General features: G+C 39.6%; 6 protein-coding genes and 2 pseudogenes across 12 annotated transcripts in view; 3 read left to right on the top strand and 5 right to left on the bottom strand.

Annotated features, from left to right (window-relative positions):
• Positions 1–19,996: 19,996 nt before the first annotated feature.
• On the top strand, positions 19,997–34,376 carry LOC102785197 (NLR family CARD domain-containing protein 3-like). Its single transcript, XM_087833927.1, has 12 exons — positions 19,997–20,199; positions 21,425–21,454; positions 22,222–22,350; positions 22,466–22,588; positions 23,105–23,233; positions 23,892–23,970; positions 24,140–24,359; positions 25,447–27,241; positions 27,330–27,503; positions 28,343–28,516; positions 31,455–31,501; positions 32,615–34,376. The coding sequence occupies exons 2-12, from the start codon at positions 21,447–21,449 to the stop codon at positions 33,154–33,156; spliced, it is 3,420 nt and encodes a 1,139-aa protein (XP_087690053.1). The 5' UTR covers positions 19,997–20,199; positions 21,425–21,446; the 3' UTR covers positions 33,157–34,376.
• Positions 34,377–42,186: 7,810 nt separating this feature from the next.
• LOC148103847 (tripartite motif-containing protein 16-like) lies at positions 42,187–43,869 on the bottom strand. 6 transcript variants are annotated; one of them, XM_087834253.1, is made up of 3 exons: positions 43,820–43,854; positions 43,378–43,684; positions 42,187–43,314 (listed from the first exon to the last, which is right to left on the bottom strand). In XM_087834253.1, exons 1-3 carry the CDS (start codon positions 43,852–43,854, stop codon positions 42,187–42,189), a joined length of 1,470 nt encoding a protein of 489 aa, XP_087690379.1. The 6 variants fall into 6 exon arrangements, with proteins under 6 accessions (XP_087690379.1, XP_087690372.1, XP_087690370.1 ...); XM_087834246.1 differs by having other exon boundaries at positions 42,187–43,684; XM_087834244.1 differs by having other exon boundaries at positions 42,187–43,269; positions 43,378–43,854.
• A 25,237-nt stretch (positions 43,870–69,106) lies between these two features.
• On the bottom strand, positions 69,107–82,148 carry LOC148103848 (programmed cell death 1 ligand 1-like). 2 transcript variants are annotated; one of them, XM_087834599.1, is made up of 6 exons: positions 81,982–82,148; positions 80,643–80,803; positions 80,427–80,541; positions 78,458–78,534; positions 77,314–77,670; positions 69,107–76,715 (listed from the first exon to the last, which is right to left on the bottom strand). In XM_087834599.1, the coding sequence occupies exons 4-6, from the start codon at positions 78,519–78,521 to the stop codon at positions 76,573–76,575; spliced, it is 564 nt and encodes a 187-aa protein (XP_087690725.1). In that variant the 5' UTR covers positions 78,522–78,534; positions 80,427–80,541; positions 80,643–80,803; positions 81,982–82,148; the 3' UTR covers positions 69,107–76,572. The 2 variants fall into 2 exon arrangements, with proteins under 2 accessions (XP_087690725.1, XP_087690734.1); XM_087834608.1 differs by lacking the exon at positions 69,107–76,715 and adding an exon at positions 77,139–77,194.
• A 6,319-nt stretch (positions 82,149–88,467) lies between these two features.
• On the bottom strand, positions 88,468–90,168 carry LOC148103849 (tripartite motif-containing protein 16-like). The gene has a single exon (XM_087834147.1). The coding sequence runs from the start codon at positions 90,166–90,168 to the stop codon at positions 88,468–88,470; it is 1,701 nt and encodes a 566-aa protein (XP_087690273.1).
• Positions 90,169–102,674: 12,506 nt separating this feature from the next.
• Positions 102,675–107,756, top strand: LOC148103850 (protein NLRC3-like; annotated as a pseudogene).
• A 181-nt stretch (positions 107,757–107,937) lies between these two features.
• Positions 107,938–110,948, top strand: LOC148103851 (neoverrucotoxin subunit beta-like). The gene is made up of 4 exons (XM_087838224.1): positions 107,938–108,038; positions 108,172–108,345; positions 108,590–108,642; positions 110,419–110,948. Exons 1-4 carry the CDS (start codon positions 107,953–107,955, stop codon positions 110,946–110,948), a joined length of 843 nt encoding a protein of 280 aa, XP_087694350.1. The 5' UTR covers positions 107,938–107,952.
• A 12,288-nt stretch (positions 110,949–123,236) lies between these two features.
• LOC148103852 (tripartite motif-containing protein 16-like) lies at positions 123,237–125,039 on the bottom strand (annotated as a pseudogene).
• An 8,736-nt stretch (positions 125,040–133,775) lies between these two features.
• LOC102791782 (protein NLRC3-like) overlaps positions 133,776–144,179 on the bottom strand; it is a 15,362-nt gene continuing 4,958 nt past the window's right edge. Inside the window, exons 7-12 of the mRNA XM_087833963.1 lie at positions 143,940–144,179; positions 143,127–143,891; positions 142,696–142,866; positions 142,162–142,335; positions 135,159–135,205; positions 133,776–135,082 (exon numbers count right to left, since the gene is read on the bottom strand). The exon at positions 143,940–144,179 is cut by the window's right edge and continues 742 nt beyond it. Of these exons, the coding sequence (XP_087690089.1) occupies positions 134,541–135,082; positions 135,159–135,205; positions 142,162–142,335; positions 142,696–142,866; positions 143,127–143,891; positions 143,940–144,179 (1,939 nt within the window). The 3' untranslated portion in view covers positions 133,776–134,540. The remainder of the gene's footprint in view (positions 135,083–135,158; positions 135,206–142,161; positions 142,336–142,695; positions 142,867–143,126; positions 143,892–143,939) is intronic.

Raw genomic sequence — 144,179 nt, forward strand, 5'->3', positions numbered from 1 at the left:
GATTGCTTAAGCACATTTTTTGTGACTATTGGCTATTTTTGCAAAACTCTACACACAAATAAGAAAACCTGTCACCCAATTATCAAAACATTGTAGTTCTCTTGCAAAAGCGAACACAGCTAGATTAACTCTTCACACCTTCGTAAAAATGGTGTTTTCGTATCAAACAGTACACACAAGCCATCATCTACTAAGCACACAATGCGCTAACTGCACACTGATGGTATGAATAAAAAACACATCTGGCTTTTGCTTTCTCTGTGCACAAGGTAGGCTATGTCAGTTAACTTCAAGTACTATTATTCACACACATCAAAACAAACATAAGTGTTTATTTCCAAGTATAGGATTATTTGCAATCGCCATATTGACTATATGGGTTTCTTGTTCTGCAGTGAACATGCTTCCTCTGCCCCCAGCATCTGGTCATCTAGCAATTCTGTAAAGTAACAATTTCAGTATTTTTACATCTATGGTATTGTTGTGCTACAAATCTTAGTGCAAAGTGACTGTACTAACTGATTCTCATTTCAAAATGTCCTTATGATGCTTGCTACAGAGTAGTGGCTCGAGTTAGGCTGAACCCGTTGGCCAGCTTCCCTCAGGGTCATTCCACGGTTGATTACATGGTCCACTATTGTAGCTCTGATGTCATCAGCAATTCTATTTCTTACTCTTCTTACCCTTCCTCTCCCCCCTCCTCGTCCTCCTCTCCCCCCTTCTCATCCTCCTCTTGCTCCTCCTTGTCCTTGTCGTCCTCTTCATCCTACTTCTTCACCTCCACGTCCTCTTCCTCGGCCTCCTCTACTTCTCACTCTTCCTGCTCCCTCCATTGTACTCCACACACAGAGCTTACCTGTATTATAGTGCTTAGGCTGATTGCAAAGTGAACTAATTATCTAAAAAAGTTTTCACAAGTGAAAGTGTGCCAGACAGTTGGCAAAATAGTGTTAATGATAGCCATACATGTGTATAATTTTGCTAGGAGTGTGTTGGAAATTTGGTAATTGAGTGTAAGCAGTGAGTTGTGCCTACAGTTTTGCAAAGTGTGTGTTACAAAATTGCAAACTGAGTGCAAAGCAGTGTTTGTGCTTTTAGATTTGCAAACTCAGTGAGTGGTTTTGCTATAAGTATTAATAGTTTTAGGAATTGTGCTATAAGAATCACAGTTAGGGTTTAAGCATTCAGAAAAAACTGTAAAAAGCATAAAGACTCATTTCATTTTTATGCGGATGACTGTCAAATTTATCTACCCCTGAAACACAATGACCCTAACCCCCCCTCAGGCCTATTTTAGATTGTCTCAGGGATATCAGAGCATGGCTGGATCTGAACTTTTTAAATTTTAATGAAAAGAAGACTGAGGTCATTATATTTGGGCCGAGTGGACCTGATGTCCCACCATCTGACTTGGGTCCTCTTACATCCTGTGTCAAACTAATTGTCACCAATCTTGGAGTAAAAATTGACACAGCTCTTAAAATGGACAAACAGGTAAATACAGTGGTGAGAAAAAGCTTTTTTTCAGTTGAGGCAGCTCTCTAAAGTAAAACCTTTCATTTCTTTTTGTGACTTGGAGAGAGTTTTACATGCGTTTGTGACCACTCGACTTGATTCTTGTAATGGACTTTATATTGGTATTGATTAGGCTTCACTATCAGGCTTGCAAATAGTCCAGAATGCTGCTGCTCGCCTGTCGACAGGGACACACAAACGTGAGCACATTACCCCTGTTCTTGCCTCTTTACACTGGTTGCCTGTCCAGTAGAATTCATTTTAAAATGTTATTGTTTGCTTTTAAAGTTTTAAATGGCCTGGCTCCTTCTCACCTGTCAGACCTTCTACACCGATACTCTCCACAAAGGTCTCTCAGATCAACTGACCAGTCACTCCTTGCTGTCCCCATGTTGAGACTGAAACACCGGGGGGACCGAGCTTTCGCTGTAGTGACCCCCAAATTATGAACTATCCCTCCATATTAGGCTGGCCCCAACACTTGAAATGTTTAAATCACTTTTAAAAACACACTTTTGTTCAAAGGCTTTTTAGGCTTTTAGGAGTAGTACCAGAGTCAGCTTGTAGTCAGTTTTAGTCAGATGTTGGTCACTCTTAATCCTTTTATTTTGTTAATCGTATTAATTGTATATCTTATTGTCTATTTCACTCATGTTTTAATATATTTATTATATATACTGATTTATTTTTATCTTTCTTTTTATTTATGTATTTATTTTATTGTTATTTATATTTATTTATTTGTCTGCTTAATGTATGGTTTTAACTGCTATTTCTGTTTTGTTATTGGAAAGCACTTTGGTCAACTTTGTTGTTTTTAAAGTGCTATGAAGCGCCTTGAGGTGACTTTTGTTTTGATTTGGCGCTATATAAATAAAATTGAATTGAATTGAAGTATATAAATAAAGTTGGATTGGATTGGATGAGCAGCAGGATCCTGCAGATCATCTTCTGCCTGTGAGAGGAGACAGAGGTGCAGAGTCATCAACACACGAGGTCAAAGGTCAGTCAGCACAGCTAGAAGAAGGAAAATCTACAGTCTGACTTCATTCACTCATTACAGCATCGGATCCTCTTTATCATATTGAGTGACCAAAGTACATCAATATCTGTTACCTTCAATGTATCTAAAAGTGTCACAGTACTCGGTCTATGACCCAGTGTTTCTGTTTCTCATGTTCTCATTTGATATTGTTTAGTTTCCTTGTTCTGCCTAGTTTAATTATTTGTGTTTCTTGTTTACTTTGCTCCCTCTTGTTGCTTCATTTTAGTCCCACATTCAGTCAGTCTGTCTTAGTGACTGTCTCATGTGATTTTTACTTGTCTCTTGTTCAGTTTCGAGACAGTATGCAACACTAGCCTTCATGGTCCCTGACAAATAAAGTGGAAATGAAATAAAGGTTCAGCAAAAAGTTCTTTTTAGTGATCTCTAGTAACAACTCAGAATATTTTCTGCTAATGACCACTGTGTTTTTGTTATTCAACTCAGGTTATAATAAGACAATGAATAGATGATATTAATAAGGGAGATTGCAGCTGATAAGGACATTTAATGGACAGTTAGCGACTGGATATCAAATAAGATTTTATCTTCTTCCGTAAGTTAAAAGGCAAAATATAAAAATAAAACATTACTATCTTTGTAAAAATTACAACAAAAGGAAACAAAAATACTCAGTTCTCAGGCGGGAAAGAAACTCATTATAAGACAAGATCAATTCAAACGTATTGTTCTGAAGATGTAGACATCTCATTTAACAGCCTGCTTACAAGGGAGAAGTCACGGGCTGTACCAGCGCTGTTGGATCATTTACAACCAGTTCTGCCGTGCTGCTGGTCTCTCGGTTCGAGTCTTGACCTGACTCACAGTTTATTGCTGCTTGTGTCCCTACATTGGCAAACTTTGGCTCTCGGAGGAGGCGGACGCACTTTTTCTCCTCTCCCTTATCTTCCCTGCTTATGTCCTTGTCTAGTCTCGTGGGGTTTTTTTGTATTTTCCCTGGAACATTCTCTCACAGTCTGTTCTCTAAAACCTAAAAGAGGAATTATGGATTGGATCAACTTGTCCCTAAATGCAATTGACACCCCTTTCTCAACGAGAAGTTTGGGCTTGGGTGAGCCTGAGTGCTGAAGATATCTACCTATTCGGAACCATGGTAACAGGGTTCTGGCGGATCGGAGCTGGCTTGGCCCTGACTTATCGAAGAATTAAGAAAGCGGAACCGGCTGTTCAAACCCCCACAAGGCTGCCCGCTGGGATTGGAACGATGGGAGAGGCGTGAGTTTCTCAAAATGGGCTCATTGAGTCACCACGGATAAGATCTTGGAGAGGCTACGGCTACTGTGAATACTCAGAATAAGATCTCTGACTGCAGACTGGATACATCTCGGAAGGGCTAGCCTGGAATAACATCTCTGGGCGCAAAATTGGATGACATCTTGGGGAGGCACACTGCCGTGAGTTCTCAGAAATCGGCTCCTTGAGCACAAGAAATGACAACATCACAGAAAGCAAGTATGGCGAAGCTCGCGGCTCTCCAATGGGACCAGTGTTGGACTGTAGAACTGCTTTGAAATTTATATGAGCTGTTTGCACTAAAGTAGAAAATTAACATCACTTCATCCGGATACCCTCTCGGCGCCAGCTACAAGGCCGGAGCTGAACAAAACACCCTGATAACGACTTTGTTTAGTCTGTTCCTTCCCATTCCATGCAAGGCCACCAGGGTTGGCTGGAAGACTGTTTACTTAGCCTGGCAGGGCGAAGGACACTGTCTCAGCTGAACTATCGACACGCACACACATACATATACTGATACTGATAAGCACTCACTGACGCATCACCCTCCCTACCCAGGATCCAACGCCACCTCCAACGCTTACCTCCCCTCTGATGTGGACATCGGGTCAGTTGGAGGCGCAGTCGAAAGATTGCAGCGGTCCCAGATCAGATGTACACACTGGAACACTTTCCCATGTTGCTTGTCTGTGTTTATTGTGCTATGGTGTGTTGATACCTGTGCATTCCTGTATTATCCTTTTGTGTTACACATTTCAATGTTTTTTTTCCTCGCTACCTAGCCTGACCTGTCTCCCCAATGTGATGTTTGTGTATTGTATGTACGGTCGGCAAGGTCTGTCATCTCGGTTGTGGGCAAAAGACCTGCAACTGACAAATAAAGGCTATCTCATCTCACATGATTTTGTACGAGCCAGTGTTAGAACAGGAACAGAATCTGCAGTTTAATCCAAAAATCAAAGCTTTTAAAATGATTTAAAAATACAAACTGGGAATCTTGTTTAATATGAAAGGTTTTGAGCTAAGGTAAGAAGAATAAAAAAGTCCAAAGTAGTTCTGGAGAGGCTTTTTTAATTCAGTGGGATGGATGATTGAAGAAGGTCAATGTGGATGTCCAGTCCTAAATTACAGGGAAGTAGCACAAGTCATAGATTCGTGATGGGATTAGTGTGTGATGTGAAGTTTTTTAACAGCCACAGTCTCTTTTTAGCACATCTCACATGTCAGAAAAGCGTTGTACTGCATCTCTAGTTTTTGCGTCCGAAAAGAAAACGGCATCACGGAATATTTTAACATCGATACTGGTACGCGACAAGGCTGCGTTCAATCGCCATTCCTCTTTAACATTGCCATTGACCATGTCATGCGGCGAGCAATTGGACCGAACACGACAGGCGTCGCCGGACGTGATCCCCTGCAGCAGTTCACGGATTTGGACTTTGCAGACGATATAGCCTTACTCGCATCAACGCTCCGGGCTCTTCAGAAAACAACCTCATCTTTGGAAAGCGAAGCAGCACTGATAGGACTCAGGATCAGCGGTGAGAAGTCGAAGATTATGCGAGTTGGTTACGCTACACCATCAAACAAAGCAGTTACTGCGAATCAGCAGCAGCAGCTAGAAGAGGTGGACAGGTTCATGTACCTGGGTTGCACTTTTAGCAGTGATGGGGACGTAGAGCATGATGTCAAGTGCAGAATTGGGAAAGCATGGGCAGCCTTTCAACGACTACGACCTATATGGATGACCACCACACTCCCTTTACCAACCAAGTTGCGGCTCCTGAAGACCATCATTATACTGACGGCACTGTACGCAGCAGAGACTTGGAAATTGACTGCAAAAATCAACCGCCAACTCGACGTCTTCCAACAACGCTGCCTTCGACGGCGGCTCAAGATCGCATATCGGGATCGCGTTACCAATAAGCAGAGATGGTAACGAGTAAAGTAAGAGATTACTATTGCAAAAAAGGTAATTAGATTACTGTTACTTTCTCATAAGTTTGCTGCGTTACTGCGTTACTAAAACCATGCTTTATTTGCGAGAGTGTCTCATGACAATGACCTTCCCCTACATAGAAGGTCCTAGGAGGTTAATGGACCTTCTATGTGTATGGACGTGTGCAGGTATAATTGTATGTATATGTATACATATGTATACATATGTATATTTAGTGTGTACAGGTGTGTGTGTACATGCCTATACATAGGAATAGTAGTGGTACAATAGTTATTTTAAGCTATATAGTTTATGTCTTGCATATTTCCACAACCATATCCATAATCACATGCTGTGTATGCTACCGTTGTATATAGTGTATTATCTTACTTATTTTCATTGTTTGTACTTATTTGTATTTTTTGTGTTTTCCTTCTGATATCTGTACCTGAGCTGAGGTAACGCAAAAATTTCCCCATCGTGGGATCAATAAAGTCTTATCTTATCTTATCTTAGAAGCAAGAACCTGACTGATTTTAGAATGTAGTTAAAGAGGTGCTATGATCACGGCCTCAGTCGTGTTCATGTTTAAAACAAGGTCATTGCTAGAGAGCCAATCAGAAACCTGAGTTGAGCACTGGATTAGGGTGGACAACCTATCCAGCTGATGGGGCCTAAAGGAAGAAAGGTCACTAAAACACTGAATAATGCCAGCTAAAGGAAAATTTTAGTGGACCCAAAACTGAACCTTGCGTCAGTTTAGGGGGGCAATGTCAGAGGCGAGCCTGTCTGTCCTAACAGAGAAGGTCCTATCTGAAAAGTAGGAAGAATACCCGTCTAAAGCAGAGCCAGATGTACCAGCCAAATAGCACATTACATAGGATTTTGTGGTCAATGGTATCGAAACCTGTGCTGAGATCAAGCAAAAAGCTTTTAGAAAAATTCTCTGTGTCAGAAGCCATTAAAAGATCATTATAGACCCTTAAGAGAGCGGTCTCAGTGGAGTGCTGCTTTGAATGCCAGACTGAAAAGGGTCAAAATCTCCATAGTATCCAATCAATGTGGGACCAATGCTGTGAGAGTCCCAGACGGGAAAGAGGGAGGTAATATATCGAAGGAGGATGACAAGGATTTCATTTTAACTGTTACTGTAATTAAGTCTTTTGGCGTGACTGAAAAAGAAGTAAGTGACCCAGGGCACTGAGGACCATCTTCATAAGGGGATCCACTTGAGGAGATTTTGGATCTCAAGTCCATCACCTCAGTTACAAAGTGACTGAGAAAAGTATTACAGTCTTCATCAGAAAGCAAAACAGCATTCTGAGTTGGAGGAAAAACAATACTGTTGATATTTATATAGATTATTGAAATAAGAGGATCTAACCTCTTTCACTGACTTATTATATAAGTGAACAAGCTCTTTGATGTGTTCACAATGGACAATCAGACCGGTGGACTTCCACAGATGATCTTCTTTTCGACAGGAACATCGAAGACCACCAGTTTGAATCCTTAACCAGGGTGTGCGGTAACTGACAGAGCAATGCCCAGTTTTAAAAGGAGCAACCTGGTTGAGAACAGCAAGGCAGTGTTAATTTAAAGAGTTAATAAGGAGCTCAACATCGTCAGAAGAAGTAGGTGGCAGTGTGAGACTATGGCTGACTCTCTTTGCACCTTATCACTCAGAGAGTCAGCAGGGTCTGTTGGTGCTGCGTCACTGGCTCTCCTGAGGTGGAGGTGACTCGATGAGGTGGAGGAGTGCTCGAGGCTGAAGTCATATTTGTAGAAGGCCCAGGAATTGGACTTAAATGTCTAAAGTGAGGAGGATGACTCCCAGAATATAAATGTAAAACCTAAGAGATGCACAATGTCCGTTATATTGCACTGAACATGTATAATGTGCATGCAATTTTTCTGATGTTCAGATTAGATTAGATTTATTTTATTGTTATTCCAGTAAAATGCGGATGCAAAGAATCAGTAAACTACAGTATAATACAGCATGTGATGCATCTGATTTAATGTTAGAAAAACACTTTAGACTATTTAACTGTAGCAACAAACAACAACTAGTCTCACTACTATGACATGCATTCAGTTATAATTACAGGAAGTGATGCTTTGCTTTCACTTGACATGAACTTTGAGTGTGAAGGACACAAAGATGAGCTGCTGTCTGGTTACCTGCTGGACTTTATTCTGCTTCCAGAACAGGATCATCACAGGAACCTCAGCTCTTCTACATGGAGACCAAACAAGGTCCCAGTGGACTGAAAACATTCACTGAGTGACTGATTCCCTCATTCAAACATTCACACGTTGTATTCATGGAAGGAAAGAACTATATGAACCAAACAGCAGCATCTGGAACACATCTGGAAAACACAATCCCTCCATGCTCCAACAGTCAGGACAAACTCTGATTTTCTGCATATGAATAAAGATTTATTCAACTTTAACACTGTAGGAAATAATAGAGTCACATTTGCGTTTACAGAGTTACAAAGTGTTTTATTGAGTTTAGTTTGAATCATTTTCTATCACAGAAAAGTTCATAGAGAATATAAATCATTTGATAACAGCTTCTCATCACAGGAATCATCTGTGTGAACAGATTCAGAGTTAGGAAATAAATAGAACAGGTACAAACAGTGTATAAATCACAGTAATATACTGACTTATGAGTGTTATAGAGGAGGAGCATCACAGCAGCAACAGCTTCACCAAATGTACAAAGTAACATTCAAAGAATCTCACAGAAATGCTGCAGTTTGAACATCAACACTCAGCTACAGTTAGAGCTGAAATGAGTCTGTCTGTCCAGATGGTGGCGCTGTAAGCTCACTGTTTCCTGCTCTGTTACAGACACCATCTTATTTTCAGTTTCTTGCAAACATCACCACAGTTTACAGACGATCCTGCTGCTTTACTTTGACCTGCTGCACTTTCAGGGATTATCACCAACATTTCACTCCTGGCTTATTATTATTGATTATTGATCAGTCGGACTTCTTTTAAACAAATTAAAATTAATAAACAAAATTTTCTTTTTTTTTCTTTTTTTTCTTGTAGGGGAGTAGTGTTTGTGTTTCTCAGAATCAGCTGAAAATCATTCACTGAACAAACATTTTTCCATCCACGAAGTAAGAGCGTATAACATGATGTGTTTCAATACTGCATCAGAACTCGTGACAAAAACAAAGAAGGATGCTTAAATGTTGAGATAAAAACACATTTCAGGACTGTGAGTTGGGACAGATTTACCTCTAAGACCTAAATAAATATCCACAGGAAGCAGCAACACTGAGTTTAAACTCTGAATAAAGTTTTTATTTATTTGAAAGGTTCGAGGACTGAACTGCTCTTCTGTTTTCTCAATGCGCACTTTAAATTTTCAAAACTTCACAGCTGTGATTGATCCAAACAAAACCTGACGAAGGACCAGAGTCAAAATATAAAAGCTGGTTTAATAATAGTTTAATTAATGGGCTTCCTCTGGATCACTAAGAAGTCCCGACCAGCTCAGGATGTATCCTGCCTTTCGCCCAAAGACAGCTGGGGCAGGCTCCAGACCCGGAATAAAGTGATAAGCGGAAGTAGATGGGTTGAAAAAAATTCTAACATGAAATCCTGCTGAGTTTTATATTTTAACATTAAAGATGTTTTAAAGGACTGAACATGAAAAATAGAAACAGTCAAATCTCCCGCAGTTTTTACTCACCAGTTTAAAAGAGAGCGAGCAGCGAGCTGTCTCCTTTGTTCACATTAATAATTTAATGATCAGCTGAAGAACGAAGTGACTGTCAGCAACAGTGAGAAAGACTCAGAGGAGGAAGAAGCTGCTGGCTAGAAATTAAAGACTGATCAGAAACACAAGAAAAACAAGTTAATGTAAAACATGAACGGCTTTGATTCACACCGAGTAAAAAGGAGGAAACACGAGAGTCGATTCATCTGGAATCAAACATTTTCTTTAAGTCCGGAAAAATAAAAAAATGTTAATACATGAAACGAGTTTGAAGCGAAAACTAAGCTGAAGCAAAAATATGAAAATGGTTGTTAGGTAAACACTTCCTGCTGTAAGACACGAACACATCAAATACTGCTGCTGTCTGTTCTTCTTTCCACACAAATACTGTACACGACAGTATCCACGGACAGATTTCACAGACTGTGCTGGAGGGAACAGACCACTCCCGCCTCTTCCAATGGGCGTGGTTGTACTTGTAAATTCTCTGTACATGGGCGGTGTTTTGTTTTGGGCCCGAAGGGGCGTTGTAGAGGCGAGCTATATAAGTAACTCTGTTCCTTTCAGCTCAGTCAGTGAAATCTGTCCGTGTTTGTTGGTTTGTGCAGAATGTGGGTATAAAGAAGAGCAGACAGCAGCAGTGTGTATGTATTTGTATCTGTAACTCTGTTTTTTCATGTCAAACGTCTCTGAGAGTGTTTAAAGAGAAATCTCTGCTCTCATTATCATTAGATATAATGTTATTATTTTACCAGCTGATGTTACAGTCTAATACAGACTGTTTGCATCGTTTACTTTCAGACAGTTTGTCTTCCTTCTTTTCTCTTCTCTCTCTCTCTTTAATCCATCATCATCATTTTTATGAAGCTGAACAAGTGATGATGTCATTTCTGATTTCACTGTAATGTGAGAACTCACAGAGGCACATTTTATGAGTTACGCTTTATATTTTACTGTCAGCTTGGAGAAACAGTTTCTTTATATTGTGATCCTTCCTATAAAAGTAATGAGGTTTATATAACACTGTGTTATATTTGCATGAGGCATCAGTTTGAGGTTACATTTTTTATAAGAAGAACACAAAAATAGTTTTTTTTCTCCTGGTGGACAAACTCTGTAACTACAAAACTGTTTCTAAATGATTTTAAGCCTGCTTTGATATTTCTGCAGTTTCTCCTTGTGTCTGTTTGCAGATCTTGAAATGAGTGAATAAAGTCAGACTGTAGATTTTCCTCATTCTAGCTGCACTGCCTGACCTTTGACCTCATGTGTTGATGACTCTTCACCTCTGTCTCCTCTCACAGGGAGAAGCTGATCTGCAGGATCCTGCTGCTCATCATCCTCACCTCATGTGTCTCTGGTTAGTTTACAGCTTCACTTTATGAACTCCAAATAAAGCTCAACAACAGATTTGTTCCAGTTCTCAGTGTGTCTGCTCCTCTCTTTCCCTCTCTGTCTCCTCAACAGGATCATTTGTAGTCAATGTGACACAGACCTGCTATCAGGCAGAGGAGAACCACAACATCACACTGGAGTGGACGTTCACCACCAAACCTGACAGATCCACCAAAACTCTCAACATCCTCTGTGAACTCTTCATCAATGATAAACTCTCAATCCTGTATCATGTTCATGAAGGTGTTGAGGTGTCAGAGTCTCAGCATGAAAAGTTTTCAGGACGAGTCCAGAGTGACAAAGACGCCCTTAGAGAAGGACGAATCAGACTTCAACTGTCCAGACTCAGGACTGATGACTCGGGTCTGTACCTGTGTGAGGTCAACACTGATTATGGCTTCAGTGTTGGAAGATGTCGACTCAACGTCACTGGTAAGATTAAGTCTAAATTTGTGGTGCTTTATAACTTTATTGATACAAAACTGGATGCTTCTCGTGACATTGAGGTAACTTTCAGCATTTTTTTTCTCTTTAAAATGTTTTTTTTATTTTATTTTTTTGTTCATATTGAATATTTTAAAATTTCAGTGTGCACTGTGGGGGAACGCACACAACCCTAAAACTCACTGGCCTCTGGTGTTATAGAGGAGGAGCATCACAGCACCAACAGTTTCACCAAATGTACAAAGTAACATTCAAAGAATCTCACAGAAATGCTGCAGTTTGAACATCAACACTCAGCTACAGTTAGAGCTGAAATGAGCCTGTCTGTCCAGAAGGTGGCGCTGTAAGCTCATTGTTTCCTGCTGTGTTACAGAGAGGATCTTATTTTCATTCCCATGGAAACATTATAACATTATTATTCACAGTGAGTTGTTTCTATAAGTCTATGCTAGCTGTTCCCTGTGGATCCCGTTTCTTGCACATTTAGGTGGGATTGGCTCCAGCCCTCCTGTGACCCTGAACTAAAAAAGCAGGGATGAATGGATGGATCTTCATTTATTTTATTTAAGAAGCTAAATGTCCTGTGTCCACCTCACTCAAGTACCGACCTGAGTCATCAGTCCTGAGTCTGGACAGTTGAAGTCTGATTCGTCCTTCTCTGAGAGCGTCTTTGTCACTCTGGACTCGTCCTGAAAACTTTTTATGCTGAGACTCTGACACCTCAACACCTTCATGAACCTGATACAGGACTGAGAGTTTATCATTGATGAAGAGTTCACAGAGGATGTTTAGAGTTTTGGTGGATCTGTCAGGTTTGGTGGTGAACGTCCACTCCAGTGTGATGTTGTGGTTCTCCTCTGCCTGATAGCAGGTCTGTGTCACATTGACTACAAATGATCCTGTTGAGGAGACAGAGAGGGAAAGAGAGGAGCAGACACACTGAGAACTGGAACAAATCTGTTGTTGAGCTTTATTTGGAGTTCATAAAGTGAAGCTGTAAACTAACCAGAGACACATGAGGTGAGCATCATTCAGGACGATGGCGCCAGTGTGCATTGCTCGCGGTCCACGTCTGTCGGATGCACTTTTGCTCTGCGTGTTTTTATTGTTTTTGTCACTTTCATTGAACCACACTGACTCTCTACTGACCTACGATCATGAAACTCTCTTAAATATTCGACTTGCCACAGAGAATCTGGTAGGGACTAGCGTTGATAGTCAGGACTTTTTTCCACCTCCGCTACTATCTGGAGTACCGGATCACCTGGATTACACCCCTACCCCATCTCATAAGAAAAAGCGCTTAAAGGTCAGGGAAAATGCAGTGGGCTGCTTGTGAAACTGAAATCATATTTGGCTCTTTCATCTGGCAGTAACAGAACAGTTTCCCAATGCACTCTGGCTGAATTCAGACCTTTGCACTGGTGTTTTGTCTCCTGTCTCTTCCTGGAACCTATTGGCACCTGGCTGGTACCTGTTGTCAGCTCGGCTGAGGAGATCCACCATCCCCGCCTTCTCTTACCTCGTCTTTGCAGTGGTGGAGTGAATCCGCGGAATCTCCGGCCATTGAAACAGGTTCCTTGGATGGCTGTCACCGGTCCGATGGACCCTACCACCCTATCATCTGGGAATTAGAGGCACTGCCTTGGAGTGGTTCAAGTCATACCTGTCTGACAGATGTTTCTCTGTCTCACTTGGTAAATTTTATTTATCCTCTGCCCCCCTCCCATGTGGTGTACCTCAAGGATCCATCCTTGGGCCCCTTTTTTCTTTTTAGCATTTATTTACTTCCCCTTGGCCATATTATTACAGTTTTTTCTGATTGCTTAAGCACATTTTTTGTGACTATTGGCTATTTTTGCAAAACTCTACACACAAATAAGAAAACCTGTCACCCAATTATCAAAACATTGTAGTTCTCTTGCAAAAGCGAACACAGCTAGATTAACTCTTCACACCTTCGTAAAAATGGTGTTTTCGTATCAAACAGTACACACAAGCCATCATCTACTAAGCACACAATGCGCTAACTGCACACTGATGGTATGAATAAAAAACACATCTGGCTTTTGCTTTCTCTGTGCACAAGGTAGGCTATGTCAGTTAACTTCAAGTACTATTATTCACACACATCAAAACAAACATAAGTGTTTATTTCCAAGTATAGGATTATTTGCAATCGCCATATTGACTATATGGGTTTCTTGTTCTGCAGTGAACATGCTTCCTCTGCCCCCAGCATCTGGTCATCTAGCAATTCTGTAAAGTAACAATTTCAGTATTTTTACATCTATGGTATTGTTGTGCTACAAATCTTAGTGCAAAGTGACTGTACTAACTGATTCTCATTTCAAAATGTCCTTATGATGCTTGCTACAGAGTAGTGGCTCGAGTTAGGCTGAACCCGTTGGCCAGCTTCCCTCAGGGTCATTCCACGGTTGATTACATGGTCCACTATTGTAGCTCTGATGTCATCAGCAATTCTATTTCTTACTCTTCTTACCCTTCCTCTCCCCCCTCCTCGTCCTCCTCTCCCCCCTTCCCATCCTCCTCTTGCTCCTCCTTGTCCTTGTCGTCCTCTTCATCCTACTTCTTCACCTCCACGTCCTCTTCCTCGGCCTCCTCTACTTCTCACTCTTCCTGCTCCCTCCATTGTACTCCACACACAGAGCTTACCTTATAGTGCTTAGGCTGATTGCAAAGTGAACTAATTATCTAAAAAAGTTTTCACAAGTGAAAGTGTGCCAGACAGTTGGCAAAATAGTGTTAATGATAGCCATACATGTGTATAATTTTGCTAGGAGTGTGTTGGAAATTTGGTAATTGAGTGTAAGCAGTGAGTTGTGCCTACAGTTTTGCAAAGTGTGTGTTACAAAATTGCAAACTGAGTGCAAAGCAGTGTTTGTGCTTTTAGATTTGCAAACTCAGTGAGTGGTTTTGCTATAAGTATTAATAGTTTTAGGAATTGTGCTATAAGAATCACAGTTAGGGTTTAAGCATTCAGAAAAAACTGTAAAAAGCATAAAGACTCATTTCATTTTTATGCGGATGACTGTCAAATTTATCTACCCCTGAAACACAATGACCCTAACCCCCCCTCAGGCCTATTTTAGATTGTCTCAGGGATATCAGAGCATGGCTGGATCTGAACTTTTTAAATTTTAATGAAAAGAAGACTGAGGTCATTATATTTGGGCCGAGTGGACCTGATGTCCCACCATCTGACTTGGGTCCTCTTACATCCTGTGTCAAACTAATTGTCACCAATCTTGGAGTAAAAATTGACACAGCTCTTAAAATGGACAAACAGGTAAATACAGTGGTGAGAAAAAGCTTTTTTTCAGTTGAGGCAGCTCTCTAAAGTAAAACCTTTCATTTCTTTTTGTGACTTGGAGAGAGTTTTACATGCGTTTGTGACCACTCGACTTGATTCTTGTAATGGACTTTATATTGGTATTGATTAGGCTTCACTATCAGGCTTGCAAATAGTCCAGAATGCTGCTGCTCGCCTGTCGACAGGGACACACAAACGTGAGCACATTACCCCTGTTCTTGCCTCTTTACACTGGTTGCCTGTCCAGTAGAATTCATTTTAAAATGTTATTGTTTGCTTTTAAAGTTTTAAATGGCCTGGCTCCTTCTCACCTGTCAGACCTTCTACACCGATACTCTCCACAAAGGTCTCTCAGATCAACTGACCAGTCACTCCTTGCTGTCCCCATGTTGAGACTGAAACACCGGGGGGACCGAGCTTTCGCTGTAGTGACCCCCAAATTATGAACTATCCCTCCATATTAGGCTGGCCCCAACACTTGAAATGTTTAAATCACTTTTAAAAACACACTTTTGTTCAAAGGCTTTTTAGGCTTTTAGGAGTAGTACCAGAGTCAGCTTGTAGTCAGTTTTAGTCAGATGTTGGTCACTCTTAATCCTTTTATTTTGTTAATCGTATTAATTGTATATCTTATTGTCTATTTCACTCATGTTTTAATATATTTATTATATATACTGATTTATTTTTATCTTTCTTTTTATTTATGTATTTATTTTATTGTTATTTATATTTATTTATTTGTCTGCTTAATGTATGGTTTTAACTGCTATTTCTGTTTTGTTATTGGAAAGCACTTTGGTCAACTTTGTTGTTTTTAAAGTGCTATGAAGCGCCTTGAGGTGACTTTTGTTTTGATTTGGCGCTATATAAATAAAATTGAATTGAATTGAAGTATATAAATAAAGTTGGATTGGATTGGATGAGCAGCAGGATCCTGCAGATCATCTTCTGCCTGTGAGAGGAGACAGAGGTGCAGAGTCATCAACACACGAGGTCAAAGGTCAGTCAGCACAGCTAGAAGAAGGAAAATCTACAGTCTGACTTCATTCACTCATTACAGCATCGGATCCTCTTTATCATATTGAGTGACCAAAGTACATCAATATCTGTTACCTTCAATGTATCTAAAAGTGTCACAGTACTCGGTCTATGACCCAGTGTTTCTGTTTCTCATGTTCTCATTTGATATTGTTTAGTTTCCTTGTTCTGCCTAGTTTAATTATTTGTGTTTCTTGTTTACTTTGCTCCCTCTTGTTGCTTCATTTTAGTCCCACATTCAGTCAGTCTGTCTTAGTGACTGTCTCATGTGATTTTTACTTGTCTCTTGTTCAGTTTCGAGACAGTATGCAACACTAGCCTTCATGGTCCCTGACAAATAAAGTGGAAATGAAATAAAGGTTCAGCAAAAAGTTCTTTTTAGTGATCTCTAGTAACAACTCAGAATATTTTCTGCTAATGACCACTGTGTTTTTGTTATTCAACTCAGGTTATAATAAGACAATGAATATATGATATTAATAAGGGAGATTGCAGCTGATAAGGACATTTAATGGACAGTTAGCGACTGGATATCAAATAAGATTTTATCTTCTTCCGTAAGTTAAAAGGCAAAATATAAAAATAAAACATTACTATCTTTGTAAAAATTACAATAAAAGGAAACAAAAATACTCAGTTCTCAGGTGGGAAAGAAACTCATTATAAGACAAGATCAATTCAAACGTATTGTTCTGAAGATGTAGACATCTCATTTAACAGCCTGCCTACAAGGGAGAAGTCACGGGCTGTACCAGCGCTGTTGGATCAGTTACAACCAGTTCTGCCGTGCTGCTGGTCTCTCGGTTCGAGTCTTGACCTGACTCACAGTTTATTGCTGCTTGTGTCCCTACATGATTTTGTACGAGCCAGTGTTAGAACAGGAACAGAATCTGCAGTTTAATCCAAAAATCAAAGCTTTTAAAATGATTTAAAAATACAAACTGGGAATCTTGTTTAATATGAAAGGTTTTGAGCTAAGGTAAGAAGAATAAAAAAGTCCAAAGTAGTTCTGGAGAGGCTTTTTAATTCAGTGGGATGGATGATTGAAGAAGGTCAATGTGGATGTCCAGTCCTAAATTACAGGGAAGTAGCACAAGTCATAGATTCGTGATGGGATTAGTGTGTGATGTGAAGTTTTTTAACAGCCACAGTCTCTTTTTAACACATCTCACATGTCAGTGCAACAGGGACAAATATCAGGTTCAAACGTCAACATACTACACTCAGCTTAATCTGTCTCTACTCACATAAAAGTAATGAGAACAACAAGTTATTTGAGCAAGTAAGTGTAGCAGTGAAAGATGAAGAGAAGGCAAATGTGCAAAAACTTTAAAAATTACAGAGGAGAAAACGTTAGTCAAGAAGAGGAAAGGGAAGGAAAATGTCAATAACAACAAATGTTCCATTTTTCTCTTGTTTTGATGTAGAAACAACACAATGTTAGAGAAGGTTTACTAACCAATGTTGGGAAAATGGGGATTAAATGTGTGTGTGTGTGTGTGTGTGTGTGTGTGTGTGTGTGTGTGTCTTTAACCCTTAAGAGCCCAGACCTATTTCTACTTTCATGAAAATTACGGGGGTCTTATATCAAATGAATCATATATAACCAAGTCTCTAAGTGTAAAGAGGCAGTGACACCAGTGTCACTGTGGGTCCTTAAGGGTTAAAAATGTGTTAAAGCACCAATTTCATTACCAGTGTTGGGACTAACGCGTTATTAAGTAACGCGTTACAGTAACTACGTTATTATTGTGGTAACGAGCACGGTAACTAGTTATTATGCCAAAATCAGGAACGCGTTAGTCGTTACTGGGATTTAGATAGGGTCGTTACTCGTTACTTCGTGTGGTGGCTATCGCGGAGCTTCCACAGATTCAATAACATTAGCAAGTGGTGGAGGCCAGCAGGTGGATGAGGGAAAGGGGACGCAGAAGGAAAAGAGACCCGAGGCGGCCGCCGGTCCAAGTGTGAACTGAACTTCAGGTAAGAAGTTATGACCTGCAGTCTATCTGGGTCAGATATAAACCAAGTTTAGGTGGAGTTTATTTTCATTATTCTGACTTTTTCCCGTACTGCGTGCTAGCTAGCATGACGGAGTTTCTATACAGGGTGGGTGCTATGAAGTTAATGTTGAACTTTATTTTGTTCATAAGTTATTAGAGTTGCCAACCGTCCCGTCTGGTATTCAGAGAAAATATTACGCGTTTCTTATTGAGGTGAAAAGGAACAGTTTGTCCCATAATTCAGCTACAATGAAAAAGGCACAAAGCTGGATTTATTCTGTGTATTTGCTCACAGCTGCCTCTTCTTCTCTCATTCTCCCCCCTCCCTCTCCCGTTTCTACTTCAATCATGAAAACTGATCAATGATCAGCTGATCGGCTTTTTTCTCTTGTTTGTTTATCGCCCACTTTGCGCCAGAAACAGGAAACCAGCCAATGTCGCGTTAAACAACAGCAGCACGTTTAAGCTTGATCAGCTGTTATAATTTATTTAATATTAATTTCTAGTATCAGCTGATGTTTGCTGGAGCCACAGCTGCAAAAAAGCTGCTGGTCATGATATCGGTTTGGTTATCTGGTGAGAGGGAAACATGAAGATGAAACCAGGAGACGTCCTTACTGAATCATCAGAGCTGTGATGGAGAAACAGGTTTACCTTTTAGGTGACATGAATGAGTTGAAGGGAAGTTATGATCTGTTTCTGAGAGACAAATAACACCAGGATCCTTTTTTAGGTAGCTGACAGCTGGTAACTGTGCAGGTGCGGATCTAGCAAAGTTTTGCCAGGGGGGCCAGGTAGAGCATTAAAAGGGAGAGGGGGGCACCAAGAAATACTTTTCTTTTTTATTCTCATTTAAAATGTCTCGCTTTTAAAAAAATAATTATCTGAATCTTACAACAAAGGATTGATAGATCGATGCATATATACCATCAAAACAGTGTACATCACTGTCACAACAGCGTTTGTTTTCATTCAAAGGCTTTATGATTTTTCCTATAATGGCGGCCGGTCTCTAGTCAAAATGCCCGGGCCGATTTTTTGTCCCCGTCCAGCCCTGTATGCAGCTCATCTGCAGTCTGGTGTTACCTACATCTTCCTATTCAGAAGGCAGAATTTCTGAGTTCTGAGTACAATCAAAGCACCACGACTGCAGTTTTTGTGTTGAATGTAAAAGGCGCACATGACGCTGTGACATAGGCTAAAATCATGGCAGCAGTCAATGATGGTCCAGGCGTGAGATTTCTCTCGTGGAAATATGCACATTATCTTTTCCTTTCTATTGGTAGGTGGCACAGTGCACTTGTGGCAAGTAAGCAAGCTAGAAGACTGGCAAAGTTGTGGAAGCAACACATTAACAAGAGAATTCTGAGTAAAACCAAAGTTACTTTCCCTAGTAACTAGTTACTTTGAAAGTAACGAGTAACTTGGAGTAACTGAGTTACTTTTGATAGAAGTAACTAGTAATGTAACTAAGTTACTATTTTAAAGTAACTTACCCAACACTGTTCATTACACCAGTGCAATATTCAAACATGTCAGTAGATGGCACAAGGTGCTCAAAAGGAACTTACAAACTGTCAGAGAGAAGTCCTGCAGGATAAATCGTGATGTTGAGCTGAGCACAAGCTTCAGTTTTCTGCCTCTCTGATTGGACGGTTGGAGGAACCTCATGTTTGTTCCTGTTGCTTCACTTTTGTTCTTGTTTTAAATCCGGTCTTAACTTTGAACTACATGACACAACTCTGAGACCTGGAACATATGGTGAGACATGATGGTCCAAGTCAAGTATCAAGATGCTGCCTGCAGGACACATCTGTGGAGACAGATTCAAAGTTCAATAAAAGAACTAAATGATGGTCCTTACTTAAAGATACAACATCCACAGTGTTATTTATTTTATAAAGGAGGATCAGCACAATGACAACAGCACCACTACATAAACAAAATTTAAAGTATTTAAGGGAAGTTAACTGGACATGAATTAAGTTTTTCCTTAAAGAAAAACAAATCTAAGTAAATGTTCCAGTCTTTTTGGTCAGATGTTGGTGCAAAATTACTGACCTTAGCAGACATATCAGGTTAGCATGCTACAAACACTGACGCTAGATAAAATCTAACTGAGGACTTTCAGTTCAGTTCTGAAGAAATGTGTCATTCTTCTATAAAAGTCATAACCTCGTAAGTGCTTACAGGTCACACTTAAATTAAGCTACCAGAATTTTTTTCTGGTTAAGCTGGAGGGCGTGACATAGAGCTGACCGCGGCTTAGTGCTTCTGCGTCTTTATAACGACCATAAAAAGCTGGCTGAAACTGATATGAATTTACGTTCAGAGCGAGCTGCCATGTTGGGTCACACTGCTTCCTGAAAAGGAGGTGTATTCCTGTGTTTTCTCAGGGCGGTCCGTTAACGTTTCTGTTCAGCTGGACCGTTTCTGCATTATCGGTGGTTTCTGGATTAAATTCTGCACCGTTAATTGGAGGTAAAGTTGTACACCGTAAACCTTCATGCTAATCGGCTGCACTCGTGTCGTTTTACGGTGTCCTAGGTTTTTCTCTCTTCTTCTTCAGAGTTTGTTTTCCTTTCTTCAAGCTATACAATTAACTTTATTAACGCACAGATTACATTTATGCGGTTTTATATTATTTATATTATTGTTCTCAGTCATCCGGGTCATGTTACCGTAAAGAGCTTGGGGAAAAAAGGCGACTGGACTGTTATTGTAACCAAATAAACTGCTGATGCGTCTTTGTTGCGAATTTATCGAAATAAACTCGATTTCCAGTTTATGTCGCACATTTTCACTCGTCTTTGAAGGCTTAGTCTTCTTTGTTTCCTATTATTATTTGGATTCACTGGGTTACGAACATCCTGATTATATCTGCGTAGTTTGATAAATAACGAAAGTGAAACTAAAAGGACGCCGCCATCTCCCCAGGGACAAAAACAAGCAGTAGACAGCAGTAAAAATGCACTACATGAAACATGGAAGTAAGTTAAGGTAGTAAAAAATAAGAAGTCAATTAGGGCTCTCTGTGTTTAAATGCAGTAATTAGCATTTAAGGAACATTTTAAATCTAATTAAATTATGTTATTGATCGGAGTCTCCTTTGTTCCATATTTCATATGTGCCAAGATCTTTTCAGTGGGTCTGGAACACAGCTGTGACTCTGAGCCATGCTGCTGTAACTGCTTAATGCATTTTGTTGAATTAAGCAAAAAAGGACGTGAAAGTTACACATAACATTATCACAGATGCTCAGGGTGATGAGTTTCTTTTTACTGTTTTTCACCGTCCACTTTTCCCTAAAATAATTTCACGTGTTGAGATTCAGACCAAAGTCTTCTGCTTTGCCTCAGCCCGGAGTTTGTGGAGTGTGTGATCCAGCCGCTCTGGATCATTTTCTTTTATTTAATAATACAGTACAATGTACTATTTTAAATTAAATTAATTTTATGTAGGCCTATTACTTTATTTTTCCACAGTATTTTCTTCTGGATTTTTTTTTAACCACTTATGAATTTAATCACTTATGGAATTGCCCATAAACATCTGTAAAAGCTCTTTAAAGCGCTGGCACTTTATATCTATGTATCAGAGTATCCATATTATTGAATACACCACAACCTAATTAGAAACAAACAAATAAACAGAACACATCAACAGAAACAAAACCAGATTAAAACTTGTTTCTCTCTTTGATCAGGTGACTGCAGGATTTGGCCAAAATGGAAAGGTATGACACTCAACACCACACATTACATTTGTCTGTATTAATTCTTTCCTTTTTAGTATAAGTGTTATTTATTCATACAGTCTCACAGAAAGCTTTACTGTATGATGGTTTGAAACTAAAGCTTATTTTTTCTTACAGATTAAGATGCCTTTATTATATATATATATATATTTTATTTTTTTATTTATTTATTTTTTTACTAGATTAATATTTACAATGTACAACATTTCCCCTGATCTGCCTCATTATGAAATTTTATTTAAAGAGAAAAGAAAGTGTTTTTTACGTCCTTATCAAAACGCTTCACTATAAAAGCAGCATCAATGTGAAATCATTTCAAAAGACTGCAGTAAATATTGGACTGATGTGTTTATGATACACAAGTGCCATATAACCTATATTATAAATCTAGAGGTGCTGATTATTTTAATAGTCTTGTTTTTAGATCCAAAGAACACCTGCCTGCCTTTAGTCTTCACGGCCATTATAAGCTGTCCTCTAACATCCATAGATTTATGTGATCTGTTTCAGATCATAGATTTCATCCAGTTAAGCACCAACAAAAACAGATGAAAACAGATGTCTGAAGTCTTCCTGGAAACCAGAAAAGACTGAAGTGAACCAAAATAATTTAGTGTGAAGAGCTGTAAACTATATAGACCCAGTGTTTTTTTCTTCTTGTTGTAAATAGTTTGTGCAGCATATCCTGCAGCTGAAGACTGTAAAGGTAATTTCCATCCCTGATGGTCTCCTTTTCTGCCTGCCAGGATCCATCAAAGACCAGAAACCCTGGAGACTGAACAGGAACCTGAACTCAGCTGTGTGTCTGTGAAGAGTGATCGGTCAAAGGAAGCCATCGTTGTTTTCCAAGGAAGTGGACCTCCTTCAGATGATGAGTAAGATATAACCATTTGTCTAGCAGCTGTTGTAGCTGAAGAGTAAAGAAAAAGCAAAAATCAACAACAACAACAACAAAAACATAAATTAAAACTGATTGTCCACATTCCTCAGATCAGATTCCTCTGGTCCTAAACCTGGACACAGCACGAGGAAGACGAAGGGTAGAATGAAGAGGAAGAGTTCAAAATTATATCCCACTGAAGTTAAAAGAAGAAAATCCTCCGCTGCACATAAGTAAGATATGATTATTTCCATACATTACATATCTGCAGTAAGGAAAACCTAAAAACTGCTTTTGTTTCAATTACACCTTAAATTAAAGCTAAAAAATAGATGAAAACCATTTTTGTCTAAAATGTGAGGTCAGTGTAAATAAAAAAAAATCACATGTAGCTTCTCTAAAGGAAACACAGTTTACACACTACCACAGCAAACATTAAAGACGATGACAGAATTACTACTCATAGTTTTTAAATTTGGTCTTCAAGATCATCTCAGAGCTTCTACTTGACTTCATTAAACTGTGTCTGAAAAAGAGATCCAGAAGCCCAACAGGCTAAAGAGAAGAACAATCATTCCCTGTTATGAGCTTGAAACTATAGGCCTGCTGACTTCTTTTAGTTATTTCCACATTGGATTGGAAAGACTACAAGATATTTATAAATGCCTCATATCTTGCCCAGTAGTTAATAAAACTGAAGATTGAAAAGTGTATTTTTCTCCTTGATGGTCATTGTTTCTGTTTACCAGGACACATCATAAACCAGATGTCCCTGAACCTGAACTTGAAACTGAACCCAGATGTGTGTCTGTAAAGAGTGATCGATCAAAGGAAGCCATCGTTGTCTTCAAAGGAAGTGGATCCCCTGCTGTTGAGAAGTAAGATTAAATGATGCCTAATAGGAGTTAAAGCTGACGTGTTTCCTTACTCCAGTCTGTTGAACTGGTGATAAAATGGTAACTTAAAGTAAGACTTGGAATAGAAGGAAATCATTTTCTGTCTGAAAGATGAATTCAGTGTATCACTGTAATCTATACATGATATCAACATGACCTTGATCTTTCTCTTTGTAGGAACACTACTGATAAAAAATTAGTATGTGATTATTATTCTTGAGTATCAAAGAAAAGTCTTATTTTAATACTAAAATTATTCAATAGTCAGCTTTTGTTTATAGTCATGTTTTATAGTACTTTTCAAAATCAGGTCTACAAAGTTTTTTACAATGAAAAATTAAGAAACAACTATGTCAAACAAAACAAATTAGACATTTTTCCCTTTGATATTTATGGTGGTATGAAAGATGAAGAGAGAATGGCCTTTATATTGTTATTTCAAGCACTGTGAGTGAAGAATCCACCTGCTGGTCAGACAGAGGATGAATTGAAGGCCTGCACTGTTACTCATGCAATGGTACTCTAGTAGAGTCCAAATTTTAAAAAGAGAGCTCGAGATGAACATAAATAGGTTAATTTAAGACCTTTATAAGACAGACACACAAAGTCTAAGCTTTGATTCTTCACGTTGTCTCCACAGAGTTGTTCAGTCTGGCTCAGATGTCTCCTGCCCCCATCATGCCCCGCAACATAAAACTGACCTGGGACAAATATTTATGGTCTGTATATGTGAAACATTTATTTATTTATTTTTGTACTACACAGCTTAAATCAAAAAGTAGATAAAAGTAAGCTGCTTTCACTAGAACTACAGTTTAAATAGAAATAAAGCCAAAGCATTACCTTCACTTGAGGAAATTTGTTCATTTGTCATTCATTCTGTTTCAGGGGTTGGAGGACAACATTGTCACTTTTGTGAAGAATGAGCTAAAGAAAATGCAAAATTATCTAAATGCAGAATCCTCTGAAAGTCAGAGAGAAGATGAGAAAATATTGGACAGTGAAGACGAGGAGCAGAGGAGGATCATTGGAGAGGCACTTCTGCAGATCACAGTTTATTTCCTGAGGACGATGAAACTGGAAGATCTGGCTGCCTGTCTGGAGAGCAGTAAGAGGATTTCTTTTCATAAATGCACCATTTAGGAGGACAGAACTGTTGTGTGTCCTGTATATTCAGTACTTTAACCCTTTAAGACCTACCATAGAACCAAGCCCGCCAGAGCTTATATTATATTTTTACATGTTGTAGTGCCATTTGTGGGAGCATTTCAAGTTGCTAGACATCAATACAACCATTATAGCCCAAATTTTAATAATATGTCTGCATTAAGTGCATAGTAATTACATACATAGCAAAAAAAGTGCAATAAACTACAAAAAAATTTTAAAATCGTTTTTGTTTTGTTTTAACATATATTTCTAGTTAGAGAAATGTAAGAGGCTTATCCCTCAAAACTGTAAATACAAAAAAGTTGCACAAAATAGTTTCCCACCACAGGAAATTTATTTTGAGTGTCTTCATAGTTTTATTTTTGAAATACACCAATTTTTATATACTGCAAAAAAATGAAAATAAATATTATAATGCAAATTTGCAAAAAAAAAACAGCATATGCATCAAAATAAATAAAATCTATTTCCAGCAGTGCAATATGAGTTCTAAGCATCCCAGAAACGACACAGAAAGTCATAAAGTCAAACATAACTTTTAAAAACACCAGTATAGGCTTATGAGGCCCTGTTGGTAAAAAACTACATTTCTGCAAAATGACGTCACTTCCGGTTTCAGGCAGGACATTGAGGACATGTGATAGTTCATGCTGATGGATGTAGGAAGTGTTACAAACAGCTGATCGGATCGGTAAAGCGTGTTTCTGGAATATTATGTTTTTTGTTGCTGCAAGCGCTTTTTATGCTGTTTTTGCAAAGCTATATGTGGAAGGAAACCATGACTTAGGACAAGCTGATGGCATAAGATGTAAGTAAAACTCCTCCGGTTTCATATGCAAGAAAAATTATTGCGCTAGTTTATGTGGTTGCAGAGCTCGGGGATTTTAAAATAGTTATGCAAAACAGAGTGTGCCCGCTCTGACCGGCTTTAAAGGGTTAATAAAAATATATAACACTCTTACGATACTTTTATAAAAGAAATTATACACTAACATTTATACTTGAATTTCTCTTTTTTTGCTTAGAAAACCCTTATTCAGGTTGTAGGTGTGAGCTTAAGTCTAACCTAAAGAAGAAGTTTGAGTGTGTGTTTGAGGGGATTGCTAAACCAGGAAACGCAACCAATCTGAATGAGATCTACACAGACCTCTACATCACAGAGGGAGAGACCAGAGAGGTCAACACTGAACATGAGGTCAGACAGATTGAAATGTTCTCCTGGAAACGAAACAGACCAGAAACAACAATCAGGTGTGAAGACATCTTTAAAGCTTCGACTGAAAGAGATAAACCAATCAGAACAGTTCTGACCAAAGGAGTGGCTGGCATCGGGAAAACATTCCTGACACAAAAGTTCACTTTGGACTGGGCTGAAGACAAGACCAACCAGGACATCCAGTTCATTTTTCCATTCCCATTCAAAGAGCTGAATTTACTGAAGGATAAAAAGTTCAGCTTAGTGGGACTTATTCATCACTTCTTCACTGAAACCAAGGAAACAGGAATCTGTAACTTTAAAAAGTTCAAAGTTGTCTTCATCTTTGATGGTCTGGATGAGTGTCGACTTCCTCTGAACTTCCACATCACTGAGATCCTCACTGATGTTACAGAGTCCACATCAGTGGATGTGCTGCTGACAAACCTCATCATGGGAAAGTTGCTTCCTTCTGCTCACATCTGGATAACCACACGACCTGCAGCAGCCAATCAGATCCCTGCTGACTATATAGACATGGTTACAGAGATCAGAGGGTTCAGTGACCCAAAGAAGGAAGAGTACTTCAGGAAGAGACTCAGAGACAAGGAAGAGGCCAACACCATAATCTCTCACATCAAGACATCACGAAGCCTCCACATCATGTGTCACATCCCAATCTTCTGCTGGATCACTGCTACAGTTCTAGAGAATGTGTTAAAAACCAAACAGGCTGGAGGACAGCTGCCCAAGACACTGACTGAGATGTACATTCACTTCCTGGTGGTTCAGACCAAAGTGAAGAACATCAAGCATGATGGAGGAGCTGAGACAGATACTCTCTGGAGTCCAGAGAACAGGAAGATGATTGAAGCACTGGGGAAACTGGCTTTTGAGCAAATGCATAAAGGAAACCTGATCTTCTATGAATCAGACCTGACAGAGTGTGGCATTAATGTCAGAGAAGCCTCAGTGTACTCAGGAGTGTTTACACAGATCTTTAAAGAGGAGGGAGGACTATACCAAGAGAAGGTGTACTGTTTTGTCCATCTGAGCATTCAGGAGTTTTTATCTGCTCTTCATGTCCATCTGACATTCACCAACTCTGGTATCAACCTGCTGGAAGAGGAACAAATGGCCTCAGTGCAGATTAATGAGTTTTTAGTAAGACAGTTCTACCAGAGTGCTGTGAACAAGGCCTTACAAAGTCCAAATGGACATCTGGACTTGTTTCTTCGCTTCCTCCTTGGTCTTTCACTGCAGACCAATCAGGATCTCCTACAAGGCCTCCACACACAAAAAGGAATCAGCTCACACATAAATCAGGATATGGTCAAGTATGTTAAAGAAAGGATGAATGATACTTTCTCTCCAGAGAAAAGCATCAATCTGCTCCACTGTTTGAATGAACTGAATGATGACTCTATAGTGAAGGAGGTCCAGCATCACCTGAGTTCAGGACATCTGTCTAAAGTTAATCTCTCTCCTGCTCAGTGGTCAGCTCTGATCTTCATCCTACTGTCATCAGAAGCAGATCTGGATGAATTTGATTTGAGGAAATATTCAGCTTCAGAAGACGCTCTTCTGCAGCTGCTGCCAGTGGTCAAAGCCTGCAAGAAAGCCCAGTAAGTATCCAGTTTAAGCCTTTCAAGAGATTACTTTAAAGTGCTTCTTTTAAGAGTCTGGAAAGTTCTCTGATATTCACGTTTCCAGGTTGGGTGGCTGTAACCTCACCGAGAGAAGCTGTGAGGCTCTTTCCTCAATTCTAAGTTCTCAGTCCTCCAGACTGAGAGAGCTGGATATGAGTAACAACAACCTCCAGGACTCAGGAGTCAAGCTGCTTTGTGTTGGACTTGGGAGTCCACAGTGTATGCTGGAAACTCTCAGGTTAGCTGATTCTTTGTTTAAGAAAATGTGGGTATTTCACAACAACTGTCATTATTTTGTACCCCGCCTCTCGCCCTATGACAGCTGGGATAGGCTCCAGCGCCCCCCGCGACCCTGGAAAGGATAAGGGGAAGTGAATGGATGGATGGATGTCATTATTTTATAGATTTTAAGATGTTGTTTCTCTTCTGGTGTAAGCTCTGAAAGAGTACAGTAGAGTAGAAGTTAAACACACACAACTCCAAAAAATATAACTTTATTTATGACTGTCCATCAAGACCGTTCTCACTCTCAATGCGTAATATACCGACCTTTTGTCACATCGAGAGGCATCTCATAGTAACGCGAAAGGTAACCTTCCACGTCCCTATGATACGCTCCAGATTGTGGATGTAATCCAACATAATGACGCTGCCATAGGTAACACACGATCCAGCTGTGTATTCCAGCCCTAACCCTAACCTTACCCCTAATCTTAACCACAACCTCAGTTGTATCAGATAGTGTTTTCCAAATCAATTGATGATGAGAAAGTAAAATAAATGTACATGTGTAGATTTATTCCAAACGGTTCTCATGTTTTCGAATGTGTAACATACAGACGAATTGTCACATAGCATCGGTATGTTACGTTTTTGGATGAGAACGTGTCCATCATAGTAAAAAAGACAGAAAGTAATTATGTTTTTTGTTGTTTTTTAAATTTGAGTACAGAAAAGCCAGTTAGTGTGTTTTTAACAACTTTAACTGGAATCAGAATCTGTTAGTTCGACTGCATGTACATCATCAAATTCAGAGCAGTTCATTACAATGATGTGACATGTTGTATGTGTTTGAAGGCTGTCAGGCTCTCAGATCACAGGAACAGGCTTCACCTCTCTGGACACAGCTGTGCGCTCCAATCCCTCCTATTTGAAAGAGCTGGACTTGAGCTATAATCATCCAGGAGACTCAGGAATGAAGCTTTTGTCTGATCAAAAGAAGGATCCACATGTGAAACTGGAAATACTCTGGTAGGAAAACAGGAAATACAACTGGAAATATATTTTTTCTCCAACATATTGTAAGAAAGAGCAAATATTTTGAGTTTTTGATTTGTTTAACCCCAGTTATGACAGGTGCCTTTGTGATGGTTCTGGGTCTGTGACACAGGGTTTTGGTTTTTTTTTTTTTGCTGCTTCCTGTTGTGTACCCCATGTCCTTTGTGCTCCACACAGTCACAGCCATACCTCCCTGTTTTTAGTCAGGCGAGGCGCCAGGATTTCCATTTTCACAAAGAAGTCATCTGTGGGTGTGGGCACACCCGGGGAACACAGCTAAACAGAAACTAATTGATGAGACAGGAAGCAAACACACATGAGATGAGGAACTGGCAAAATAAAACAGGAATTAAGAGTATACTGACTGTGACAGAGACACATGAACCTGACCGAGACAGAAAGGTAGACAAACATGGAGACAGAAGAATACAAACACAAAGACAGAGACTCAAGGAGTGAAAGGGAAAGCAGGGAACAAACTGAAACTCTAGGAATCAAAATAAACAATTACTATAACCAGGAATATGAAAGAGCAGAAATAAAAATAAGCACAACTGCATAATAAATAATGAAGAAACCCAGGAGCACTAAATCAAAGACGCCTACCCTAAAAACTTTCAATTATAAAAGTATGAGAATAATAAAGATCATTCAGAACTTAGAGTCCAAACACAAACACTGGATCGAAGCCCCAGGACTATATGACAGGGTCGGCAGCAGTCCAAATGAACTGGAGGGGCAATTAACTTTGAAAGGTTGACATTTGACTCTTTTTGCCATTTCAAATAAACAAAAAGTCAATTTATATTTGCAATTATACAGTCACAGTACACTCAGAAGGAAATATATCCATGGTTAAAATAAGTACAAAAATATCTGTGTTAGATTGTAGAAGCAAGAGACAAGCTGTACACACATGTTCTCTCAATGAACTCACCACACACAGCTGACTTTGAAGACAATATCTTCAGCATATTCACATGATGATGAATGAAAGACTTTCCATGATGCTCATGCTTCCCTGCCCTGTTGCCTCCTGCTCCATTATTCCCACTGACACTTCTGGTAGAAACATCTCATAAACAACAGGAGAAAGACTCAGAGTGAGTTTAGAGGTTGCACAGGGTGATATGTTTGCTCAGATTTTGAAAGGTATTGGACAATCTCCAAAAGTTGATTCTGTTCATCTGGACGTAGCGTTTTGTGGGAGAAACGTTTCGTCACTCATCCAAGTGACTTCTTCAGTCTCAGCTGACTGCAGGTTTCCCCAAATCTTATAAACAGTACATTTGCATAATGGCTGAAACCAGCCCGCTGAAGGAACAATGGGTTGGGAGGACAATGTGACAGTTATGTTGTGACTGGTCACAATTAGCCAACAAAAGTTAAAAAATGTTTTTATTATTATTATTATTATTATTAATAATAATAATGGATTGCATTTATATAGCGCTTTTCTAGGCACCCAAAGTGCTTTACAATTCCACTATTCATTCACTCACACTCACACACTTTTAACCCTTTCACATATAGTGGTCACAACTGTGGACAGCTATTCAAAGGCTATTTTCTTTTATTTGTGTCAGTGTTGATGGTATACTGGCGCATAAACCACAACACTGGACACATCAGTGTCCAATGTTGTGATTTCTGTGCAAGTATACATATGTTGTCCACCTAAGTAAAAAAAAAAACTACGTTTAATGTACATGTTTAAAAAAAAATTAAGTTCAAATTTTTTTTTCATCCCTAAAGATGAATAAAAAATAGATTGTCATAATTGATGCATGAAAGGTTTTTTTTTTTTTTTTTTAATAAACTGAAAATACCAGCTAATTCTTCACCAGCTTCTAGCTTTGTTTAATGGTGTGGAGGAGAAACTGGATATCACAAACTCCCAGAAACCATGAAAGCCAACCAGACTTTGAGGTTTTCCCCCACCAATACTGGGGCAACAGTGACAAAGACAGAAATAGACTCAGACCCAAATAACTTAAAGCCTGAACACAGCAGTCTTTTCTCAAAATATTTTGTTCTATATATTGATTTGTTTTGTGTTGCACTGAATAACTAAGCAACTGAAACATCTTCACACATGTTAACAGAGACAGACAATAGTATTTGAAGCACATTGTTTATTGTAGTGACAGAAACACAGGGAGGCAGAAAATAAACCAGACTGAAACCAAGAAATGCTGCTACAAGAAAGTATGAAACCAATACAGAATATGGAGAATAATCAAAAATTCAAGACCAGAAAAAACCCAAACTTCCCAAAACTCCAAACTCTGGATGTAAAACCCAGGGATCATGACATTATGTAACCCTGTTTCATTGTCCCCTCCTTACCAGATTTATTTTCCTCCCTTGCCAATGTTTAGGGTTCGATTGTCTTCCCAGATTTATTCTCAGTCTGGAGCTTACTGTGTACCTTTATGCCAATAATTGCAGAACTACTGTAAGCTTTGAAACAGGATTTTGACTTTCCTGGTTTCAAATAAAAGTGAAGTAAGTACTTGCATTTCATGTAGTGCAGATACAGTCATGTGAAAAAGTAAGAATTCTTCTTAAGTTATTCAATTCCTACTCATTGTTGAGGTGATCCTACAGGGGTGCACTGTTTTATACAGTGTTATTTATACAGGATCTTGGCTCTTTTTTTTTTACACGTCTTCAATGTCCTCAGGTTGTATTTAGGTCATTTAAGAACCTAATACAGACCAGATAATCAAAAGAAATGTGCTTACGATACATAAAAACAAAAATCCAACCTTAGAACTAAATGAGAAACTATGATCATTTTCAATTTATTGTGAGATAAAATAAAGTGCAAGCTTATTTCTCTAGAAGAGATGAATCAGAGAATATAAAGACCATGTTTTCACACTAAAAGATGATGTGCTTATTTCAGTGTGGAGCCTCAAGGAGTCCAGTGGATGAGACCAGGTCTAAGAAAATGTAAGTGTGTTTTTGATTTACTAGCTGTATTTACATCATTTTTTCACACGTTATATGTATCTCTGCTAAATATATTTTATCATATATTTTATAAAGAAAATTCAGTTATTTAATTCCACAACTAAAAACCCATTTTTGATACACTCTTAAAACATCACAAAGTTTTGCATACTGTTTTTTCTTCTTCATAAACTAACGTGAAAACCAATTAAACCCTTTCTTCATTATCTGGTGAAGAAATGTGGCCACATAGTCAACTAGAATTTTCTATTCAGATATAATTTTGCTAGTGGTAAGATTGGCATGGCTAGAGGAACAGCTGTAACAGCGCCAACCTCGTGATTAGTTTATAATATTTGGTGCAAAATCAAAGTTACCAGAGGGGGAGGGAGTTTAGATTAATTAAATTATTGATCTACTTTAAACAGAATTTGGCTTCATGAGTCAGGTTGTAATTCATCTGTGTTAACTAGCATTAGATACCGATGATCAGATTTGAGAATGAAAACAGAAAAAATCTTCCCATAAATCAAATACACTGCTGATGCTGACTGATTCTGACGATGACCTGTTTTTTGACTGAAAGGCAAATGTAAAGTTTGGCTCTGTTAACACTAAACTATCAAGGAGAATATTTTTACCCATCAGCATTTTAAAAATCCTGTCACCACAGGAGATATTTTCACTGTGTAGAAATCAGTGTAAAACAACTGTGGCACTCGTAGTTGCCTAGCAACATATTTACGCTCATTTTGATGTGCACATAAAATGAAAATAATCAAATCACATAACATCACTTTGATGTTTGTGTTTTGTGTTGATGGTGCACCTTAGACGTGAATGCATGTGAACTGAATGTGAATGCAAAGCCTCTATAATTATAGTTATATGTTCATATATATTCCAGTCACTTCTCTTTTCAATTAATTATTGTTGATAATTTTGAATTTTAAGATTTTTTTTTTCTATTTCTCATTCACACTCATCATCACACTGCCTGCATCCTTGAATGTTTAAGCAATGGATCACAAAATATGAGGACCACATTTACTGTTACACATTGGCTCTAATTAATTATTTGCTATATGCACTGTGTCTTATTGGCCCTTTTAGATTTCTGTGATCTGACGCTGGATTCAAACACAGCACACAAGAACCTCAAACTGTCTGATGACAACAAGGAGGTGACACATGTGGAAGAAGATCAGCTGTATCCTGATCATGATCTTAGGTTTGATCACTGGCCTCAGCTGCTCTGTACCAACAGTCTGAGTGGTCGCTGTTACTGGGAGGTTGAGTGGAGTGGAGAGGTTCATGTTGCAGTAACTTATGGAGGAATCAGAAGGAAAGGAGAAGAGGATGAAAGCAGGTTTGGAAGGACTTACCAATCCTGGAGCCTCTACTGCAGTGATGACAGGGGTTACTATGTAGGTCACAATTACATAGCAAGAGCCATCCCTCTGCTCTCCTCAGCTCTCTCTCACAAAGTAGCAGTGTATGTGGACTGTTCTGCAGGAACTGTGTCCTTCTACAGTGTCTCCTCTGATAAACTGATCCACCTGCACACCCTCAACACCACCTTCACTGAACCTGTATATGCTGGGTTTAGAGTGAAGTTTAACTCTAATATCCACCTCTGTGCTGACTCAGAATAATGAACTTACTGTGCAGAGAAATATTCTCACATTAGTATTTCACACTTTTTCTCACTTTAATATTATGAACCTTAAATATATCAGGTAAACTGTCTATACGTTGTACATATATTGGCTTGGTTTGTAGCCCCGAGTTGTTGAATGAGACTGATTCTCCTGAAAAAATCATCTTATTGTCTTTGGTGCCTATTTTTTAAGAGCACTTAACAGTTTCTATTATGCGTCACAGTTTAAATAGGAAAGAGGAACTTTACTTTAAAATCTGTTGCATTACTATTATCAACTATTATATTTGTTCCATTATACACATTTTAATAATGTTTAGACTGATGGATGAAATCCTTGGAACAGAAATTTTAGACATTTTAGATGTTGATGAGTTAGGCTTTGTGATGAGGAGAGCTGCAGGCTTTAGATTTTGTGTTTAGGCTTAATTTCTTACATTGCATAACAACACATATGTGTTTCTCTCTCTTGTTATGCAAATTAAGTAACATTTCACTTCAATTAATTCCTGGAAAAAGGCGATATCACCACCATGTGACCAGTTTTCATAACAATTGATCCGAATGGTTCTGGATCCAAAAAAATGTATTAATTTGTGTTGATCTAAATGTAGCTTTAAATACTACTGACACAAGTGCACCTTATGGAGGTTGTAACTGGAGGCCTTGGAGACATCTCTCTTCATTTCATATTCAGTAAAAACAGTCTGACTTATAGATGACCTCCAGTCTGTGTTAGGATGCCTGGGTCGTTGACCCAGGGTTTTGAGTTTATATCTTATCATTTCTATGCTTTGGTTTCTTTGTTAGAGTCATGTCTTATGGTTTGTCTCTGTGTAATCCTTAGTTGCTGTCTCCCCTGTCCGCTATATCCCCGTGTCCAGTCAGTGTCTGTGTCTGCCCTCGTCCCACGTCTCTGTTCCCTCTGTTGTAGTGCCTGCATGTGAGTCTGTGTCTTTTGTTCAGTCTGTGTTATGTGTTTCCTGTTTTACTTTGAAGGTCTCTGTCTTATCTCAGTGTGTTCAGTTTACGCTTCCTTGTCTCGTCAGTTCTGATTTCCCCCAGCTGTGCTCTCCTTCTGTGTCTCATTCCCCTCGTTACTTCCCAGTGTATTTAAACCCTGTGTTTCTCTGAGTCGTGTTGTCCCTCATGCTGTGTGGATCTCCCTGTGTATCACTGTGAGGTTTGTTTATGAGTGTCCAGTTTAGTTTAGTTTTGTTTAGTCTAGTCTAGTCTAGTCTGCTTTTTTAATGACTTTTCCCTGCCAGCAAATAAAGCTGAGTTTTTTGTGTTTAAACCTCATGCCTGAGTGCCTGCATTTTGGGTCCAACTCCTGACTGCCACACAGCGACTCATGACAGTCTGTGTTTCTTGACTGATCTAAGGAGCTTGGAAAGAAAAGCGTCTGGACTTCTTAAAGTTGCTACGATGACCTGGATGACTGAGAACCTTCACAGACATGTTTCTCGACTGATCAGAAACTGTTTTTCAATCTCAGATTTGGTTTTTATTCTGTGTGGAAAAACACAATCCTGAATTGTAACAGAAAAGTGAAGACAAAAGAAATAAGATGTAAAAAGTAGGATTTTTTTTTTCTTGTTGACGAAGGTGTTTTTACTTCTCCAGTGTATAAATGTGTGTAATTAATTTTAAACCTTTGTCAGTTTAAATATTCTCCAACTGAATTTAAAAACAGCTGTTTTTAAATAGATTTTAATAAAGGACTGTTTGTCTGGTACTATGTTGCACTGTTTATATGAAACACTAAAATGAAACTGTTTATATGTGTATAAACTGTACACTGTATCCAGAGAGTCAAAAACAAAAACGGAGGAAAAACAGACAGGAAGATGTTTTTAAAGCATCTTTGTAAACATTTATACAACAAGTGTATATTTTCTGTACAGTATATGAGGGGAAATAAGCGAGAAGCAGAAAGACTCGTTCCAACTGTCATTCTATCAGTTTCTCCTCTCATCACATAAATACCTGAGCAGTGACAGAGACCATGACTGCAGCATTTCTCATCGGAACACAAAATACTGAGAACCATCCACACTGTTGTAGGTCTTCAGATCTCGTCCAGTATAATTCAAAGCCTTGTTGATAACAATAATATAAATTGTGTGGTGTGAAGTTGTGGAGAGTTGCAGGGCTGTAGGTCAAAGAACTAGTAAACACATGGGGGAACACTCCCGCTTTGATCGTTTCTGCTCTTCTTCTCTTTTTTCTAAACTGAGCACCTGATGGTTTTGAACTTTTCTTGTCCATCTTTCATTGGTTTTAATTTTGCACTCCAGTGAACACCCATCCCCCAACCTGAGGATCACCACAACATGACCTAACAGACCTACACCTTAGTTCACAGATTCACTTTGTCTAGGGTTTATTTGTAAGATTTCGCACAACCCAGGATTCAGATCATGAATACATAATGTGCTCTATTTGGAAGCAGCAGGCCCCCCTGCCCTGTCGACAGGTTGTGTGTGAGACCTTAAATCATCAAACTGTAAATTATAAATTTTAAATTGTTATTGATCCCTTTACCCCGAGTCCTAAAGTGTATATTTATTTTCTTACTCTTCTTATATTTATTGTTTGTTTACTTGCACTGCTGTAACTGGAGCCTCGTCGTCTCGTCTCTCTATATCCTGGACTGTATGTAGCGGAGATGACAATAAAGTTTACTTTGACTTCAGCAGCGAGCAGGCGCACCGAGGGCTCTCGCGCTCACTTTATAGAATTTGAAAAAACATCGGTGCAAATTATAAGTCTGTATCATAATGTCTGGTGTTTTCGTGTTTTTTGGTTTTTTTTTTTTATTTTGTTTTATTTTGTGGGTTAGTTATTAGACGCTGCTCCAGCCAGCCAGAGAATCCCCCGCCGCCCCGCCCTTTCCTCCCTGTGCAGGAAGCAGCAGGCGCAACTCGCAAATGGAGGGCGCTCTTACTCCCAGCAAATGGGCGACAGAAAACTGATCGGTGCCTATTCCATCTCCAAAATGTACTAGCATGATGTCGGGGCAGCATGAGTGGTTTTTTTGGTTGTTTTTTGGGGGGGTTTTCTGCCGATGCCTGTGATGCCGCCCCCCACCACGATGCCGCCCCGGGCAACCGCCCGTATCAAAAACCGCTTCTGCTAAGACCTGTTTCATTCACGACCGACACATCATTAGTCACAGGATGGTTTAACTTATTTCATTTCACTGAATATGTGAGACAAGCTAAACTAGCATTATATATTTATGTATAAGACACAGTGATATAATTGGCTATATTTTAATTAGTTCTCATGATGACTACGCTGAGCGATCCTGTTGGTGAACGTGGAATAAATCATCTGTAAACAAAGAACTTGTCCTTATGGTGGCTGACAGGAGTAACAGCGACTCGTGAGATTATTAACAACAAAGAAACACAACTATAATTGTACAGTGGTGGACTATAACTGCACCTGTAATAAAGGCTAATTGGGTGCCAATATGTTTAAACATCTGAATACAATATCAATGCTGTAGATTATGTTATTAATGCAATGGTAATGATGATGACCATGAACAATAGCAGTAAAATATTTTTCTGAACTCCACAGGGACTAGCTCATTGTTCTTCTCACAGTTTCAGGCTATGTCCACACTAATGCGTTTTCAAACGAAAACGCATCTTTTCTCTCGTTTTTGGCGTCCCGTCCACACTGAGACGGCATTTTCGCTCAAGGAAAACGCAGCGTTTTGAAAACGCTCTCGAAAACGATGCTTTTGCGTTGCAGTGTGGACACTGATGACACATGTTAGTCATGTGATGCATTAATGATATATTTATATGTGGCAGCAACAACTCCACCTCATTGTTAGTCCATTTAAAAAACTCTGCGCTTTTCAAAGAGACGTTTCAAAGAGCCGGAAAGTAAATAAGCAGCAGACAGAAATGAGGCAGGTCTCATAGTCTTGCATTCCACGCATGCGCAGTACTGGATCGTAAGCGTTTCAGCCGTTTCAATGTGGACAAACAACTCTGTGAAAATGTCTGAAAACGCCAGTGTGGACGCGGAGCGTTTTCAGACAAAAACGCCGTTTTCTAGTGTGGAGGTAGCCTCAGTCTGGAAAAGAAGTGTTTCTCAGTCCCACAAGCAGCACCGTGAGCCTGTCTGCTGCGAGCAGCCGACTGGGCGACCTGTGTCTGTCAGACGCAACACAAAGCCCCATCACAGCTTTCAACTCTGCACTCAACAGTTTCATCGTTTCATATACTGATGTAATCACAGCAATTTTAGCAAAGATTATTTAGTTTTGGAATTTGGTGACCTTGGTCCATGAGAAGTCCATAACAAATAAGTTGGATATGGATGAATCTGTAAGAGTTTTTTGGAAAGGTAAACAGGAGACTGTTGTTGTAGAGTGGACTGAGGAGACAGGAGAGTGGAGCTGTTTAGTTGCAAACAGACTTCAGTTCCTTGCCAAACAAATGAGCTTAAAGCAAAACCTGAAAGACATGGTGAATTGTTTTTTTTTTTAATTACTATGCCAACCCTTTTTAGTTTTGTAAATATTGACTATATTGAGAAATCTTATTTTATTCTTACTTTATTTTACAAATTTATTTGAGAATTAGGCCATTCAATAAAGATGGATTTTATGTCATTGGTTGTAAAGATCTGGATGGATAGTTTAATTTATTCTTTATTTTATTTTATTTTATTTTATTTTTTAATTCCATTTTAGAGTTTTATGTTTTAAGACTTGGTGAACTGCATTTTTTTAATAACATTGCCTACCCTTTTTAGTTTTGTTAATATTGGCAATAGTAAGAAGTATTATTGTTTGGCTTGGATGTATTTAATATAGGGCATCTAATTATCATCATCATCATCATCATCATCATCATCATCATCGTTTATTTGTATAGCACTTTAAGAACACACCAGGCAGACCAAAGTGCTGAACAACACAGATCAAAAAAACTACCAAATTAAAAATACCATAAAATCATTACATACAATAAAATAAATAAGAAGGTGTCAGTTTCCTACAGAGTTAAAAGCCAGGGAATAAAAATAGGTTTTCAATCTGGACTTAAAGACCTGCACTGATGACGCTTGTCTAATTTGGAGGGGAAGGTTATTTCAGAGCATCGGAGCCGCAATTGAAAATGCTCGGTCTCCTCTGCATTTCAGCCGCGACTTAGGGACCGGCAGCAACCGCTGCTCAGCTGACCGGAGCGAGCGAGGAGGAACATGTGGCTTCCACAAGTCAGATAAGTAGACAGGAGCCAGACCATTTAAAGATTTAAAAACCAATAAAAGGACTTTAAAACGAACCCTAAATTCAATGGGAAGCCAATGCAAGGAAGCGAGAACCGGAGTGATGTGATCAAATTTCCTACTACCGGTTAAAAATCGTGCCGCCGCATTTTGCACTAACTGCAGGCGTGACAAGGTTCTATTAAAAGAGAATTACAATAGTCCAGACGTGAGGTGATAAAAGCATGAATAAGAGTTTGCAAATTTGGTTTGGAAAGGAAAGGCTTAACCTTCGACAGGCGTCTGAGATGATAAAAAGCTGATTTTACCACCCCATTTATATGACCTTCAAAAGTAAGCACGGAATAAGTTTAACACCAAGATTAGTCATTGAACTTTTCAGATGAGAGGTCAAATCACCAAAATCAACATCTGGAGAATCAGTAGAGCCATGTGGGCCATGTAAAATTGCTTCTGTCTTGCGACCATTAAAATTCAAAAAATTATTTGCCATCCATAATTTAATATCGCTGAGACAGTCAAGCAATTAAAAAAAAAGTCAAGTAATTAGTGTTTTTAGTTTAGGAATATTATATTTTATTGTTTGTTGTTTTGTTTTTCTGTTTTCCCCCTGACGGATTACCACCTTAATGTGGTGAAGGGGGTTTGCGTGCCTCAGTGACCCTAAAAGCTAGACCAGCAGAAGTTTAGCCTGCAGGTGCGACACCCAGGTTGGTCTAGTCTTAGAGTAGAGGCCTGACATTATTGATATTGATATTGATGTTATGTAACAACGAGGCGTGTGTCAACAAATCCAGGAAGTCTTTGATGAAGCTCATATTCAGGCTCACTTCTTTAAGGGACGGTGATGTCACCGATGACATCTGAAGTCTCGCTGGTTCAGAAAGTGTTTCGAGTGTTGGTGCGAGTTACGAACAGTTTCAGCTGTGACACAGAGGAGCTTGTTTCCATGGAGCCTGCTAAAAGGAGAAGGGTTTCCTCCTGCGTGGCAACACTTTGAGCTGATCTTTCTCAGTAAAACATTACACATAATGTTCACGTCAATAATGAAATGTGTTACTGCTAAAATACTCACAAGCTGTTGTTTTGTTGAATTCCAAGGTGAAGTGTTTGTTTTGTACCAAGCAACTGGGGTACAACAACAACGACGACGACAACAACAACAACACCTGATCTATGGGTATCATCTAGGCAGAGGTGCATAAATCCAAACCTTTACATGGCTGCTGTGGGATACTCTCCTCAGTACCATGTGAACGGTGTTTTCCAAAGTCGGGGAGATTATTACCAAAAAGAGAAACAAACTCATTCCAAGCACAATGGGAGAAAAACAGAATCAATTTCTTAATAAAAATGAATAATGTCACCATCCCCTCAGTATTCATGAGCACACTCTCTGTCCCATCATTTGAAAACACTGCAACAGTTTTAACATCAACATCTCACGTCCTCTTGGATTTATCTAAACAAACTGTAATCAGACTGATGAGTTTGTTAATATTTGTGCGCTGTTCACAGTGTTGTTAGTTTTGGTCTAAAATATTCTGACTTGAGCTGTTTGCACCGTAGAATTGATTGGCATGTTGCACCTGTTGCTGCTGGTGCTTTGACATTTCAGCAGACATATCAGTGTCACATACATTGTGTTAATTCAGCATGAGTTCAGAAATACATGAAAACAGCTTAAAACAAAAATGCTGGAGTCCAGGAAAGCAGTCCAAAGAAATCAAAGTTCCAGCAGCAGGAGCCCAAAACTCAAACATAGTTTCCACGTGAAGAGTGGCAGCGGCGCAGGCAACTGAGCAGATCTAGACGCCAGACGCATGGAAGACGGCGGCGGCGACTGAGAAAACGAGGGCGTGGCCGACGATTCTCGGGCCCACCCTCAGGCCAACGGCATAACAGTCCATAGTTTCGGGGGGCCGACCACGTGAAGAGTGGCAGCGGCGCAGACAACTGAGTAGTGATGGTAAATTTGATTATTTTTACTGAATCAAGTTTTAATGAGTCACTCACCAAAGGGAATCGGGTTTTTTGAGTCATTTGATTGACTGAGTCAGTTGATCAGAGAAACAAAATGTACATTTTCACTTAATTTGTTTCTCTTTTCATGTAAATCCTACTGCTAAGATGAACGATTCTAAAAAAACCAACATGCCAACCCAGCGTTTTCCTTCATCACCACGAAGGAAAACAGTCTGTGGTCGTCCAAGTTTGGCAGCAGTGTTTTGGAAATGACAGTCTTCATTACAACGCTTTCTTCGTTATGAATTAGCATAGATGTTTTTATTGAACATTTGAAGAACTAGCAAAAAAAACAGAAACTCTTGTAGAGGACATAAAGTCAGAGACAGAAACGACAAGGAGCAGGTGCATCTAGTACAGGTACTAGTACTAGATGTAGCTGTACTAGTACTAGTACAGGTACTAGTACTAGTACAGCTGCTGCGAAAACCCACAGAGCCCAGCAGCCAGCGCAACAAATTCTGGATCCTTTGCTTTTAGTTAGCACTAGCAGCACATCCTGCGTCTGATGTGAAAGGACTCTTATGCTGCGCATTGTGACTCGCAGCAATGGTCCCGGGTCAGCCCTGACTTTGTGTTAAACTAATCCTAAAGTAATAATGGTATTTCTAACCACTGATATACCACAACTTTATCCTTTCAACAGCTGCTGAAAGTTAGGGGACCTAACTGCTATCGGATATTTATATAGAGATCCTCCTATGGGCTCAAAATGTGGTCATAAATATTTTGTACTTGTAAATCAGTTTCTGTGACACAGATGTAAAAATATATAAATGCTCCATAATTTTAATTTCTATCCATCATCTTGAACACTGACTATAAATGTGTTCACGTCATTATTGTGTGATTTGGTTTCTTCACGTGTCTCCTTCAGTGCAAATAAAGGACTGTTAGAGTGTGTGCTGTGTGTTTTTCTGAAGCATGACAATCCTTTCCAACAAGTATTTCCAGCTGTTTGTCTCCACTCTGCACTTTAGTCTTTCTTCCTGTCATGTCTGTGTTTATCCACCTGTCATGTCTGTGTTTATCCACCAGGTGTCTCCCTCAGCTCATTTTCTCCAAATCAGAAGCTTCAGATTTGTGGAGACGCTCTGCCTGCCAGACACAGCTCAGGGCAAAGAAACATGTCTATCCTCCACAATATACAGGCCTGAATCATTTAGTTTTATATTTAAATGTATAAATGATCGAATGTGAAAATACTTTTCATATGAAAAATAATATTAAATGTCAAACATTAAGTATTTAATTTTTGTTACATTTTAAAAGTTCAAACCTCAAACACATTAAGTTTACAGTCATATATGATCAAGAAAATCAACAATCTTCACATTTCAGAAACTGGAACCAGCTTTAAATGTGACTAAATAATGATAAAACAATCAATTCTCTAATCATTGAGTAACTGATGAATCACTGCAGCTCCAATATATTGTTGCATTTGACGACCCACTACAGCAACTACAGAATAAAACCACTAACCAGACTGATGACAGATTTCAAACATGCTGAATATGAAGAGTAGTATCATTTAAACTCACATGATTATCAGCCATAAGAACAAATTCAGATTTATATTGATGTAAGGTATATAAATGTAAGTACAGTTTGAACAAGTGCAATATTATTTTCACACATCAATGGACCACTGAACTTGTCAGCTTCTAAAATGTAAAGCCTCATTTAGAAACTACACAAGTACGTATAATGGTCAGGGATCAACATGAACCTGTCTTCTCTATTTGACTTTAATCAACTCTGCAGTGTCTCCATCTAACCAAACACAAAGTCCAGCATAGAGCGGCTGAGTGAATGTGGTCTGGACTCTGTGGAGGAGAGTCATGGTTTCAGAGACGCTGTAGAAAGACAGAATACCTGCTCTGTGATCCAGGTACACTCCTACTCTGGAGGACCGAGGACCTGAGAGGACAGTTTGGACATCGTTGTGTCGAAATGTATAACTGTTTGTGTTACAATATAATGCCCAAGACTTGTCATTGTTTCCAAATACACATTCATCGCCCAACCCTGCTCTGCTGATATTCTTGTATGCGACTGCTAACCAAACTGCTCCCCCTGTCCACTCCACCTCCCAGTAACAACGTCCAGTCAGACTCTCTCTACTCAGGACCTGATAATATACAGTGAATCTGTCTGGATGATAAGAATAAGACTGTTCTTGATCCATAAATGTTACTTTTCTGTTCCCCTCAGATAATAACAGATGTGTGTTTGCTGTGTTTGGATCCAGTGTGATTTCATGTGAATATTTTAAGAATCCAGCTCTGGTCTTTGGTGGTGACAGTAAAACATCCACTTCAGTGACTGTCAGTGAGATGTTTGTCCATTCCTCTCTCAGAATGTCCTGTAGTTTATCTCTGGTCTCTGACACAGCTGCTGTCACATCCTCAAAGTAGCTCAGAGGACGAATATTGATGCTGGATGAGTGTGTAGACTCACTGAGTGCTGACAGTGAGGGGTAGTTGTGTAGAAACTGGTTGTGATCCTCTGTGTGTGAGAGCTGCTCCAGCTCGCCGTCTTTCCTCTTCAGCTCAGCGATCTCCTGCTCCAGCTTCTCCTGAAGCTCTTTGACTCGACTCACTTCAGTTTCCTGCTGGGATCTGACCTGCTGCTTCACATCAGAGCTTCTTTTCTGGAGGAGACGGATCAGCTCAGTGAACATCTTCTCATTGTCCTCCACTGCTTTATCAGCAGAGCCATTGATGGCCTCCACCTCCTGTTGAAGCAGCTTCACATCTTTCTCTTGCTCCTGGATTCTCTGCTGGATGTTTAGTCGTCTCACCTCGAGCTCCTTCTGCTTCTCAGTCCTTTCTGCTGCAGCTGGGACTGTTTCATGGCCTTTATGCTCATCCATTGTGCAGAGATAACAGATACTCTGCTGATCAGTACGACAGAAAATCTTCATCACCTCATCATGACAAGAGCAGATGTTCTCCTGGAGCTTCTTGGAGGGGGCCACCAGCTTGTGTTTCTTTAATGGAGCTACATCATAGTGAGGTTGGAGGTGTTTCTCACAGTAAGAGGCTGGACAAGATAAACAGGACTTGATAGCTTTCAGCTTCCTCCCAGTGCAGAAATCACAGGCCACATCTTCAGGTCCAGCATAGCAGTGATCAGCTGGAGCAGCTTGGAGTCCAGTCTTCTTCAGCTGCTCCACTAAAGCTGCAAACATGATGTTTTTCTCCAGGACAGGCCTCGGTGTGAAAGTCTTCCTGCACTGAGGGCAGCTGTGGATTCCCTTCCTGTCCTCTTCATCCCAGAAACTTTTAATACAGTTCCTGCAGTAGCTGTGTCCACAGGCTGTAGTCACCGGATCCTTCAGTAGATCCAAACAGATGGAACAAGAGAAGGTTTCTCGGTCCAGCTGAACTCCTTTCTGTGCCATTTCTCCTCTCAGTGTCAGTGACTGTGTGAGTTTCTCTTCCTTATAACTGAAACTAGTCTGAGCTCTGATCTCAACAACATTTTTCTGCAGTGAATGGAGCCTGCCTTGTTTATCAGGCTGTGCTTCACTCCAGGAAGAGGAGCGGTTTGAGTGCGATGTCTGTTTAACCTGTTTTTTTTTCCTGCTCACTGCAACTTAAGCGTATTAAGACTTTCTTGTATATAAATAAACTTCAGTTTAGAAATGTCAGAGTTCTCACTGAAGTTAACAAACAGTCCTTCAGTTTTAGTCAATGCAGGAGGATAATGATCCTAAACATACAGATAAGGCAGCCACTGACATGATGCTTATGTTGCATTTAAGTTTATGTTCATTTCAATTGTTTCTCTCCCTCAAACACCATCAAAGGTGAGAGGGTGCAGCAGGTGTAGTAGTTGGTATATGAGTCAGTAAACAAATTAAAGGTTTTTCAAACACATTCATCTCCACAAAAATGTGATAAATGTTTGACAGGAATAAAAAGAAACTCTGATCCTTCTTTAAAAGTATTTTTCTGTTATTATGGTCGAGTTGATCACAACAATAATCTTGAGCAGGGATGTGGCTAAATACAGGTATGTATTAATATTAACCCTTTATTGATGAATCAATTGTATACTTTATGTATAACACTTTATTTATAAGTATTATACAGGCCGCCCGGACTTATTTGGTAATTTTGGCTGTAAAAGGGCCAGATCATACTATAAGTGAATGCTTTTGACCCTTTTTGCAGAATAACCTTTGCTTCCAATATCTGGCAGTGATTTTACATCATAGTATTGTTAGGACAATGAAAAAACAGTTTAAAGTGGAAAAAATATGGACTTATATTTAAGTGAAAACTAATATTCAACAGGAACAAAATGTAACACAACATCAACATTAAATATGAACTATACTAAATATGTATTGTGGGGATTAGAGAAATATTTTGCTGCTATTGTTAATAATCATCATCATTACCATTGCATTAATAATTAATATTGATATTGCATTCAGATGTTTAAACATATTGGTACCCAATTAGCCTTTATTACAGGTGCAGTTATAACCACTTTAAACTGTTGAGTTAAATCAATAATCTTAAATGCTTTTGAATGCTTGTTATAATCTTAAATGTGCATGTGCTGATTCTGTTGGGTTATAAAAGAAGGGCCTAACTCTGAGTACACTCTGTGCAAAGTAGACAGGAAACTGCAGGATTTGAGCGTGTTTGTGAAAGTGAAACTAAAGAAGAGTCTAAGTGTAAGTTACTTTGAGGAGCTGTGGGATGATGCTATTTGAATAACCAGGTTATTCATTGTTATATTTTATTCATTTATATCCTTTTTATTAAGCTTTGAGTAGTGGCATTCATTTACAGCATCAATATATTGAATAAATAAATGAAAACTATATATAGTTTTAGTAAACAGCTACACATTTGAGAGTGGGCTCTGTCTGACTGTGAGCGTTAGCTGGTGAGGTGAGAGGTGACACAGAGTGCCAATTGAGGTCAGGACACACACACACACACACACACACACACACCTGCATACACTGTAGGTAGGCTACGTTCTAGGTGAGAGTTCAGATATTTGCTTGTAACTGCATTTTTGTGCGTGCAGAATTGTTACGTTTGTTGCAGAGCATGAGAGGTGGTGTACGGGCACAGCAGCCCCCAACACCACCGTGCGCCTTTGGCCCGGCATGCGGATCCGGTACACCACTTCAGATAGCTGTGCCAAGACTTCTGCAGGGCCCTGCTACTGACTGCAAAGCTTGGGGGACACCCAAGTGCAGTGCACCCTGACATTATCTCCAGCCACAAAGGCTCTGCCTCGGTGCCTGGTGTCGTAAGCCCTCTTCTGTCACACTCCCGCGCTGGCCTGGGCCTAGTGGGAGCAGTCATGGACCACCTGTAGCCGCTCCCTCAGCTTCCTGTAATAGTCCATCTCCTGTCCTCCAGCAATCTCTGGCTCAGGAGGAGACCTGAACACCAAGTCCGCTGGTGTCCTGAGCTCACGCCCAAACATCAAGGCAGCAGGCTTGCATTGGCTGGACTCCTGGACTGCAGTCTGACACGACCAGAGGGCCAATGACGCTGGTGTTGGCTGGGGAGGATGGCGAGCTGGGTAACCAGCGTGCTGTTGAATTGCTCGACCGGGCCATCGCTTTTCGGGTGGAGCGGTGTTGTCCTCATTTTCTCCACCCCAACCCACCGGCAGATCTCCCCAAAGACCTTCGATTCAAAATTACACCCCTGGTCATCCAACTGAATTGAGGTTTGCAAATGTGAAAAGGGTTGATCACATTTGCAGACAGCATATTGCATTGATACTAATTCCAAGGCACTGCATGACTGGCAGCTGAGTCCCCCTAAATTATTTAAACCTAAAATCACCCTGCTGTCCATTATTAAACCTGTCATTTATTTGGCATCATTCAGCTTCACCACTTAACTGATTCCCACAAAAGTCCACATGGAGGCAATAAAGTCAAACACAATAAATAAACTGCACAGCAGGCCACTGATATTTACAGTTTTTCTCGATTGCTAAAACACTAAACCCTATTGTCTGAACCAAAGTCTGAGTTGCCTGAACCCACTTATTGAATCAGTCACTCTTTTGACAAAACCATAAGCACTTCTCACCTGTTTAGACACATCTTGTCAACACATTGTCATTGTGATGCACTTGTGTTGCATAATGGTGAGCACAGGTGGCAAAAGTCAAACACAAGTAATGCTCAGTTGTCACCGGTTGAACACGACAACTCAAAATTGATCGCACTTGTGGCTAATAATGTGGGGGTACATATAAGTCAGAGCACTGGTTTGTGAGGCACTACAATGGATAGACATCCAAAAAAAGGAGTTTGTGTGAGAGATGAAATCTTTCACATTTCAGATTAAGTCAGAGCCACTGTGATTGATCACGTCCTTGTCCATGGTATGACAATGAAGGAGGCCGGACTAAGGGTACAACCAAGCATCAGTAGATTCCACCATACTCCCCCTTCCTGAACCCAATTGAAGAATTCTTCTCCTCATGGCGGTGGAACGTTTAGGAACGCCAACGTTACACCAGGGTAAATCTCTTGTAAGCCATGGAACTGGCCTGTGGTGACATGGGTGTGGAGGCATGTCAAGCCTGGATACGGCATGCCAGGGTTTTTTTTTCCCTCGTTGTCTGGCCAGAGAAAATGTGGCCTGTGATGTCGATGAAGTCCTGTGGCCTGACCCAGTACGGAGAAATGATGCTGTGGCGGAGTAATGCACTTATATTTGTGTGCTTCTACGTACAAGTGCTACATGTAAATGCACAGGATTTCTGTTTTTTGGCAAATTCTCTTTTCTATGTACAAGTGTTAGAAATGCCCAGGTATTTTGTTTTGCAACATGCATTTAGCCTAAATAAAGATTTATTTCTACCGCTTCATGTCCTGAGCATTGTGTTTTCCTTTTTTCTATGTAGTGTTTAGTGACTGTTCAGTAGAGTATTTAATTTAGGTTGACTTGAGGCATGATTTGATGGCATAGTTCAGTTTTGAATTGTTTTGGGGTGAAAGTTTGGTTTTGCAAGAAGAGTCAGAGGTTTTGTGAATGTAGCTTGAAAACTGGGTTTTGTGTTCACAGTGTGGGGAAAAGGAGATCAGCTTTCCAGGAATGTGTCTTAGCAATCGAGAAAAACTGTAACGTGCTGGCAGCTCATGAACCGTTTGTCTCATTTCCACCTAAAATCCATCTCAGCTGGAAAGAAAGAACAACGAGGCTGAAGGTGGAAACTTAAATGAAGAAAAAACTAAAATCCTGTGTGCTGAATAAGACACAGGATTAAAATCAGTAAATGCAGCAGAGTTTCAGATTCACAATAACAAGATTAATCTGTAGTGTTTAAAAAATAAAGCTGTAAATGAATCCTGAAAGTCTGAACTCACAGCTGCAGTCTGACAGTTTTATGAGATCAGAATTTAAAGAAGCCGATCACTTTCCCTGATGGTCTCCTTGTCTCGTTTTTCAGGGTGTCAATAGAAAATACCTTTAAACAACATAACCAGAAATGTTGGTATTTAATGAAGCTTGGCTCTGATGACCATTTTCAGTTTGTTTTTAGGTAAATATTTCATTTTGCCTCTGGTTTGTATTTCCAGGTATGTTTTCTGTTGTCTTATATCATCTTCTGTAAATCATCAGTACCATTTGTTATAGTTAGTTAAAAAAATAGACAGAAAATTCAGAAAAATTCAAACCCATAAAAATATATATGTATTTACAATATGTACACAGAAAGATTCAGAAAGGCAGCGCTCTGTGCTACTATAATAGCAATATAATGATAATAGGAGTGTTCTGCCTTTTATAACTTAAACTGGATATTATAGTTGTAAACTGCCCTAGAGCTCCCTCTAGTGGTTGCTTTGTAATATGGGTCTGGTTACTTTGCGAAGGGAAAAAATGAGAACGTGAAGAAGAAATCAAAGATGGCGGAAAGTGATGCTGAAATGTTATCGTTCTAAGCTGATACGGACCTTAAAATGTTGTTGCCTTGGACAAGATATGTCTGTAAGTATGAGTGACGATAAAATAATAATTATTTTTTGTTTTGTGTAAAAATGGTACGATAATTTGTACATTTGAAAGTTTCATCTTGTTAGCTTGCAGTAAGAGTGTAACAAGCTAGTTTACAATGTTAATTAGATAATACATTATTTTGTACCTTCTGTTTTATGATGGTCAAAGAGAAGGCGATGGTCAGAGGTCATTCGTCAATAAATCAGCGCAAAAAGGAAAATAAGTCTGGTTATTGGAGCATCGTTATCTCACTGTCTAGCTGGTGAAACTAAGAAACTCAGGGCGAGGACAGCACAAGGAGCCTGAATTAACATAAGTCATGTTACACAGCACACATCACTTCCTGTAATTAAAGCAGCTCAGAGTCTTTTGTTGATGTGACTGATGATTCGCTCTGATCCAAAGTTGGTCCTGCACAGAGAATCCTGTCAGTCCCAGTTTGTTTTTCTGAGACACTCAACATCTCTACATCAGCATAGAGGTGTCGTTGGCTTAATTTCTTTCTCAACACAACCCACAGAAAAGAAAACACCAAGATTAAAGCTACGGCTGCTGTCACTCCAATTATGATATCTTTTTCTTGTTGATATTAAAGTTGGTCTCCAAGGTTTGAGCTGATCAGCAGCTTCTGTAAAAGACAAAAAAAAAATCTTAGTTGCCATTTGTTCATGTCTAAAATGGATATTTGCAATTAACATACTGAATTTGAGTCATGTAAGAATAGATTATCGTAGTATCAGGGATTTAGCTGTATGAACCATAGTAAAACATTATATTCATTATTCATTTAAGTAGGTCATAGGTCAGGCTACTAAACATTCACACATAGAGCACACACAGAATTGGGAGAATAGGTCAGAGGTTCATGTGAGAAGCAGAGGCGAGAGAATGCTGCCGTTACTGGGACACAGTGTTGGTGAGCCAAAGCTGGGAGAACACAGTGTGAGAAGAAGTGGGCAGCAAGGACAGGAGATAAGGAGGCAGGAGACAGAGAGGGATCAGGAGGCACCTAGTTTTGAGAGACAAAGTGTCACGGTTGTTAAAGAGTGGACTCAGGCGCGGAGCTCAGAAATAATGACAGTGCATTTATTTACAGTGCAGCAAGGTGACAACAGTTCAAATGTGCAACGATGGTGATAGTGCGTCCCTCCTTCCGTGTAAGCCCGTGCGTGGTAGTGAGTGCCCGTCTCTCCTCCAAGTGCTTCCTTTGTGTCCGTAAATCCTCCGTCAATCCCTGGGTGAACACACACACGACAGCAAAATGAGTACGAAGATAAGACAGTACTTTAATAACGTTAGCGACTCGAAAACACTACCAGGCTTAGTGCAATACTCCAGCGCTGTCTGTCGCTCAGCCACACCATTAAGTAGCCCTGCTGAAGATGGTAGCTGATGGGCAGCAGCTGGTGGATTGACTGCAGGTGCGGCAGCTCCGGGTGACAGCACTTCCAGGTCGGAGGTAGCCTGTTGCTAGGTTACCTCCTAACACACAGCGGAGCCAGAGGGGAAGACAGGGGGCCTTTCTCAATATGCGTACTTGTGCGTACTTGCGTTCTCGTGTACTCGTGATACGTCATCAGTCGGAGACCAAGTACTGTTCCAATTCGAAGTACGCATCAAGCCGAGAACGCGAAAAAGTCCCGGATGTGTTCTCGCTCCGCCCGTTTTATCGAGCATGCATCGGTGGTGACTTGTGTGGACTTGGTACAGCTAAATATCCCAGAATGCATTTCGTCCAAAACTCAAACGCGGCAATGGCGGACGAGCGGGGCTAAAAACTTTTAAATATTACTCTTTCTGGGTCACAAAATAAACTTTTAAGTTCTTTTCAAGCGAGAATGTAGCTGTGTAAACTTCAAATATCTGCTCAATTTATCAAGATGTCATATATTTCCAAACGAGCTCCGACGTTTTCGGAGACGTCTGTGACCCGCCAGCTCCATAGCAGACAGCGAGGTCGAGGATTATTACAGCCGGCGAGAACAGCGGACTCTCGGCACATCGTTTTCAACGCCCCCGCGGTCTTTTCGCTACTCAGGTTAAACAAACCCCAAATCTCAGTAGCTGTCTATTGTATTGAGTGCCCACTAAAATAAAAATAAAAGCGTTCTAACATCTCACCTGCTTGTTTTTATTAAGGTATGTACACGTATGTACATGTACACTTTTTATTAATAGAGATTTCACTACTGAGGTTAAACATGATATACAAGTCACTTAGATCACTTCTAAATGTAAATGTTTGGTTTATTTCAGTGTTTTATTTGTTCCTGAGTAAACCGGTTTGGCTGTGATTAAAGTTAAGCTTCATAACATATTTATCACAGTTAAATTAAGAGGGGACGGCAGTAAAAACTCCGGACCTGTGACATCATCAAGTACGCTGGTGTTCCAATAGTACAAATCGCGAGTCCGTGCTCGCGTTCTCGGCGAGTCCGTACTCCTGTGCGTTCTCGGCGAGTACGTACTCGCCGAGAGCGCGAGTACGTACTCGCGTACTTGAGAATTGAGAAAGGGCCAGGGCGATAGGAGAGATACACATACACACGCACACAAATATACACACACTGGCAGGTCGACCGGTCAGGGCGCGTCAGATCCTGACACAAAGGTTGTGGATGTCTGTGTTGGAGAATCATTACCCTGTTTTAGGTTGCATTATACTTCTGATTTAGAAATTGTGAAATTATTACACTGATTTGTATTACACTATACTGCTGATTTATTATTGTGAATCAATTACACTGTTTTATGATGCATTATGCTGCTGATTTATAAAGAAACACTGTTTGAAGAGAATTGTGGCCTTGCTTTCCTGATTACAAAGATACCAGAACATACTGCACGGGAGATTCTCCCTTATCTCACACAGGAGGAGAAAAGCAGGAAGCCAAGGTTGTAACTTAGGCTCACTGAGAGAGAAAGAATGTGGATGTTTATGTTTTTTATGACTTTGGAGTGGGGGAGCTATAACGAGTATTACGAGTACACGAGAACACAAGTACGCATATTCAGAATCAGAATCAGAAAGGGTTTTATTGCCAAATGTTGAGCAGGTTTACAACATTAGGAAATTTCTTAGTACTTAGTGCAAACATACTGTCATAAATGCTTAAATAGACATGAAAATAAAAATAAGAATAAGAATTGAAAGTGCTAAGTAGATAGATATATACATGAGTGCAGGTGGTGATCAGTGCCAAACATGGCATGATGCAGTGAACACAGCGTAGGGTCATGTGTTAGTGGTGGCAACAGTCGTACGGTTATTGTTCATGAGTCCAACAGCAGAGGGGAAGAAACTGTTCTTATGGCGAGAGGTTCTGGTGCAAATGGACCGGAGCCTCCTGCCTGAGGGGAGCAGGTCAAACAGACTGTGTCCAGGGTGAGAAGGGTCAGCTGAGATCCGAGCTGCACGTCCCAGTGTCCTGGAGGTGTACAGGTCCTGCAGAGATGGGAGTCTGCAGCCAATCACCTTCTCAGCAGAGCGCACAACACGCTGCAGTCTCTGTTTGTCCCTGATAGTGGCTCCAGCGTACCACACGGTGATGGAGGAGGTGAGGATGGACTCGATGATTGCAGTGTAGAATTGCATCATCGTCCGTGTTGGCAGGTTGAATTTCTTCAGCTGCCTCAGGAAGTACATCCTCTGCTGGGCTTTCTTAATGACGGAGGTGATGGTGGTACCCAGGAAGCGGAATGAGTCCACAGAGGTGATGAGGGTGTCAGTCAGGATGATGGGGGAGAGTGGGGCTGTGTGCTTCCTGAAGTCCACAATAATCTCCACTGTTTTCTGGGCATTCAGCACCAGGTTGTTGTGGCTGCACCAGGACACCAGACGTTCAACCTCCCTCCTGTAGGCAGACTCATCCCCGTCCGAGATGAGTCCAATAACAGTGGTGTCATCTGCAAACTTGATTAGCTTGACAGACTGGTGGGTAGAGGTGCAGCAGTTGGTGTACAGGGAGAAGAGCAGAGGAGAGAGAACACAGCCCTGAGGGGAGCCGGTGCTGATGATACGGGAGTCCGAGACATTCTTTCCCAGCCTCACATGCTGCTTCCTGTCCATCAGGAAGTCAGTGATCCACCGGCAGATGTGATCAGGCACATTCATCTGGGGAAGCTTGCCTTGGAGATGGTTTGGAAGGATGGTGTTGAAGGCAGAGCTGAAGTCCACAAACAGGATCCTGGCGTAGGTTCCTGGGGAGTCCAGATGCTGCAGGATGAAGTGTAGAGCCATGTTGATGGCGTCGTCTACAGACCTGTTGGCTCTGTATGCAAACTGCAGGGGGTCCAGGAGGGAGGCCGTGAGGGTCTTGAGGTAGGAGAGAACCAGGCGCTCAAATGACTTCATGTGAGACAGGGCCAATATTTCCAGGTTTTTCACTCACTTGATGTATCAGGATTACTCCACATTCAAAATGGCTGACAAGTTAATGTCACATGATAAGCAGTCACATGTCTACAAAACCTCAACAGAGACAGTTTAAGAATGAAATCCATCCTGCTGTGAAAGCACATTTCACTGCACCTTCACTCCTCCCAGTCCACTTGTGACAGCCTGATTGCTCTTCACCGAATATGGTACAAACACAAAACTCATCGTCACACCCCCAAGTCCTCTGACACTGGAGCGGCCAAACACACTATTTCTGGTTTCCACTTTCAAGCAAAAATATCTTGTGTTAAGGAAGCAGATCTCAGGAATCTAATGTTAATATTCCTCTACATGCAGTGTTGATCAAAAGAACCAATAATCAGTTTTCTCAGTTTACAGGATTTTTTGTTCTCTTTGTTCTCATTATGATGGTCAGGAGGTCCTAACAGGATATGATGTTATTCATGGTGATGTCAGAAACAGTAAAGCTTTAAACTTGGATTTAATAGATTTATTTCAGTGCCTTCATTACTAATGCAACTTAACTCATATAATAATGGATGTCAGAAAACTTCCTCAGATCAGTCAGTGGAAACCGTTTGATCAACAATGTGAACGAGACTTTTGGAGTTCACTGTAACCCTTGTGTTGTCCTCGGGCCACAAATGGTCTCTAGGTGAATGTTAAACAAGTATATGGGAATCCCGAGGACAACACATGATGGACACAATAATGAGACATGATCCAAGAAATCACGAACTTCATGCAAGTCTGTTCATTCATGAGCTATAATCATAAACTCGATGAAGGAAACAGTTTTTCAAGTTTACATCATTTTGAAGGTAAACAGACTGTCGCTGATAATGAAACAAAATGAAACCATCGACTTCACAGCAACGTGAAGCTGATTTGAGATGTTTAGCTTTATTTCATTTCCTGTGATTCAGGTTTTTACTGAATGGCAGTTTGTAATGAAGTATTCACGTTGATTTTATAATGATGATTATGTATGATAAGCTCTGATTAAGCTATAGCGTAGAACAGGAGGTCATGCTTTTCTTTTCTTACAGAATCAGTGGTGTTTGTGTTCTTCGATACACAGTGATCTGCTGCTTTATTGTCTGATCTCATACAAACTCTCAGAGTGTAGCTGTGAGTTCAGACCCTCAGGATTCATTTAGAGACTTAAACTTTGTACTTGAAGCTTTAATGTTTTGATTGATAAGTTGAAATTGTGTTATGAACAAATGTTATTTTTCTATTTATCTATTTAAAAAAATAATTAATAATAGTATGTGTAAACATATTTTATGGATTTATAAATGTACATTTTAAAAGCAAAACACAGCAGTGTTTGAGTCTTAAGAAGTGAAACACAACACTGACTCACACACTTGTAATTATAACTCAACGTGTCATAAATTTTTCCTGTGCGCTGCAGTTTCTTCTGTTTCATAGTTTCTACATTATTGCTGCTCCAGCTCAGCACACACCTCTGAATGACAGGAGGCAACATGACGTTTAGAGGATACTGGTGACTTATGAAAGTAGACTGGTAATAATAATTTTCTGATATTTGATACTGACTCTGCTGACTGTTGGTCTGTGTAGATCAGCAGAAATGTTTCATATAAATGTGAATTTTCAGAGTAAAACAGACCAAAGAAAACAGTCGGACACTTTCTGTTTGAAAGTTTATTAGGACATTTTTAGTTTGATGTTTCAATTCAAATGGTTTTGTTCTAAAACTCAGAGACTCAGAGAGAAAATGTGAATTTAAAAGTAAAACTCTGAACATAACCTGCTCCTAACAGTTTTTTTCTCTTATTCTGATGTGTTGTTAGTGTAATTGATTTTAATGAATGTGAGAAACCCAGATGTGTTTGTGTCTCTGCAGTAGAGAGACGAGGAAGGATCGGCCTCTACTGTGGACTGACAGCAGCTCTGCTTGTAAACTTGTTTGCTGCAAACAGGAAAATCAAATCAAATAATAATAAAAAAATTATTACACATATATTACAAATATTAATTATTAATACACTGTGATATTTTGATATTTATTGTTATCTCAGACCTTGAACGTTACAGGTGTTTTAGGCTGAGCCTGTGGAGCAGGATTAGAGCTGTCGCTGGTTTTGGGTTAGTGACAGTTCAACAGGTGCCTGTGAAGTTGTTCAAATTAGATCTGCTTTAATAATCTGCTTAAACTGGAACCCAACTCTTCCTGGGTTTAATGTTAAACTTAAATGTTTTCACTCAAAACAACAAAAACTAAAACACTGTGCTTAAAACTGTGCTTTTCTGAGATCATTTGGAGAAATTTAAAAAAAGCCAAAAAACAAAAACAAATATTTTCTGTGCTCTGTCTCATTCCCCATGACCAGGCCATATATAGAAAATAAGAAGAAGCTGAGGTGTAAACAGGAACCAACAAAGTTTGTGCTAAGTTCAAGCATTTTAGCCAGTTTAACTATGGCAGGTTGCACTCTGTTACCATTTACGTTTACCAGCTGAGGCGCAGAAAAGATCACAGACTGGGAAACTGTCGGACCAACACAGGAAGTCTCAGATGCAGAAGTTTTACTGTGTCCAGGGCTGGCTGGGCAACACCGGAAATGTGAAAAGACGAAACAGGTTGGAACACAAACCAGTCACTAGAAGGAGCATCGGCTGCAGAACACAAAGTCTTCGACTGTTTGTGCTCCTCAGCACGCACTGTTTTATTTACAACTGTTGATGGTGTGTGGCTGGGCTCAGGCTGGGAAACCTCAGAATTAACAGGCTGAGGAGTAAAACAGTCCAGCGGGGATACAGTGCCAGTAACAGCGTGTAGGTGAGTCTGGGGTGGAATAACAGTCCTTTGTTCAGCTCAACAGCTGGAAAATCCTTATTGGCTAACTCAGAGAAAACACTGCGAGCATTACCAGAGTCTGACGGCTCAGGAACACAAAGATCACTAACGAGGGCAACCGGTGAATAACTTGACACCGAGGTGTCACTCTGAATAATGTCTGTAGAGTTCAAACACACAGAGTTATCTGGTTTAGGAGATACAGAGTCCACGGAAGACGAAACAGTGTTACTCACAGTGGTAGATCTGTCATGAAGTCCAGGATCAGAAAGCTCGAGCTGAGCGTGTGAAACACAGTCACTCTCTCCCACGGTTGCAGTCTGCTCAGCTGTACTGGAGCGACGGCGGCGTGAACACCATTTTCGGCCAATCTGACAATGTCTGATGTTTTGACAAACACCGGTTCAGGAAGCGCTCCTCTCCTGTTCAGGTGGAGGAGTTTAGTGGACCCGGTTTGTATAAACTGCAGTTTCCTGTTCTTTGAATTTAAATTGTTGTTCTGCTAAATGCAGTTTGTCAGTCTGAAGATATTGTAGCTGCTGCTGAGGGATATCCTGCTGTTTTGTTCTCAGCTTGTTTTCCTGTTTTGTGCTTCTCGTTTGTTCTCGGTTGTGTTGCTGTAGTTGTTTTTGCTGCTGTGTGCATTGGTTTGTGTCCTCTGCATTCAGTGTGGTTTTGTGCAGTTCTGTCACTTGAGCAGTGACCATGTTCGATGTCTTAAATGGAGCCTTAATGATTTAAAGTGAGTGTGTGTGTAGCTGTTTGAGGTGGGGTTAATTGTGTATTTCTTTTATTTGATGAAGCATTGTTTAATTTGTGTGTCTTGAAAAGTTGTGAGGTTAATGCGTTGTTGTTGCACGATTTTGCTCATGTAAAGTTTGAGGCATTTGTGGCGGGGTGTGGTTTGTGGCTGCAGGGGAGGAGCAGCGGGTTCAGGGTTGTGGTGTCAGTGAATGCTGCTTTTGTCAGCCGGCAAACATCATCTAATCATTCTTTCCTGTTTCAGCAGCACCCCGGACTGATCCAGGACCGGATTCCTTCATGATTGAGTGCATGTTCAAAAGTGCCTGAGTTGATCTATTTTTTATTTATTTGTTTATTTGATGGATCCGTCTTCCCCTTGTGTTGACCATTCTCACCTGCTAGTAAGCCTCAGTCCTGAACTCCTCTTTACTGTATGGTTGAATGTGAAGTTGCTTTCTCTGTCTGAATAATAAATCTTGGAAGCACATCTCCTCCCTCTTTTTAGTATAATGAACCTGTGCACCTTACTGTGTTAAACATATAAATATGCATTAAAGCCACTAAAGTGTCTTATAGTCCCTGTTAACACATGCCTGCTGACACATGATACACAGTAAGATGTGTTTGAATACAACCTGAAACCTGTTAATGTTCTGATTTAACAGCAGATTTCTCCACATGCAGGACAGAGAAATTCCTGCATCTGTCACACAAAAAGTGGAAAATATATTTGTTTGACATTTTAATCACAATAACAAAGAAATAAACTGTTGGTAGAACCACTTTTTACAACGAATCATCCATCAGTAAAAATCTAACTCAAATCAAATACAACAAATTCAACATTCATAGAAAAAAATCCAACCCTGCAGGGATCAAACATCTGATCAAACACCGGGGTTGGACACAGATTTTCTAATCTGACATCACAAAGTTATTCTGAAGCTGTAAATCTAATTAAAAACTCCCCAAAACTACTATGAGAAAACTCTTAAAAGGTTCAGTGATAGAAGAAAAATTCTTTACATATAAAATCAACAGAGGTTCCTGATAAATAGACTAATAAACAGAGAATAGCTGAACAGTTTCTGTGACACAGACGTAAAAATGCATAAATGCTCCATGATTTTCATTTCTATCCATCATCTTGAACACTGACTATAAATGTGTTCACGTCATTATTGTGTGATTTGGTTTCTTCACGTGTCTAAGTATCTGAAAAATGACATTAAATGTCATCACTCTAGATACAATAATAACAATATAAAAAACCTCAAAGATTAAATTTTTTTGTTACATTTTAAAAGTTCAAACCTCAAAGACATTAAGTTTACAGTCATATATGATCAAGAAAATCAACAATCTTCACATTTCATAAACTGGAACCACCTTTAAATGTGACTAAAATAATGATCAAACAATCAATTCTCTAATCATTGACTAACTGATGAATCACTGCAGCTCCAATATATTGTTGCGTTTGACAACCCACTACAGCAACTACAGAATAAAACCACTAACCAGACTGATGACAGATTTCAAACATGCTGAATATGAAGAGTAGTATCATTTAAACTCACATGATTATCAGCCATAAGAGCAAATTCAGATTTATATTGATGTAAGGTATATAAATGTAAGTACAGTTTGAATCAGTGCGATATTATTTTCACACATCAATGGACCACTGAACTTCTCAGCTTCTAAAATGTAAAACCTAATTTAGAAACTACACAAGTACATATAATGGTCAGGGATCAACATGAACCTGTCTTCTCTATTTGACTTTAATCAACTCTGCAGTGGCTCCAACTAACCAAAGACAAAGTCCAGCATAGAGCGGCTGAGTGAATGTGGTCTGGACTCTGTGGAGGAGAGTCATGGTTTCAGAGACGCTGTAGAAAGACAGAATACCTGCTCTGTGATCCAGGTACACTCCTACTCTGGAGGACCGAGGACCTGAGAGGACAGTTCGCACTTTGTTGTGTCGAAATTCAAAACTTTTTCTGTCTAAACCGTCATCATAAAATGTATCATTGATTTCATCACAATATAATGCCCAAGATTTGTCATTGTATCCAAATCCACATTCATGGCCCCTCCCTGCTATGCCGATATTCTTGTATGCGACTGCTACACCAACTGCTGTCCCTCTCCACTCCACCTCCCAGTAACAACGTCCAGTCAGATTCTCTCTGCTCAGGACCTGAAACCATCCAGTGAATCTGTCTGGATGATCAGAATAAGACTGTTGTTGTTCCATTATTGTTACTTCTCTGTTCCCCTCAGATAATAACAGATGTGTGTTTGCTGTGTTTGGATCCAGTGTGATTTCACGTGAATATTTTAAGAATTCAGCTCTGGTCTTTGGCTCTGGTGGTGACAGTAAAACATCCACTTCAGTGACTGTTTAAGAGCAGGAAGAAGAGGGAGGGATATCAGGCTGTGCTTCACTCCAGGAAGAGGAGCAGTTTGAGAGCAATACTATGTGTTTAACCCTTTTTATTTACTGCTCACATCAACTTTTAAGCTTGTTAAACACTTTCTTCAATATAAATAAACTTCAGTTTAGAAATGTCAGAGTTCTCACTGAAGTTAACAAACAGTCCTTCAGTTTCAGTCAATGCAGGAGGACAATGATCCTAAACATACAGATAAGGCAGCCACTGACATGATGCTTATGTTGCATTTAAGTTTATGTTCATTTCAATTGTTTCTCTCCCTCAAACACCATCAGAGGTGAGAGGGTGCAGCAGGTGTAGTAGTTGGTATATGAGACAGTAAACAAATTAAAGGTTTTTCAAACACATTCAGCTCCACAAAAATGTGATAAATGTTTGACAGGAATAAAAAGAAACTCTGATCCTTCTTTAAAAGTATTTTTCTGTTATTATGGTCGAGTTGATCACACAAAATCTTCTTGAGCAGGGACGTGGCTAAATACAGGTATGTGAGAACGACTCAATATTAAGGTCTCCAGTGACTGACTGCAGCTTTGTACATGTGACCTGGAGATACTGGATATTAGAACTTGGTGGTCTGTAACAGCAGCTCACTAGTACAGGTTTCACAGGAGGAAGCTGGACCTGTAACCACAGAACTTCCAGTTGGATCAACAGTCACAGCAAGAATCAGCATCTGCACATTTATCATCAAGAGCAGCAGGGGGCGCTGTTACACACAGAGGCAGGTTCTCTCCCAAATGTGTCCAGAACAAGAGCTGAGCAGCTTTTTCTGTGAGTCAAAGTATTTCTAACAAACTACAGCAGATCACAGAGCCTGTGTCAGCTCAGCTATCAGAATCAAACAGTGAAGCTGACCTGTGTAAGTCAGCAGGTCAGACAGTGTGTTAATGAGGGGAAATCTACAAAGCAGTAATGAACTTTTCATAAACCACATTTAATACAAATCTATGACACGTCCATAAGTCTGCACCGTCTGAAACCTCCTCACATTTCAGCCCTCATTTCTCATCATATTGTAATCTACAGTTATTTATGGTTCAGTGAGTTTTGCTTGGAGTTTCCAGCTTCTGAGAGCATTATTTACATCACTGAAGTATTTATGATTCCCCTGGTATAAAAAAGCTTCACAGTAAAATCTCATCTTTGTAACATTCACACTGAAACATGTTTACTATACTGCATGATAAGACAGCTGAACACGACGTCCCCAGAAACATGTTTTATTATCAGAAACAGACAAAAAGAATCAGCTTTCCTGACCTACAGTTTGATGGTTCAAAAGCACGAAGGACAAAAAATGTAAAGAATTGAAATGTAAGAAATCTGTCCTCTCCTCATCCTTCCCACCACCCTCAGGGTGACCTTCATTTTCTTTGCTCTCTTTACCTTCCTCATCCTCTTCATCGTCTTCTTGCTCACTGTCACACACACACACACACACACACACACACACACACACACACACACACACACACACACACACACACACACACACACACACACACACACCTCCACATGAATGAAGGAAACAACACAGATATGAGCCTCTTAACCTGTTCACAGCCTCATACTGTTTTTAACATGATAGGTCAAACCAGGTCACCAAGGATCGCCATAACAACTGTAACTAATACCAGAATAGGTCAAAGGTCAGAGTTGTTAAAGTGGTTAAATATATGAAATACTCAACAGTGTGTCAGAGAGAAGGGAGCAGCTATCAGTCTGAGTCATACACTGAGCAGTTTGGCAGCATTCATGGTTTTATTGACACAGTTATGATCAGTTTGAAGTGTTGCAGCATGTTCACTCCTGCTCTGCATGTTGTGCAGTTACTGATGTGTTAAACTGTGTGTGTGCAGGCTGTGGCTCTGTTTCACTTCCACAGTTCAACTACAGAGGACGCTAAAAGGGTCCAGGTCATGTTAGTCTAAGTGCCTGAAAAGAAGTTCAGTTTCCTTCTTTTTAAGATATCCAGGCTGAACTTCACGACAACAATTCAAGCGTCTACCAATGAGAGTTCAGGATACTGTGATTGATCTACGACGGGGTGGTAAATACATCAGAGGGTGACCTCAAGTGTTTTTATGTCTAGTTAACAGAAATAGTAGGAGTATAAGCCATGTTTATAAAATTAGAAATTTTATAAATTTTGGAAAACCAAAATTATAAAACACTTACCACTCTAAGTGGTTTTCCTTTGGCAGGTAAATAAATAAATAGCCATAAAGCTGTTTGTAACTGTTCGTGCATGTGTCAGTACTTTGATACTATGTTGGTTAGATTATTTAGCACAAGTTAATTTTTATTTGTTTTTATTTTAGTTTAACCGCTGCAGGTTTTTCCATATTTGTGCCTGACTATAAGGACACCTGTAAGGTGCGCTATCAAGCCAATTTATTGTCTACAGTGACCCCTTGTGGACATTGTGAGATATTTCTTGTGCAAAGAAAGTGGCGTTAATGTGATTGTTTGTATAGTTAAATATGACTCTGCTAATAATAGGACTGCCTGTTTCTTTACGTTTGTTTGTTCTTTGTTTATTTATGGAAAACCACACTCAGATGTGTATTATAGCCCAGTGTGTTCAATCATGACAGAATCTGAACTGAGACAGGCAAGCAATTGGATGTAACCAATGTTTCTGCAGGACTTTATAAAAAGTCATTAAACTAGCTGTTAAACCATACAGACTTGGTGTCATCATTGTCTCCAAATGTGCTTCAATAAAGTGCTGAGAAAAGGATGTGAACAATTGTGTGCATGTTATATTCTTTTTTTTTTCTTTTTTTAATGAAGTTACAAGAGTTTCAAGCAAACCTTTCTCCCTTTGTCATTATGGGCACTGTGTGCAGGATTCAGAGGTGAATGACTGTAATCCACTGTGGAATAAAGCTGTAACATGACAAAATGTGGAACAAGTGAAGTAAAAACTTTGAGGCTTGTAAGAAATGTTTTGTGAGTCTGATTTCACTAAAGAGGGAAAAAAAATCATGTGATAGAACCCTGTCAGTGTGACAAACACTTATATAGTGTTTGTTGTTTTCAGTGTTTATTGAAATATTCTCACTGCTGTTATCCAGTGTTGAAGTCGAACTTCATAATTTTAATTTTAATAAACATAAGTTTATTGGTCAGATTATCAGAATGAGCCTAAAGGTGGACCCGAGGAGCAGACTCACACAGACGAGGACAGTGAAGAAGGATTTTGTATACAGTGAGGTGTGACTGGAGCAGATTACACAGGATGTTCTGAAAGGAGCAGAAACTTAACTGATGAAAATTAACTGATGAAAACAGTACAAAGGTCAAAGTACCACGTGCTGTCAGTGAAAGCTGCAGCTGTTTTAGTGATAAAGTTAAAGACAAAAAGTCAAAAGGATTAATCATCCCTGTAACTGTGTCACTATATATCAGCATTAACAGGACCTAAGTTTGGTGTTTCAGAGAGCTGCTGATCTCAGACCTGCGCAGCTTCCGTTTTAAACACTTGATGTACTCAGCTGCATGAAGAGCACGTTTGATTTTCTCTGACACAATTAAATAAAACCTGATGAAGGTCAAAGGTCGTCACTTGTATGTCAAACTACAAACTTATGATCTGGAATTCTTTCAGTTTTTTTCAGATAGTGTGTTATTTACCATAAAGTAATTCAGCGTTATTCATACCAGAGTAACTAGAGAGGTTAATATATTTTTAAATATATACTTTTCTACAGGACTGAATATAATATCTTTATGTAAAAGTCCAGAGCCTCTGGGGAGTATCTGAGTATTTATAACATTACACAAATCAAAGGTCTCATCACAGTGTTGATGAAATGCTGGGTTTATCCATCTCCTGGGGCGGGCCTACAGAGGAGTGCTGAAGATTTCCCTGTGAGGAAGCTGCTGGTGAAGATCATGAGTCCTGCTTGATCCATGCCATGAGCTTCAGTGTTCCTGGTGTTTCTTAAATTTTGCCTCTCTCAGTGGGTCAACAGAACATCTGGCACAGGACAGCTGTGATGAAAGAAAGGGAAGAAGTTTCTCCAAACCTCTGGACCCAGGAAACCCAGCTTAGTCCTCATGGTCTCCCTAATTAGTTTCTCCCCAGGGTGAATGTAGCTGTTGATATAATATGGACTCTATTATTAAATGAAAAGAACAAAGTACACTGCACTCCTGAAACCTTTTGCTGCTGTTTTAAAGTCTCCATGTTACCACGATGTAGAGGGCTCTGAAGATTTAAACAGTTTTAGATCCATTACACTCACAGTCTTATGTTAAAATCTCAAAGGACAGCATTATATTTTTGATATTAACAGTAACTCTGGGCCTCTGTGGAGTGTGCAGCTGATCTCATCGCTGTCTAAAAATGGATAATAAAACCTGAGGAGTCCTGAATCATTCAATTCAATTCAATTCAATTTTATTTATATAGCGCCAAATCACAACAAAAGTCGCCTCAAGGCGCTTCATAGATACAGAGAAAAACCCAACAATCATATGACCCCCCTATGAGCAACCACTTTGGCAACAGTGGGAAGGAAAAACTCCCTTTTAACAGGAAGAAACCTCCGGCAGAACCAGGCTCAGGGAGGGGCGGCCATCTGCTGCGACCGGTTGGGGTGAGAGAAGGAAAACAGGATGAAAGACATTCTGTGGAAGAGAGACAGAGATTAATAACAGATATGATTCAATGCAGAGAAGTCTATTAATACATACTGAGTGACAAAGGTGACTGGAAAGGAAAAACCCAATGCATCATGGGAATCCCCCGGCAGCCTACATGTATTGCAGCATAACTAAGGGAGGATTCAGGGTCACCTGATCCAGCCCTAACTATATGCTTTAGCAAAAAAGAAAGTTTTAACTGAAACTTAGCTGAAGGCTCTGCCTCCCATTCTACTTTTAAATACTCTAGGAACAACAAGTAGGCCTGCAGAGCGGGAGCGAAGTGCTCTAATAGGGTGATATGGTACTACAAGGTCATTAAGATAAGATGGGGCCTGATTATTTAAGACCTTGTATGTGAGGAGCAGGATTTTGAATTCAATTCTGGATTTAACAGGAAGCCAATGAAGGGAAGCCAAAACAGGAGAAATATGTTCTCTCTTTCTAGTCCCTGTCAGTACTCTTGCTGCAACAATTTGGATTAGCTGAAGGTTTTTCAGTGAGTTTTTTGGACATCCTGATAATAATGAATTGCAGTAGTCCAGCCTGGAAGTAATAAATGCATGAACTAGTTTTTCAACGTCACTCTGAGACAGGATATTTCTAATTTTAGAGATGTTGCGCAAATGGAAGAATGCAGTCTTACACATTTGTTTAATATGTACGTTGAAGGACATATCCTGGTCAAAAATGACTCCAAGGTTCCTCACAGCGTTACTGGAAGCCAAGGTAATGCCATCCAGAGTAAGAATCTGGTTAGATACCATATTTCTAAGATTTTCAGGGCCGAGTACAATAACCTCAGTTTTATCTGAATTAAGAAGCAGAAAGTTAGCGGCCATCCAGGTCTTTATGTCTTTAAGACATTCCTGCAGTTTAACTAATTGGTGTGTGTTATCTGGCTTCATGGACAGATAGAGGGTGTCATCTGCATAGCAGTGAAAATTTATGCTATGTCTTCTAATGATACTGCCTAAAGGAAGCATGTATAATGTAAACAGAATTGGTCCTAGCACTGAACCCTGTGGAACTCCATAATTAACCTCAGTGTGTGAAGAGGACTCTCCATTTACATGTACAAATTGGAGTCTATTAGATAGATATGATACAAACCACTGCAGCACAGTACCTGTAATACCTACAGCATGTTCTAATCGCTCTAATAGGATATTATGGTCAACAGTATCGAACGCTCCACTAAGGTCTAGCAGGACAAGCACAGAGATGAGTCCACTGTCAGAGGCCATAAGAAGATCATTTGTAACCTTCACTAAAGCTGTTTCTGTGCTGTGATGAGCTCTGAAACCTGACTGAAACTCTTCAAATAAACCATTCCTCTGCAGATCATCTGTTAGCTGTTTGACAACTACTCTTTCAAGGATTTTTGATATGAAAGGAAGGTTGGAGATTGGCCTATAATTAGCTAAGACTGCTGGGTCTAGAGATGGCTTTTTGAGTAAAGGTTTAACTACAGCCAGCTTGAAGGCCTGTGGTACATTGACTGATTATTAGAGATAGGATAGGTTGATCATATTTAAGATTGAAGCATTAATTAATGGCAGGACTTCTTTGAGCAGTTTTGTAGGAATGGGGTCTAAAAGACACGTTGATGGTTTGGAGGAAGCGATTATAGAAGTTATAGAAGTTAACTAATTGGAGAAAAAGAGTCTAACTTAACATCAATGGTACTAAGAGTAGCTGTAGATAATATTACATCTGTGGGATGATTATTGGTAATTTTTTCTCTAATGATAAAAATTTTATTTGTGAAGAAGTTCATGAAGTCATTACTAGTTAATGTTAAAGGGATGGTTGGCTCAAAAGAGCTCTGACTTTTTGTCAGCCTGGCTACAGTGCTGAAGAGAAACCTGGGGTTGTTCTTATTTTCTTCAATCATTGATGAATAGTAAGATGTTCTGGCTTTGTGGAGGGCTTTCTTATAAAGCAACAAACTATTTCTCCAGGCTAAATGATGATCCTCTAAATTTGTGACACTCCATTTCCTCTCCAGATTATGAGTTATCTGCTTTAGGCTACGTGTTTGAGAATTATACCACGGAGTCAGGTACTTCTGATTAGAGACCTTAGTTTTCACCGGAGCTACAGTATCCAGAGTCGTACGTAGTGAGGAGGTAAAATTATTAACAAGATAATCGACCTCTGCTGGAGTAGCGTTCAGATAGCTGCTCTGCTCTGTGTTGGTACAGGGCATTGAAGATGATAACAGTGGGTGGATTATATTCTTAAACTTAGTTACAGCGCTTTCAGAAAGACATCTACTTTGATAAAGTCTACTCTCCACTGCTGTGTAATCAATTATTGTAAATGTAAATGTTATCAGGAAATGATCAGACAGAAGAGGGTTTTCAGGAAACACTGTTAAATGTTCAGTTTCTATGCCATATGTTAAAACAAGATCTAGAGTGTGATTAAAGTGGTGGGTGGCTTCTTTTACATATTGAGAGAAGCCAATTGAGTCCAATAACAGATTAAATGCCATGTTGAGGCTGTCATTTTTAGCATCTACATGGATGTTAAAATCACCCACAATAATTATTTTATCTGAGCTCAGAACTAAATTAGATATAAAGTCTGAGAAATCTGTGTAAGGCCCAGGTGGACGATAGATGATAACAAGTAAGACTGGTTTCTGAGTTTTACAGCTGGGGTGAACAAGGCTAATTTCAAATGAATTAAAAGTCTGTCTTGGTCTTTCATTAATTAATAGGCTGGTGTGAAAAATTGCTGCCACACCGCCCCCTCGGCCTGTGCTTCGAGATTTCTGATAGTTAGAATGACTCGGGGGTGTTGATTCATTTAAACTAACATAATCATTCGGCTGCAACCAGGTTTCTGTAAGGCAGAGTAAATCGATTTGTTGATCAATTATTAAGTCATGTACTAACAGAGACTTGGAGGAGAGAGACCTGATATTTAATAATCCACATTTCACTGTTTTACTCTTTGGTTCAGATGTGGATACTGTATTGTTCTTTCTTTGTAATTGTTTATGTTTAAGTTGTTTGTTGCTGGGTTTTAGTTTGTTTTTTGTCTTTTTGGGAGCTGACACAGTCTCTATGGAGATGGGTTTTTGGGGGGGGTAGCAGGAGGAGAGAAGCTGCAGAGAGGCGTGTAAGACAGCAACTCTGCTTCCTCCAAGGCGTTCCCAGGCCAGCCGAGAGATATAATCTCTCCAGTGTGTCCTGGGTCTGCCCCGGGGCCTTCTCCCGGTGGGACATGCCTCACCCAGGTGGCGCCCAGGAGGCATTCTTGTCAGATGCCCAAACCACCTCAGCTGGCTCCTTTCGATGTGGAGGAGCAGCGGCTCTACTCTGAGCCCCTCCTGGATCGCTGAACTTATCTTTAAGGGAGAGGCCAGCCACCCTTCGGAGGAAGCTCATTTCCGCTGCTTGTATCTGCAATCTCGTTCTTTCGGTCACTACCCACAGCTCATGGCCATAGCTGAGGGTAGGGACGTAGATCGACCGGTAAATTGAGAGCTTCGCTTATACACTCAGCTACCTCTTCACCACGACGGACCTGTGCAGTGTCTGCATCACTGCGGCCGCAGCACCAATCCGTCTGTCAATCTCCGGCTCCCTTCTCCCATCACTCGCAAACAAGACCCCGAGATACTTGAAATCCTCCACTTGGGGCAGGAACTCATCCCCAACCCGGAGTGGGCACCCCACCCTTTTCCGGCTGAGAACCATGGCCTCAGATTTGGAGGTGCTGATCCTCATTCCCGCTGCTTCACACTTGGCTGCGAACCGTTCCAGTGCGAGCTGGAGGCCATCGCCCGATGACGCCAACAGAACCACTTCATCTGCAAAAAGCAGAGATGAGATTCTGAGGCCACAGAAGTGGAAGCCCTCCGCCACTTGGCTGCGACTAGAAATCCTGTCCATAAAAATTATGAATAGAATCGGTGACAAAGGGCAGCCCTGGCATAGCCCATCACCCACCGGGAACGAGTCCAACTTATTGCCGGCAATGCGAACCAAGCTCTTGCAACGGTTGTACAGGGATCGAATGGCCCGTAGCAACGGGCCAGACACCCCATATTCCCGCAGCACCTCCCATAGGACACCCTGAGGGACACGGTCAAATGCATTATCCAAGTCCACAAAACACATGTAGACGGGTTGGGCAAACTCCCATGCACCCTCAAGTATCCTTGAGGAGATAAAGAGCTGGTCCAGTGTTCCGCAACCAGGACGAAAACTGCATTGTTCCTCCTGTATCTGAGGTTCGACTAGCGAACGAACTCTCCTTTCCAGCACCCTGGCAGAGACTTTCCCAGGGAGGCTGAGGAGTGTGATCCCCCTGTAGTTGGAACACACCCTCCAGTCCCCCTTCTTAAAGATGGGGACCACCACCCCGGTCTGCCAGTCCAGGGGTACTGCCCCTGATCTCCACGCAACATTGTAGAGGCGTGTCAACCAGGACAGCCCTACAACGTCCAGAGCCTTCAGGAACTCGGGGCGGACCTCATCAACACCAGGAACTCTGCCACCAAGGAGTTGTTTAACTGCTTCAGTGACCTCGCCCCCGGAAATTCGCGGGTCATCCCCGTCATCCCCAGACTCTGCTTCCTCCTTGGAAGACGTGTCAGTGAGATTAAGGAGGTCCTCGAAGTATTCCTTCCACTGCCCGACAATTTTCTCAGTCGAAGTCGGCAGCGCTCCGCCAGCAGTATACACAGTGCAGGTAGAGCACCGCTTTCCCCTCCTGAGATGCCTGACGGTTTGCCAGAATCTCTTCGAGGCAGTCCGAAAGTCTTATATTAATTGTTTATTTTTGAGAAATAAAAAAAACTATCATAGTGAGCAAAATTCTATCTAATATCCTAAATCATTATTAAATCTATATCTATATTTATTATTAAATCTTCCAACAGAAAAACTTCAATAATACCACAAAAATATTATTTTATTTTCAACACGCTCAGTCATTCATAATTTTATCCTTAATGTTTGCCTGAAAGGAGGACAGCTCCGGTACCTTTCCACACTTCAGAATATATTTAGGTACAAGACGACCATTACAGTAAGAGTAAATCACTACTTTAAACAAAGTGAAACAAACGTTTAAAAACCAATGATCATCAGACAAAGAACTTAATTCTTTTAATCATCATTATTATTATTATTAGTAGTAGTATTATTAGTATTGGTGGTAGTATCATTACTGTTGTTTATTTATTGAATTATTTCTTACTTAGAAAGGAGAAAGGATATTACAGTAATTAATAATGTATACTTTATTAATCCCGGTAGGGAAATTAGTCCTCTGTATTTAACCCATTCAGTCAGTGAAGCAGTGGGCAGCCAGCAATCCAGCGCCCGGGGAGCCGTGTGTAGGGACATTACCTTGCTCAGGGGTACCTCAGGGTAGCCGTTCAGTGGATTCGAACTCCTGACCTTCCGATCATGGGGCAACCACTCTACCTACTGAGCTATCACAGTGGAAGAATCTTTTAAAAAGACATCTCATGCTGTGTACAGTGTTAGCTTCAATTTTCACGACCAAAAACCAACCAATGAAAAACAAATAAAGAACCATTTTCTCCAAATTTAACAGAAGCTTTTATTAAAAGAGTACAGAACATGGCATATGTGAGCCATACAGGTATTTCTCTTTTTCATTTCCCTCCCAAATGGGTACAAACATGGATATACAATGGAAGTATATACAACATTCACTGTTAAATTGCTTTTACTAGGAAGTATCATGTCCTCTGCTGCACTCTGAAGCACATTGTTTCTTAAGGCTTGTGCTGTGCAATGATGGTTTCTGGTGCATAAAGCAAAGTGTAGCATGGTGTCACATTGATAGAAATGCAGAATGACAAACTACAGCACACAGGACACAGTACATGCAGAGTGCAGCAATCAGCTCAATACAAATTCTGTCTCATTTACTAAACCTAGCAGTCAGCACAGGGCGTGCTCTTCCTATGTGAAAAGAGCCTTAAGAATCAGCCTATAACATACATGTTGTATTCCAGTTAAACAAAAACACAAATTATTGGAAATGAATACAGACTCACTGAAACCAGCTAACTAATATACACACATATATAATCACTGAAACCAGCTAACTAATATACACACATATATAATCACTGAAACCAGCTAACTAATATACACACATATATAATCACTGAAACCAGCTAACTAATATACACACATATATAATCACTGAAACCAGCTATCTAATATACACACATATATACAAGGAGACCTCTTCGACACATGCCCAGCTCCATATTTTCATTCTTGGACTTCACTGCAGGAGTTTTGCATGAATCACAGTTCAAAATAATCCATCCCTCACTTTATCCTGTTTCTGAGATAAGACATTTTAGCCCTGTCTCCCTTTAAACCCACCCTCCATTTTAACAGCTGGTGAGTGGGCTTTTGCGCACATCTATGTGCTTGAAATGATCAACTTTGAAACTAGAGCTTTTATATCATTGTGATTACTTTTACATACTTTGGCCTGATTATTCAAAATGTTGTTTAATAAAAATGTAAACAGGAAAAGAAAAGCAGAATAAATCCAGTTTCAAAATGGGATGCATTTACTGTATTTGTACCACAAATACATGCTATTGAACTATTAATCTATTTTAAGTAAAAAACAAACAAACAAAAAAAAATAAAACAGACTGTGCCAACATATTTGGCACTTCTAAGTTTTTGATCTTTTTTTTTTTGTCTTTTTATGTCTTTTTAACGTTTTTAAAAGCTATTTCTAGATGTCGTGTTTTACATTTAGCATCTTAGTGGGATTCTGTGCATTAGCACCGAACTAGCAGCAGCCAACACAACATTCATTAATTTTCAAGTGTCTACAGTGTTATAAAGACAGTGCAATATCAGGACCCTCAGAGTCTGACCTCTTTCCAGTGCACCTTCACCATCTCCACATCCCATTAAAGCTGGTCACTGATCAGCTTTCTGTCAGTAAACTCGAGGTTGTTTAAAACAAAGAAACTAAGAAGAAAAAATATATCTATTTGGGTTCCAATAATGTAAAAGACATGACTTTCAGTTAAAATGTTTGTTCATTGGTTAAATGGGTTTTTTCTTAAGCTTCTAATTGATAAAGCAAGCCCAGAGTGGCCCAATGGCAGGTGCCATAGTAATTGTTCAAATTCGTAAATATTGAGGAAAGGTGTTCACTACCTTTATTATCGTCCTTTTGCAAAGGACACACTGTACAATTTGTTTGGCAAAGAAAGCAGAAAACCGCACAAATCCATTCCATAACTCATAATGTTAACAACAACAACAAAGTAATTGAAGAGCAGCAAGAAGTCACATAAATGTTAATACTCCATTTTGCATTTCATGGCATAGCCTCCTATCATACTACTACTGTGATTGATTGTGGCCTGCCTTTCATCAAGGTTTTTGAAAGTTCAATATAACATTTATTTAAAATAGCAGTGCAATTCAGTTTGAGTTAGTTATTCTCTCATTTTAAGGTTTGCTAGGTAAGGGTTGTAATGTAAATGCAAAAAAGACTTGGTCACACAAAAAACTTTCAGAGTGTGTGCCGGTATTTGACACACAATAAATGCAACATCCATGGCTAGGTTGCTGCTAAGAGCAGTCTAATTAAAGAGAGAGGTAAACGAGAATGAACGGTTCTTTTAACAATGTACACTTGATGATACGAGGCAAAAACATGTCAAGTAAAATAATTGATTCAAACATAACTATTCAGGTCAACACTGGCTAAATGCTGATTGGACAACTGATTGCTGAACGCTGACACCCTCATTCGTACCTGTGACCAGCAGCAACCTTCACTATGCTGACCTTTGAACCAGAGGCTGACATAAATCTTCATAAAATATAAACTGCTGCATAGAAGATGAAATGTTTATGAAGTGGTGTTAATACAAACTGAGGGAACTTCACAGATCATCAGCAAGTGGTTTAGCTGGCAACATGGTAAATGGACTGGTTCTTATATAGCGCTTTTCTACTCATCTGAGCACTCAAAGCGCTTTACACAACTTGTGCATTCACCCATTCGCACAAGCACATTTTCCTAAGTGCTTCATAGCTAACATTCACGCACATTCATACTCTGACGGATGCATCGGAGAGCAATTTGGGGTTAGTATCTTGCCCAAGGACATTTGGCATGCAGACTAAGGGAAGCCAGGAATCGAACCACCAACCTTTCAATCAGTAGATGACCTCTTCTACCACCTGAGCTACAGCCACCTCACCCCACCATGTTTTCTTCTCTTTCAAGAAAATATCTCCTGAATGAAACCCTGAGAATAAAGTGCTGGATTAGTCATGTTCCAGTGCATGTTTGTGGCTGGAGCTAGCTTACACAATGGCTCAAAGTTGTAATTTCTTTCCAAGAGAAAGAGAAATACTTAAAATGACACAGTTTAGGATTAATTATTCTATTTGCAATTCATATTCAGCAATAGTGATGTAACATGGAAAAAGCCAGAAAAAAAACAGATCAAGAATCACAGTTGTGCACAAACACAGCTGAGCCCTGACTCATGTAAGAACAACTTCACTTTCCAAAAGTTCCAATGTTTGGTATCTTAACTTCACTGTCTGCAACATCTCTTGAAAATGCATTTGAAAATTTAGTTTACTGAATGAACAATGAATTTAAGGCAGCAGTGCAGTTCAGTTTGCATGAGTTATTTCCTCAGTTTGAGGGTTGCTGGACTACCCTTAACTTGACATCAAAGGCAGATGCTCAAAGCCGTGATTAAGGGAAGAGCAAAAAACAGACCATCTCTTTTCTATACGACAGTGTTTGTATTAAAGTCATATTTTTCCAGCAGTTTGTTCTTTTTCATGTGACCTGCATAAAAAAAAACAAAAAACTATTTCACTGTAAGTGGATTATATTTAAGTAAGGCCCCAAAAATCTGTGCATTCACATCCGTCCTTGACGTCATGATATTTTCCATCAAAGACAAGAAAAAGTGACTATTTGACCATTCACAATTGGTGACCAAGACCAACACTGTCCACAGCCTGATTTAAACGCCTCACCTTGTGTCAGTTTACAGCTTAAATACTTAATGGATACTTGGGTTTTAAACACTTTACTGTGGTCCTGCTACTTTTCTTTGAAATACCAACACTGATGACACATCGGTTACAACACTGGGACAAAGACTTGGTCACACAAAAAAACTTTCAGAGTGTGTGCCGGTATTTGACACACAATAAATGCAACATCCATGGCTAGGTTGCTGCTAAGAGCAGTCTAATTAAAGAGAGAGGTAAACGAGAATGAACGGTTCTTTGAAAAATGTAAACTTGATGATACGAGGTAAAAACATGTCAAGTAAAATAATTGGTTTAAACATTACTATTCAGGTCAACACTGGCGAAATGCTGATTGGACAACTGATTGCTGAACTCTGACACCCTCATTCATACTTGTGACCAGCAGCAACCTTCACTATGCTGACCTTTGAACCAGAGGCTGACATAAATCTTCATAAAATATAAACTGCTGCATAGAAGATGAAATGTTTATGAAGTGGTGTTAATACAAACTGAGGGAGCTTCACAGATTATCAGCAAGTGGTTTAGCTAGCAACATGTTTTCTTCTCTTTCAAGAAAACCTCACCTGAATGAAACCCTGAGAATAAAGTGCTGGATTAGTCATGTTCCAGTGCATGTTTGTGGCTGGAGCTAGCTTACACAATGGCTCAAAGTTGTAATTTCTTTCCAAGAGAAAGAGAAATACTTAAAATGACACAGTTTAGCATTAATTTCCCTAAGTGATTGCACATCTTTTATTTTGAGGTAGTAGTCAACTTCTATTTGCACTTTATATTCAGCAATAGTGATGCAGCATAGAAAAAGGCAGAAAAAAACAGATCAAGAATTGCAGCTCTGCACAAATACAGCTGAGCCCTGACTCATTTAAAAACAACTCGACTTTCCAATAGTTCCAATGTTTGGTATCTTAGCTTCACTGTCTGTAACATCTCTTGAAAATAGATTTGGCAACGTAGTTTATTGAATGAACAATGCACTGTTTGGACAAAAATCATCGTCCAGCAAACCACTTGTTGATAAGGGGAAGATCCCTGTTCAGTGCAACCACATATGCCTGGAGGTGCGATTTGACCATCCAGCAGAATTGATCACCTTAGTGACACTGATGATTTTTCCATGTTTAACCTGTGGCAATAATGTGATACACTGATCATTTTTTGTAAATCTAGTGAGGGGAATAATCAGAAGTTTAATAATTTCCGAACATGAAAATGAATTTAAAATTAATTAGTCCCAGAGTTCTCATTTTAAAAACTCAATCACTACTGGCCAGTTAGCACGGGCTCCTCCCATCTGTTATTTTCCCTCCTGGCACACTGTGCAGCAGAATGAAGATCGCCATCACAAACTGCAGTACATAACACAGTGTGAGTTTGCCCAAGTGATGAAACATTTAGTGAAGAGAAAGCTGACACATGCCCCCTTTTTTATTTCCACAAACAGTATATAGTGTGACTTGGTAATATTTTTAAGAATATCTGGGAACTCCTTCCTTTGAATGCACATGAACAATGTTGGCACTACAGCTCGTTTTGATTATGTGGAGATTCTGCTTTTTCTTTCAAGATGTGCGGGGCTTAACTGAGGTGGCCCGCAGCCTGTATTTTGCCCCTGTGTGATCTATATGAACGAAAAGTGCTTCAGTGACTTATGAGTATTCATTTATCAGTAGCAAAGAATAGCTTAGATGACCTTTTATGAAAGAAGGAGATAATGCTGACTTTACCTTCATAGTGTTTGGGGGGAAGAAAAAAAATCAGTTAACTGACAAGTGACACACAGCACATCAATTTTAGTTGATACTGCAGTTTGAACATTTAAGGACAGATGTTTTAAGATCACAGCTGAGAACATCATACTTCTTTAACAAAATCTGCTGTTTTTAGGTTTTCCCTTGCAGGTAATACTTTGTAACATGGGTTTTAAAATGTGCTCTGTAAATAAAGAGTCATTATTTTAATGTAGTTTATTAGATGAATTTAAGAAAGTAGTGTAACTCAATTTGCATTAGTCATATCCTTGGAGTGTTACTAATTTACCCCTCACATGTTTGAACCTCAATGATTATAGTATATTTTTTACTGGTTTATGCTCCTGTGTGTGTTACCTAACTCAAACAGCACACTAAGAAGGCATAGCAGGACACTTTACTGTGGTCCTGCTACTTTTCTTTGAAATACCAACACTGATGACACATCGGTTACAACACTGGGACAAAGACTTGGTCACACAAAAAACTTTCAGAGTGTGTGCCGGTATTTGACACACAATAAATGCAACATCCATGGCTAGGTTGCTGCTAAGAGCAGTCTAATTAAAGAGAGAGGTAAACGAGAATGAACGTTTCTTTGAAAAATGTAAACTTGATGATACGAGGTAAAAACATGTCAAGTAAAATAATTGGTTTAAACATTACTGTTCAGGTCAACACTGGCAAAATGCTGATTACACAACTGATTGCTGAACTCTGACACCCTCATTCGTACCTGTGACCAGCAGCAACCTTCACTATGCTGACCTTTGAACCAGAGGCTGACATAAATCTTCATAAAATATAAACTGCTGCATAGAAGATGAAATGTTTATGAAGTGGTGTTAATACAAACTGAGGGAACTTCACAGATCATCAGCAAGTGGTTTAGCTGGCAACATGGTAAATGGACTGGTTCTTATATAGCGCTTTTCTACTCATCTGAGCACTCAAAGCGCTTTACACAACTTGTGCATTCACCCATTCGCACAAGCACATTTTCCTAAGTGCTTCATAGCTAACATTCACGCACATTCATAGTCCGACGGATGCATCGGAGAGCAATTTGGGGTTAGTATCTTGCCCAAGGACATTTGGCATGCAGACTAAGGGAAGCCAGGAATCGAACCACCAACCTTATGATCAGTAGATGACCTCTTCTACCACCTGAGCTACAGCCACCTCACCCCACCATGTTTTCTTCTCTTTCAAGAAAACCTCACCTGAATGAAACCCTGTGAATAAACAAACACAAACATGCACTGGAACATGACTGGATTAGTCATGTTCCAGTGCATGTTTGTGGCTGGAGCTAGCTTACACAATGGCTCAAAGTTGTAATTTCTTTCCAAGAGAAAGAGAAATACTTAAAATGACACAGTTTAGGATTAATTTCCCTAAATGATTGCCCACTTATTATTTTGAGGTAGTAGTCAACAGGGGTTGCTTTTTTGGGTTTCTTTTGTTTTTAATTTTACTATTTACAATGTAAATATAAAGTGCTATAAAATATCCATAAATTTTCCCAATAAATGAAAGAACAGAACACCACAATTCATGGCATATGATCAATGATAAACATATTTTTGCCTTAACTAAATTATTTTTACGGCAATGATGTAGAATCCTGAGCACTGTTGAGAAGCAGCACAGGAGCTAGTTTTTGCAGCTTGATTTATCATATTACTGGTTCCTAAACACAAACATCCTAAGAATAGTTGTTTGCATAGATGTTGCTTGACATCAAGATGTCAAGCAACTTGATGAAGGTTTGAGATTAATAGTGGTTTCTTTTGTTTATTTTTTAAATTCTAACTAGAGTTTTTTTGTTGTTGTTGTTTTTGTTTGTTTGTTTGTTTTTTTACACATAGCTTTTCATTGCAAGCTTTTCTTTTCCATGTGTTTCAAGGCTAAAACGAACAAATTGGGAATAAGCTGGTAGGGATAGCATAAAGTCATTCCTTCAAGTCTTGGTAAAAAAAAAAGAAAAAAAAAGTATTTTTTTAAATGTAGAAGATTGTGGAGGGTGATGTAAACGTGCACTGCTTTGTGGTACAGTTCTGAGGGACTTTAACAGCAGCTTATAGTAACACTGGCAGCAGTGTCATTACAGTGAGGTATAAGGAACAGTAATCTGTAATGGACTGCTGCTTCAAGTAAATACAGATTTGGTACTATGAGGTAGTCTGTAAATCTGTCTCATTATATTCAACGTTTGTTAAATATTGAGTAAAGTGCAAGTGAAGTGAGTGCAAACAAAGTGAGTGCAAACAAACCCAATGTTAAATACATACAGATCCTTTTCCGGCTCGCTGGTTTTGGTGTTTTGCCGGCAGGTTCTTCAGAGGCTGCTGTAAAGACATTGCACAAATATGAGTGAAAGGAACATGAAGAGAACACGTCTGAGGACAAAAAAAGAAGCTGGAGGAAATTAATTGCACAACATACTGTAATTCCTGAATATTAAAAAATACATTTAGACATATTTGCAATGTCATCTTTACCTCTCACTATTTGAACACATATCTTTACTCTTCTTTTGTTGAGTCAGCAAGTATAAAATACTGCAGCACGTCATACTTTCATCTACATATGACCTCTAAACTCTTATCCTCATCTTTGTCTTAATGTATGGAATTATATTTATATCAAATTGAATTGAAACATATTCACTATCATATAATGTAATTTTACAGATTCAGATGTTCATTTCCCACTCAAGCAATCAAAATCCTCAGATGCCAATTCAATAACCTACACGTGTTTAACTCACCGGCAACTATCATTCTTGCCAGAATGTCTGCTTGGTGACTATTGCAGCAGATTCATGCTAAAAAGAATTATGTATATTGGGTGTAATCCATTAATCAACTGATGAATTATAAATGAGTGATTACTACAGGGTTATTGTACTGCATATCAACAGAGGAGCCAGGTATGTCATCTTACCTGTAACATTGAGGACACATGGTTTGTAGCTAGTGTTCCCATTAAGGACAACGATGCACTGATATGTGTCTGTGTCACTGAGCCTCAGATCAGTCAAGAGACACTGCAGTCGTCCTTTCGTGGCGAGCTGTGTATCACACTGCAGTCGTCCCCTGTAGATCTCATCTATATCAGGTTCAGTTTGAAACCTAGTGCTGTAATAGTAAATGCTACCAATCAGTTTCATGGTCCTCAAGTCTACATGCAGGTCGGGACTCCTGTCGCTGTCAACGGGGAAAAACCAGGTCATGGTGATATTACTATTTTCTTCTGCCTCATAGACATCCTGTTCTACACTCACGGTGAATTCATTCTGACCTGCAGGAGTAAAAAAGGAAACACACAGGGAATAAATTAGGAGTTATGCCATCAACAAGTAAAAGATGCTAAAACATGCTCTTAGTCCACAATATTCCAAGACTTTCACTTACTGGCTAAATGGCTACAAACTATGAAGCCCTTCTCCATGTGGAGGTGAATTCCTACTTGAGTTAATGCATTCACAAGATTTTCATAAACCCTGACCTTGAGGTCAAAGTCACCGAGACCTTAATGCGTCTGAGATTTGCAGTAGTAGATTTTCACCTCGTTTGGCATTTAGAATACATTTAGACTCCAAGTGGCAACAATCACAAAAGATGCAGTTAACTGCCAAAAGTAAACATTAGAAAAATCATACTTTCATAATTCATTTACTCCCCTCACAGGGATTGGGCTTTTTAACCTGAAAGAGGGTTTTGTGATCATATTTTAAAATTAATCAGACTGTCAAATAGATAGGATTTAACTACTATTTATTTCTTTGAAACTGTTACTGATTTTTTTTTCAGGTGACATTTGCAGTTAGAACTCAGGATGATTAAGCGCTGAAGAGCTAATAAAATAATCACACATTTGTGTTATGGGAAAGGTGAATGTTACTTGTCATTAGTTGAATTCACACTGTCAGATACTTTAATAGGTGAAATTACTCAGCTCCTTTAAATTTGTCATACAGTTGTGTATTTATTTAAAATGGTTTTAAGACTATGTTAAATTTGAAATGTTTGTTTTTTGTCAGTTTTACAGTTTAGACAGGAATGAGCTCAATGAAGCTGCTACTCACCCACTGCAGGACCGAAGAGAAGCACACTGAAGCTTGAAAGAAGGAGAGCTTGGAAGCCCGACATTGTTGACCGAGACCTAAAGTGGGAAACCACAGAATAAGAACATTTTTCCTACAGCATTTTTTACATTACACTGTCAAGAGGCATGGTGGGGAGATGGTGAGTCACACAAAGCCACCACAGGGAATAGCAACTCCAATGATTAAAAAGGTTTGAAGTTGTGTTTGACTTACAATTAGGGCTGCCACAATTACGTCGACTATCAAAATCATCGACAACTAATTTAATAGTCGACGCATTGTTTGAAGCTTTGTAAATTCCCGAAAGACGCAGGAATAAGCAACAGGACTTCAGAGTTTAAAAATGGACCGAAACTGAAGATGGCAGCACTGGATGTACAAGGATGCCTGCTGCCATTAAACGCAGAAGAAGAAGAAGAAGCAGTCTCCAGAATCATAGCTGTGTCCAAATTCAGGGGCTGCATCTTTCAGAGGCTGCATTTGTAGGCCGATTACGTTACATCAACGCTACGAAGGCTGTCCAAATTCGTAGACTGCTCCAAATGCGTCCTTCATTTCCCCAGATTTGAAGGATGGGTCAGGTGTGTCCTTTGTGGCCCAACCTATCCCAGGATTCATAGCGCGACCCAGCCAATTCCAGTTTCCAACAATGGCAGCAGCTACTTGGTTTTAATATTACTCTTATTACTCATTTTTGGTCACAAAATAAACATTTAACATATTTTCAGGCGTGAATGTAACTGTGTAAACTTCAAATAGCTGCTCAGTTTCTCAAGACATCACATAATTGCAAAAGTGCTCCGATGTTTTCAGTGATGAGCTGGCCAGGAGGTCAAGTTGCACTTGAGCCGACAAGAACAGCGAACTCCCGGCACATCTTTTTCAAAACCCCTGCAGTCTTTCACTACTCAGGTTAAACATGATATATAAGTCACTTAGATAACTTAAAAATGTTACTGTTTGGCTTTCAGTATTTTTTTTTTCCTGAGTAAATCAGTTTGATTGTAATTAAACTTATAGTTTTCACACAGCTGAATAAACGTCAAGAAGGAAACTGATTAAACAGAAGTGTGAGATGATCGAGAATATACTCCGGTGTCCTGTTATATTTTAGACAGCAAGGAGCAGACGGCTGAGTTTATTAAACTTCACCGAAACAATCTGCAAATTTCATTAAAAGTTTAATAAACTGTCATCTTGTGTTATTTTTTTGTTAGCACATACCTTAACTATCCTTTCAGCTTGTTCGTGGCCAAAGGTGTCCACCAACAGATTAGGTCTGTAATGTTTATTATTTTTATGTTTTTTGCCATTTTTCCTGCATAAAGCTTTTAAGTAACTTCATTTCTTTTCATAAATATAAAATAGTTCTTACTTTTTAAATTTTTAACCCTTTAAACACCAGTTTGTTTGTCCACTGCACTAGCTGGAAGACAACCTCAAATCTCACAATTTTATATATTTGCATTGCTACTGAAATTTCTTGTATTATTAATAGTAGAGTCTGGGAAATGTTATTGATTCACATCAACACTGATTATAATGCATTGTTATTTTTGTGCAGGGAGAGTAAAAATAAACATCTCAGCTTGTTCGTGGCCATTTAGCCAAGAGGAACAATTTGGTGTATAGTGTATATTATTGACATTATTAAGGAGCTGATGTTGAAAAAAATATAAACCTCTGGGAAGTTTAAGTCCATTTGCATTAACAGAATGAAAATTGTTGACAAAAGAAAAGTGAAGTGGCCACAAATGGCCAGGATAGAGCCCAGAGGGTTAAACACTTCAAGCTGTAAGCTAATGATAGTTATATAAGAGCAGATGCTGGTGCAATAAGCTCTACGTTTTATGTCTAATGGATGCATGATCTGATTAGTCGACTAATCACAAAAATAATCAGTAACTAGTCAACTATCAAAATAATCGTTTGTGGCAGCCCTACTTACAATTTGATTCAAGTTATAAAGAGGTTGGTTTAATAGTGATGTCCATCCATCCATCCATTCGCTTCCGCTTATCCTTTTCAGGGTCGCGGGGGGCGCTGGAGCCACAGAATCCCAGCTGTCATAAGGCGAGAGGCGGGGTAAAAGTGAATAATAAAAGTAAGGGACATTATTATTCTGCTCTTACATACAAATTAAAATACCACTGCTATGACTTACCAGGGGGTGGATGGGCTAATAAGAGAAGAGCGATCCAAGAGAATCACCTCAAGTCACACTTGGATCTGAGCTTTACACACACTCCCGCTAAGGTGCAGTTTAAAACACGAGAGCACACTGAAGAGGAGATCAAACAACCAGGGCCTATCCACACTCAGTTTCTGAATGGAAAACACAAAAGACATGATTTAAATCACCAAAAAAGAATAACAACTGAACTCTTACTGCATCAAATTCATCTGCTGAAACAGGCAGATGACCAGTGGCTGTAAAGAGTCTACTGTAAGTGATGTAATAAAGGTCAAAAGAAATTTACTAGTTAGTTATTCACAAGCAAAATGTACACAAAACAATAAAATAAGAACCAGTTTAAAATAAACAAAACCAAACTATGTGATTTGGTTTTGTTTATTTTGCAATTTACCTTAAAGAAACGGAAAACATTATGACACGATGACCTGGGTGACTGAGAACCTTTACAGACATTAGGAGCAGTGTTGCACACATACATGCAGCTCAGATTGTTTTTGAAGAGCCTCTAAATGCAGTCAAGCTTTTTAGGGTCCCTAAGCGAGAAGTATGCAACGAAAAAAACAGGGTAGAAACAATGCAATATAAGGAACAGCGCTAAATAAAATGATAGCTCATTATCGGCTTAAGGTAAAGCCTCCGAGGACATTCACAGGTCACATTTACTTTAGCCATGTAAACTGGGTTTGCACTCCCGTGCAGCCAGGCTACTCACGCTGTTTATGTGTAGTAACTACATAAACTGTAATCCACTACCAACAGTCAAGATCTTAAATCAAAATAACACCGCAATATTCAAAACAGACAGAATATTCAGCGTGGTACTCAAAAATGTTAGTCTACCACAGGTGGGACTAATAATCTGACCAATTTCTCCTTTTTTCTACATACACTAAAGTGAGTCTGTCCTTTGAGGACACGAAGGAGAAAATGGCGACCTAATTTAACTTTCGGTTTCATTCTGACAAAAGGTTCTGTTCGGCGGCTCTAAGCTTGGCTAATTTCAGCTCTGATATCAATAACGTGACTGCATGACTATTTTTGAATTAACGTTTGTGCGTTTTTATGTAGCTGTAGTTGAGTTTAAAACAACTGACACTTTCTGCACAGACGGATGTATTTTTTTTTCTGATATGAAGAAGAATCGCAAACGTTTTCAAAGTTTCAAACCCTTTTAAAGTTTTCGAATAGATGTACTAAGTTTAACAACATCAATTTTAAACTTTTTAATGGTGTAACATTACGCTACAAAAAAGGTCACCGACGGTATGTGCATGCAGGCGTCTTCAGATGTGCGCTGATTACTTACTGCGTATCTGCAGGTCGGAAACAGAAGAAACTCGGAGTCAGAAAAAGACAGACAAACTCTAAAACTGCTCTCCGATTTTCTGCACTTTACTCCACAAGAAGTCCAAAATATTGAACTTTACGGAAAAGACAAACAAATGTCGACTACTCTTCCGACAACGGAAGCGCTCACGCCCTGTAACTACGTCACGACGGGTTTTTTTAATTCCCTTCTAGACGACTGTAGTCTGAAACTCACTGAAAATGATGAACGCAACGAAAAACGACCGATCGTACCGTTTAAATATTTTTCATAACCTATTAAAAATTTACAACAACCGACCTTAGTGTTCTCCTTCAGGTCGATTAGCTTAGAACTTTGTTTTATATCGTCTCTTTGAACAAGATAGAAATTTAGGAGTAACATGGCCTTACAAACCCAACAGCGACATCTTAAGAGATCCACAGCTTATGGCTCTTCAGTGGGGTGTCACAGGGTCCACAGGAAAAAAAAATTGTAAATGTAAAATAATAAAATAAATATTCTTCTGTAGCAATAACAAAGTATAACATAAATTATTCTGTAGCAATTACACAAGAATATCCAGTAATGTTCCTGCCTACAATTAAACACATTCACTTACCGAAAATTGGGGGCATCTGCTGTGGCAAATGGGTGCAAGCCTTTTACCACAAACTTAGTCACTGCTCGGTGACATTCGTCTATCCCGGCCTGAAAGGAGACGCTACTGGTAGACTGCAGTGAGAACTGCCAGCATCTGAGCCAGACTCTGTCTGTCTCTCTCATCATGGTCACCTAATAAAGTCTTTCTGATTCTTATGTCCTGTGGCTAACATGAAAATCGTGTTATATATGCCTTATTACCCAGTGTTGGGTAAGTTACTTTAAAAAAGTAATTAGTTACTATTACTAATTACTTAATCAATATTGTATTTAAAATACTTATCTAATTACTGTGTCTGAAAAGTAACTTAATTACTCAATAAGTAATTTAACTAAATACTTATTAAAATCCCCATAAACCTTGAGTGGACAAACAATAGAAATTAAACTCTTTAAATAATAAATAATTTAAAAAAAATACGAGTCAACATGAAATAGTTTAGCCTTTTTGCTTCCTGAATCATCTTTATTACATTCTATAAAAAAAAAAGTTCTTTAATAATTTTTTGCGTTCTCAGCTTGATGCGTGCTTTGAATTGGAACAGTACTTGGTCTCCGATTGATGACGTATTACGAGTACACGAGAACACAAGTACGCATATTGAGACGGGGCCAATATTTCCAGGTTTTTCACTCACTTGATGTATCAGGATTACTCCACGTTCAAAATGGCTGACAAGTTAATGGTACATGATAAGCAGTCACATGTCTACAAAACCTCAACAGAGACAGTTTAAGAATGAAATCCATCCTGCTGTGAAAGCACATTTCACTGCACCTTCACTTCTCCCAGTCCACTTGTGACAGCCTGATTGCTCTTCACCGAATATGGTACAAACACAAAACTCATCGTCACGCCCCCAAGTCCTCTGACACTGGAGCGGCCAAACACACTATTTCTGGTTTCCACTTTCAAGCAAAAATATCTTGTGTTAAGGAAGCAGATCTCAGGACTCTAATGTTAATATTCCTCTACATGCAGTGTTGATCAAAAGAACCAATAATCAGTTTTCTCAGTTTACAGGATTCTCTTTGTTCTCATTATGATGGTCAGGTCCTAACAGGATATGATGTTATTCATGGTGATGTCAGAAACAGTAAAGCTTTAAACTTGGATTCAATAGATTTATTTCAGTGCCTTCATTACTAATGCAACTTAACTCATATAATAATGGATGTCAGAAAACGTCCTCAGATCAGTCAGTGGAAACCGTTTGATCAACAATGTGAACAAGACTTTTGGAGTTCACTGTAACCCTTGTGTTGTCCTCGGGCCACAAATGGTCTCTAGGTGAATGTTAAACAAGTATATGGGAATCCCGAGGACAACACATGATGGACACAATAATGAGACATGATCCAAGAAATCACGAACTTCATGCAAGTCTGTTCATTCATGAGCTATAATCATAAACTCGATGAAGGAAACAGTTTTTCAAGTTTACATTATTTTGAAGGTAAACAGACTGTCACTGATAATGAAACAAAATGAAACCATCGACTTCACAGCAACGTGAAGCTGATTTGAGATGTTTAGCTTTATTTCATTTCCTGTGATTCAGTTTTTTACTGAATGACAGTTTGTAATGAAGTATTCACGTTGATTTTATAATGATGATTATGTATGATAAGCTCTGATTAAGCTATAGCGTAGAACAGGAGGTCATGCTTTTCTTTTCTTACAGAATCAGTGGTGTTTGTGTTCTTCGATACACAGTGATCTGCTGCTTTATTGTCTGATCTCACACAAACTCTCAGAGTGTAGCTGTGAGTTCAGACCCTCAGGATTCATTTAGAGACTTAAACTTTGTACTTGAAGCTTTAATGTTTTGACTGATAAGTTGAAATTGTGTTATGAACAAATGTTATTTTTCTATTTATCTATTTTAAAAAAATAATTAATAATAGTATGTGTAAACATATTTTATGGATTTATAAATGTACATTTTAAAAGCAAAACACAGCAGTGTTTGAGTCTTAAGAAGTGAAACACAACACTGACTCACACACTTCGTGTCATAAATTTTTCCTGTGCGCTGCAGTTTCTTCTGTTTCATAGTTTCTACATTATTGCTGCTCCAGCTCAGCACACACCTCTGAATGACAGGAGGCAACATGACGTTTAGAGGATACTGGTGACTTATGAAAGTAGACTGGTAATAATAATTTTCTGATATTTGATACTGACTCTGCTGACTGTTGGTTTGTGTAGATCAGCAGAAATGTTTCATATAAATGTGAATTTTCACAGTAAAACAGACCAAAGAAAACAGTCGGACACTTTCTGTTTGAAAGTTTATTAGGACATTTTTAGTTTGATGTTTCAATTCAAATGGTTTTGTTCTAAAACTCAGAGACTCAGAGAGAAAATGTGAATTTAAAAGTAAAACTCTGAACATAACCTGCTCCTAACAGTTTTCTTCTCTTATTCTGATGTGTTGTTAGTGTAATTGATTTTAATGAATGTGAGAAACCCAGATGTGTTTGTGTCTCTGCAGTAGAGAGACGAGGAAGGATCGGCCTCTACTGTGGACTGACAGCAGCTCTGCTTGTAAAATTGTTTGCTGCAAACAGGAAAATCAAATCAAATAATAATAAAAATATTATTACACATATATTACGAATATTAATTATTAATACACTGTGATATTTTGATATTTATTGTTATCTCAGACCTTGAAAGTTACAGGTGTTTTAGGCTGAGCCTGTGGAGCAGGATTAGAGCTGTCGCTGGTTTTGGGTTAGTGACAGTTCAACAGGTGCCTGTGAAGTTGTTCAAATTAGATCTGCTTTAATAATCTGCTTAAACTGGAACCCAACTCTTCCTGGGTTTAATGTTAAACTTAAATGTTTTCACTCAAAACAACAAGAACTAAAACACTGTGCTTAAAACTGTGCTTTTCCGAGATCATTTGGAGAAATTAAAAAAAGCCAAAAAACAAAAACAAATATTTTCTGTGCTCTGTCTCATTCCCCATGACCAGGCCATAGATATAAAATAAGAAGAAGCTGAGGTGTAAACAGGAACCAAAAAAGTTTGTGCTAAGTTCAAGCATTTTAGCCAGTTTAACTGTGGCAGGTTGCACTCTGTTACCATTTACGTTTACCAGCTGAGGCGCAGAAAAGATCACAGACTGGGAAACTGTCGGACCAACACAGGAAGTCTCAGATGCAGAAGTTTTACTGTGTCCAGGGCTGGCTGGGCAACACCGGAAATGTGAAAAGACAAACACTGCGAGCATTACCAGAGTCTGACGGCTCAGGGGCACAAAGATCACTAGCGAGGGCAACCGGTGAATAACTTGACACCGAGGGGTCACTCTGAATATTGTCTGTAGAGTTCAAACACACAGAGTTATCTGATTTAGGAGATACAGAGTCCACGGAAGACGAAACAGTGTTACTCACAGTGGTAGATCTGTCATGAAGTCCAGGATCAGAAAGCTCGAGCTGAGCGTGTGAAACACAGTCACTCTCTCCCACGGTTGCAGTCTGCTCAGCTGTACTGGAGTGACGGCGGCGTGAACGCCGTTTTCGGACATTCTGACAATGTCTGATGTTTTGACAAACACCGGTTCAGGAAGCGCTCCTCTCCTGTTCAGGTGGAGTAGTTTAGTGGACCCGGTTTGTATAAACTGCAGTTTCCTGTTCTTTGAATTTAAATTGTTGTTCTGCTAAATGCAGTTTGTCAGTCTGAAGATATTGTAGCTGCTGCTGAGGGATATCCTGCTGTTTTGTTCTCAGTTTGTTTTCCTGTTTTGTGCTTCTCGTTTGTTCTCAGTTGTGTTGCTGTAGTTGTTTTTGCTGCTGTGTGCATTGGTTTGTGTCCTCTGCATTCAGCGTGGTTTTGTGCAGTTCTGTCACTTGAGCAGTGACCATGTTCGATGTCTTAAATGGAGCCTTAATAATTTAAAGTGAGTGTGTGTGTAGCTGTTTGAGGTGGGGTTAATTGTGTATTGCTTTTATTTGATGAAGCATTGTTTAATTTGTGTGTCTTGAAAAGTTGTGAGGTTAATGCGTTGTTGTTGCACGATTTTGCTCATGTAAAGTTTGAGGTATTTGTGGCGGGGTGTGGTTTGTGGCTGCAGGGGAGGAGCAGCGGGTTCAGGGTTGTGGTGTCAGTGAATGCTGCTTTTGTCAGCCGGGAAACATCATCTAATCATTCTTCCCTGTTTCAGCAGCACCCCGGACTGATCCAGGACCGGATTCCCTTCACAATTGAGTGCACGTTCAAAAGCGCCTGAGTTGATCTATTTTGTTATTTATTTATTTATTTGATGGATCCGTCTTCCCCTTGTGTTGACCATTCTCACCTGCTAGTAAGCCTCAGTCCTGAACTCCTCTTCCCTGTATGGTTGAATGTGAAGTTGTTTTCCCTGTCTGGATAATAAATCTTGGAAGCACATCTCCTCCCTCTTTTTAGTATAAAGAACCTGTGCACCTGACTGTGTTAAAAATATAAATATGCATTAAAGCCACTAAAGTGTCTTATAGTCCCTGTTAACACATGCCTGCTGACACATGATACACAGTAAGATGTGTTTGAATACAACCTGAAACCTGTTAATGTTCTGATTTAACAGCAGATTTCTCCACATGCAGGACAGAGAAATTCCTGCATCTGTCACACAAAAAGTGGAAAATATCTTTGTTTGAAATTTTAATCACAATAACAAAGAAAAAAACTGTTGGTAGATCCACTTTTTACAACGAATCATCCATCAGTAAAAATCTAACTCAAATCAAATACAACAAATTCAACATTCATATAAAAAATCCAACCCTGCAGGGATCAAACATCTGATCAAACACCAGAGTTGGACACAGACTTTCTAATCTGACATCACAAAGTTATTCTGAAGCTGTAAATCTAATTAAAAACTCCCCAAAACTACTATGAGAAAACCCTTAAAAGGTTCAGTGATAGAAGAAAAATCCTTTACATATAAAATCAACAGAGGTTCCTGATAAATAGAATAATAAACAGAATAGCTGAACAGTTTCTGTGACACAGACGTAAAAATGCATAAATGCTCCATGATTTTCATTTCTATCCATCATCTTGAACACTGACTATGAATGTGTTCACTTCATTATTGTGTGATTTGGTTTCTTCACGTGTCTCCTTCAGTGCAAATAAAGGACTGTTAGAGTGTGTGCTGTGTGTTTTTCTGAAGCATGACAATCCTTTCCAAAAAGTATTTCCAGCTGTTTGTCTCCACTCTGCACTTTAGTCTTTCTTCCTGTCATGTCTGTGTTTGTCCACCAGGTGTCTCTCTCAGCTCATTTTCAGAGTTTCAGAGTGTGAAAATACTTTTCATATGAAAAATAATATTAAATGTCAAATATTAAGTATTTAATTGTTGTTACATTTTAAAAGTTCAAACCTCAAACACATTAAGTTTACAGTCATATGTGATCAAGAAAATCAACAATCTTCACATTTCAGAAACTGGAACCAGCTTTAAATGTGACTAAAATAATATTAAAACAATCAATTCTCTAATCATTGACTAACTGATGAATCACTGCAGCTCCAATATATTGTTGCATATGACAACCCACTACAGCAACTACAGAATAAAACCACTAACCAGACTGATGACAGATTTCAAACATGCTGAATATGAAGAGTAGTATCATTTAAACTCACATGATTATCAGCCATAAGAACAAATTCAGATTTATATTGATGTAAGGTATATAAATGTAAGTACAGTTTGAATCAGTGCAATATTATTTTCACACATCAATGGACCACTGAACTTCTCAGCTTCTAAAATGTAAAGCCTCATTTAGAAACTACACAAGTACATATAATGGTCAGGGATCAACATGAACCTGTCTTCTCTGTTTGACTTTAATCAACTCTGCAGTGACTCCAACTAACCAAAACCGAAGTCCAGCATAGAGCGGCTGAGTGAATGTGGTCTGGACTCTGTGGAGGAGAGTCATGGTTTTAGAGACGCTGTAGAAAGACAGAATACCTGCTCTGTGATTCAGGTACAGTCCTACTCTGGAGGTCCGAGGACCTGAGAGGACAGTTTGGACTTTGTTGTGCTGAAATTTATAACCGTTTGTGTCACAATATAATGCCCAAGATTTGTTATTGTTTCCAAATATACATTCATTGCCTGTCCCTGCTCTGCTGATATTCTTGTATGCGACTGCTACACAAACTTCTTCCCCTCTCCACTCCACCTCCCAGTAACAACGTCCAGTCAGACTCTCTCTACTCAGAATCTGAGAATAGTCAGTGAATCTGTGTGGATGATCAGAATAAGACTGTTTTTGATTCATTCTTGTTACTTTTCTGTTCCCCTTAGATAATAACAGACGTCTGTTTGCTGTGTTTGGATCCAGTGTGATTTCACGTGAATATTTTAAGAATCCAGCTCTGGTCTTTGGCTCTGCTGGTGACAGTAAAACATCCACTTCAGTGACTGTCAGTGAGATGTTTGTCCATTCCTCTCTCAGAATGTCCTGTAGTTTATCTCTGGTCTCTGACACAGCTGCTGTCACATCCTCAAAGTAGCTCAGAGGACGAATATTGATGCTGGATGAGTGTGTAGACTCACTGAGTGCTGACAGTGAGGGGTAGTTGTGTAGAAACTGGTTGTGATCCTCTGTGTGTGAGAGCTGCTCCAGCTCACCGTCTTTCCTCTTCAGCTCAGCGATCTCCTGCTCCAGCTTCTCCTGAAGCTCTTTGACTCGACTCACTTCAGTTTCCTGCTGGGATCTGACCTGCTGCTTCACATCAGAGCTTCTTTTCTGGATGAGACGGATCAGCTCAGTGAACATCGTCTCACTGTCCTCCACTGCTTTATCAGCAGAGCCATTGATGGCCTCCACCTCCTGTTGAAGCAGCTTCACATCTTTCTCTCGCTCCTGGATTCTCTGCTGGATGTTTAGTCGTCTCACCTCGAGCTCCTTCTGCTTCTCAGTCCTTTCTGCTGCAGCTGGGACTGTTTCATGGCCTTTATGTTCATCCACTGTGCAGAGATAACAGATACTCTGCTGATCAGTATGACAGAAAATCTTCATCACCTCATCATGACGAGAGCAGATGTTCTCCTGGAGCTTCACAGAAGTTTTAACCAGCGTATGCTTTTTAAAAGTTTGAGATTCATAGTGAGGTTGGAGGTGTTTCTCACAGTAAGAGGCCTGACAGACTAAACAGGACTTGATGGCTTTCAGTTTCCTCCCAGTGCAGACATCACAGGCCACATCTTCAGGTCCAGCATAGCAGTGATCTGCTGGAGCAGCTTGGAGTCCAGTCTTCTTCAGCTCCTCCACTAAAGCTGCAAACATGATGTTTTTCTCCAGGACAGGCCTCGGTGTAAAAGTCTTCCTGCACTGAGGGCAGTTGTGGATTCCCTTCCTGTCCTGTTCATCCCAGAAACTTTTAATACAGTTCCTGCAGTAGCTGTGTCCACAGGCTGTAGCCACCGGATCCTTCAGTAGATCCAAACAGATGGAACAAGAGAAGGTTTCTCGGTCCAGCTGAACTCCTTTCTGCGCCATTTCTCCTCTCAGTGTCAGTGACTGTGTGAGTTTCTCTTCCTTATAACTGAAACTAGTCTGAGCTCTGATCTCAACAACATGTTTCTGCAGTGAATGGAGCCTGTCTTGTTTTTCAGGCTGTGTCTCATTCCAGAAAGAGGAGCGGTTTGAGAATGATACTGTGTTTTTAACCCTGCTTTTTTACTGCTCACCTCAACCTTTAAGCTTGTTAACCCCTTCTTCTAATAATAATAATAATAATAATAATTAGTGCTGTCAGTTATAATCTCATTAAAATGACGGATCGCCCAGTGCGTGAGCCTGGATGGCGTTAACGTGTTAGCGCAGTTAGCTTGTTAATGTGTTTACGGGCGATCCTTCCTCGTCTCTCTGTGTTTGATGTCTCAGGTTTTCTCTCAGGTTCAGGACAATCCCACACTGCTGCAGAGACACAAACACATCTGAGTCTCTCACATTCATTTAGTAAATATCACTAATAAACAAATTATAATTTCCTTAAAGGTTTCAACTTATCCAAAATAAGTTTGTGAACTGAACATGTCATAAAACTTTCACTGAATCAACTCACCACTGACGTTTAGTCCACATCTGTCAGATCTTAAACCATAATCAGTGTTGACCTCACACAGGTACAGACCCGAGTCATCAGTCCTGAGTCTGGACAGTTGAAGTCTGATTCGTCCTTCTCTGAGGGCGTCTTTGTCACTCTGGACTCGTCCTGAAAACTTTTCATCCTGAGACTCTGAAACCTCAACACCTTCATGAACCTGATACAGGACTTAAAGTTCTGGACGACTGCAGCAGATCTTCAGTGAAGTTATGAAGGTGTCAGGTTTGGTGGTGAACGTCCACTCTAGTGTGATGTTGTGGTTCTCCTCTGCCTGATAGCAGGTCTGTGTCACATTGACTACAAATGATCCTGTTGAGGAGACAGAGAGGGAAAGAGAGGAGCAGACACACTGAGAACTGGAACAAATCTGTTGTTGAGCTTTATTTGGAGTTCATAAAGTGAAGCTGTAAACTAACCAGAGACACATGAGGTGAGGATGATGAGCAGCAGGATCCTGCAGATCATCTTCTCCCTGTGAGAGGAGACAGAGGTGAAGAGTCATCAGCACTCCTGTTCATGATCTTGGTACTAATAACAATGACTGATAGAAAGTGCTCAAAGACGTTCTAGACTTACAAATGTGCCGGCATCATCAGAAAAATAATCTATAGCATAACATTATTTATTATGCAGACTCATATAGTATTATATACTATGTCTCCAGTATTCAAGGCAATCTTACACACACACACACACTTACAGACACACACACGCATGCGCACACACACAAAAGTCCAACAGCCCTTTGGAGAGGACAGAAATGAGGTGAAGAACAAAGTCAACACAGCTCAAAATGCTTACTCAGCCCAGTGTCGTAGCAGAACATGAATCTCACAATAAAAGCAGTTTGTTCAAGTTTTTTTGTTTTGTTTTTACTGAAACTCATGAATTTGTAATGCACATATTTCTATTTGATGTCTGTAGTACAACCCCTCCTGCCCCAAAATGTTTCTGCCTTCATTTTTAAAACATTAATACCAAGCACATGTACATTATTAAATGCACATGAGAGAAAGCAGATGAAGAATCGTGCTCAGCGACTCAGGAATAGTACTGAATTTATGTGGAAACACAAATAACTAGATTAACAATTGTTACATGAGCTGCCATGACACTGTTCTGGCTTATCTTATGATCTCCTTGCACAGTTGTGAAGCTCATCACCACCACAGAACCTAATTCTGAGGTGAGAACAGCTCATGTCAGATACAGCTCCGTGGACATGCTCCTGATCAGAGCCACACAGTAATCCAGGAGCGACCAAGTGAAGAGATTGTGTAGGACTGAAGCACACAGATCTATTCAAACACATATAAAAGAGGAAACACTCCCCCACCCCCTTATCCGACATCTTCACGCCTTGGGCAAACATGCTCTGTAACGTTCTTTTGGACACATGCCAGTTGTACAACTGTATGACTACCTAAGTCATGCCTGCATACCTTCCATCCTCACAAGCTGTTTTTCTTTTTTTTCCAAGGATGGCTTAGGTGCAACTATTATTGGCTAGAAACAGAGAAATCATGGTTTAGAATACAGTATATAAAGTTAAAGTTCTGTTTCCTGTGCTTTCAAGCTGAGTGTCTAAAGACAGCACAGCACTTCTTAGCTTTAGCTTCTAACAGTCAAGTGCTATTCAGATGACACCCAGCTCTATCTGTCCATGAAGCCAGATAACACACACCAATTAGTTAAACTGCAGGAATGTCTTAAAGACATAAAGACCTGGATGGCCGCTAACTTTCTGCTTCTTAATTCAGATAAAACTGAGGTTATTGTACTCGATCCTGAAAATCTTAGAAATATGGTATCTAATCAGATTCTTACTCTGGATGGCATTACCTTGGCCTCCAGTAACACTGTGAGGAACCTTGGAGTCATTTTTGACCAGGACATGTCCTTCAATGCACATATTAAACAAATATGTAAGACTGCTTTCTTCCATTTGCGCAACATCTCTAAAGTTAGAAATATTCTGTCTCAGAGTGACGCTGAAAAACTAGTTCATGTATTTATTACTTCCAGGCTGGACTACTGCAATTCATTATTATCAGGATGTCCAAAAAACTCGCTGAAAAGCCTTCAGTTAATCCAAAATGCTGCAGCAAGAGTGCTGACAAGGACTAGAAAGAGAGACCATATTTCTCCTGTTTTGGCTTCCCTTCATTGGCTCCATGTTAAATCCAGAATTGAATTCAAAATCCTGCTCCTCACATGCAAGGTCTTAAATAATCAGGCCCCATCTTATCTTAATGACCTTGTAGTACCATATCACCCTATTAGAGCACTTTGCTCTCGCACTGCAGGATGAGCAGCAGGATCCTGCAGATCATCTTCTCCCTGTGAGAGGAGACAGAGGTGAGGAGTCATCAGCACATGAGGTCAAAGGTCAGTCAGTACAGCTAGAAGAAGGAAAATCTACAGTCTGACTTTATTCACTCATTACATCTAATCCTCTTTATGATCTTGATTACACTAACTCAACCATCAACCATGTTTTACATTAAATTAAAACACACACAGACATTCTTTCTTAAAGCCAAACTTTTTCATCCTCTTGTTTAGACAGAGGTCATAGATCAAGTTGTTAAAATCCAACAGGCAGCACAGATTCAATAACTTTGTTTATTTGCTAACATCCTGAACATTTGTCCATTACAGGTGCTTAGAAGAAGCAACAACTGTACATGTGAGGAACAAGGCTAAATGTAACCCAGAATCAGGAAACTTTATACTTCACAGGAGACATGAGAGGGAGTTTGTGAACTTCGCCCTGTAGAGAAGACATCACCTATTTATTGTTGTCATTTTGTTCACCAAAGGTTACATTTTTGATTTGGAAACTCACAAAGTTCAGGCTGAAAGACAGAAGGATCCTAATCACAACTTAACAAAAATACAATTCAGACTCTGTCTTGCATTAATCCTTGAGTCGACTCCAGCTAGTGCATGATTTCCGCACACAGAATTTATCCAAGCAGAGTTTCTGAGCAACGAACCAGGACATGAAAACTCTAACTGTGATAAATAAATGTCTCACGTCTTTGTGTTTCTGCTGCGTCTCTGCCAGCTGTGGACGAACGTGTGAGGATGAAGTTTCCTGCTGTGTGCATTACAGTCAGATACGAACCTGAAGAAAACAAACAACAACAAACAAACAACAATGTGTTGATTTATTTTGATTTCATCAGGCCTTGCAGGTAACAAAGCTGAGCAGTAGGCCACTAGAGGGCGCTACTCAACTAAAAAGAAATCAGCTACAATTAAAAGGCCTTGAAGGGAAATCAGGGTGATGTGATTAATGAGTTAACGTGTCTTTAAAAGATTTCCCAAAATGCTCAATGGACTTTTTAGGAGAGATTCAGCTGTCTTTGTTATATTCTGGATGATTAATAAAATCATTTGTTGAATGTCCATTAGACTTGCCCTACAGCCAGCAGTGGGACATAGCAGCTGCTTAATTTAGTCAGAACCTTCCACGATGTTTATCAAACAGGAAAGATTTAAATTCTCACATCCAACAAACTGTATCATGATTTGTGAAGAAGACTATGACTCCTTTAAAGCTCAGGCAGACCTGTGGTTTTCTTTCTATTGGTTTACTCCAAATCTTCCAAAGACTTCCAAATTAACTGTGAACACTAAATTCACAATACTAACAAAATCCAGAGTTTAGATGTAAAATAAGCAGCATGTAAAATGACTTTTACGACAGTAAAAGCCTAATATATAAATTGTTGGATGCAATTCATAAAAAATGGAATTAGTCACCATTCTTTCCTTATACATATAGATGTATTTCCTTCTAAGTTCAGGCGCGTAATTTCTAAACAAAACAAAAAAAACAAACAAACAAAAAGACAAAAAACCCCCCCCAAAAAACTAAAAATAATCAGACTCAGGCAATATAACCCTCCCAATAAAATTCTGCATGTTTAATTGTCTGGGAATTTAGCCCCCCCTCTATTTGTCAAACACTTGGTATTGCCCGACTGGCTCTCTCTATCAAACCTTCACTTTTTGCTGTATGTTTGTTAGCGCAGTCGCTGCTGCTAACTAAAAACTAGCTAACTGAACTGTGGAGACAGAGGCGGAGAGACAACACTATTTAATTGTTGGTCCATACTGACCGCTTGCAAAAAGAAAAAACATCCTGAGCAAAAGGAGGTAAATACCTGTGTTATTAAGTTAGCTGATGATGACTGGAGTTGGTCTCTTGTGAGGAAAAGCCAGAGGCTGCCAGTGATGTAGCCTACTGTCTAGGTCCAGAGTCAGTTTCACTGAATTGTAACTTAAGTAGCTGTTTGCTACAATACAGTCACACGTTTTGGCATTGTTTACCTATCTGCCATCCCTTCTGCTTAACTCTGCCATTGACAGCTAGCTGCTGATGGTTAGTTCAGAGCATAGACAGTAAGGTTCAGAGTTCACACATTTGAAGCACACACGCCTGCACACACAGACATACGGTGAATGATGGTGCATGTAAATGGTGCATGCACCGTCATGTTTGTAGGCTTGTTGGATACAAAAAACATGTATTCTATGACTGAAATGGTGAATTGAGGATTAACAGAAACATATGTTGGCTGTTCTTTAACTTGCAAGAAATCAGAAATACTGAATGTAAAATAATTGCAATTTAAGGAAAAGGAAATACTTGCTCTATTTGTTGATGCCTGCCACTATAAATCACTGCAAACTTTGATGTTAACACTATGCTGTATATGTGGGGCTCAGAAATGGGAAAAAGGCCCTCATCAGGTTTTCAGGACACGCAAAAAGTCAGTTGCAGATCCTCACGTTACATAGCTTCACAGCTTTCTTCAGCTGTTGCCAGACAAAAGGAGGAAGCAAGATATGGATTATTGAAGATTGTAGGTTCCATCAAATACTTAGCTTGGCAAGGTTCAGCTTTACGAGGTCATGTAGGTATAGTTGTTATTAGTGTCAATACAATGGTGTAAATTATTGAATATATACATAAATAAGCAGAGTCACCATGTGGTATTTTTGCCATTTGGATTAATGAAGTATTCTGATTCTGATTATGAGTACAACAGTGGAGAGGCAACAAGCAAAAATGCCAGTGGTCCTCTAGCGTTTAAAACAAATGTATTTATTTAGACAGAGATTTTGACCCCCACCCCCCCAATGTTCAGCCCAGCTCAAATCTATATAAGGAGAGCAATAAGTAATGTAAAATTTAACTGGAATTAAATTCTTTGTTCTCTGTTGTTAGCCCTGCATCAGATTGTCAACCTGTCCAGGGTGTACCCCTGTGGTAGCTCCAGCCCCACCATGACCCTGACAAGGATAAGTGGAAGAGAACGGACGGTGATCATCTTTATTGATGTGAAGCACAGTGTGTGGGTAAACTCCAATGTAACAGCTGCTTGGCTCTTCTTTAAGGTACCTCAAGTTCTCAAATTTTGCTCTTTAGTGAAATTATTTTGAGGTCAAACTAAAGCTGAATATTTGTTGTTTTTCTGGAAGAGTTTAACCCGTCTGCTATGCTAGAGTTCAAACTGGTCCTTTTTAAAGTTAAATATACTAAAAACAAATAGCTAAAAGTGTTCTTTTTAATAAAATATTGACTGTAATCAACATATAAAAAACGCATAAAGAAAATGTAAATATTCTCTTCAAGAGAATCCTATCACATCTCACTCTGCTGCTACATATTATAAACTCAAAATAAGCGGAAGAAGTAAAGAATTGGCACCCCAGGAGGCTCTAAAAGTTTGATGAAAAAGGAGGGGGATGTGTATGAAGATGTAAACCATCATGGAGTTATTTCTGAATCTGATGGTTCTGTACCAAATTAGCAAACTGCTATTTGTATTCTTTCAAGCAAGAAAATCACAGAAAAAAATTAATTGTGGTCTTCATCCTCAAATATATATGTCAGACAAAACTGTCTGCATGAAACATAAAAAATCCCACTGCCCACTACCATGGCAGTGACATGTGTAATATATACATCGATCCAGCTTTTGAGCTGGTCATGCCCAACTCAATACAGAAAATCATTCTCAAAATGACTGATCTAAAAGGACAGTGTATTTTAGGTGGAGAACTGGGAGGAGCTGGATAAGGCTCTGGTAAACAATAAAGTTTATATTTAGTGTCAGGTTTTTCTTGCTTTGGGTATGAGGATTCCTAGTTCAACTCCCACATAAACCTATGTTTTATTTAATTTTTTTTAATATAGTGTGTGTTATTTGGGGCTGTTTATTCAGTGTTCATACTAAACATGAGGTCATCTTCTCATGCATCATCTAAATCTTGAAGTGGCTGTGTGATAGAAAAATCTAATAAAGTTGTGCAATGCTCTAAAATTAAAACTATGCAACACTCTTCTCAGTAAGCTGAAAGAATCTGTTTCTCCCTCTTTGTCTATCTGTCTATTTCTCCCAGGTCTTGTTGTAGCTCCTCTGCTATCTGTTATCAAACACTATTAGCATTATGCACTGACACACCACGTTGCTAAATTGTTTTCCTTGAAAGAACGTGACACAGACGTCTGCTCCCAGGACAGGATCAGGAGAGATGCATAAAAGAGGCTTGAAGGGAAATACTGCGTATGCTTTGGCTTCCTTGCAAGAAAATAAACGTGTTAAAACTCGCTGCTATTAATGTTTCACTTCATAAGGGAGTTTTTCTAACACTGTGGTTCAAGAAGCAGAGAGTGGATCATCTACTTGTCCAAAGATTGGTCATTGTTTTTTCCCTGGCCCCTCCAGTCTCCACCTTGAGTTATCTTTGGGCAAGATCCTGCATCCATGATCTGGGTTGGCGTTGATCTGTTAAAGAGGACTGTAGTAAAAAAGAACGCACACACACACACATTGTCTGCTCATTTATCCTGCACTGACAACAGAAACGAGATTCCTGAAATCAGCGTATCATGTGGATCCAGTGCTGCGCAACATCCACAAGTGATGCAGTGTCAAGGACCTTCCTTCTCCTTAACTCATCTGTCGCTGCCGCCCGTTCTCATTTCAGCGTCTAAAGTCATTAAAGTGTGAGGTTGGAAAGCTTTATTCTGAGTGTGCTTTATGATGATTAGTGTGAGCAAAAAAACCAGGCTCTTCTCATACAGGAAGAAGACCAGCAAACAGACTCTAACTGTGAGGAAATGCTGCCTGTATGAATATTGAATATTCATTTTATTCCTTTCATTCAATCTTTGAGTTTTCATTTTCATTTTCAGTTAATCATCACTTTGTTACTTTGCATGACTTTTACATTTTACATCTCTGCCTATCTGTATTTACTGTATTTCTACTCATTCTGTCTCTAAATAAACTGTTTAATTGCTCCAGTGTCTTCTTTCCACACACGTGTGTGTGTGTGTGTGTATGTGTGTGTGTATGTGTGTACTGCTATTTTATGCAACTTTATTCATGGTACTTCTTGGCCCGGACACTTTTATAAAAAGACAAAATAAAAAAAAAAAAAACAATCCCCTCCACACACTCCTTTATAAGCCTGGACTTTACAGCTAACAGGTGGATTTCCTTGTTTCAGTGCAGCTAGCCAAACTTATCCTCGGTTTTAACAACTTACTGGCTGCAACAATATACCCTTAAACTGATTATTACCAATCAACCCACTTACATCACGCTCTGTACTGACAGAAGATGGTATTAAACATGTTTTTAAAACTTTAAACACTTTTTTTTTTTTAATCTAGTTTCACAGACATAGAGTTACATCTATGTCAGTTTTTGAGAGCAGGGCTCTGATGTGTAACTTAGCCAGTTATTAGCATAATTTCTTCTTTAATACTGCAGGACTCTATGCTTCCCCTCACATTTCACTTCCTTTTTGGATTGTTTTTAATTAAAACTTTCTGTTCCACTTTCTGTTTTATCAATTTGGTCATCAATAACAAATGGTTGTATGCAGGGAAAAATTATTTCTAAAACTAAAAAAGGGCTTAATCTATAAGTGAGATTGCTGTGTGATATTTGTTGTGTTTTATTTGTTTTGTACTATCAAGTTGTCATTCTGGGAAAAGGTTGTAAATGTTAATGAAGCTTTAACTGGTTGATATAACGTAGCCTCTGAAAGGAAGTAAACAGGTAAAGGGAATTAGAGCCAGGAGGAAGCTGCACAGTTTTTCACCCATTGTGTGTTTCTGTGTTTTTTATTTTCTGTAAAAGTCACTTTCTATTATGTGACTTTTTATAAAGTGTACCAAGCTTCATGAAGGAGCTTTTAATTGCACTTAAAAAATGAAGTATTAAAGGCAGACTGTCCTGCTTTAAAAAACAACCCCATATGTTGTCGTACATCACACTTTCAATACTAATCCCTACATTTTGGAATCAAGAGACCTCCATTAGTCACAAATGAAAAAATATGTGAAAACATTTTTTGGGTTTTTTTGCTTGTATTTTCTCTATATTGCACTAAACCATACACAGCATATAGCACACACTGAACATACCACCTTTATAAAATTTCTGCCTCTACTGTATTTCTACACAAAATGATAATGTTATGCTTTAGACCTGAAACTAGCAGCTAAAATAAAAAAAAATGAAATCATCTTAGCTACAGTGTTACAGAGTATCACATCTTCTGCTTTCAGATCAAAATGCACACAAAAGCACTTCTGCTATAAGTTTGTCCTCTATGTGTCACAAATGCTTCACCAATCTCCACTGATGCAAAGGTGCCTTAAACATGTAATGAGAAGTATTTTTACTGCTGCCTTCAAACATCACTCATAAAACTGCCCCAAACAAATAATTCTGTGTTTCTACAAACGTACTGAAAACAAAACCAAAAGGAGAAATAAACTGAAGCTGAAGTGAACACAGAAAGAGGAACTGACTGATGTAAGCTGACCCCTAGAAGCCAGGTGTGGCAGCTGTGTTTGCATATATAGTGAAACTACACTTATGCCAGCGCACTGTAGGTACTGATGAAGCAGACAGATATCGTGTGAAAGAAGAAGATACAGCAGATGTATGTATTTACTCTTTTCATTGATTTCAATGTAATTCTGTGTCTTATTTCCTGCTGCGATGTGGATGATGGGTCAGCTTGCTTCCTGTTGAAATTAGTTCAATATTTGAGTTAGTACATATTATTAAGTTGAGCTAAGACGAAACCAATTGATTATACTGGAAAATGTTCTCCTCTGTAACGGGGCCCTGGCACCAAGGGCGTAGATTTGGCATGGACGGAAAGGACATGCCCCCACCAATATCCAGTGATTATTTAATTGTCCCCACCAATAATTTGATCTATTCAAGTAAAGAAAAACAAACCCGATAGTAAGAAAAAAACGATCTGTCAACGTCTCATTCACCCAGCGGTGCAGAAAGAGTTAAATTACATTCTCCACTGGAGACCTACGTCATGTGACAAATATGGCCAATGTGATTGGCTGCAGTGTTGCCAACTTAGCGACTTTGTCGCTATATTTAGCGAGTTTTCAGACCCTCTTAGCGACTTTTTTTTTCTAAAGAGCGACTAGCGACAAATCTGGCAACTTTTTCTGGTGTTATTGGAGACTTATTTATGACGACTTTTTGACGTGAAAGTGGGTATCGCTTTTACTCTCAACAAGCAGCGGATGCTGCCGGGGGCACCTCACCCGTGCCAAAGCGCTCACCGGCAGAGGATAGTCCTCCCCCAGCTGCTATCAGGGCAGGAGATGTTCACACCTGTGCGTCCGAACTGCAAATGAATCGCGCATGAGCGAAGCCGCTGCTCCCGCACTGACTGTAACGCAGTCAGTTCTTCTTTTACTGTTATGTTGTTTTGTGGATCAGGTTTAAAACTACTTATAAACACACACACACAGTAACTCCACCAGAGTGCCTATTTTGGGTCACTTTTGCCGGTCCAAGCCCAGATAAAGGAGCAGGGTTGGAATTGTGACATTACAAAAAACAATAATTGAAAAAATAAATTTAATTTGTAGTTCTAAATAAATTCTAAATGCATTTAGGACGTTTTTTACTCACTTTATGTCTCTTCCACGATATTATTTCTCTCTCCAACAACGTAGGTTACAATTATATTAATTGTATATATGCAAATTAGGCGGTGACGTCATTTAGCGACTTCTAGCGACTTTTAGGACAGCCAATAGGAGTTGGCAACACTGATTGGCTGTGCCTTTCAAGGAGCTCTGTTTAGTTTTAGCAGTGGCAAGCCTGCGCTGCGAGGACCTGCAAGGAGGAGAGGAGGATGGCAGCAAAAAGGAAGAACCTGGATATAAGAAAGTATTTTTCAAAGAAACCTGTAAGTCACTTAAAGTCAAGTTTACTCATAAAATATGTCCGTCATAACGTTACAGGCTATGCTAGGCTTTGGCCCACATCAGTCTAAAATTCTATGTAACCATGAATAACGTGTTTTGGAAACTAACTGCACAACAGGCAGCAGTATTAGTTCTCTCAGTCTCAGAGCAGCATTTCTAATTTTAAATGAAACTGTCAGAGAAAACGACAGCCTCGAGCAAGCCAGGATATTAGTTTACAGAGGCTGTTAAAATTATGTCTAACGTTAAAATGTTGGTGACACAGAAATTTCATCCTAATGGCACTGACGTATTCATAGGTCATAGTCATGAATAGTCATGATTTTGCAAATATTCCACCTTGTAGTGCAGTTTGCACAAATTGTTTTAAAAATGCACTCACCCTACAAACATTACTGATGAGTCAAGATCTGCACAAACTGACAGACACACTGAAGCAGCTACACATTTTTTCTTATTGTCATGTTTGTCCTATTTGTCAGGTGACAGAAGAACCAACACAAATGGTGACACAAGATCACAGGTGAAATTTGATGATGACTTGTTGGTTCATGACTGTATTTGAAGCACATGTGTGACTGCATGCATGTGGAATGTCTCACTGTTATTCATCAGGTGACAGAGGCAGCTCTGCCATGTTGTAGCTCGGACAGAGGTGAAGAGGCGAGGTCACAGGTGACTGACTGATGTTTTGGTGCTATAGATTAACTAATATTTATTATAATGACAGTTGTTAGGCTGCTGATGTAAATTGATTCATTAGTGTATATTTGACAAAGAATCTGAATTGACATGTCTCACTTTTTATATGGAATATGACTGAAGCAAACTAAAGTATAAAATACTTAGTCATTTGTTTAATAGTAATTTAACATTATATAATTCACATATAAAACTATGAATTGTAATTTTAAAAAAGCACGTAGAATAGCATATGTAGGCAAGTATATTTCTCCTTTCTTTTAATCAAGAAGCAAAGACAAAAAGGAAAAAAATAAGAAACAGGGCAGGGTTCGGTGGTTGAATCATCCGTCCCCACCAATTCCAAAACCAAATCTACGCCTTTGCCTGACACAGAACATTTGAGAACCTTTGCTCTGGACGGAGAAGACTGAGGGAGACCACACCCTGTGCACTGTCTCTGTGTCTGTTGGGAGGACTGAACCATTAATTTGGTCTTTTGTATATTGAGACATGAGTTATTTAAGCTTAATGTTTCTATTAAGAATGTGCAGATGAAACTGATTTCTTATTTCTTTGGGTAATACAAGTTTTTTATTAAATTATTGCCATAACAAGGTCCGCGTCAGGTGTTGAGGAACCAGGGCACCCTGACGAGAAGTGGGCTACTGGAACAAGAAGGCATCGGTGGGCAAGAGACGAAAACAGGGCGTTGTTGGAATGCTACTACGCAAGTAACCCTGGTGGAAGGGGCTACATGAATAGGATGAGGGACCTTTGGATTCTTCGATACCCAACATCCACAATATATACACATATTGCCCTACCTGATGTTTTTCCTCACTCCCCAGACACGAATCTCCCAAACCTGAGCCTGGACTCAGCTCTATGACTATGAGGGAGAGATCCAGTCCACAGGGAGACCACACTGACTTTAAAAACATGGAAGTGTCTCCTGATGACAAGTAAGAGTTGCTGAATATCAAAGGGTCCTTCCATGATAATGATAATCAGTGAGAAGATATGGTTTACCGCATACATTGACCATATATCATTATTATTAGTAGTAGTAGTATTTCAATTAATGTGGGAATAAAAAGAACAAAAGCTGAATAAACAGCCTAATGAGAGAAGAGCTTCAACTTTTATAGACTTACTGTGATGTTATTCTTTATTCCCTAGTCTATGCAGCAGTTTTTGTATCTGATCGCTAATAATTCAGTTTTTCTCTTTCATGATCTTTTTCTTTGTTCACCGGGTTCAGAGAGACACCAGATGCTCCTGAAGCTGGACCTGGACCCAGATGTGTGTCTTTGCAGAGTGATCGGTCAAAGGATTCCAGCATCAACTTTAAGGGAGTAAAATCTGCTGCTGCTGAGGAGTAAGACATTTCAAATGTTCCTTATAGACCGGAAGTTTAAGAGCTCCATGAGGTAGATCTATCATAACAGCCCATCCCTTTCCTGCACTGGGTGTCACACTGATTATAATTTATGCAGTACACAGCAAATTCAAAAGTGTTAAATGTTTTGGTGTTAGTAGTCTTAGAGTTAATTTTACTCTAAGTAGAGTCACATTCTTTTAATGTAACTCTGAGGTGTAAAATGATAGTAGTTAAAATCGAGTGTTAAAAATGAGTGTTTCTATTTCAAATCTGGAGGTGTTACAATGGAAACATTAACTCTTGACCTCTTAACTCTGAACTCCTACAGGGGCTATGACACTAATAGAGTAAATTCACAGACTCCGCCCCCAGCACGGCTCCAATCGAAGCTGAAGTGAAGCCGTTTCAGAACATTTTGCTCTACATATTTGAGTTGTTTGCCATGCTTGGTAAGTCATGTTTTCAAAGATTGTTTCAATTATTGTTATTAGCTTTTACTTCTGTGGCTCTTTGGAGTTGAGACAAAGCTGTGTGAAAGGCATTAGCCATGTTGCTCGGTGATAGCATAATATTCTGTTTTAGCTAGCTGAAAGGTATTGTTTGCGGGCAAATACCACAGCCTTGAAAAAAAGCTTGCATGTGAATTTTCAGTCAAATTTCTTGGTCAAATACACTTAAAACAATGTCTAGAATGTGAAATGTTGATATAATGGTGCTACTTGAAGCCTGAAAACGATCTCCCATAAAAAAACGAGCAAACAGCAGTAGCAGACGTCCCGAGTCCCGACTGAGTTCTACGTTAGCACTTAGATTCCTCCAGAGTTTTGTGCACACGGTTTAGGTAAAAAATGAAAAAGGTTGAGGTTTTACATTTAGTTCAGTATTACCTGTTGTCTGTGTCCTTGTCTTTTGGGAAAATACTAGTAGTAGTAAAAAAATAGTAATGGCTCAAAAAGGATTCCTTTTTTTTTACTGTGCTGCAATTGATTTGTGCCATTAATTAGTGTCAACTAATTTTTATTCAATCTCCACATAGGATATGCTTGTGAAGATGGAATATGGGGGAGAGCAGAAGTGCGTTGAAGTTCCACAAAGTGATGAATGAAGGACATGCATATTGTATTTTGTATTTATTGAAATAAGTGATGAGAATGCTGTTATTTGCATTTACCAGCTCACCTATGTCAGACCTTTTGATAAACGAAATTCTAATGAAAGTGAGAACATGTACACTGTTACATCTTTCAGAAAATGTTTTGAAATTGTGGTGCACAGTTCAGAATAAATGTTTTTCAAAAACCATTGCGTCTTTTTAGTAAATGTTTATTTCCAAAAGAAATTTCTAGAAGTTCAGAACAGTAAAATTCCCGCTTTTTAGAATTAATTAGAAGTTAACTCTTACGTAGTTAAACTAAAATACTCTTTGAGAGTTAATATATAAACTCTTAACACCAAGTGTTAAATTATCAACTCCAGAGAGATTTGGTGTTTAACACTAAATCAGAGTTAACATACCAACTCTCCAAAAAGAGTTAAATTAACACTCTCTGGTGTGGACCCATATAGACACTTTAAAAGTGTTGAAATCAAATCTGACAGTGTTAATTTGGACATGCTGGATTTGCTGTGTAATCAACAGGAATGCAGACCGCAGCTAGTCAGTTTGACGAGTAGTTCCCTTTGCCCTGATAAATAAGAGTCCAATGCTGTGGGTGTCAGGTTTGCTTAGGAAAGTGAAGTGACCTGAAAGTATATATAAAAAAAAACCTTTAAGAAAAGCAGGTATTTTGGGCACATTGGCTGCTTTAACTGCTACACACCATTTGCTTAATGAGCTACTTAATATGTAGCTGGATGTTGAGTCCAGATATTTGACTCTTGGACAAAGTTGGACAAATATTGGACATTTTGTTAATTCATTGAACCAGTAAGTTTTACTTTTTGCAGCAACTGCTTTGTTATTACTTACTGTTGACTGACAGCATGAAAGTACAAAATAAATTATTTTGGCAACAGTTTTTTATATTTGCTCCTTAAGAATAAATTATAGGCTCTGCCAACTTTTCTTTCATCTTTCTTTATATTTAATAATACTGCTGTGGTCTTGTACACAAAGGCTCTTAATTTAGTAATCAATGTGATCAATTTAAAGGAATTAAGCTAAATCAATTTAGTAATAAAATATTTGAAGAAAAAAAACATCTTGTATTTATGTACAAAATGGTTACAGTTTCTTCATGATGTCTCCACAGAGCTGATCAGGAGAGTTCAGATGTTTTAATTCTTCAGCATCAAACTGATCTGGACTCAGTATTTAAGGTTTGTACATGTACACCAAACTCTGTTTGTAGTTATTTTCATGTTGCACTTTTTAGAGTATCAAAAATATTTAAATGTCTACTGGCAAAAGCAGTTATTTCATGTTTCACTATATTCTTTATTTATAAAGAACTTTTAAAATCAAAGCTTTAAAGTGCTCATGAGTTTAGATTGTGTTATTATTTTCCAGATGCTGGAGGAAACCATTATCACTTTTGTGAAGAATGAACTAAAGAAGCTGCAGAATGATCTGAATCCAGATTATTCAGAGTGTCAGAGGGATGAAGAGGAGGTGTTGGACAGTGAGGAAGAGAAGCAGAGAAGGAGCAGCAGAGAGGCATTTCTGAAACTTGCAGTTAACTTCCTGAGAATAATGAAACAGGAGGAGCTGGCTGACTGTCTGCAGAGCAGTGAGAGGATTTCTCTTCATAAATTCATTCTTCACAGGAATGAAATTGTCACATTTTCTATAATCATAACACTCATGTTTCTGGTGCTTTCCTGTAGAAAGTCCTGATCCACTTTGTGAGAATACATTTAAATGTAACCTGAAGAAGAAGTTCCAGTGTGTCTTTGAGGGGATTGCTAAACCAGGAACCCGAATCACTCTAAATGCGATCTACACAGAGCTCTGCATCACAGAGGAAGGGACCGGAGAGGTCAACACTGAACATGAGGTCAGACAGATTGAAATGTTTTCCTGGAAACCAAACAGACCAGAAACAACAATCAGGTGTGAAGACATCTTTAAAGCTTCAACTGGAAGAGACAAACCAATCAGAACAGTTCTGACCAAAGGAGTGGCTGGCATCGGGAAAACATTCCTGACACAATAGTTCACTTTGGACTGGGCTGAAGACAAGACCAACCAGGACATCCAGTTCATTTTTCCATTTCCATTCAGAGATCTGAATTTACTGAGGGATAAAAACTTCAGCTTAGTGGGACTTATTCATCACTTCTTCACTGAAATCAAAGAAGCAGGAATCTGCAACTTCAAAAAGTTCAAAGTTGTGTTCATCTTTGATGGTCTAGATGAGTGTCGACTTCCTCTGAACTTCCACATCACTGAGATCCTCAATGATGTTACAGAGTCCACATCAGTGGATGTGCTGCTGACAAACCTCATCAGAGGAAAGTTGCTTCCTTCTGCTCACATCTGGATAACCACACGACCTGCAGCAGCCAATCAGATCCCTGCTGAATATATAGACATGGTTACAGAGGTCAGAGGGTTCACTGACCCACAGAAGGAAGAGTACTTCAGGAAGAGACTCAGAGACAAGGAAGAGGCCAACACCATAATCTCTCATATCAAGACATCACGAAGCCTCCACATCATGTGTCACATCCCAATCTTCTGCTGGATCACTGCTACAGTTTTAGAGAGCGTGTTAAAAGCCAAACAGGCTGGAGGAAAGCTGCCCAAGATGCTGACTGAGATGTACATTCACTTCCTGGTGGTTCAGACCAAAGTGAAGAACATCAAGTATGATGGAGGAGCTGAGACAGATCCTCTCTGGAGTTCAGAGAGCAAGAAGATGATTGAAGCACTGGGGAAACTGGCTTTTGAGCAAATGCATAAAGGAAACCTGATCTTCTATGAATCAGACCTGACAGAGTGTGGCATTAATGTCAAAGAAGCCTCAGTGTACTCAGGAGTGTTCACACAGATCTTTAAAGAGGAGAGAGGGCTGTACCGTGAGAAGGTTTACTGTTTTGTCCATCTGAGTGTTCAGGAGTTTCTGGCGACTTTTCATGTCCATCTGACATTCACCAACTCTGGTATCAACCTGCTGGAAGAAGAAGAAACAGCCTCAGTGCAGACTGGAGAATCTTCAGTAAGACAGTTCTACCAGAGTGCTGTGGACAAGGCTTTAAAGAGTCCAAATGGACTCTTGGACTTGTTTCTTCGCTTCCTCCTTGGTCTTTCACTGCAGACCAATCAGACTCTCCTACAAGGTCTCCTGACACTGAAAAGAAACAGCTCACAGACCAATCATGAAACAGTCCAGTACATAAAAAATAAACCGAATGAGAATCTCTCTCCTGAAAAAAGCATCAATCTGTTCCACTGTCTGAATGAACTGAAGGATGACTCTCTAGTGAAGGAGATCCAACGTCATCTGAGTTCAGGAAGCCTGCCCATACTTGATCTTTCTCCTGCCCAGTGGTCAGCTCTGGTCTTTGTCCTACTGTCATCAGAAGACGAGCTGGATGTCTTTGATCTGAAGGAATACTCAGCTTCAGAGGAGGCTTTTTTGAGGCTGCTGCCAGTGGTCAAAGCCTCGAAGAAAGTTCTGTAAGTGTGTAACCAGCATGAAACAGGTTGGGGCATGTTTCACATCTGTGCTCCTCTAGGAAATTGGTAACATCACATATTTTTTCTAACTTTTTCACTGATATATTTTCAGACTTAGCAGATGTAACCTCACAAAGAAAAGTTGTGAAGCTCTATCATCAGTTCTTAGATCCCAGTCTTGTAAACTTAGAGAGCTGGACATGAGTAACAACAACATTCAAGACTCTGGAGTGGAGTTATTGTGTGTTGGCCTTGAAAGTCCACACTGCACACTTCAAACCCTCAGGTTAGATCATCTTACTCTTTGTTTAAGATTTTGACATTCCACTAATTAAAATAATCTTTGTTTTAAATGACAAACAAACAAATTAAATGTAGTTCACTCAGACTGTGTGCTATGTATTGTGTTATATTTGCAGGCTTTCAGGCTGTCTGATCACAGAGAAAGGCTGTGCTTTCCTCAATTCAGCTCTGAGCTCTAACCCCTCCCATCTGACACAGCTGGACCTGAGCTACAATCATCTAGGTCTCTCAGGAATGAAGCTGCTGTTGACTCGACTGCAGGATCCACAGTGGAAACTGGAAAGCCTCAGGTAAGAAGAAGTTGAGGTAGGGCTACAAACATTACCTCTATGATGTAAGCCTACACCATAGTATTATTAGTAGGCAAGACAATGTAAATGGAATAAATTGTGTTTTATATGTTTAAACAAAACAGGTACAGAATAAAACAAAAGTATGATAATTGTTCATGTGAGGGAAGGAAACACAAAACATTTGCTTTTGATTGCTGAACAAGAATGGGCTACTCTGACACCGTTCCTTTTTTAATTTCAGGATGGAGCCTTGTGGAGTACAATGGCTGAAACCAGGTTTAAGGAAATATAAGTGTGTTTTTAAATCCAGGCATTAAATCACTGACAGCTTGCATTTAAACCCCGTTATATTGTGTAGTATAATTAGTATACTTTATTTATCATCTTTATATATGTATATTTGAAATGATCAGTTTTTAAAAATACAGCCACAGCAAAGGTATATAAACAATCACTTCCAAGAAAGATTTGTATAGGTAAAAAGCCACCGGCATACCTTAAGGTAAAATCATAAGGTATTGTCAAGGCTGGCGGGGTGAGCCGTGTGGTGTGGAGGAAAGAGGACCCAAAATGCAGGCAGTGGCGGAGGTGCAAGTGGGTTTTATTTACAGTGCACAAATAACAGAACTGAGGGCAGGACAGAACATAAACCTAAACTGGGTGAGCTAAGTAACAAACCTGAGATCATACAAGCAGAGAGACACAGACGAGGAACGGACACCATGAAACACAGACGAGCCGACAACGAACACAAACCGACACCCACTATATATACACACACACGGTAAACGGGTAATGGCAGACAGGCAGGGACACAGCTGGAACTAATGGACATAACGAGACACAACCCTACAAAGTAAAACAGGAAACACACAGACTGTTTTACATAACAACACGGGGACATGAACAGAGCACCGAGGACAGACGCAGGTAGGGAAAATAAACACTACAACCAAACCCCAACAACCAATACAAAATCAGAACAAACTAGAAAAATGATAATCATCAACTTAAAGCGCTGGGTCACCGACCCAGGACCATGACAGGTATGGTTGTACCTTCTTGTACAACCATAATAAGTCACTTTACCAGCTGGAGTTTGATCTTCATGAAGTGACGTGAAAACCAGGGTCAGTAGAGTGTCTGCATCACTGGAGAGGATACACAAATAACTGACTAACTGTCTCCTCAGATCTTCCCTAGCAAGATCCAGAGATACTTGAACTCTTCATTTGGCACTGAAAGTGTGTAAATAATTTGCAGCTTAGAGCCACGGCATCAGACTTGAAGGTTCACATATCCTCATTTCAGTCATCTACACACTTGACTGCAAACTGGTCCTCTACAAATTGGAAATAACCACATGACCATATCATGCACTAAATGAGACATAATCCACAAACCGTTTTGTATTTTGTCGACTCTATTATCATAGATTTCTTGAAAAGGAAAGCCCTGGTGGAGTGTAATGTGGACTGCTTAGGAAAACCAACTCCATTAGGGACTTGTCATTTTACAGGCACAGCTCTGTGCTCCAGCCTCAATAATTGAGATGCATCTAGCTGGGACATTTCATACTCAACATTGTGTTGACATTCTGATGCAATCAGATTTTACCTAACTAATAGAGTGGGAGTTCTTAAGTAGTAGAGTTTTTCAAAACACCCCAAGGGGAATTAAAGCGGGGGGATTTAAAATACAAAGTTCAGATGTGAATTGAAAAAGTGGATTGTTGGATGAGAACTTGACTATAATAATTGGTAAAGGTGATATTCATCATCAACTATAAGACAAACAACACAATCTCATGACGAACCATCCTGTGAAGTGGTAAGTCATTTTTGTAGTGGACCCTGAACTGTGAATGCAGACAATTTTAGGCTTGGAGTTGAATAATCATTGCATGCTGTAGTTAGGTACTGTATGTCTTAATTTTCCTGGTAATCTGTATTTATGATTCCTTTAATTCCAGAATATCTTCAGACTGTATAGCACAGTAACTCTTGTAGTCTGAATGATCAGAGTTCTACAAACTGATTGCATATCTTCTCCCCATATTCTTTCCATTAGATTTCTGTGAACTAAATCTGGATCTAAACACAATACACAGAAAACTCAAACTGTCTGACAACAACAGGAAGGTGGTGCATGTAGAAGAGGACCAGCAGTATGTTGATAATTATGAAAGATTTGATCATTGGCCTCAGCTGCTGTGTACCAACACTCTGATGGGTCGCTGTTACTGGGAGGTTGAGTGGAGTGGAGAGGTTCGTATTGCAGTGGCTTACAAAGGAATAAAACGGAAAGGAAACAGGGATGACAGAAGGTTTGGCAAAACTGATCAGTCCTGGTCTTTGTACTGTGATGAGCGTGAATACTTTGCAACTCACAATTACAAATCAAGAGCCATCTCTGCCTGTCACAAAGTAGCAGTGTATGTGGACTGTCCTATGGGCACCGTGTCTTTCTATAACATAATCTCTGGCACACTGGTCCACCTCCACACCTTCAACACCACATTCACTGAACCTGTATACCCTGGGTTTAGAGTTGGGTTACGTGACTCTCATATCTACATCTGTGCTGACTCAGAAAACTGAACATGAGCTCATAAAGTAGCAATATAGCAAAGTTACTGAGCTACAGTAACAAAAGTGTCATCCATATATTATAAAATGCACAACATTATACATTTGAATGTGGTGAATGTTTCAAATGTGATTCAAATTACACCAACAGTCCACCAAAAGTCCTAGTGACATCTTCTTAACTTCTAGATCATGCAGTAGTAGTGGAAATAGAAAATTGAGGAAAAAAATTTAAAAACAGGCAAAACATTTGATTAAGTGAACCGGTGGTTGTAATATGTTTGCAATTCAAGTGCATAGTTCAGAGGCTTTTGGATAGGAATCCTGTAGCACCACCATCTGGCCAAAAATTACTGAAAAGCATCAGAGAGAGCAGGAGTAGTTCAAAGTTCAGACTGGATTCAAAACAGTACCAAAAGTTAAGCTTCGGGATCACTTTGGATCAGACTGTACTGGACCTGTGAAGAATGAGATGAGAAGAGCATTAACGAACACTGATACAAGTTCATCACGTTGCTGTGTGATGATTTGACAGAGAACTCAAATGAAAGCAGCAATAAGGGAATATCAACACATATTCTCTTTTCAGCTCTGGTTTGAAGCTGCTATCAAAACATTAGATTGAGTTTGCAGAAGTCTACAGTCAGATTTTTGGAGCAAACACATCCAAGACTCAAAGCTGGAAGTCTTCCTTCCTTCCTTTAATTTGCTGAAGAATTTGAATATTCTACCAACAACTTCTGCTTCTTAAATTCTTTTTAAATCCATAAATATTTTATTCCAAATTGCAGTGGTTAGCGAGGCCTCCATGTCTGAACCTCCTGGTCAGCTGAGATCTTTACCTGTGCCTGTATAATCTGCTTTCATGTATAATAGAAAGATATGAATGAAGAATGAAAACTTTCCTCAATGCACAGTGGTTTTTGCAAATGTTGTAAAGCACCTGTATTGAAATTTGTCATACACTAATAAGCATCTAAACTTCTAGATGCTCGATGATGATGATGATGATAATAAAGAAAATAAGCTTCAGTCAATGGCCATGGCAATAGAACAGCATACTTAATATGCTTAGAAGGACTCATGGAAAGAGAAATATGTGCAGAGAATCAAGCTGCAAGAGTTTTTCTGAGGTTCCTGCTCAAAAACCACATGCCCAAAATGTACGAGAGTGTTCCCTTATTTCTCTCTATTATATAAATGTAAGTAACAGAGGCTGGAACATAGAGGGAAGTAGTTTTTTTTTTTCTTACCTAATTTATTTTTGCATGTTATTGCATATAACCCTTTTCAAAATATTCTTCAATAGACAATAAGCACCAGGGAAGGATTGCATTCATCGTGATTTTTTTGTTAGTGGAAAAGTCCAGAATCCTGACAGATACCTGAAAACTCTCAACATCCTCTGTGAACTCTTTATCAGTAATAAAACCTCAATCCTGTGTCATGGACCTGAGGCACCTCAGAAAATACAGACTACTTGGGCCCTTTTTGAAAGGGCTTCTGTGTTTTTAATGGAGTCCAGTTTATTGTCAGTGTGAACACGGAGGTCTTTGTAATCGTTAGTGATGTGCGATACCACTGATTTCCTTTCCGATCCGATACCAAGTAATATTCAGGGTGGTATCGACAATACTGATCTGATACCGATACTTTGTAGAAAAACTTATTTTATTTATTGTATTTCAAATTATAGCATCATAATGATTACAGGACATCAGATTACTTGTTCTTATCACTTAATAATGCAGAGTTCATCACAGAAATAAAAAACTGAAGTTGTGTGCTATTTGAACACCTTGCCTGCCTGCAGCATTAAAGAACTCCGTGAGAGATGTCGGTCTCGCCCTAGCAGCACCTGTCCCTGTCCTTCTCTTCAGTTCGCCTCAACATACGCTCGTCATATTCTGTGATATGATTTACTCTCAGCTGTTTGACAAGGTTAGTGATGTTGCCACAACCATACATGCCAACCCTTCCGATTTTTCTGGGAGAATCCCAAAAATCTCCCAGAGTCACCATTCTCCCGAATTTCTCCCGATTTTCCACCTGGACAACAAAATTGAAAAACCACATCGCAGAATTCAGCGCGGCCAAGCCAATTCCAGTTTCTAACAATGACGGCAGCTACTTAGTTTTAATATTACTCTTATTTCTCTTTCTGGGTCGCAAAAAAAACTTTTAACATATTTTCAGGTGAGAACGTAGCTGTGTAAACTTCAAATATCTGAGCCGACCGACACATCGTCTTCAAACCCCCGCGGTCTTTCGCTACTCGGGTTAAAAATGAAGTCACTTTGATAACTTAAAAATGTTATTGTTTGGCTTTTTCAGTGTTTTATTTGTTTGTGAGTAAATCGATTTGGCTGAGATTAAAGTTATTAGATTAGATTAAATTAAATTTAACTTTATTAATCTCTCGGGAGGGTTCCTCCGGGGTTTTCACACAGCTGAATAAACGTCAAACAGAAAACTAATTAAACAGTGTGAGACGGTCAAGAGTTTATGCCAGTGCCCGGTTATATTTTAGATAGCAAGGAGCAGACGGCAGTTTCACTCCACCGAGGGAGCTCGTGACGTATACCCGGCTTTCTTTAGACCGCGAAGGCCGGGTCCTCAGGTGGAAGCAGCCTTTGAATTTGGACACCCCCGCTGTTTCCGGGTGACATTTAACATATTTTATTCGATAAATAAACACTGTAAAATGTATTTATCACCCCCCCCCCCCCCCCCCCCCCACAGCCCTTTTGAATGTCTCCCTAATTCTCAGGTCTCAAGGTTGGCAAGTATGGCCACAACACCTCACTTTTTTGCCACATGTATCGCAAACCACGTCTCAGCTGTTTGTGGAGGTAGAATACGTCCGCACAATTACTCTCAGCCATTGTTGTGAGTGCGCGCTGCGCACGCCAAGGGGCTGCGAGACATTTATAAAGCCGTATTTCGCACATGACTATAGCTGCAAAGGAAGTAATTCCTTTGAATGTAGACAATCCAAATGGTATAGTTTCTTTCCACTGTGTTCCTGTTAATGATAAACTACAAATTTACCCTAAATTACTAAAATATCGATATTTTAATGTGAGAATCGATTCTACAACATAAATGATTGGTATTGGAGGAATCGATATTTCAGGATCGATCCGCACATCACTAGTAATCGTCCACTGTCTCCACGCTGACCCCATGGATGAAACCAAGAGTCACTGCTGTATGGTATCCTCTGTGAACTCTTTATCAGTAATAAAAGCTCGGTCTTGTGTCATGGACCTGAGGAACCTCAGAAATACAGACTACTTGGGCCCTTTTTGAAGAGGGCTTCTGTGTTTTTAATGGAGTCCAGTTTATTGTCAGTGTGAACACGGAGGTCTTTGTAATCGTCCACTGTCTCCACGCTGACCCCATGGATGAAACCAAGAGTCACTGCTGTAGATGGTTTTGCTTTCGCAGTGTGTTTTCCACCACAGACTTGTGCTCTTCCTTATCACCCTCTCTGATACATCCCACCACTGTACAAGCATCTGGAAACATCTGAAGCTGGCAGGTCTCTGTGCTGGAGCTGAAGTCAGTGCTGTGTGAAGGCAAAGAAGTCAAAAACATGATTCTCACAGTGTGGACACGGTTGATCAGGTGGAGAATGATGTCTTTAACTCCAAGTTGGGGTGAGAGTGTCTCTCATCTTAGATGTGTTTAAAACTGAAGAGAAACTCATCACAACATGTAACAGCATCATCAAGAACTGTCTGCTCTCGTCATCAGCACACTTTACATCACTCCTGTTTTCACACCTGCTCTCACACATATTTGTGTCATCACTGAAATAAAATTGGAGATAAAATATTAAAGTTTATTACAAACAGCAGCTGGAAATGTTTTAGTGTAATGTTACAGCTGTGAATGCTGATCAGAGAAAACTGTTTGTTCTGAGTTTATAAACTGAAGTGTTCCATTCATTTTAAATGATGATTAAACTCTCTCCTTCGTTTGGAGTCACGGTATCAATACTGTTTATTGATGGTCCTGTTTTTGTAACACGTTCTCACTCCCAACTCGTCAAATGTGTGACGCATGGTCAGGCTCCCTCTGCTTCACTTATCGACGTGCAGGGTACCCCCCTCGCGTTGAGAATCGACGTGCAGGGTCCTCTCATTGAATACTATAGAGCTCCCTAAACGTTGCTTATTGACGACAAGAGATTGTCGCGGAAGAGCCTGTTGTCCGTATATTTATATATTTCCAAAATCACATTGTAGTGATGTATACTGAACACAATAAATTATATAATGTAAACAACTACCTGAAAAACAGGTAGAACGATACTTTTGTATCGTTTATTGCATTTATGGAGGGAGTGATGTATGCTGGGTAATGGCAAAGCTAGCGACTGGGTGACTTTATTCACCCGCTTCGGTCCATACAATGGGCGTTGTTAGCACAAATCAGTCCCATAGATATGGGCCATCTCCTGCTAGAAGGTTGTTTTCATCCATCCAGATGGAGGATCACTAACAGGAGCGTGGGAAGACTCCAGAATCCACTCTGGCTGGAATCCGGTGGATACAGCAGTGTTTACAGGTAAGACCGTTTAAACGGACATCATTTATAGAATGACTATTAAAAGTCAGCGAGTGTCAATAATGTTAATGTGGTTATGTTAGTAATACACCGAGTGCTAATATAACAGCTTTAAGATGCATTTGTAGATATTATTACGTGTTTTACTGTCCTTATGGTGCTAGCTTAAAGTTACGGTGTAAACGTTAGCTTATATTGTAGTAAAGCTGTTACTGTTTAAACAATGTTAGGACATAAATATTAGCTTCTGTCATGACTGATGAAGTTACTAGTTAATACAGTTTCCAGTAAAGTGTTTAATCGCAGCCACAGATTGACAGTAAATATCTCGATTAGCTTCAGTGCATCTGTAATAAATATGTGCAAGTTTCAGTGCTTCATTTAAACTGTATGATACTTATACTGACCCAGGGTCAGTGTAAAACACAATCCTAGCTGGGTGAACAAAGCCTGGCTCCTTTAATCCTGCATGACAAACCTCAGGATGCAGGTTATTATTACTCTTTCCTGCTGACACACCTGTCACACCTGAGAGTCAGCTAGAAACTTACAGTGACGTGGACATCATGCAAAGACTGCCAGACTCTGTAATACTGCAAATGATCAGTGACTCAGGTTAACACTAAACTTTAAACAGTACCTCTGTGTCTCTGTGTGCTGAACATTTAGGATTGAGTCAGGCTGCATTGACTTTATTCATTGGGACTAGGGATGGGTACCGGTATCCGGTGTCATGATGGCACCGGTTCTGACATAAACGGTAGTAACCAGACCGAAAAGCAGCGCACATTTCGGTGCTTTATTTCGGTGCTTTTTTTCCTGAGCTGTGATACACTTTAGATTCTAGCCAATCATTTTACGTTTCCGAGGATAGTAGGCGGGTCCAGGTAGTACGTTCTTTTAGAGCAGAGCTACAGATTAAAAATGCCCAAGGCGAAGCGGTCAAAAGTCTGGCTGTACTTCACAGCAAAATATGCAAACTAAGCAGCCTGCAACAAGTGCTTTAAGCTGATACTATGATACTGTGCAAAGGAGGTAACACCTCAAATCCGATGAAACACCTGGCAACGCATAGTGTTTTTTTTTTTAAAAAGCCGAGAAATGCGCCGTATTTGATAGCTTGCTGCGAGACCTCACACCAAGCGCATCTACTGCGGGTGTGGTGGCAGGGCCGTGCAGAGAGGTTTAAAGGGGCGGGTGCTCAAAGTTAAAAAGGGGCACATTGAACCAGGCTGAATAACAACAACACACATTCATCAAGAATCTAATATGGGAAGGGCAGGGCTGTGTTGATCTGAGACTGTAGACAGTAAAAAGTCCATAGGAGAGATGGTAGCTGATTAAACAAGTGTCATGAGATAATAACAAAATGCAAAGATTGGTGACAGCGCTTGGAACCATAAGGCAACAAAAACTGTGAGAAATAATTTAGGCTCTGTCTGTGAATCACTCTTTGTTTCTCTTCTTCCTTCCATCCCATCATTTCATATATCACTCTCCACTTGCTGTCTATCTGAGAACAAGGCACAACTTGCTATTGCAATAAACTATAATCTAATTATCTACACCTAACAACTCTTGCACTTAATCTATAATAAAATGATGAAAGAAAAATGTTATAGCACTGCCTTTAGTAGCCTCACACAGCTCCTACTGTTTCCTCCTCATGTCCTTACCAGGCATGTCTGGACAATGTTATATCATGAGTATTTTTTTTTTTTTAATCCATCTAAATAAAACACACACATGCACGCACACACAGTGACATTTTAGACCTTCTTCAGAATACTGTATACACTATGGGCATCACGGTGCTGATCCAGAATCCTTACATTATTATTTATTACTAGAGCTACAATAATAAAGCAATGAGGAGGGGGAAGTAATAAATATGAAATAATGTATTTATGATTCCATTTGTTTCACTATCCACTCTGTGCAGGGGGAAAGCTTTTTTAAACTGTAGAGATACAATCATTTTACTGCTGTAAAAAACAAATTTTGTCTTATTTAAAATATAAATCTAATATAATCTGCTTCTTAATGTATGTTCTTTAAAATACAGCGTGTGTTTTTTAATATATTATAATTATAATAAGGCATAATTATGTGGACATGCATATTAGATCGTTTTTTAGTGAAATATAATCCCTCCAGAAAGGCAGGAAAAGCCCGGAAACTTACTTTAAAACTAAATATGTTCCCTAAAACGGTGACAGAGCTACAGACCCATGACAGCCTTACCCAGGTAGCCAGCAGCTATGACCAGCACTACTTGTGCAGTTAATAAAAGGACAGGTAATGTTTGTCGCGCTGTTGCACACACAGCACGCTCGTTTGTTTCAGTTCGTCAGTTGCAACAAGACAGCTTACCAACGTGTACGTAATAAGCTAATACTCCTGTATGCTATACACTACAGTGTACGCTGTACACCTACTTACTGGTTTTGTCGCATCAGTCTGTGTCTCTGAGTTAACTTGTGTTTCTCCTACAGCTCCGGACCGCAAAAAATTGCGCGTGCTCTTTGTGAGCTCGTTCCCGGCTCGTAACCAGCGCGTTCTGCCGTCAGGGGCGATCATTGGTTAAATGTGATCATATGACTGATGCAAGCCAGATCCTTTTATTTCGCAAAACTGTGATTAATAGTTAAATATTATTGTTGAGGGGCACAGACAGGACTCCGCACGCACACACACATTAAAAAAAATAAATAATTTTTTTTAAAAAGTTGCCTCAACAAAAGGGCACTTTGGGCACCAATCAGGAAAGGGGCGGGTGCTCAAGCCCCTCTAGCCCCCCCCTCTGCACGTGCCTGTGTGGTGGTGATGGATGATGATGGCAGCAGCAGCCATTCTTCTCTGCTTGAGTAGCTTCATGTTGTTCGTGTATAATTTACGTTGAGTAGGCTAACCACGTTATTACATTAATATGCATGTAAGGTGAACTAGCAAACACTGTCGTAGTTACATGCGGCTGTCTTCTTGTTTGATGGCAGATACTCAATGACCAAAGAAAAAGTGGAAAACAGTTAAACATAAGAGGTTTTTGGACAAAGTTTGTTTTTTCCATTATTTAAGCACTGCTTCCAGCCAAGAGTGATATCATATATGCCCCATAGCTGCAGAAAAGGCTAACATTGTTATCTTTTTACAAAAAAAAAACAGCTGAACATGAGAGGTTTTTGGACCAATTTTGTGTTCTCCATTCTTTAAGCACCGGTTTGAGCACCATTTAAGCACCGGCACCGTTTCAAAAGTACCAGTTTGGCACCGGTATCGGATAAAACCTAAACGATACCCATCCCTAATTATAATATTTTATTTATATTTTATTTTGTATCCATCAAGGGCTGCGGGTGATCTGCAGTTTCACCCTTTCCCAAGCTGGAGACATTTTCCTTTTCATACACTTTCCTTGGCTGAACAATGAACACAACCTTAATATACCTTATGCATCTCTCTATTTCATTAAATATATTTTTGTGTGAATTATCTGCTTTCATTCATTCTATTCATTCTGGGCATGGTCGTCATCCAAACTATGTTTCATTGTTAATACCAATTTACAGGTTGTTATCCTTCCTATTATTAGTTTGAATACATTAAAGATAAGCTCTAATTTAATTTAGCCTTTTGTTTTATTCCACTTTATTCCTCTTGTATTTATATGTATTCAGCTGGGTCTGCATCCAGCCCTTTTTAAACTTCTACTTTGATCTCTAATCTTTTACTTCATGAGGGATTATTATGTTCTTCCTAGTCTGAACTGCTCTCTTCACCTGAGCTGCTATCCTATTCTGAGTTACTGTCTTATTTGTTTCTTACAGTCATGTAGAAAATGTCCTTCTTTTCCACACCTCCAGCATGCAGTGCTAAAGCCACTGCTTGGTGTGTGTGTAGGCCTGCCTCTACCTCTTGCTGTTCCACTATGCATTCCTCTCCCTTTCTTTTGGATTAGTCCTGCTCCGGCTTGTTGTTTTTCTAAACATTTCTCATCAGGTGTTAATTTTGCTTGTTTATTCTCCATTCTCAAAGATTTTGCTGGGCCGTCACTGGCACGCTTGACTTCAGGGTGGCTCAGTTTTATGAGATGAAACTCAACCGTTCTCCTTTGTCACCAGCACATGAGCCTCCAGCAAAGAAAACAATAAAAAACAATGGAAGTAGTTCAGCAGCGTATTGTGCTGTAAAATCAACTTACTCCCAAACACACACATACACACACAGAGATAGACATTTGCGCGCTAATTTGTCACGAAGTATTTCACGGCCACTTCTAAAACCAGTCTAAACACAGTTCCTTTTTGGCGAACTTAAACCTATTTTGTTACGAAGTATTTAACGGCCGTTTCACTAAACCCTTACGCCGGGTTAGACCAAAACAGTGTTTTCTCACCCTCAGTCGTCTTTTGCTGGTTGTTCAGGTCGTCTGGCTGGATCCCAGCGTCGTGGACCAGAAATAGTTCACCGGCCTGGACCCGAATTAAAGTCACCTCTACCTGGAGAGGGCTGTCGACAGACTTCGGTGCTGGCTTCCCACGACGTCAGGATACAGCAGTCAGACCTTGGATTTGGAGTCACAGAAACTTGTCTGTTGTTTCCATCGCTAAGCTCGAAGGACCAATTTAAATGACAGGGGATTTCTAAGAATCACCCCACAATTCTTCAGCTGAGACACCCGAGTTAGAAAACACAAAGACTGCAGTTGTCTTTACTCGTGAGGACGGTCATAGAGCGCTGTATCACTGTCTGCGTTCTTTATTTATACAAGCTTGTGTCTGTGTGTGTGTGTACAAAAGTAACAAAGTTATTCTAAGAACTCAGAGGTGCGGTTCCCCTTTTCTAAATCTGTATGTTCTTAGAAAAGAGGAAGCTGTTAGTTGCTAAATAAGTTTATCACACAAGAGTTCATGTAAAAAGTCACGTAGACATGTGGATTGCTTAGTGATCAATAAAAAGACACATTTCGTGTAGCTGATCACACTATGTACAATTGTCTTCTGACAAGTTGCTAAGACCACAAAACCTACATCATTAAATGATTTTAGGCCTGTTGATTTAACATCCTTAGTGATGAAGTCCTTTGAAAAACTGCATACAGGCCTCGTAGAGGTGTTGATGATGCAGTGGTCACTCTGTTGAACTTCCTCTATCGCCATCTTGATGGCGCCAAAGCTCATGCTCGGCTCTTATTTATTGATTTTTCTTCAGCTTTTAATATAATCCAGCCACATCTTTTAGTTGATAAGCTTCTTAATCAGTTTAAACTTGATTTTAATCTCGTTGGTTGGATTTTAGTCTTTTTAACTGACAGATCTCAGTGTGTGAGAGTAAACAGCTGTTTCTCCAAACAGCTGAACTCTTCTACTGGCTCACCACAAGGTTGTTGTCTCTCTCCTCTACTGTATATTTTGTACACTAATGACTGTTGAAGTACACAGGCCAACAGGCATTTCATTAAATATGCAGATGACACAGTCATTGTAAGCCTCCTTCATGGTGAAGAGGATTCACATGGACCTGTTGTGGATGAGTTTGTTTCGTGGTGTGATCAGTCCTTCTTAATGATTAACACCTTGAAAACCAAGGACATGGTTATTGACTTCAGGAAGTCATCCCCACATCCTGCACTAACAGTGGTAAATGGTGCAGCCATTGAACTGGTGGACAGTCATAAGTATTTGGGGGTTGTTCTTGATAAGTCTCTGTCCTTTGAGTCACATCTTGCTGCTACAGTGAAAAAAGGTTCAACAAAGACTGTACTTTTTAAGGAGGTTGCAAGGTTTTTCATCTAAAGTGATGAATCTTTTTTATAAAAGTTTTATTGAATCTGTTTTAACTTTCTGCATCATTGCTTGGTACGGTAATATGTCCCTGAATAATAAGACCAGACAACCTGGTTAAAGTGACTGGTCAGATTTCAGGGAGGTCTCAGGTCCAGCTTGTGGACTTTTATAACAGGCAGGTGCTTAGGAAGGCAACCTCTGTCCTGTTGTGCTCAGGTCATCCGCTCTTTAATGATTTTCAACTGCTTCCATCAGGTCGTCGTTATAAAGTGCCTGCAGTGAAGACAAAGAGACATAGATTGTTTTTTGTACCTACTGCTATTATCATAGTTAATAACACTAAACCCTAAGTGTTGTTGCCATTGCACATTGCACTTTTTTGATGAAAAATCGAGGTTGTTTTCTCAGGCTTATATTATATTATATTATTTTGGAGTGTGTATGTGATGTGTTGGTTGTTTGTACGGACATACTGCAAATCAATTTCCCGTTAGGGACAATAAAGTTACCAATAACAACCTGAAACCTGTTAATGTTCTAATTTAACAGCAGATTTCTCCACATGCAGGGCAGAGAAATTCCTGCATCTGTCACACAAAAAGTGGAAAATATCTTTGTTTGACATTTTAATCACAATAACAAAGAAATAAACTGTTGGTAGATCCACTTTTTACAACGAATCATTCATCAGTAAAAATCGAACTCAAATCAAATACAATTTTCTATACATATAAAAAAATCCAACCCTGCAGGGATCAAACATCTGATCAAACACCAGGGTTGGACACAGACTTTCTAATCTGACATCACAAAGTTATTCTGAAGCTGTAAATCTAATTAAAAACTCCCCAAAACTACTATGAGAAAACCCTTAAAAGGTTCAGTGATAGAAGAAAAATCCTTTACATATAAAATCAACAGAGGTTCCTGATAAAAAGACTAATAAACAGAGAATAGCTGAACAGTTTCTGTGACACAGACGTAAAAATGCATAAATTCTCCATGGTTTTCATTTCTATCCATCATCTTGAACACTGACTATAAATGTGTTCACGTCATTATTGTGTGATTTGGTTTCTTCTCGTGTCTCCTTCAGTGCAAATAAAGGACTGTTAGAGTGTGTGCTGTGTGTTTTTCTGAAGCATGACAATCCTTTCCAACAAGTATTTCCAGCTGTTTGTCTCCCCTCTGCACTTTAGTCTTTCTTCCTGTCATGTCTGTGTTTGACCACCAGGTGTCTCCCTCAACTCATTTTCTCCAAATCAGAAGCATCACATTTGTGGAGACGCTCTGCCTGCCAGACACAGCTCAGGGCAAAGAAACATGTATATCCTCCACAATATACAGGCCTGTATCATTTATTGTCTGTATTTAAATGTAAAAATGATCGAGTGTGATCAAACTTTTCATCTGAAAAATAATATTAAATGTCAAACATTAAGTATTTAATTTTTGTTACATTTTAAAAGTTCAAACCTCAAACACATTAAGTTTACAGTCATATATGATCAAGAAAATCAACAATCTTCACATTTCAGAAACTGGAACCACCTTTAAATGTGACTAAAATAATGATAAAACAATCAATTCTCTGATCGTTGACTAACTGATGAATCACTGCAGCTCCAATATATTGTTGCATTTGACAACCCACTACAGCAACTACAGAATAAAACCACTAACCAGACTGATGACAGATTTCAAACATGCTGAATATGAAGAGTAGTATCATTTAAACTCACATGATTATCAGCCATAAGAACAAATTCAGATTTATATTGATGTAAGGTATATAAATGTAAGTACAGTTTGAATCAGTGCAATATTATTTTCACACATCAATGGACCACTGAACTTCTCAGCTTCTAAAATGTAAAACCTCATTTAGAAACTACACAAGTACATATAATGGTCAGGGATCAACATGAACCTGTCTTCTCTATTTGACTTTGATCAACTCTGCAGTGTCTCCATTATACAACCCAAGACAAAGTCCAGCATAGAGCGGCTGAGTGAATGTGGTCTGGACTCTGTGGAGGAGAGTCATGGTTTCAGAGACGCTGTAGAAAGACAGAATACCTGCTCTGTGATCCAGGTACACTCCTACTCTGGAGGACCGAGGACCTGAGAGGACAGTGTGGACTTTGTTGTGAAGAAATGTAACAATATTTGTGTAACAATATAATGCCCAAGATTTGTCATTGTATCCAAATCCACAGTCATCGCCCGTCCCTGCTCTGCTGATATTCTTGTATGCGACTGCTACATAAACTCCTCCCCCTCTCCACTCCACCTCCCAGTAACAACGTCCAGTCAGACTCTCTCTACTCAGGACCTGACAATATACAGTGAATCTGTCTGGATGATCAGAATAAGACTGTTGTTGTTTCATAAATGTTGCTTTTCTGTTCCCCTCAGACAATAACAGATGTGTGTTTGCTGTGTTTGGATCCAGTGTGATTTCACGTGAATATTTTAAGAATCCAGCTCTGGTCTTTGGTTGTGGTGGTGATAGTAAAACATCCTCTTCAGTGACTGTCAGTGAGATGTTTGTCCATTCCTCTCTCAGAATGTCCTGTAGTTTATCTCTGGTCTCTGACACAGCTGCTGTCACATCCTCAAAGTAGCTCAGAGGACGAATATTGATGCTGGATGAGTGTGTAGACTCACTGAGTGCTGACAGTGAGGGGTAGTTGTGTAGAAACTGGTTGTGATCCTCTGTGTGTGAGAGCTGCTCCAGCTCGCCGTCTTTCCTCTTCAGCTCAGCGATCTCCTGCTCCAGCTTCTCCTGAAGCTCTTTGACTCGACTCACTTCAGTTTCCTGCTGGGATCTGACCTGCTGCTTCACATCAGAGCTTCTTTTCCGGATGAGACGGATCAGCTCAGTGAACATCTTCTCACTGTCCTCCACTGCTTTATCAGCAGAGCCATTGATGGCCTCCACCTCCTGTTGAAGCAGCTTCACATCTTTCTCTCACTCCTGGATTCTCTGCTGGATGTTTAGTCGTCTCACCTCGAGCTCCTTCTGCTTCTCAGTCCTTTCTGCTGCAGCTGGGACTGTTTCATGGCCTTTATGTTCATCCATTGTGCAGAGATAACAGATTCTCTGCTGATCAGTACGACAGAAAATCTTCATCACCTCATCATGACGAGAGCAGATGTTCTCCTGGAGCTTCACAGAGGTTTTAACCAGCGTATGCTTTTTAAAAGTTTGAGATTCATAGTGAGGTTGGAGGTGTTTCTCACAGTAAGAGGCCAGACAGACTAAACAGGACTTGAGGGCTTTCAGCTTCCTCCCAGTGCAGAAATCACAGGCCACATCTTCAGGTCCAGCATAGCAGTGATCAGCTGGAGCAGCTTGGAGTCCAGTCTTCTTCAGCTGCTCCACTAAAGCTGCTAACATGGTGTTTTTCTCCAGGACAGGCCTCGGTGTGAAAGTCTTCCTGCACTGAGGGCAGCTGTTGATTCCCTTCCTGTCCTCTTCATCCCAGAAACCTTTAATACAGTTCCTGCAGTAGCTGTGTCCACAGGCTGTAGTCACCGGATCCTTCAGTAGATCCAAACAGATGGAACAAGAGAAGGTTTCTCGGTCCAGCTGAACTCCTTTCTGCACCATTTCTCCTCTCAGTGTCAGTGACTGTGTGAGTTTCTCTTCCTTATAACTGAAACTAGTCTGAGCTCTGATCTCAACAACATGTTTCTGCAGTGAATGGAGCCTGTCAGCTCTTACATGTCACCACATGTTGGTTACACCCAAGTGCGGATCTGAAGGGGAGGGAACGAGGAAACACGTGGACAGAGAGGAGGTGCTGTGTTTAAGAGCAGGAAGAAAAGGGAGGGTTATCAGGCTGTGCTTCACTCCAGGAAGAGGAGCAGTTTGAGAGCAATACTGTGTGTTTAACCCTTTTTTATTTACTGCTCACATCAACTTTTAAGCTTGTTAACACTTTCTTCTATATAAATAAACTTCAGTTTAGAAATGTCAGAGTTCTCACTGAAGTTAACAAACAGTCCTTCAGTTTCAGTCAATGCAGGAGGATAATGATCCTAAACATACAGATAAGGCAGCCACTGACATGATGCTTATGTTGCATTTAAGTTTATGTTCATTTCAATTGTTTCTCTCCCTCAAACACCACCAGAGGTGAGAGGGTGCAGCAGGTGTAGTAGTTGGTATATGAGTCAGTAAACAAATGAAAGGTTTTTCAAACACATTCAGCTCCACATAAATGTGATAAATGTTTGACAGGAATAAAAAGAAACTCTGATCCTTCTTTAAAAGTATTTTTCTGTTATTATGGTCGAGTTGATCACACAAAATCATCTTGAGCAGGGACGTGGCTAAATACAGGTATGTGAGAACCAGTCAATATTGAGGTCTCCAGTGACTGACTGCAGCTTTGTACATGTGACCTGGAGATACTGGATATTAGAACTTGGTGGTCTGTAACAGCAGCTCACTAGTACAGGTTTCACAGGAGGAAGCTGGACCTGTAACCACAGAACTTCCAGTTGGATCAGCAGTCACAGCAAGAATCAGCATCTGCACATTTATCATCAAGAGCAGCAGGGGGCGCTGTTACACACAGAGGCAGGTTCTCTCCCAAATGTGTCCAGAACAAGAGCTGAGCAGCTTTTTCTGTGAGTCAAAGTATTTCTAACAAACTACAGCAGATCACAGAGCCTGTGTCAGCTCAGCTATCAGAATCAAACAGTGAAGCTGACCTGTGTAAGTCAGCAGGTCAGACAGTGTGTTAATGAGGGGAAATCTACAAAGCAGTAATGAACTTTTCATAAACCACATTTAATACAAATCTATGATACGTCCATAAGTCTGCACAGTCTGAAACCTCCTCACATTTCAGCCCTCATTTCTCATCATATTGTAATCTACAGTTATTTATGGTTCAGTGAGTTTTGCTTGGAGTTTCCAGCTTCTGAGAGCATTATTTACATCACTGAAGTATTTATGATTCCCCTGGTATAAAAAAGCTTCACAGTAAAATCTCATCTTTGTAACATTCACACTGAAACATGTTTACTATACTGCATGATAAAGACAGCTGAACACGACGTCCCCAGAAACATGTTTTATTATCAGAAACAGACAAAAAGAATCAGCTTTCCTGACCTACAGTTTGATGGTTCAAAAGCACGAAGGACAAAAAATGTAAAGAATTGAAATGTAAGAAATCTGTCCTCTCCTCATCCTTCCCACCACCCTCAGGGTGACCTTCATTTTCTTTGCTCTCTTTACCTTCATCATCCTCTGCATCGTCTTCTTGCTCACTGTCTGCTACATACACACACACACACACACACACCTCCACACACACACACACACACACACACACACCTCCACATCAATGAAGGAAACAGCACAGATATGAGCCTCTTCACCTGCTCACAGCCTCATACTGTTTTTAACATCAGAGGTCACCAAGGATCGCCATAACAACTGTAACTAATACCAGAATAGGTCAAAAGTCAGAGTTGTTAAAGTAGTTAAATATATGAAATACTCAACAGTGTGTCAGAGAGAAGGGAGCAGCTATCAGTCTGAGTCATACACTGAGCAGTTTGGCAGCATTCATGGTTTTATTGACACAGTTATGATCAGTTTGAAGTGTTGCAGCATGTTCACTCCTGCTCTGCATGTTGTGCAGTTACTGATGTGTTAAACTGTGTGTGTGCAGGCTGTGGCTCTGTTTCACTTCCACAGTTCAACTACAGAGGGCGCTAAAAGGGTCCAGGTCATGTTAGTCTAAGTGCCTGAAAAGAAGTTCAGTTTCCTTCTTTTTAAGATATCCAGGCTGAACTTCACGACAACAATTCAAGCGTCTACCAATGAGAGTTCAGGATACTGTGATTGATCTACGACGGGGTGGTAAATACATCAGAGGGTGACCTCAAGTGTTTTTATGTCTAGTTAACAGAAAGAGTAGGAGTATAAGCCATGTTTGCTCAGCAGCAGCTTTATATTAAAGGTTGTAGCTTTAGTATTTTAGCTTTTATATAAACCCCTGTTTCACCCCCTGCTATGTGCCTATTGTGAAGAGGGAACCTGTGACCACTAGAAGTATAGTAGTAGGTGGTCGGAGGAGGCTTTAGTGGAACTACAGGGTTGTTTTGAGGTGACAGACTGGGAGACACTCTGTGAGTCTCACGGTGAGGACACCAGTGGGCTTACTGAGTGTGTCACTCACTACATAACCTTCTGCACCAGCTCCATTGTCCCAGCACGGACACATTGCACCATTGCTGCCTCTCCTCCACCATTCACTTCCACTCGTGACCAGATTCAAAGACAAAGGAGAAGACTCCAGTCAAGCACGTCTGCTGGACCAGACCAGATGAGTCCTGTGTCCTCAAGGCCTGTCCCACCCAGCTTTGTGGAGTCTTTTATAAATTGTTCATGTTGAGTTTGCCATCTTCAGAAGTTTTATGATGACTCTGCAGTGGTTGGATGTATCAGTGTGTCATGGTCCGACAACTGAAGTTTAACAACTTTTCTGCATCAGGATTAAAGTCAGAATGAAAATCCTCTATTTTCTCTTCTTTTGCTTCTTGTCAGGTGAGGACTGATGATCTTAATGTTGCTCTTTAACTTTAATTTTAACTAAAAACATACTTAACTTTATAAAACACCTCATGAAATACATATATTTACTAGAGCTGGATATCTTTAGACCGGTCTTGGTCTCGAGACCACTTTTACGTGGTCTCGCTGTCTCAGTCTCGCTGTCTCAGCTCGACATAGTGGTCGGGAGATTTGGAGTCAACAGTATCCATGACACACAACATAACATTCGATAATGTGTCATCCGCAAAAGCATCAGCTCTAAGAGCCGTGCTTAGAGAGTGCTTTGTAGTGAATCAGGAGAGTCGACTCCCACTGAGCGAGAGCCGGCTCCTCACTTAATTTCCTTTTGCTGCTCAGCTCTCACACAGTGGCTCAGCTATGCTCCAATCCCTCCATATTGTGGCCAATCACATGCGAGGATATAGGATAATATCAATGTGTGAAAAACAGAGAGGGTTAGATACGTGACAGTCAGGTGGAGCGTGCGTCTGTCCTCTCAGTAAGTGAGTGAGACAGTAGACAGCAGTGAGGAGGGCTGTGTGAAAGCAAGAACACAAAAATATGCCTGAAACCCGTAAACGAAGCAGCATCTGGCTGCAGTTTAAAGACTTTTTGTCTTGGTCTTGGTTCAGTCTTGACTACAAGTCTAATATCTACATACACTAAATAATGATGTGATTATCCATCTTGTTTTAAATGTATTAATATTATTTTTCATCTGACAGGTCCAGCTGGGCTCGTCAAGGCAAAACATAATATTTGGTCTGCAGCTGAAGGATTTAATGGCACGCTTAACTGCAACTTATCTTTGTCTGGAAGCACAAAGTTCTTCTGTGAGGACAAATGTGAGCGAGCAGAAGATATCCTCATTAAAACAGATGGAAGCACAGCTCAGAGTGGCAGATACAGCATGAAGTATAAAGATGGATCTCCAAGAAGAGGAATTGTGTTTTTAAGCTTCTCACAAATGATCAAGTCTGACTCAGGAATGTACAGGTGTGGTTTGTGAGTATGAATCTTCTGCTCCAGATTCATACTTTGACTTTGAGGTCAGAGTTTCAAATGGTGAGTTTTTAGTAAAGGTGAGTGAAATTGAAAATGTGGAGACCCCCCCAGGTCTAATTTAGTAATGTGGACCACTTTTAGATCAACCTGTTTAATCAATAAATACAAGCACATTTTACCTGTTATTCCACTTAAGTGTCCATGTTATATGGCATGTGACAACTGTACTAAGATAACGTTTTAGCACCTCAGTGTGAAGCCTACAATAATATTCAATGATTTATTGATTCAAATTTAGGCTCTGCTAAAACTGAGTTTTACACCACCTCCAACTATCAAAGTCTAAAGCAAAATCTTGCTTTTGTTCAGATTTTCTTTTCTCTATAACTGATTTTGAGCATCAGTATCATGGTTTATATCATGATTTAAATAGATAAAATCTACTAATTTAATTCGTATGATGGAGAGTTACTGAAGAAATGTTTGACCTAAAAAGTTGATGATCTTCCAAGAGTGTCATCATGCTAAAAAGAAGTTAGTCACCTTTTTTATATACAGGCTCATCTTCCAGCTGTGAGTCCTGAGAAATGCCTCAAAAAATAAGACAAATGAAAAAAAACAAAAATATTTGCACTCACACCGGTGAACTTCAAGGGTCTATAACGCTGCCCTTTAAGTTCATACTATGAAGGTAACGTTTTGCATGGCTTCATTAAATATGGTGCAACAAAAAAGTTTTGATTTTATCTTCGTCTCTGTCTCAGTGTCTGTCTCTTTGTGCATTTAAACCCTTAGTTAGGAGTAAATGTGGATTTTCTGTAGCAAACATGAATGTCAGTTTCTCGGTTTATGAAGGTCACCTTTAACTATGACAGTGCTGAGATACGGACCTCCTGTGAAGTTGTCACCATACTAGTGATGAGCAAAGCGAGACTTCGTGAAACATTTGAAGTCTTTGTGCTTGTATTGATGATTCCAAACAATCTGAAACCATCTCCACAGTGGCACCTGCTGGACAATTTGGCTATTGTCACGTCCTGATCATATTCTGTGAAATGGTGACATTTCACAGAATCCTGATCGCTGCAGACGATCTCCTCTGTGACGTCTCTCCTGTACAGTACAGAATCGCTGCATCGATCACTAGCAGTGTGACTCTGAAGTGCAGTACTGTATGTCCACGATGTCCACGAAACGTTTTGCACCGTCAAACAATAAAATTGGCTACTTGATTTCACCTATCGCTGGTTATTTTTAGAACATAACACCTGCGATAAACGAGGGACAGCTGAGAAATATAACATTTGAATCCCTTTTCTCTTTTGCTCTGAGGCGCGGGGGAAAAAATATCAACAAGTCGATGAACATCATTTACAGATATATTGGGTAAATGCCCAAGACATCTATAGTAATGTAAATCGCCGCTTGATTCATTCATTTGATTAACTTGTTTTGGACGTAAACAAGGCGCGAATAGGACACCGGAAACAAAGCTCCCCACAGGAGTTTCCACACTGGAAGTAGCATATGCTAACGTGCACATAGTCAATTTCCCATGTTGGGTTTTACACGTGAAACACTTTGCACTGAAATTGATGGAAAATACAACAAGGTTTCTTCAATCTGACAAAATGTTAGACAAAATAGTTTCTAATGAATGTATCTGGGGACTTTGAGTAAAAATGAGCCTGTTGTTCTTATGAATCCTGTGTCTCAAATGTTTAGTCAGTTTCATTTTCATGTTTGTTTTCCTTTTGTCCCTGTCAAGTTTATGCATCTTAGTCTCTGCCTCAGTGTCTGTTTCCTATCTTATTTTTGTCTTATTTTTGCCCTTTGTGCGTTTAAACCCTTAGTTAGGAGTAAATGTGGATTTTCTGTGGCAAACATGAATGTCAGTTTCTCGGTTTATGAAGGTCACCTTTAACTATGACAGTGCTGAGATACGGACCTCCTGTGAAGTTGTCACCATACTAGTGATGAGCAAAGCGAGACTTCGTGAAACATTTGAAGTCTTTGTGCTTGTATTGATGATTCCAAACAATCTGAAACCATCTCCACAGTGGCACCTGCTGGACAATTTGGCTATTGTCACGTCCTGATCATATTCTGTGAAATGGTGACACAGACAAGTTCTGCACAACTTCAAACAAAACCACTTATTATATCAGACTATCAATATCTTCGATCAATACATGTTTTGGAGAAATCCTCCAAAACAATTTGGGTAATTAGTGGTACGGTAGAGTACTAAGGTCACATTAATGAAAGGAAGGAGATTTACCTCAAAATAGTATTTTGAGAGAAGTCGAGATGTGGAGATTACAGTTGTTGTTTCAAGCCAGACAAATGCCACAGCAGCTATACCCTCACAAAATGCCTCAGAGAAACAAATCAATCAGCTGGCTTACTGTGTCTTGTGATCAGTGTTGGGGAGTAACGGAATACATGTACCGCCGTTACGTATTTAAAATACAAAATATGAGTAACTGTATTCCGTTACAGTTACCGTTTAAAAAGGTGGTATTTAGAATACAGTTACTTTGTTGAAATAAATGGATTACACGGCGGTACTTTCCTGTTTCATATTGTGGTGGATCAGGACTGTTTGGGTTTTGTTTGACAGCTACGTTCTGTTGTTCCAGGTGGCAGCGTTACGGTTGCCATGGTTACAGGGTGACGCTATCTCTGCGTGTTTCCTGGGTGAGAGCGGCCTTTTTGTTGTTGCTGTTGTGCTAAGCTAATAGGCAGAATGCTACATGTATAGCTCTAAAGAATGTAGCATCATAGGCAGTGTAGTCCGTGCTGCAGGGACAATGGACTGCCATACATGTTATGTGTCTGTGAGCGAGGGAGGGAGAAAAAGGAAAAGTACGAGCTGTCATCGAGCAAAAACGGGAGCTGGAAGCATGTAAATATAATAATAACCACTGCAGCCAAGAAGAGCGCCTGACGAGCCCAGTTGTAAGTAAGCTATTAAGACTTGACTGTACACCGTGTTCGTGTTTTCCTCTGAAACAATAAGTTCTGTTGGAGCAGCCGTTCAACGCCTCTCTCTGTCTCTCGCTAGCAAAGTTGACCCAGACAACAAAGTAAAGCTAGTTTTCAGCTACGAGCCCAACACGAACCCACCGTATTAGCCAGAGGTCCCTTTACTACGGTTCGGAGCCGCGGACCTTCAGTAACAGTAATAAATCACAGCAATAGTACATTCACGTAGTTGTGAACAGCATGATAATATATTAAGTAATCCAAAGTATTCAGAATACGTTACTGTCATTGAGTAACGTAACGGAATACGTTACAGAATACATTTTGGGGCATGTATTCTGTATTCTGTAATGGAATACATTTTAAAAGTAACCTTCCCAACACTGCTTGTGATACAACATGCATCCTCTTCATTGCACAAGGGTGTAAACATCGATATCCTTGCTTCTGTCCATTGCCAGACATTTCAGTTTATACAAATCCAGCCAACAAATTTGTGTGTTTGTTCCCTTCTGATCTGATGCAGCTTTCTGCACCACCACAGTGGTCTTATAACTCTCACCACTGTTTATGTGCTAAAAGAGAAATAATTTTAATAAATACCAATTCTGAAGTAGAATTTCACTAACTCATCTACACAAGTCATTTAGTAGACTTTATATAAGCCATAAGAGTTTTGTCTACAAACAACTGTTAACTCCACATTTCCACTTCAAAAAAATATATAAATCAGTAATATATGTTTTTATTTATGTGGCCTTTAATAATTTCCGTTTTATATATTAATCACATTGAAAGTGTGTGTGTGTCCTCCCATGCTCAGAAGTCTGGGCGGTTAAGTTAATTTGCCAAGTTTGAATTAGCAACTAAGGAAGAACAAACTTGGAGTATTTGATGTTGAGAAACAGCTCTTGTCTTTTGTGGCTCACTTTGTTGCTGCTGCAGCAGTGGCTGTGACATGAACTCTGCCTCATGTGTTCAGAGAGCTGCACACTTCACCAAACCTGAAGGAGCTATGTATGTGTGCTTTGCTTTTATTTGCGTTTCTGCCTCTGGCCACCAGGTGGTGCTCTTTTGTGTTTTCTTTTCAGCTGAGTTGTGTTTTAGGTCCCGTTAGTGAGGAGACAAACAGATATTTCAAATTTAAACCATTTAAACTGGCTCAAATACAAGACCTCTTTAGTAACTTGGCTCCAAACAGACACTGACAGCAAAGAAGAAAACTGTTTACAGCTTTAAAAACAAACAGTACTGGAATCCACCTGCTGGAGGCGCTGTGAGCTCACTGGACCCAATCAAACAGATTAAAATACTCCTGTGTACTTTCCTCTTTCTTCAATCCTCAGCATTTGAGATTATTATTTTTATCCTACTCTCATTTTCAAAGATGCATTTTGCATTTATTTACAGATTTTAATTATTTCTGTTGAATGAATCCAAACAGTCACTTTTAAATACACTCTAAGAAATAAAATGTTGTATTTACTCCACCCAGTTATGTCAACTGGTTCCACACAACTGGGTTAATGAAATATAAAATGTCTGATACTTTTAATTTGAACAAGAAATTTTAAGTACATCTGATAAATCTACTCAACCAAAACAAGCTCTACTGAAACTGTAGGATCAAATCATTTTAACAGAATTGCAACTTACTCTATATTAGTTTGTAAATTAAATAAATCAAGTTTGTTAATTAACCTGACTTTAATAACACTTGGTGTGTATGCTACACACATATATACACGGGAGAAGTAAACATACACTGACAGAATATGCAAGAAGTCAAGAAGAAAAAATCCAACTGTTTTCATCTTGATTCTTTTGTCTTCACTTTTCCGTTTCTGTTATATTTCATCAGTCTGTTTTAACACAGAATAAAAACCAAATCTCAGATTGTAAAACTGTTTCTGTTCAGTCAAGAAACACAGACTGGAGGTCATCTATAAGTCAGACTGTTTTTATTGATTATGAACTGATGAGAGATGTCTCCACAGCGTCCAGTTAGCCATAAGCTGCTCTTCTTGTATCAGCAGTACTAGAAGCTACATTTGGATCAACACAGACTAATAAATGGATCCAGAACCATCCAGATCAGTTGTTGAGAAAACTGGTCACACAGTGGTGATATTGCTTTTCTCCAGGAACTAATTGTAGTGAAATGTTACTTAATTTGCATAACAAGAGAGACACACAAACATATAGTTATGCAATGTAAAAAATTCAAGACGCCTAAACACAAAATATTTAGAGCCTGCAGCTCTCATCATCACAAAGTCTAACCAACAACGTCTAAAATGTCTAAATTATATGTTCCAAAGATTTCATGTATCAGTCTAAGCATGATTAAAATGTGTATAATGCAACAAATTTAGTAATAGATGATAGTAATGCAACAGATTTAAAAATACAGTTCCTCTTTCCTCAGCACTAAAAGTCCTGTGGGTATTTAAACTGTAGTATATAAGTAAAAACTGATATCTGCTCTTAAAAAAGGCACCAAAGACAACAAGATGATAAAAAAAAAATTTCAGGAGAATCAGTCTAATCCAACATCTCTGGACTGAAAAACAAACTAATATATGTACGAGACAGTATACCTGATATACTAAGTAAGAAAAAGTATGAAACACCAACGTGAGAATATTTCTCTGCACAGTAAGTTCATTATTCTGAGTCAGCACAGAGGTGGATACTAGAGTCAGGCTTCACTCTAAACCCAGCATATACAGGTTCAGTGAAGGTGGTGTTGAAGGTGTGCAGGTGAATCAGTTTATCAGAGGAGACACTGTAGAAGGACACAGTTCCTGCAGAACAGTCCACATACACTGCTACTTTGTGAGAGAGAGCTGAGGAGAGCAGAGGGATGGCTCTTAAATCAAATTTGTGACTTACATAGTAACCCTTATCATCACTGCAGTTGAGACTCCAGGATTGATAATTCCTTCCAAACCTACTTTCATCAGCCTCTCCTTTCCGTCTGATTCCTTCATAAGCTACAGCAACATGAACCTCTCCACTCCACTCAACCTCCCAGTAACAGCGACCACTCAGACTGTTGGTACACAGCAGCTGAGGCCAGTGATCAAACCTAAGATCATGATCAGGATACAGCTGATCTTCTTCCACATGTGTCACCTCCTTGTTGTCATCAGACAGTTTGAGGTTCCTGTGTGCTGTGTTTGGATCCAGCGTCAGATCACAGAAATCTAAAAGGAACCGTGACAAAAAATGTAGAACAGTACAAGATAGTGTGAATGCAGCTCATAAATCAAAAATACTTACATTTCCTTAGACCTGGTCTCATCCACTGGACTCCTTGAGGTTCCACACTGAAATGAGCACATTATCTTTTAGTATCCATACAAGGCCTTTATGTTCTCTGATTCATCTTTTCTAGAGAAATAACCTTGTGTTTTATTTTATCTCTTAATAAAGTCAAACAGATGATACGGTTCTAAGGTTTGATGTATCAAAGCACAATTAAAAAAAGAAATCATCTGGTCCGTACCAGGTTCTTAAATTACCTAAATACAACCTGACAGTGAAGTGTATTAGACATGTAAAAAAGGTCAAAATCATGTATAAAAATCTGTGTGCACACAGTGCACAGGAATTGAATGACTTAAGAGGAATTGCTTTAAGAAGAATTCTAACTTTTCACATGACTGTATCAGCTCTGCATAAAATAACAAATATTTACTTCACTTTTATTTGGCACCAGGAAAGTCAAAATCCTGTTTCAAATCTTACAGTAGTTCTGCATTTATTGGCATAAAGGCACACAGTAAGCTCCAGACTGAGAATAAGTCTGGGAAACCCAATCTGACCCAAAACATTGGCAAGGGGTGACAATGAATCTGGTACGGAGGGGGACAATGAAACAAAAGTGTTACAGTTATCTTCTCAACCAGGTGAACTAAAACTAAAACTTCTGTATGATGGCGCCCAGTGGCGGTCCTAGCCTGTTTGGCGCCCTGGGCGAACACTCCCTCTGGCGCCACCTTAGTTCACAGATTCACTTTGTCTAAGGTGTATTTCTGGGATTTCAAATAACCCAGGATTCAAATTATGAATACATAATGGGCTTGGATTTACAACATTATGAATGAAATGTGCTCTATTTGGAAGCAGCAGGGGCCCCTCCCCTTTTGACGGGTTGTGTGTGAGACTTTAAATCATCAAACTGTAAATTTAAAATTTAAAATTGTTATTGATCCCTTTACCCCGAGTCCTAAAGTGTATATTTATTTTCTTACTCTTCTTATATTTATTGTTTGTTTATTTGCACTGCTGTAACTGGAGCCTCGTTGTCTCGTCTCTCTATATACTGGACTGTATGTAGCGGAGATGACAATAAAGTTTACTTTGACTTCAGCAGCAAGCAGGCGCACCGAGGGCTCTCACGCTCACTTTTGCGTGTATAGAATTTTGAAAAAACTCGGTGCAAATTATAAGTCTGTATCATAATGTCTGGTGTTTTCGTGTTCATTGGTTTGTTTTAATTTTGTTTTATTTTGCGAGTTGGTTATTAGATGCTGCTCCAGCCGGTCAGAAAATCCCCCGCCACCCCGCCCTCTCCTCCCTGCGCCGCAAGCAGCAGGCGCAACTCGCAAACGAAGGGCGCCCTTACTCCCAGCAAATGGGCGAACGAAAGCCGATCGGTGCCTGTGACATTCCCAATATGCGCTGGTTGACGTCGGGGCAGCATGAGTACGAGCATTTTTTATTTTTTTTGCTGATGCCCGCGATGCCATGATGCCGCCCCGGGCAACCGCCCGTGTCGCCCGTATCTAAAACCGCTACTGATGGCGCCTTTGTTTGGCTCTGCCGCTGCCGGGTGCAGTTTGTCGCGCTCTACTACTGTTGCGTTATTTTTTTCTGCTCTACTGTTCTCACTCAGTTTTAATGATGTATTTGCTGCCCTGGTGTATGATCGCCTGGCTTTGCTATCCATCCGATCCTCTATGATGCCACACGATGTCTCGTCGTCCTCTGGCATTTTCCACCCTCCTCCATTAGCTGGATCCTCGTCAGGCGATTTCGGTGGTCCCTCTGGACCACGGAGAAGGAGAGCGAGAAGAGGTTTTCAGGTAAAGCTCAGGCTTTACTGGCAGCGTGGTTTGGCTTGTAAGCGACGTCGAGCGTGCGTTGTCTCCTGTGTTTAGAAAAGCTCCATGGAGGGGGACTTGTTTTCCATGGCCTTGTTTGGATACGCTGGGCCCGGCTCTTTGAGACCATGCCACCTTAGGAGGGTTTATTCAGACTCTTCTGCAGGCTGGCTCGAACCCTGTGTATTTACGTCCCTTAACTCGAGTCTCTGCAAATAATGAGGCTTCTAGCTCACTGAATGTGGCGCTTTTTAATGCTCGATCTCTCTCTAATAAGTCATCCTTGTTGAATGATTTTATATTATCTAAAAAACAGGATTTTTAATTCCTGACTGAGACCTGGCAGCGGGATGTAGACTACTCGTCACTTATTGAACTCTGCCCGGATGGCTATACTTTTATTACCCAGCCTCAGCTGTCTGGTCGGGGTGGTGGGCTTGCCGTGGCTTTCCAGGACAGTTTCTCCTGCCGTTCCGTGAAAATTGGGCATTTTTGTTCGTTTCAGCTGCAACTGCTTAAAATTGGTAACAAGGATCCTTTCTACTGTGCTGTGGTGTATCGTCCACCTGGATATAACAGGTTATTTTTATCGGAGCTCAGTGACTTCCTATCCGCTACTATGAAGCTGTCTAGAGTGCTTATAGTTGGGGACTTTAACATACACATTGATGATGACTCCAACCTATTCGCCAGAGACTTTATGAACATTATGGATTCTTTTCATTTTGCTCAGCATGTGTCCGGTCCTACACACAGCAAAGCTCACACACTGGACCTTGTTTTTACTTTGGGTTTAAATATTGATTTTATTTGCTCTGAGGACATTTTTATTTCTGATCACTATGTTATTGTTTTTAACTTGTCTTTTAATGAGCCTTTGTCCCCCGTCAGACGCATGGTTAGCTCTCGTATCTTAAACTCCTCCACAGCGGAGGAATTTGTGGATGCTTTTAACTTATAGCTATCTCCTCAAAATGGTGTTGATTTCTCAACCAGTCTTTTTAATAATTATTTTAGATGAAATTTGTTCAGTTAAGACGAGGAGTGTTTCTGCCTCCAAATCTCCTCCTTGGCTAAATCACAGTATTCGTTGTCTAAAACGTGATTGTTGTAAAGTGGAGCGCAGGTGGAGGAAAACTCATCTAAATGTTCACCTCCTCTATCTTAAGGACCTTTTAGCTTATTTTAATAATGCGATCAGAGATGCGAAGGCTGCCCATTTCTCACACTTGGTTACAAAGAGCAGAGGCAATCCTAAGGTGCTATTCAACACCATTAGTGACATTGTTACTCCTGCTCTGCCTGCGGCCCCTATTTTTTCTAATGAGGACTGTGAAAAAATTCTTTCTTTTCTGCTTGCAAAAATTCATAACATGAGAATAAATTTTTCACATTCAGCACCTGTTATTTTGATCTCTAACCCATCTCGGCCCATTATCTTGGATACTTTCTCTCCGGTTTCACTACCTGAGCTGGTAAAACTTGTGAATTCAGTGAAAGCATCCTCCTGTTCATTTGACATTGTACCTGCATCATTATTCAAAAATGTCTCCCAGTCTATTGGCCCATGTGTGCTCACTTTAATCAACTCTTCACTGGCATCTGGTATAGTTCCGGTTTATTTTAAAAACGCTGCTATTGTCCCACTTTTAAAAAAACCTCAGCTTGACCCCTCTCTTTGGAGCAGCTACAGACCTATCTCTAACTTACCGTTAATTGCTAAGCTTCTAGTAAAGGTTGTGGCTAAGCAACTTATGGCAGTTCTAGATAAACATGGCATTTACGATAAGTTTCAGTCCGGTTTTCGTCGATTTCACTCCACAGAAACAGATCTTCTGAGGGTCTCTAGTGATATCTTGATGAATAATGATGCAGGAAAATGCTTTGTTCTACTTATGTTGGACCTCACATCAGTTTCGACACAGTTCACCACCACATCCTCCTTGAAAGGCTTAAACATTGGGTTGGGGTATCGGGTACTGCCTTGGAGTGGTTCTCCTCATATCTCCATCACCGATCCTTTTCTGTGGCAGTCTACGATTTTAGGTCATCCTCTACCTCCCTTACTTATGGTGTCCCTCAAGGTTCGGTTTTGGGGCCTTTATTGTTTTTAATTTATCTTCTCCCCCTCCAGCATATAATGGGCTCTTTTGAGGACATTTCTTATCACTGTTATGCTGATGATTTTCAGTTGTACATTTCTTTTAAGCCCCAGGATTTATCTAAGCTTCAGCGTCTGAACGATTGCTTAGATTTTATCAAATGTTGGATGGCTGCAAATTTTCTCCAACTCAATGAGGGGAAAACCGAAGTCCTCATATGCGCCCCTGATAGGTTTCTATTGCAGATAGTGAAAGCCCTTGGTCCTCTCTCACTCTATGTTAAATCCTCTATCAGGAATTTAGGTGTCACCTTTGACTCGAGTCTCACATTGGATGGGCATGTGAAATCTCTGGTTCGGTCTTGTTTTTATCATTTAAGAAATGTGGCTAAGCTAAGCCCGATTTTATCTCGCTCTGAACTTGAGATTGCTATACATGCTTTTATTTCGTCACACTTGGATTATTGTAATTAGCTGTTTATGTGTCTAAGCAAAGGTTCTCTGGATTGTCTGCAGGTTGTGCAAAACGCTGCAGACTTTTGACAAAATCCTCCAAGTACTCACATGTGACACCGTTTTTATCTCAGTTACACTGGCTTCCTGTTAAATTTAGAGTAAATTTTAAGATCCTGGTCTTGACCTACAGAGCTGTGCACGGACTGGCACCAGCCTACATCTTTGATCTGCTACAGCCCTATGTCCCTAGCAGGTCTTTGAGGTCATCTGATCAGGGCTTACTTGCTATAAAAAAATACTAAGAGGAGGACTAAGGGTGATAGAGCTTTTGCCACTGTGGCCCCGAGAAGGTGAAACTCTCTCCCCAAAGCATTAAGAACTGTGGACTCAGTAGCTGTTTTTAAAAAATAACTCAAAACTCACCTTTTTAAAACTGCTTTTGGTTAATTTTATGCCTGTTTTATTTTCTCTTTTTAAATCTTTTTATGACTTGTAATCTTATGTGCAGCACTTTGTGATTCTGTCTTGAAAGGTGCTATATAAATAAAAATTAATTTAATTTATTTATTTATCCTTCTCTGTGTGCCATGCACAGTTAAAAGCCCACAGATGGGCTTTTGGCTGCGATTGGTTCTGAGTCATTCATCTTTTCTGAAATCTTTTTCTGTCTTGATTTAAAGGCCACAGCTGATGTAAGAAAGTGTGTTTTCACAGATCAAGAGAAAGCAAACTTTCCCGCCAGTTGTAATGGAAGCCACAATTCCACTTGTAGTGTAAAGACGTGGTGGGTCTTACTACATCTGTTTTATTTCGTAGCACATCTAGCTCCGAGACATACTTTTAACCTGATGTTACTAGAAGTTTTACAGTTGATGATTTCAACATAACCTCGTTCTTACTCATTATATTGCTAAATGTAAATAGACTGGTTTATATTGACTTTTGGGCAACTATAGAATATGTTTGTTTATTGTTCGCAAATATATTGTTTAATTCAATTCAATTTTCAATTCAATTTTATTTATATAGCGCCAAATCACAACAAATGTCGCCTCAAGGCATCCCATCTTAATCTTTTAAGATATAAAGAGTTTATAACGGTAATAATAAGCAGGTGATTCGCAGTGCTAATATTACTGCACAGAGATATTGTTGAAGCTGGACAGCAGCAGGATTTAGTTACAGATTTATTGGTAATAAGGAGACTGATATAAGATCATTATTTTGTAGATCTATACTTGTGGAAAAAACAATACGACCAAGTGGGTTTAACATGTGAACCTGATTGAATATGATGTTTTTTGTCACAAGAGGAATGACTGAAGGAAAGAGGAACGTGTGTATAAATGAACAGAAAACAATGGTATAAAATTCTGTGTATTAGAGAGACAAGGAAGAGCCTGCACAACTTATGTCTCCAGTCTCTACTTTTCTGTATAAAATAGACCCCATAGAAGGCCTATAACACTATGGTCATGTGATGTTGGTGTTGTGTGCTACACTTTAAAGCAGTGTAGTAAAACAACTGAACTTCATAAGATCGACACAGTTTCAAACATCAGTATCAAGGGTCCCATCCCAAGCTATTTGTTACATTCTCCCTCAAGCTGTGTATTCCTTTAACCCACAACTTTAATTTGTATTTTGTTAAGCTCAGCAATAAAGCTTCCTTTTAATCACCTTGTTTCCCATGTCCTGCATTTTGGGTCTAACTAATCTTGCCACACAGCCAACCTTTACACACAATGAGAGAGGCAACGCTCGTGTGCAATGATGATGAATCCTGATGGGGTGTGATTGGGGTAAATACCTCAATCTTTTATTGAAATGCACAATCTCAATTGTCAACCTTAATGAGGTTGCAAGGTCATGCAGTCATAAGGTTGTGGGTGCCTATTTCATTTGATTTTAAACACTTTTTGAGGCCTAATTCATCATGATCCCAGCCTTGTTTATTTGTTTTTGGTCAATTATTCTCTCAAATCTTGGCAGTCTGGAAACAAAGAAAATAATCGATCTGATACAGAGCAAAAACTAATTTGAAAAAAGTCAGTTTTGCCTCTCTCTTGAATTAAAGGTTAAGGTAAACTTAGAGTTAAGGTTATCACTTACTTTACTTTTTTGTCCATAATTTGATAGATATATTGTAGATAGGCAGGAAAGTGGTGAGAGAAAGAGGAAAAGACATGCAGCAAAAGGCTGCTTAAACCCAGGCCTACTGCTCTCTGGCCATACGGCATATGGTCGCCTGTTCACCCACTGAGCTAAAGCATATCAACAAGATGACCACTTATTGTGAATGATATCACAGTATGCAACTGCTTGGCAAAGACTGTGACAGCTGGGTTATGCTTGAGCACCCCCTTTGACCAGCAAGACAAGAAAATGTTAAAGATGATTGATTTTGTGATTTTGACTCACAGGTGAGCTTTTAACTGTGATTGGTTCTGAGTCATTCACCCACACAGTTGCCCATTTGACTGGAATTACAGACTATATTACGGGCCATCAGGTCAGTGGTTACAATAAACCCTTAAATGACTTCAAGTAAATATCTGCTCCTCCTTACAAAATGTTGGAGAAAAAAATATATTTTCAGCTTTATTTCCTGTTTTCCTACCAGAGTATTTCCAGTTTCACATGTGGATCCTGCTGTTGAGCAGACAAAAGCTTCATTCCTGAGTCTCCTGGATGATTATAGCTCAAGTCCAGCTCTTTCAAATAGGAGGGATTGGAGCGCAGAGCTGTGGCCAGAGAGGTGAAGCCTATTCCTGTGATCTGACAGCCTGACAGCCTTCAAACACATTCAACATGTCATATCATTGTAATGAACTGCTCTGAATTTGATAATGTAAATGCAGTCGAACTAACAGATTCTGATTTCAGTTAAAGTTGTTAAAAAGACAAACAAACTGGCTTTTCTTCACTCAGTTTTAAAAAAAGAACAAAACACATTGACTTTGTGTCTTTTTTCCTATGATGGACAATCATAAATAAAGTCATATTTTATCTGATTTATGAAGTGTGTTTCATTTCTACTCTACTGTTCTCTTTCAGAGCTTACACCAGAACAGAAAAAAACATATTAACATCTATAAAATAATGACAGTTGTCGTGAAATATCCAAATCTCCTGTATCAAAGAGTCAGCTAACCTGAGAGTTTCCAGCATACAGTGTGGACTCCCAAGTCCAACACAAAGCAACTTCACTGAGTCCTGAAGGTTGTTGTTACGCATGTCCAGCTCTCTCAGTCTGGAGGACTGAGAACTTAGAATTGAGGAAAGAGCTTCACAGCTTCTCTCTGTGAGGTTACAGCCGCCCAACCTAGAAACATACCAGTATATCAGTGAACTTTGCAACCTTTTCAAATAAACACTTTAACCCTCTCAGGCTCAAATTAAGTTTTTGTTGCTAATGCACAAAAGAATACCTGCAGTGGTACTTCTGAGTAAAAAAAAACTTTTATACATATAAAATATGTATGTGGGGTAATCAGGTTTTTAGCTTTTAACTGTTGCAAATCTGCAACGCCTGCCTTGAGAGGGTTAAAGCAATCTCTTGCCAGGATTAAACTGGATACTTACTGGGCTTTCTTACAGGCTTTGACCACTGGCAGCAGCTGCAGAAGAGCATCTTCTGAAGCTGAATATTTTCTCAAGTCAAACTCATCCACACCTGTTTCTGATGACAGTAGGATGAAGACCAGAGCTGACCACTGAGCAGGAGAGAGATTAACTTTAGACAGGTGTCCTGAACTCAGTTGATGCTGGACCTCCTTCACTATAGAGTCATCATTCACTTCATTCAGACAGTGGAACAGATTGAGGCTTTTCTCTGGAGAGAGAGTGCCATTCATTTTTTCTTTAATGTACTTGACTGCTTCCCGATTTATCTGTGAGCTGATTCCTGTTTGTGTGAGCAGGCCTTGTAGGAGATCCTGATTGGATGGCATTGAAAGACCAAGGAGGAAGCGAAGAAACAATTCCAGATGTCCATTTGGACTTTTTAAGGCCTTGTCCACAGCACTCTGGTAGAAATATCTTACTGAAGATTCTCCAGTCTGCACTGAGGCTGTTTCTTCTTCTTTCAGCAGGTTGATACCAGAGTTGGTGAATGTCAGATGGACATGAAGAGCTGCCAGAAACTCCTGAACACTCAGATGGACAAAACAGTAAACCTTCTCTTGGTACAGCCCTCTCTCTTCTTTAAAGATCTGTGTGAACACTCCTGAGTACTCTGAGGCTTCTCTGACATTAATGCCACACTCTGTCAGGTCTGATTCATAGAAGATCAGGTTTCCCTTCTGCAGCTGCTGAAAAGCCAGTTTCCCCAGTGCTTCAATCATCTTCCTGTTCTCTGGACTCCAGAGAGGATCTGTCTCAGCTCGTCCATCATACTTGATGTTCTTCACTTTGGTCTGAACCACCAGGAAGTGAATGTACATCTCAGTCAGTGTCTTGGGCAGCTTTCCTCCATCCTGTTTGGTTTTTAACACACTCTCTAGAACTGTAGCAGTGATCCAGCAGAAGATTGGGATGTGACACATGATGTGGAGGCTTCGTGATGTCTTGATGTGAGAGATTATGGTGTTGGCCTCGTCCTTGTCTTTGAGTCTCTTCCTGAAGTACTCTTCCTTC

This window comes from Neolamprologus brichardi, chromosome 3, assembly GCF_056152115.1.
Source record: "Neolamprologus brichardi isolate AB-2024 chromosome 3, ASM5615211v1, whole genome shotgun sequence".
NCBI lineage: Eukaryota > Metazoa > Chordata > Actinopteri > Cichliformes > Cichlidae > Neolamprologus > Neolamprologus brichardi.

Bases quoted from the DNA above. Each gene is read 5' to 3' on its own strand.
- LOC148103847 (XM_087834254.1), bottom strand. From the start codon at position 43,854: ATGGCACAGAAAGGAGTTCAGCTGGACCGAGAAACCTTCTCTTGTTCC.
- LOC148103848 (XM_087834599.1), bottom strand. From the start codon at position 78,521: ATGTCGGGCTTCCAAGCTCTCCTTCTTTCAAGCTTCAGTGTGCTTCTC. The intron at 77,671-78,457 runs GTGAGTAGCAGC...TTACTCCTGCAG, and splicing joins TCTCTTCGGTCCTGCAGTGG to GTCAGAATGAATTCACCGTG. The intron at 76,716-77,313 runs GTAAGATGACAT...ATGTCTTTACAG, and splicing joins ATGTGTCCTCAATGTTACAG to CAGCCTCTGAAGAACCTGCC.
- LOC148103849 (XM_087834147.1), bottom strand. From the start codon at position 90,168: ATGGCGCAGAAAGGAGTTCAGCTGGACCGAGAAACCTTCTCTTGTTCC.
- LOC148103851 (XM_087838224.1), top strand. From the start codon at position 107,953: ATGAGTAACAACAACATTCAAGACTCTGGAGTGGAGTTATTGTGTGTT. The intron at 108,039-108,171 runs GTTAGATCATCT...TTATATTTGCAG, and splicing joins TGCACACTTCAAACCCTCAG to GCTTTCAGGCTGTCTGATCA. The intron at 108,643-110,418 runs GTGTTTTTAAAT...TCTTTCCATTAG, and splicing joins AGGTTTAAGGAAATATAAGT to ATTTCTGTGAACTAAATCTG.
- LOC102785197 (XM_087833927.1), top strand. The intron at 22,351-22,465 runs GTAAGATATAAC...CACATTCCTCAG, and splicing joins GGACCTCCTTCAGATGATGA to ATCAGATTCCTCTGGTCCTA. The intron at 23,971-24,139 runs GTCTGTATATGT...ATTCTGTTTCAG, and splicing joins ACCTGGGACAAATATTTATG to GGGTTGGAGGACAACATTGT.